Source organism: Apus apus, chromosome 5, assembly GCF_020740795.1.
Source record: "Apus apus isolate bApuApu2 chromosome 5, bApuApu2.pri.cur, whole genome shotgun sequence".
NCBI classification, from domain to species: Eukaryota; Metazoa; Chordata; class Aves; order Apodiformes; family Apodidae; genus Apus; species Apus apus.
The window spans coordinates 8,442,302-8,586,480 of record NC_067286.1 but is presented as its reverse complement, the minus strand read 5'-3'; the positions used below and the strand labels follow the sequence as shown (position 1 = coordinate 8,586,480).

General features: G+C 36.2%; 1 pseudogene; it reads left to right on the top strand.

Moving 5' to 3' along the window:
- Window positions 1–54,458: 54,458 nt before the first annotated feature.
- On the top strand, window positions 54,459–88,853 carry LOC127385328 (G2/mitotic-specific cyclin-B2-like; annotated as a pseudogene).
- Window positions 88,854–144,179: the final 55,326 nt, after the last annotated feature.

The window sequence follows — 144,179 nt, the reverse complement described above, 5'->3', positions numbered from 1 at the left end:
CACTCCCGCTTTAAAGGTCAGAAATCTTGTTTAGCTAGCAAGTTTAATGGTTGTTGGTTACCCCTTACTTTCTAGAAGATGGCTTAAAACATTTTACTTGCAAAAGTATGAGTGAACACAGAATTATACTTAAAGTAACTGGTCTGCAGACATAGGTGTTGAAATAAAAATAATCCCAGTAGAAATCCCATCTTCACTTTTAAAAAGATTGATGTTTCAACTGCTGCAAAATTGTGTATTTTTGAGCTACAAAATGTATCTTCTGCTACTGACTATTCTCAAAGATGAGGAAAATAATTCCTTTCAGAAAAGGTGAAAGCTAAAGGGCAAAAAATAACTATGACTCAGTAGAACTGGTAGAGTAAGAAAACAGGTTCCAAATCATCACTCCTTGTATGTTAGCAGCCTTCTTCTAATTTTCATGTGACAAAAAAGAGACACTGGTGGTCTGCATTAAATAAACCTTGGTGAGTTCTGACCTAATTAAGGATAGTTTTCAACAAAACTTCCTCAGAACAAAAATATCAGTCTTAACCCAAGGTGCTGCCAGGAAAAGCTTTCTCTGGCATTACAATTGTCTAAAGTAGAAGGAAATTAGACTAACTGGTGCCCCAAGTGCTTTTTTATTAACGAATTGCCTTTGTTTTACTTCTTGTTTAGGTGTTTAGATTTCTTTTGGTCTTTATCATTGTCTCTCCCACAAAACACATGTTCTGCCAAATGGGGATGAAGCTTTATTTTGCACTGTAATGGTAGGCAAATGCTACATTACATAAATTAGTTCTTGAAATGATTTGTCTTTTTGCAAACAGAACTTGAAGTGCACACTGAATGTTTAATGTACAGCAAATGTGAAAAACACTGAATGTTGTAGAAACAGTAAATCAACTGAATTTTGGAAAGGATTAGATATTTTTGTTCCAAAAGATACGTGCAAGAGACACTAATAAAACTATTTATAGTAAACTACAGACTAAAAGTATTGTATCTAGCTAGTCAAAAGGATTTGCTCAACATTTTGAGTCTCCTTTGTGCCTACCTGAGGTAACCTGGAAAGCTAAGACGGGGGGTCAGAGCTCCCATCCCTTCAGTCAAAGGCACTGTCTTTCTGGCTTGAAAAAATAATAGGTATCTCTGTTCATCTTTGTGACAGACTGAAACAACTAAATATTCAGATAGACACTCAAAAACAAAACAGCAAATTAGCTGTCCCATTGCACAGCATCGCCCAGTTAGCTGGACACTGGAGTTTCCGTGTCTGCCACCTAGGGAGAGTGCAATGACTTGTCTGTTCAAGCACAGTTACTCTTGTAAGACATGGTTGTCTCAACAACAACAAAAAGCATTATGAGGTGTTAGTCAAAGCTTAGAGTTCTGATGATCGTGGCACCTCAAAGAGAGTCATCGAGGCAGATCCTCTTAAATGGTCCAAGTTCTTCAGCAGTAAGCAGTGCCTGAGTAACCAGAGAAAGCTGAACTAGACCCAAATGTCTCTAGTTCAAGAGGAAATATTAACTTTTATAACATTAAGTCTTATTTATTAATTCAAAAAAGTCTACCTTCTATAATCAGACTTAAAAATCTATATTAACTATATCCTTTGGAAGGTACATTAGGTGATAGCTAAGTAGAAATGTGTATACATTTGTGAGACAGTCTCTAATGACTGCACATTTTTAGATGGCTCATTGTTTCTTTCGATAAACAGAAGAATGATACATACTAACTGGAGGTGTAACTTTTTATCCTTCTGTTGTAATGAAGAGTTTTGTACATTATTTATGGGCTCTGTCACTCTAGGCTCCTGTACAAATAGAGTGCTAAGTCCACAAGGTAACTTAGGTGCCAAAAACACACAGAATCTTAAAATCCTCAGTCCATGCCACCCACCCATCAGATGCTTAAATTTCCATTATTAAAGATGTCTAGTTGCCAGAAACAAAACAAAATAATAAACAACCTCAATATCAGAACAGATTCTTAAGAGTGTAATTCCAGAAGGAATTAATGCAGGAAATCTCCTAATCAAAAAGGCTGGCACTTCTCTCCCTTTCAAGCAACCTGAAAGACATATATCCCAACCTTTGCACAATTTTTAGATACTAGGAATACCTCAGTTTCATGAAAATATATTTCTGATTAGTGTCAAGTTCATATGGTAAGAGTCCCCTAACTGGGTGATGCATGTATAGGAACTTACCATAGTTAAAGCAGTTCAGACTGGGGAGTGGGGATTACAGACATTACCAGTATAATCTTATTTTCGTACTACTATGAATCTTAATTACATATTGGTTTTTTACAAAAGAGTGTGAATGTGGTTAAAAGAATTATCTCCACCAAAATGTTTTGCCAATAATACAAATTATTTCTAAAATGGAAGAAAACATTCATACTTGTATATTGATTGTAAGGATGTGCTCCATATGAAAACACTTATGCCAAATTTGTGCCTTTTGCTTTGTGTTCCTTTCACTTTGTTAGAAATGCTCTTACATCATGTGTTCTGGCAAAGTTGGAAGATCCTGACGGTAACACTGTTTAGAACAATAGTGAAGTGTTGATGCTAACTCCTCTGGCCTTCATTGAGTTTTGGACCCCAGAGTGCCTCAGTTAGCTACTTCAGAAAAAGTAACCATCAGTTTCATTTCCCACCCTCTCACTCTCCCAAGGAAAAAAAAATAAAAAATTTTGTAAAACACTGTTTAGAAATTGTGTTTTAGCTCCAGAATTCAGCTCATTTCAGAGAGTCTCCTAATAAGATACAACAGTCCATGATCTCTTTTTCGGCAGAGAATCAAATTTTAGTTCTGCAACTAGTTTAGTTTAGAACTAGTTTAGTTCTGTATGGATACAAATTGGAGCATAGGAGGTTTAAGGTGAATATCAGAAATTATTTTTTTACTGTGAGAGTGAAAGAGCACTGGAACAGGCTGCCCAGAGAGGTTGTGGAGTCTTCTTCACTGGAGACATTCAAGACCCACCTGGACACCTTCCTGTGTGATGTACTCTAGGTGACCCTGCTCTGGCAGGGGGGGTTGGACTGGGTGATCTTTCGAGGTCCCTTCCAACCCCTAGGATTCTATGATTCTATGAACTCAAGAGTTCTTGGGTAAATCAGGTTTCCAGCTACTGCAATAGGATTTTCTCTCACTCTGTTGGAGCTCATGCTCAGTGTGAGAAACAAAATATTTGTTTGAGGCAGTACTTTAATTTTAAGGCATCAGAATTAACTTTTGATCTAATCTTCAATCTGATCAGATGACTGTGGTAAATGTTACATAAATTATTAATTTTGCACAAATTGCCTGCATATTTATTTAGGCTATATAAAAGCATTTTAAGCCTCTACGCAGAATTCAGTATTCGTATTTTCCAAGGCACCAGTTTAAGCATGGACAAGTCACTTAGACTTCTTTGTGTTCTAATTCTTTGAACATTAGAAGGGGATACTATGTAGTAGCTAGCTTATATATACGGTAGTTTAGAAATACTTTATGACAATTTTAACATATATTTGTCTCAGAAGAAAATATTTCCAGAAAAGATTGTGGTCATAATTTTAAAGAAATTAGGTAATAATTCTTTTTTGCACTTCTGCTGTTACTTTTAATTGCATTTATTCTCACTGCCAAAATGTGTAGTTTTATGATGTTATGAGAACAACAATTTATTTTTCCCGATCACCAAATATGCTTTGGCAATCGTAGCCCACTTCAACGAGTATTAATGATACACAAGAACATTTAAATCAAAGGCAAAAATACTCAAATGCCAGATTATCACCATAGTATTTTATTTTGGTCTGATTCTGTTCATCATGAAAGGGAGAACTAGAAATCCCTTTGCATTGATTCACCCAGCACAGAATCTGTTCAATGAAATGGCAGTATCAGCATGGTGTTAAAGGATATCTGTGCTCAGAGAGAGCAGAGTGAAGCAGAGCATTATTTGGCTCATTCAGATTATGAATATAAAATGTATTAAGTTGATAGATGATAATATGGAAGGAGAGAGAGAAAGAGATGCAATAAAGAACACTTCTCTAGCTCATCTGACCCTGCAGTCTGTAAAATTAACTATACCATTTGTGTGAATGTGCTTTTAAATAAGCCCATTTTTTGTTCAGGACCATAATATTCACAAGATTAAGACCTTTCACAGCACAGCATTTTAGCATTTGTAGTTCCAGTCACAGGTAGGCAATGAAAAAATAATCAGAAAAAAAGCAATGGTTATTCAGTTTTCGGAATATAGATCAGTCTTTAGACAATCACATGCCAGCTTCAAAGCTGGAAGTCAGTGAAAGTTATTCCAGAGACATTAATGAAGTTAGCATTTTAATTTTCTTTTAAACCCTTATCATTGCTTGTTCTCCCTCCAAAGTTGCCTTAATGCAAAAGAGACACTCGGTGGCACTCAGAATCGTGCAGAGTTCCATACTGTTTATTTCAAATTTTTATGCGATTTGGCTGACAAGGAAAGTCCTGGCAATCACAGAATCACAGAATGTTAGAGGTTGGAAGGGACCTCTGAAGATGTCTATTATGTATCAGTTACTAAAATCTAGCAGTTCACAGAAATTTTTAGAAATTATATTAATGTTTAAAAGAAATTACTTGTGCAAACCAGCATCAGAACACTGATAAAAATCTGGATAATGGTATAATAAGCTACCTGCGTTCAAATAAACCCCAGACCAATAGGTTAATACAAACTGTAATTCTGAGTCATGCCACATTGTATTGATTTCCAATTTTTGCTGAGGTACATACTGTTCCTACTTTATACATAGGTACATTAAATAGAAACTATGATCAAAGACCCAAGGACTCAAAATAATCAAACCAATATCACATAAAAAAGCACTTAAAAGTGCAAGGCAGATAGACTAAAGTACCTTGTGCATTTGTAATAAAGCAAACAATATTATATACATTAAACTACATTGTAAAGATCAGAGGAGTAATTTCATCCATAAAATACAGGAAAGCAACATTTTATCAGATCTATTTGTCTAAGTTATATTCTCTCAAAACACCATTTATCTTTATTTTATTTTTCTTGTCATGCATTTGTCTGAAATACTTAGATATAAACGCAGTATAACTCCATTCGAAGAGTTCTTGTCTATTTTTGCCATAGTGGAGCAGGATACTTTCATTGATCCTAAGGGAAGTAGAGCTCAGTTCACAGAGCCAATGACCTCAATAGCTTAAGCTGGACAAATGAGATTCTGCACTGGCACTGGAAAAATAATAAATTCTGTAGGTTTTGTTCAGATAAATCTTTTACCAGACTGAACCACAGAACTTGGCCAACTGTCAGGAAGGAAATAAACATATAAACATAGTGGGATTTTAATTTTAAAACCTATATTTTTATCTACATGGCATGTTTCACTTTAAAATGAGGAACTATGTCTGCTATTGGAAGACTCATCCACCTCTAAATATTTTACTCACTGAAGTATTGGCATAATATGTAGTAACAATGTTATTATATGAATAATGTAATTTCTTATGGGTAGTAAATCTTCTCCCAGATAATCACTTCCAGTTATTTGGACTTTGTGTTTTACAGTCTTTTGGTTACATGCCTCAGAAAATAGCAGAACAAGTGGTTTAGTTCAATCTAAGCAAAAATAGTTCAGTCTTCCTAAATATACAGAATTACTCATGCACATTTCAATGAAACTTACAGGTGCCAGATTTTTTAATAAGATATAACAATTCAAGTTTGCCACATTGATGACATCTATGTTATGCCACTTTTTGAGAAAATGCTAAGAGAAAATATATCTGGGGAGTTGTTACTTGAAGAACTCAAGATTTCTTTGTGTCATCTGTCAAATTACTCATATTTTGATTGGCAAAGTATATATGAAATATCAAAGGACAAATACTGCTTCAATGACATTTAAGTTCTAAGTATTCTTCTTTCGGTTAGAGAACAAGAAAGACCCTAAACTCCAACAGCGATATTAGTATTCAGTATTTCGCATAAATTGCCTACTGGTTTAGGATGTAACTTCTCTGACTTTTCCAATTCCTAGGAAGGATATTTATCCAGGAGGTGATTAAGTAATTTTTTCTTAACTGTTATATCAAAATAGTAAAACATGAGAATTAAGCAGCATCTTATTTGCATACCAAACACTGTTGAAAAGTTTGTTAAATCTCCCAATGCTTTCAGCAAAGCCTAGGCTGCAGCTTGAGAAATGTCTGAATCTGTTTAGCACTTTAAGAAAGCATAAGGAACAAAGAAACCAAGGACAACGTTTGGATTTCAGCTTCCAGTATTTGGGTTTGCAAATAACTTCTTCTAGAGATAAACTACAGCTCTAGATCACAAACATTCCTAAAAGCATTCAAATGCTGGGTTTTGTGTAGACTTCTCAAAATAGAAGCCAAGCTGAAATTTAAACTTGCAAAAAATGGAACACAATCACAGAATTTCAAATTGCTTGGAAATCTAACTCCCCAGGGATTTTACAGCTTTAGACATATATATACTAATTCTAATTAAATTTTAAACAAAAACACACACAAAAAAACTCCACAGGAACAACACCCACACCCCCCGCCTCCCCCCTCACCAAACCTCACAACTTTCCCCCCACCCCCAAACTTTTAATGAAAAAAATTACTCTGCAGTTTCAGCAACTAGACCTCAATAAATATGGAGACCTAACAGAAAGTAATCTTAACTAATAATTTATGGAGAAGAATGTAGCAGGTAGTCCTAACTTTCTCTTTTAGGCAAATGTTACAAAAGGCATTTCCTGAACAACTGGGACTAGTGTCTGCAGTTTCTAAGGCACTGAAGAAGCACCAAAACAGGTCTTTTCCCCTGTCCCAGGGTGAGGCAATAATCATCTTCACTAAGATTTCTCCAGGAACATATAAAGCTTCTCCAAAGGATACTGAAAATCCACAAATTCCAATTCAGACATTCAGGACAGGAACAAACCATACTTCCTTAAGACCAACACAGAAAAATTGCCATTGCGAATTGAGTAACTGGGATAGAAAAATATTACTGAAGCATAAACCCAACAATATTTAAGCAAGTAACACGAAGTCACACACACTTCTCATAGAATATTTGCATGTTTGTTTCATTCACAGTACAAAGACACTTGGTTTTATCACAGATACCAACTTGTTACCATTTTTTCCTCAACCTCATAGCCATATCTACCACTTTTTGTCCTGACTGACTTCATTTAATCTGATCTTCATCTGATTTCAGACCTCATGTTTAGTATTTTTCTTTTTTCAAAGTTACAGTGGAACAAAATCCAGAAATATTACCTCTGTAGAGACTCACCAGGTTAATCAGTTGCAACCTGATAGAATACTAAAAGGCTTCTCAAAAATTAAGACATGAACTATAGTGTACAGTGGCAATACTTCTACCAGCCTCAAATCTGGTGAAAGAGATGAAGTCCACTAATGATACAGCTTGAGGAATTCAGTGCTTCCAAAGCAATTCTTTATTCCAGGCCAGAGCACAGTGCTCCAGAACCTGGCAGTGTCCAGAGGCTCAAACTTTCTGTTCAACAGAGATAACCAGTTATCTATTACATAAATGTATTTTAGTGATGTAACAACCAGAAACCAGTTATTTGCAGTTGGACTTTTTTCCATGATGTCTTAATACTTTGTGCTCATGAAATCAAATAATTAAGCAACCTAACAGGAACCATTTCAACAACTCTGCCCATAAATTACTGAAAGATGAGTTAAAATCCAAGTACAGTATTTCAAAAGGGAATATTTGAGAAGTTAGTTATGCTAATATTCAAGAATAAAACTTATTATTTCAACTTCCCACTTAGAACTTTTCTGTCTTTTAAATAGTTCGACTACCATTTTCAGCTGTTTTTAAAATATGTATTAATGGTTACAACATATTTCTAAAGCATAGATAAAAATTTGGATTCATAACATTTCCACAATTGCAGTTTATGACTAATTATAAGTCTTTTGGAAGACTTACAAAAATTTTACTGGTCCACATCACCAAGTAACAACATAAATAGTTCATTACTTTATACCTATAAAAGGTATAAATTGAGCATCAAGCAAAAGACAATGTTTTTTGACTTCTATACAAAGTCTTCTATACAAAGGGATGGTAGAAGTTCCAAGTAATTTGTAAGCAAGACCTAAAAGTATGTTTGCCAAAATTACTTTCAGTTAGCTCTTGGATTAAAGCACATTACACCTGTATTCTAGATGGGATGCTTTTCAGTCTTACCCTGAAAAATCAATCTTATCCTTATTACCTTCCTGGGTCTGGAAATTTTTACCAGCATTACTGGAGAACTCCAAATCATCTCAATAGGACTGTCTCCTGTGGTAAAAAGCCTGTAGCACTGGGCTACAGAAACAACTTCTACAACTGTAAAAAGTTTGAAAGAGAAACATTCTTAATTTATTTATTTTTGTTTCCAACAAGAGTCAACTTGTGTTTGTGCACACAAAAGAATAAATCTTTCCATAGGAGACAACCTATTCAACACAGCTTCCACAATTCAGCTTTATTGACTAACCATGACAGGCTTGCAAGGGATAGCACTTAGCCAAATCTGTTCTCTTTATTAATGAAGTACTTCATTAAAGCCAAAGGAAACTTTCCCAGTGCAAGGCCAACTCCCCAGAGGTATTCGATTCCTATTTCCAATGTATTTATTAGGTGCACAAATACCATTAAGGATCTGAAACTTCAGGTTTCTACCTGCCACCCTATCTAATACCTTGCTCATGTAAAATACAAGAGTAGCTTCCTATCCCTCAAACAATATAACTAATCCAGAAGCTACACTTAAAATTGTCAATTAGCTACTTAAGTCCTCACCATGAATTGAATTGGCAGGGAACCAACAAGATCTACTTTGATATAAAGTCAAAAGAGAGTAACTTGAAAACACCAACAACAAAACACCAACAACAAAACCCAAAAACATACAAAAAGGAAGATACATTGAAGAATAAGAACCCATAACCAAAGCTATTGTTATTTAATTAGCTAATAAACAAGGGAATTACATTCACATTGTTAGATTGTATTGCAATTTGTCTCATTCGGGTTGGTAATGATGCGTTTTAGTCAGTAGATGGTGCTGCTTCTTTCTAGCCCTCTTCATCATGATAGAAGTGCATGATTAAGGGATGTAATCTTACATCTTCATACATTTGGGGAAAGACAGCGTCTGCAACACTGTCTTCCTACTTGGCCAAATAAGCAACAAAAAGACAAGCTGCCTTTCTATGTCAGCACAGCTAATATAAACCTGGTTTTAAAGTCTATTTGTTAGAAAATAGTGGGACACATGCAGGCTCTGATCTTCTGTCCCCGGAAATACAATATGTAAATACCTCATGGATGACATTATTTCCTATGCCCAAGATACTTTGCATAGAGGGGGGGAAAAAAATAATCAATAACTGCAAAGAAAGAAGAGTTACATCTCCATTTAGATGTGTGCTTTGCAGACCTGAAAATCTCCTACCACTAGTCCTTGGATTTAATCAATTTACCCTTCAGGAAGAGAGGAGTGAAAAAATGCTGCAGAAAATTACTTTCTCCCTGAACCTAATCAGTATGTCACTGCATCATCACTGGGTAAGAGCATGTGGAAGTTCCTATCCTTTGCATCACTGGTAAAAGCAGAGGTCCTAAGCTGCTGCTAACGCTGTCTCAATCCAATGCAACTCAGCAGCTTCCTGCCTACTCCTGTTCCATCCCACTCTCAAACCACTGCCTTTCTTCTGGTTATTGTTCTATTTCAGTGGTTAAGAACTGAAAAAAATTGTGCTTGTAAAAGGTAATTGTCCAGTTTTCATAGTATTTCACTGCTCTTTCCTTTAAAGATTCTGTTTTACAAATACAAATGCTTATCTATGTCCTTGTTAGCATAATGCTCCAGCAAGACAGCACAGTTCTCAATGTGATTGCTTTACAGCTGCAGCAACTCGTGATCAGTTCCTCACCTTTCATCACCATGTACCCAGCAACTCTACTGGTAGTTCAAGTATTGGTATAGACAAAAAAAAAATCAAATACACTTGAAGACACAATCCATAAACCCTACGATCCTACATCTTTTTCCTGCACCAGCTAGAAAAAAAAAAAATGACATCATGCTTATTAATTTGAGTTTTAAGATTTTAATTACTTTTTCTGTGTCCCATGCCACTTTATCTGCCTGCTGAAATTGCAAGTATGGTTAAAGGGTACATCCTGCACTGCCTGAAAAATCCCAGAGCAAACAATAAGATTTCATAACATTGAGACATATATTATGAACCTCATTTTAAGAACTGATATATTAACATGTACACCACGAGTTTGGTTTTAACTGCACAGAGCTCAGTGGGATTATATTAATTCTGAAACCTTTTTTTTTCAGCCCTGCATCTATTAAAAGGCACTGTCATTTTCCTAATTCTCAGATGAACATGACAGTTGTTTGATAAAAGCTTCAAAAATCTGAAATGGTTCAGAAGGTGAATCAACTAATAAACTTCCTAAAATCTGCCGACATTTACTTATGACTAATCATAGCCTCTGCTCAGGGGAGTCTCATTTACCTTTTTGGAGAGGTTGCTGCTGGCAGCAAATAAGATGATGCAGAATAATATTACAGATCAAAAAGAAAATAGTTTTTTCCTTTTTTATTTTTATCTAGTATTTTCCCAGTGAGGAAAAATGCAACAGAGAACTAAGACTAAAATGATTAACAGAACTAAAGGACAGGGCTTTGAGCAACCTGATCTAGTGAAAGATGTGCCTCCCCATGGCAGGAGGGTTGGACTAGATGATCTTAGAGGGCCCTTTTTGACCCAAACCATTCAATAATTCTATGACTGGGATTTGAGAAAGTGATTTAAATATAGGTGTATGTGGAGAACAAGTTAGTAGTAGCAGCAAGGCAGCATTGCAGGTCCACAAGTACCTCTCTAGATGCATGGACATGAAAAGTCTGGAGGATGAATTATTAATACAACACAGGAAAGGCAGCAGGATGAGGCCAGAGACACCCCCTCCCTCCCCCCCCCCCCCCCATCCCAGCATTCAACAGTGGGTACCTTAGAAAGAGCAGCACAAGAAGGAACAAGTGACATTGTTACTACTCCAGCATTACATTCTCCAAACAATTCTGGCTCAGATTTTTCATTTGGTTTTTCTCATATAGATCTGCCCAATCACATCTTGAACTCTTGTAAAATTTAGCAGCCACCATAGTCTGTAAAACATTTTAACACCATGCAAAGAAGTATGACAAGATGTATGGAACCAAGTTAAGTGGTTGTTTTGATTCTAAGTGAAGTGGGAAACAATGGCAGCAAATTGTGTTAGACTTTTGCTGAAGAACATTCTGAAAAGCCTGCAGAGTTTTACACCTTGAAAAGAGAAAATAAGAGATAATAATGATGAAACAATAAGGAATCTTATAAAATAATCTTATAATCTTGTAATAAGGAAACAAACTATTTGCAGCTAGAGATTTCAGAGGGCTTTATGGAAGTCCTGCATGTATGTTGTGTACTACTGCTATAACACTGTAGTAGGAAAAAAAATTTACTGTTGACAAGAGCTGCACACGTAGGTATTTTCCATTTCTTCACATGACTATTCTGTTACATTTCTAAACTGGTTTTCTCATTGCCAAAAACAGTCTCCAGGTAAGTTAACAATGTCATAATTCTCAAAAGGAATAAGTCCTGCTGATTGTAAAGGAGTTTCTGGTGGCAAATGAATGGTCTTTTATATATATATCCTAGGCCTATATATCCATGGCCTTTTCTGTTTCCTTTTGAAATCCATCACTAACCTTTCATATTTTCTGGCTACTTGAAGTACAGCACACAAAATAAAAGTGTAAAATGTCAACATTAAAATCTGAATGTGAAAGTCCATAAATTGCATTAAATTTCCATAAAGCTTCATGAAAAGCAGTGGTAATGTACAGGAAATCCATTAATGTTCTGATTTTCATTATGTAGTTCAGCAATGCAAATAATTAAGAGCCTGAGTAAAAAAGCAACAAAAAACCAAACCCAAACAATTGCAGTTCTTAAATATACATCAACTGTTACAGCTCAGTAATGGAAAGAGAGCCATTCTAGATCATAAACTAGAAATCCCAAAGCTGTAAGAATGAAAATGCACAAGTCAGGGTATCACTGACCACCTGACCAAGAGAAAGGTGTTGCATATTAACTAGTGAAGGAAGGCAGCTTATTTCAAGACAGTAATGGTTAGTGTAATGATTTAAGCTGGAAACACACAGGCATTGTGTCTAAAATAATTTCTTTTGCATTTTAAATGACATAAGTGATGCTCAACAACGTTAAACATACACAGAAGGAAAGGCTGTTCTGACATGGTCTTGAATATTATAGAAGGACTGGTTAAATGAAGGAACTGTAAGAAAAGAGTGAGAACTGACCACAGAATAACTCGTAACACACACAGGAGAGCACAACCCCTTAATAATACGAAAAGAAGTTGTAGGAAAGACTCACTACGAAAGAAAAGTTTGCTGAAATAAATGCATAAAACCAATGGCAGAAAGGAAGATTACTCCAAACATAAGTACAAGGGTAGTCCTTGAATCATAGGGAACTGAAAATCTGCAGCCAGGAATTTGACAATTGGAAAGTTACAGTAGTGAAACAAGAAAGCAGAAAAGTCAGTGAAAAGTGAGGAACACACAGCTGAAGAGAAAAATCATTCAACTTTATCACATGAACAATGCGTAGATTAACTAGATGCACTGCTAGACTGTCCCAGAAAGGTACAGGAACAATATGCACAAAGAGATGCTAAAAAATGTTTCATTTTTCTGAGATCACAATTACCTTTTGCATCACTTTTCAAGAACTTGAGCTCAAACAACCTAGTTATTCAACTATTCACATGAAGCAAAAACCATTAGTTATCCAAAATAATTTTATAGTTAAAAACCCACAATTTTTTCCTGTTGTGCTCTTTTTACTCATCTAAATAGAGAAGTTTTAAAGCCTAACTGACAATCAACACACCTTTTCAGCCAATACTAGAAACATCCAGATCTGTTTCTGAATTATTCTACTCACAAAGTCACTTTAATTTTATGTTTAAACTGATCTGTTAACTAGCCTGCCATGAGATTTCAGAAGTACAAGACATATTTTGCTCTTCTCATCTTAATCTTCTAATAATAGTAATTTTTATAACCAGTATGCATACAATGCCCCAAATTATTTTATTTCTCTTAAACTGGAGTTCCCAATTTAGATAATCTTTGTAAAAAAACCCCAAATCAGCACAGATTAAAAAAAACAAACAAACAACAAAACACAACAACAGAATGATGAAGAAAAAAATTCTAAATTAAATCCTAAATTAAATCCTTTCACAAATAGGACTTAGTCACATTAGTACTCATTACCCTTTCTGAATTTCATGGTAAACCAAAATTGCTATATTGTTTAAGGGGGATAAATATCATGTGCTTCTACATGTGTATTCTGCATATATGTGGAATAACTTCCTACTTGTGCCTGTAAACAAAGTTATAAACCTTTTTCATTCCCAACAACTGCAAAGATAATTTGATACTGGAAAATAATCTTTAATACACTTTCTGAAAACCAAATGCTCCATAATCAAGTCATATTTTGACTTCTACAGCAAATCTCCATCTACACAATCTACAGCAAATACATCTTTGTTGTTCTGATTTATTCTAAATTAATTAATACAGGCTCAAACATTAAACGCTTTTTCTCTCCTTAACAATTTTATCACCAAACTCTGAGAACTGCATAAAATACAATCTCATCCTGGAATTTACTTTTCTTTGAAAGATTCCATCTAGTTTTTACTCTACACAAACCACTATGTCTCATTATGAAATAAGTTTCAGCAGAGAAAGCCTTTGCAATAATATAGCAATAACAGTCACTGCCTTCTTCAACACTAAACAAAATACTGTAAGTGATGTTTGTTATGGTTGGCAAAATTTAAATACAAACAAACCACACAAATCCAAATTTTTTTTACAACTGCCTATAATTATTAGAGAAGATATAATACTACATTAGAGGCACTGCATCCATGCTGCCTGGAAAGTAATTGTTTCTGCTTCCCAGAAGATTAATATTCTGAAGGGAAAAAAATAATTAACAAAGCAGGAAGTTACAGGGGGTAAAAAAATCCAGAAGAAGGAAAGTTTACTTTGAGGTAACTAACCATTTTATTTAGAAACATTCAAAAGCCAAAAAAAAAAAACAAACCTAGAAGCTGAAGTTTAGAAGTTTTCAAGACTTAAATTTCCTAAGAAACTAGAGGATTTTTAGAAATCTTGGGAACCATAGAAATGTTCAAAAGAGGTCTCCCAAGCTAACAACTACATGATAGGAAAAAACTAAATTTCTTGAGACAGTTTGACTCATATAAAATAATTTCATATTGCAAATAATTTCATAATGCAAATTCATACCACAAAACTGATGCTGCCTCCTGCATATCAATCTTGAATGAGAAGAAAATTGTCATTATCAGGTGATTTCAACATTAAAAAAAAAAATCAAATAACTAAATTTTTTATCACAGTAAAGACTAGAAACCTTCTAGTAACCTTCAATTCTTTCATGTTTTGGTTTGTTCAGGTTTTTTGTGTTTGGTTTTTTTCCTCTTATTCTCTTTATTACAACCTTTAATATAATTGTTTTTCCAAAACATATAAGTGACATACACAAGCTGATTAGTTCAGTATTTGCTTTTGAGCCAATCTACCTTTACTTCCAAAATAGCAGAGCTTGGCTACATCTACTGCAAACTGGCAAGAGAAAAATAATTACAAAGGCATCAAATCAAAGGGGGAAATGAGACAGTAAATGATTTTTGCAAGAGCCATTTCCATTGGGAAGAGTAATTCACTATAACAACATGTACGCAAATGTGATTGTCACCAGAAGAAAGAATTGTGTTTTATTTTTAATCTATGGAACTGCTCTTTTGTTTAAATTAATGATTATTTTTTAAAGCTCAAGTCCTTTTGTTAGGTAGGTTCTTCGATCTTCACCTGTACAGTCCATAGAGAATCTTTATACCACCTTTTCCTTAAATTAGGAACCAGTATTTAACCTATATAAATAAACATAATATGAAGATATCTATGTCTTGTTTGCAGGATAAGATGGGTGTTTGGGTTTTTTTCTGCCCAACTTTAATTATCTTGACCTTTTAAAATACCCTTTAAATGCACATTTTCAGCTCTGACTCTGGGTGGGAAAGGGAGGTTTATATTGTTAAGAAAAAATAAATATGGAACAATATAACTGAAGGGGTTTTGAGGGCTTTGATTGTATGGGGGAGTTTTTGGTTGGTTTGCTGAGGGTTTTTTTGTTTGTTGGCTTTAAAAAAAAAAAAAAAGAAAAAACCACAACCATGAACATTATTTTGCTATTGTTCTATACTTGAATAGTTACCAATGTTCACAATCCAGATCTCGGAGGGAACAAAGCTGATGGCAAGACTCCCAGTGGTTTTAATGGGATCTGAATTTGGTGCTTTAAAACAACTGGCCTCTCCCCTCCTCACCCTCATGAGAAATACAACATTCGTTATATGTCATTAAAACTGTGGGTGGGGTGATGCCTGTTCTCTGCATCATTTTACTGCATGTAAATTGTAGCTTAACATCAGACTGTAACAAAATTCATATATAAAAAATTTTCCTGGGAATGAGCTGCAATACGAAATAAAATTTTACCCTGACGGTGAATTATTTTTGCCTGACAACCTATACAATCACAGCAAGATTTGCCTACTTAACACTGAATAACAAATTCTGTAAGAGTACAAAAAGCAAGCTTGCAACTAGAGGTATAGTATTGCTATTCAATGTGAGAATATCTTGTAACGTGTTTATGACTAATGCACCTGGCCCATATTTCTCTCTTTCCTGTAGGAAACAAAGAAACGAGAAGCATTTGTACTTTCTTGTGCTACCTGAGGGTGAACAAACTAACCAAGAGTGCAGTGGGACAATTCCATGTAATTGAAGTATATTTAGGAGACAGCATTAGACATCCTAGTGACCAAGGTTAAAGTTTAACAACTCCTACTATTTTTAGAGAAGAACTAATGAATCATGTAAAGAAAACTACTGCTAAGAGACACAGGGGGAAAAAGCCATCTTGCCTACCTTGTCTCTACGGAAACATCCCTGGAAACAAGCACTCACAGGAGATTGCCTTGATCAGCAAAAATTTTACCTTTCTACTATCTAAGTGACAAATAAATATTGTCGCTTTAATAAAGCTACACCTCAGCTATAAATTCCAGCTGACTGACTTGGAAAAAAGAAAAAAAAAGTCAGGAGTCTGCTTAGAGACGGTTTAGTTTTAAGAACAAGTGAGAGAGAGAAACAGATTTGCTGCCACTTCCTGTTTTCAGAGGAACCTTGATGTAAAGGTTACACCAACATTTAGCTAAAAATATTTCTAGAAAACTTCTATAAAGTTCAGATGGTCCCTCATGTTTAATCTTTGTATTTCAGCAACCTTGACAGTAAATTAGGTGTAGAAAATGCTACATAAGAAAAATAGATAATGAATATTTTATTACATTCACATCCTTCAATTATAGCCAACCTGACTCTTCCCATCTCTTGTTGATCTTGTTTAGATTTAAAAAAACATACATTGGTTTTGGAACAAAGCCATGTGTCCATGTATCCCCTCATTCAGAAATCACAGAGAAAGCCTTAATGTTCATATGTATTGACTACGAGGGGAAACAAGTTTTCCAGGGAGTACTTAAAAATATTCCAAATAATTCAGAAAGAAAGCAGATTGTTTCCACACAGCAGATTGAGAAAAGGCTTTGTGTGGATGGAACATCCAAAAGGAACCACAGAATCAAAAAAATAAAATGCTTACTATGAACATAGTGATTATTTAACATTTAAGATGCTTCTGTAGACTCTGTTTTATCAAGGGCCCCATCCAAGAAGATATATATATATAAACAACTATACAACAACTGGAGAATAGTTTCCTGTAGTCATTCACAATTTGTGTGGGAAGCTCAGTCTTAAAGGAAAAAATCTCTAAGATCTCCAAGTACTAAATGTGGGGGAAACTTTACTATTCTGTGAAGCCCCCACATACCTCAGAATATTTGAACATCAGAGAATCAAGTTCAAATCCAAAATGTAGTCAAAACATTGCAAATGAAGAAGGAGTTACTGATGCTAAAGTGTTAGAGACACTATTTACATAGGATCTTTAAGAATAATTTTCTTCAGAAGGAAATTTACAGCTCCCATAGGAGAGAAATAATTTTCCTCTTTTACTGTGAGCAATACTGGATGTGGGAGAAAGAACTTCACAAAGGGACAAAAAAACAATTGCAGTAATCCACAGCCTGCTCTACATTCCATTTTCATGTCCCTTCCTTCTTTAAGTGCAAAAACTTTAATGAAGGTTGAGATGCAAAACTGCAGTATCTCACAGGCTCAAGATAGTAATTCTTAGTATATAGTCACTCTTAATTCATAACAACAGAAACAAGAAGAGAAAATGGCACCTAGAAAATTCAAGACCAGGATCATAAACTATAAGAGACACAGGCTTTTCAGACCAGATCTCCATGCTGGAAGAGCTCAACATCTTTATGCAAAAGATTCAATATCCTGCATAAACCTTTTGCTGCAAGGATTTTGCTTTTTCTTTCTGAATGTTTTCAGCAGCAGGTTCTTTCTCAGTCCAGCTGACATCAATCAGTCAAGACTGGATGGTGGAAAAAAACTTGGCAGCAGCTGTGCTGAAGACAAGCAGGTGGGCTCTCACTCTTGAAGTGAATGGCCTGTTCTGAAAAGCCCTCTCCCAACTATTTTATGACCTTGGTGATCCCTCCAGTACTGTGGCAAACAGTATCTTTCCAATGCAAAAAAGCTTCAGTTTTTGTAGCTTGCACAAGTCTTAATAAACAGTAAAATAACTTCCAAGATAGAAATGAAGTATTTGGTGTCTCTCTAGCTACCCCTAGGTACTTCCTCTGTCACTGAGCCACATTTCTTTCCCCTCTTCCTCTCTTCAAGGCTCATATCACTTTCCACATGCTGCACAAAAAAAAAAGCCTGCTGATTTTTGGATTCCATTCAACGAGCAGAGAGCCAGAAATTAGACAACATGCTGCCAAATACTCTAGGTGTCTTCCTTTATAACACCTAGAGGTACACCTCTCTGGATATTCTTAAAGAGATATACAAAATTATTCAGAGCCATTTATATGCAAACTTTTCACTGGAAAGGTAAAAAAATCTATCCAAAGATAATCATATTTGGATTTGCTATTCTCCAAGAGTGTTTGAGGAAATTAAGACCTCCAGCTAATTCCACGGGTCTCACCTGTAAGTATGAAACACTCAAATTTTCCACTAACAACACTGTACCAAACCTTCTGCCAGGTGAAACAGCTTTTTTCACAAAGCAGTAAGGTCACAGCTTTACTGGTGATTATACTCTGAAGTATATTTCCTATACAATTTAGCATACGACATTTTAAATAACAGTTTGGCAAGTATGCAAAGGATTTCATGCTGGAAGAGAGAACTAGAACTAGAGAACTCAAGCAAAGAAGGAGGAAGAGAAGAACTGCACTAGGACAGAATTCCTTGCTAGTTTTTTGGTGGGTGTAAATGAAATTCTTTACTATCAAACACAAATTTTGTTGCTTTTCTGAGCATGAAAAGATAAATTCCCTATGCTTCTGGCAAGGTTACCATTATGTAACTATCCTATAATTCTCTTGTTATAATATCTTATTACAATACCTGGCCAAAACCAGATTGTTCTCACAGGATACTTGGTAAGGGGGTATGGGATCAGGAAAAACATTGAGCTTCACAAATTGCTGAACAAGCCTTCCACCCCTTCCCTCCACCAAGCAAGGATAAATACAGAAAATATCAAATAACCAATTATACAAGGGATTTCACAAAGACCAGTACATGTTTATAAACTTATACTTGAAAAGCCAACACAAAATAAATTCAGATACATTCCCGTAGTTCTGGATGTCTGGTCAAAACAGTTATTGACCTAAGCAGACTGATTTTGTTATTAAGGTTCAGCTTCTGATAAGCTTAACCTGTGTTTCAGCATACCTGCCAGTAGTCTGTAGAAAAACATCAGCTTCTGGGTTTTAGAAACACCAGGATTGGTTCCAATGCAGTCAGATTAACTTGAGGCACACTGAAATCAGGGAGTCTATCAGATAGACTAAACCCCAGCACTTACCACTTCTGTGACTTCGATAGCCGTGCACTAAAATCCCTTTTTGTGGGAAGCAGCAAGAAACAGCTCGACTCCCTGAAGCAAAAGCTTTAAGTCCTCTCCCAGCTGAGCTGAAATGGGCTCCTGGCTCTATGGGGGTGGGGAGGATCCAGTGGGGCTCATCAGGGCCATTAAGGTTTATTGGAGCCATCTGGCCTCCCCTCCCAACCAGGTGTGTCCCCCCATGTTTCACAAGCCTGGGCTTGCTCAGGAGATGTTCCAAGGGTTATTCCAGCAGACAGAGAAGCACCAAACTGGAAATGAGACATCTCATGAGAAACTCAGATGGGTGAGAGGGGTTTTGGCTAACCATGAGGGTCCTGAGGAGGACAAGGGGATGGTTCAGGACCCTAAAGAGCCCAGAGAGGCCTGGCGAGCTGGATGAGAAGGCTCCCAGCTGCACCTAAGGAACACTGGGAAGCACACAGCAATGGGGAAGCAGAGTCCAGGGCCAGTCAGATCCTCAAGAAGGGTTGCAGGGGCCAGGTAGGGGCCTCAGGACAAAACTTTTGCCAGAGAAATAGCATGAATCATCTTAGAGTAAGATGTTAATTTAGAACATCATCATGCAGCTGTGTTTTCCTGCTTTCAGATAAACCTTTCCAGGTGGCAGAATTGCTCAAACACTTGGGTTTGACTTTTTTATTTATTTATTTTTAATTTGCTACTTCTAGATAATAAAAACATTAATTTTATTTTCATGTTACATTTCAGGAATGTTTACTCAAATCGGTGACCTTTTCCTCTGGCAACCTCATTTTTTAATCTAAATTTCACATCAGAACCATTTTTTTTTTAACCAATCCTTTTACAGCCAGATTGTCTCAAACAAAGTAAATTAATTTGAAGGAATATTTAGTCTTATAAATAGCCAAATTAATCTGTCTGATGAAGACCAGGGTATTAAAATGTCACAGCCTTTGGAAAGGGTTACCATCTCAAATTAATTTTTAATGACCTGTTGCATTTCAAGTTATTTGCAATTCTGTACTATTCAGAGTGACATTATCATGGCAGCAGTTGACACACACTTTTAAAACAGAAAATATCAAGAATGCTATGATTGCAATTTTTTTTTAAATCAGGCTTTGTTACTGAGAAAGGAAATAAAATTTGGGAAACCCCAAACTGCACATCTCACTTGAACAAAACTTACACGTTAGCAGGAAATATGCTATAAAATCCCAATGAAAATGGCCTTTTAAAAAACATTCAAGTACAAATAGATGTTGCATGGCTTTGTTTTTCAAGCACATTAAAACACAGTATGCTCATTAAAAAAAACATCTGTTCTTACTATAACACATTATAATAACTATTAAGGAAACCATTCTCTATAGTTTTTAATTATCAGCAGATGAAGCATGCTTACAAAAATTTCTTTGAATATGTAATTTCTGCAAAGGTGACTAATTAATTATTGTGATTAATTTCATTCTATAACCAAGGCAGCACAAGCACCACAGCAACAAATTTGTGGCCACACGACTTTAGCATATATTGTACAACCACATGGAAAATTCACAGAAGTCACCCTGAACAGAATTTGGAGCTGCTTTAACTTTTTTGAAAGCTTCCTTTGAAGCGGACTAAAAATACATCCACATTTTGCTTTCTGAACAATTGGATTCTTTTTTACCGTCCCTTAACTTCTGCTTTTTGATGTCCCTATTAGACTGGGATATTCTAGGCTGATGAAAGAATGGCAATGATGCAGAATCACTAATCCTAGCAGCCATCTATCCAAATGGAATCACCACAGAGAGAATGTATTTGTTTCACTCCAGGACCGTTGGGAGCAAATGTTGCTCATTTGGACTGCGTGCTGGTGGTACAAGCAGCAAATCATACTCGGTGGATTTGAAGCCAAGCAAAAAGGCCACCTAACCTGTGTAACTGGGCCTTTCCATTTTGGAGAGGTTGGTGTTTTTAGAAGAGGCAAGACTGGGGGGGTAAAGAATGAAAGAAGAGAAAGGAATATTCCCATGAATGGAATGGTCAAAACCCAAAGGCTTGTCCAAATGACATGCATAGTAAAGGGATGGTTTTGCATCTATGTGTTGGTGGTTCTTTCTTTTCTGTGCATCTTTTCTGCTGTTGGCAACAAGTAAAATGTGACTGCCTTATTAAATGGTTTGTAAAGTCTGTGTGCCCTGGATTTCAGGGTCTGCAAGATAGTGATGATCTAGAGAATTCAGACATTTTTGGGGAAGGAAGACTTAACTAGAAGCCATAGAGGTCAGCAGAGCACATAGTTTGAGATACAGGTGATTTCTGCCTACAGCAAATTGGCCTCAGGAGTAATTAACACCCCAAGGGAGGACACAGTTCTGCAGCTGAAGGAATATACATCCACACAGTTTCTAACAGACCATGACAAAGTGCAGAACAGATCCAATCCTTGTGGACAATGAGTCATATTTCAGCTTAAATGATTAACTCCCACATATAGTTGTCCCAGGTAAAGGAAAGAAAACTGATTTATTTTCCTTCTTGGGCACCACCAAAACCAGCTGTTCACTGAGTTCTGGTCAGCCCTACTTCTGCAAGACCAGCAGCATAATTTCTTGTAGTTCTTGTAGAACTTGTTCTGCATCAGTGAAAATGGACAAAAAAAAGAACAAAAAACATGCAGCTGTTGCCATCTAGCCTGAATTTTAAGGGATTTATCAAGTAATGCTTTCAACAGTAAATATACTTGACATTTAGTTGCTGAAGTAAAGTAAATATAAGACCCAATAGTGTCATTTTTATGGAGTAGAACTACGCTTTAGAGTGTATGTCAAAAGTGAAATTAATTTAACTAAACAGAAAAGAACCATCTAAAACTGACAAGGGATGTGAAAAAAACATTGATACAAAACATTTCAAAGATTCCTTTTCTAGGTATCCCTGAGGAAAAGAAACTGTTAAGACCATCAAAGAGCATTATCATTCTACCTGCAGAGACTCTGTGTAGGACATTAAATTTATGCTGCAAAGATTTCACTGTCCATTACAATAATTTTGATACTACTACGTTGTTTCTCCTATGATGTTACACTCTTCATACTTGCTCATTAAGTCCTAATACTTGTTTATCAAAAATATGTCAAGCCAGCTACAAATCTGGAGTTCAAATTTAGAACATGCATATATGATCAAGGAAAAAAAAACTTAATTGAATTCTCTCTCCTGGTGTGAACTCATTACTGTGTATTTACATACTGTTGCTTTGAAAGCCAGTGAGATGACAGTCTGTTATTGAACCTCAATGGTTTCCTACATAAAATCCAGCAATTATCCTTACCAGGTAAATCAAGTAACCAGTAAGTGAGACAATCCAGCCCAGTGAGTATGATAACACTTTCAGTGTCTTCATAAATGTCTCTGGAGAGTGCCTTTGTGCATTTTTAAATGCTTTTTGTACAAATTTCTTTTGGTAACAGAAATATTTCATTCATATCCAAACATTTCTATTTTGTTCATGTGCAAATAAATGCGTTTTCAAGCAATTTCACAGCTGTTAATTTTAAAGTTATTCAGAGTCTCATGACACAGTTCCTCACCCCTCTAGAACCTACAGCATCAATTGCAAATTTAAAGTTTACTTTCTTTTATGTGAATAATGACTCCCTAGCTAATAAGCAGAATTCTTTATATTGTTTGTATTCTACAGAGCAGCACCTTCTGAATGAGAAAATTTCCATTCCAGAGATCTGAACACAATTTGCAAAGAAGTATTTAGCTCTTTACACAAAATACAATGAGAAAAACTTCAATAATTGTAAATTATTATTGCTCAATATGCTTCAGGTCGAGGTGTAGCAGCCATTAATTTTGGAATAATTGTGAATAAAAGTCAAATTTGGTATATGCTTCACACTCATAAGGCATATAATGGTAATGGAAATAACAGGACCTAAATCTCTGATGACATTTCAGAAGCGAGGAATCTGCAATACTGCATTTAACACAAGCCACACAAGAAAACAGTAAATAGCATGTATCTTTGGCAGACAATGCAACACTGCAAAAAGTACCAAGCTAGGGTCAATATCCATCTTCCCACACTTTTGCACATTCCTGATCTGGAGCTACCCTGTGGCACATCACTGCTGGTGTAAGTCTGAAACTCACAGAATGTCACCAAGGTACTCACATCCGTGACAATGCCAGACCAATGGGGAGCAAAGATGAAGATTCTGATTTTGTAGCATGAAAATAACCACCTGTATCTAGATAATTTCTGTAGGAAACATCAGATTAATATTTTCATAAACCAAGTCTGTAGAAAGTAAAAGCAGAATTTGAGTAAGGCAGTTCACGTTGTTGGGTGGGGGAAAAGTTTACCTGCTTCTTCCAACAGTGGTCTATCAAAAGATATTGCCTCTGTGCATCAAACCTTACCTGATATCCTTAAACTGCTGCGGCTACAACATTCTAATACTAGAAAACACATTCAGCAATAATTAACCTCTTTTCAAGTCAGTTTGTACTTAAAGTATCATTCAACAATTTAAACTAAAAAAAACCCACAAACAAACAACTCCCTGCCCCTAAAAAAAAACCAGAAACCCAAAAAGCCCTAAACTTAGTATTTATTCCAGAACTTGATTGTGAATCAAAATAATCCTGTTTAAAGACAACAGATGCTAAGAATATTTTAGAAACTCCTTTAGCCATTACAGTATCATTATTTGCATCTAATTTGTGCAAACATAATGAAATTGTCCAGAGTTAAAACTAAAATATCTTTATTCCTATTCCCACTAGAAAAATAAAAACAACATTTGAGTAGGAAAAATAACCCCGTTCTTCATCCTTTTCATATCTACGTGTATTCTATTAACACAAAAATTTGGAGCTATCACTAGGCTATTCTAAAATTGAATGAGTCTTTCTAGGATAAATCTACAAAGAAATTGAACTTGAGTTCCCATCTTTTCACTTCTCACTTTCCTTTTTGAGATTAGCTTTCTAACTTTGCAATTCTGGGCTAACAATGATTTTAGTTTTCATTTGGAACAGTAAATGAAACCATCTGGGACATGGAACAGGTCGCCCAGGGAGGATGTGGATGCCTGCTCCGTAGAAGTGTTCGAAGACAGGTTGGACAGGACTTGGAGCAACCTGGTCTAGTGGGAGGTGTCCTTGCTCTTGCAGGAGGGTTTGAACTAGATTATCTTTGAGGTCCCTTCCAACCCAGACCATTCTATGATTCTATGAATCTATGACTATATGATTCGGGACTTGAACAGTATTTTGTTACAGTTCTATGCACTACCTGAAGACTCCTCCCCATTTTATTTATATATAACTGAAGGAAAAACAAAACACACACACAAAAAAAGAGATAATTTGGTGGTTATTTTCACTGCCATTTCCTGGAGAGATGCTTTCATCCAGCTTGTGTCCAGTTCACCCTGCAGTCCATATGCATCCTGTGTTAACGTAGGAAAGTAATTTTATTTCCCTTTCATTCACCTCTTTATCTGAGAAACAGGGATATAATGGAGTCCTAACCTTGGCTGGGGTGATCAATTATTAACCCAGTGTCAGATTCAGATTAAAAAAAAGAGAGAGAGAGAGAAAAAATAAAAAGAAAGATACAGGAATAGGGTTTAGCATGTACTTACATCCCCAAATGCCACCTCCTTAAGGACAATATGCATGCTTATGTTAAGTATGTGTTTCAGTAACTTACTGATATATGCACTAGTCTTCTCTTTGATACTTTTTAAACATTCCAGTTTGAAACTAAAATCTCTGCTTATACATGTGCATACATTATATAGCCCTAAATGTTTTAGAAGAATGAACTAAAAGCAGTAAGATTTTCTTGATTGGAATTTGTTTCAACATTTGGAAACACCCAGTGGTACTGATGGTGAAAACTATCAGATTCCTCAGACTTTACAGGTGTAGATTGATTTTCCTACTGAATGGATTACTTGCCACACAGCTCAGGTGATATACAAACAGAATTAGCAATTTGGCATATGGCAAGATAGAATTTAATATCCTTAAAAAATTCTGCTGCATACCCATGCAATGTGGTCTTTTTTGCCCAACTAAATTCAACCATTGAAACACTGGATGTCTTTGCACCGCAATGACTACTACTGATGCTGTTAGGCTGCCAAACATCTTTGTCCCAGTTCCTGCAGTCAGACTGACTTCCACCTCTAGAAGCCCAAAGAAATCAGAACTTTTAGAAGGAGAAATAATTTTCATGTAAACATTCATATGTAAGCCATGCAGTAAGGTATCAGAATGAAATTATATACAGCATAATGCCTTAGTGCAGGAAAATAATTAATCTTGTATTCAGAATTATTACAGAGAACTTGAGATACTTTGTAGAGGAAGCCAAGTTTTCAAAAGCCTTTGCAATCAGCTTTGTAACTAGAGCCAGAAAAGGAATTCACACCTGCATTTCCTAGATGAGAGCTGTTCAAAACAACTGAATAAACAAAGTGGTACATGTCAGATCAGATCACCTGCTTTAAAACAAATTTCTAAAATAAGCCAGCCCTTATTATGAGGTTTATCAATTTATAGGCATTATTATATAATTTAATTAATCATTTACTGTCATTTTATCTTGTGGGATGCCTGGGGGTCAGACTGTAGTTCTCCATACAAGCTGGTGTCATTTTCAGTTCTTCCTCTTCCTTTTCTCCTTTGTATGTCTTTTGAAGTTCTGAAGCTTTCATTCTTCCTTCTTCCTGTATATTGCTGCCAGCTACTACATACTCAGCTCTCTCTATCATTGTTATTCTCCACAGGAAGATTTCATGGCATGGACAGACTGGTGGCTCATGAAACTCATACTTCAAGCTAGCAGGCAGCCACGAGAGCCTGGACAGAGCAATTCTGAGCACAGGTTATTATACCCTGTATTCATCAAGGCTTGACATTTCCACCTTTGCCAAATGCCAGCCATGTTGTTGTCCCACCAGAGCATCAGGCTCTTCTTATTCTTACTGTACAGGTCTTCTGAATTCATTTTTAATTACTTCAGCTTCTTTGACCAGCTCCTAAGCTATTTCAGTGTGGCCTATCTGCTCCTTTCCTCTCACTGCCACACATCTCAAAGTCACTTTCCATAACTTTTGCTCATCAGAGGTGTTTTACAGTGTGTCAGCTGTCTTTCAGCTGCTCTGCTTCCCTGGAAAGTGTGTCATTCCACAGTTCATGTATTTGTTTTTTTTCCTGTTTTGCTTCCTTATCTGTCAACCACTGAACATCTCTCCCCTGAAATATCTGCTGGTTTTGATGTTATGCTGCAAAGCATCTTTGTCCCAATTCCTCCTGTCCAGGTGGCTTCACCCTTTAGACATTTACTCTCTTTATGTTTCTAGTATTTCTGGCTGAGCAGCCACACTTCTCCCAATTTAACTGACTCGCACAGCCATAAGATCTCTTCCAAAACTGCCTGTTACAATTCCTCCTCCACTTATCATCCTGCAAAGGATTTTGTATGTTTCTTCCAGACATGAACTGATTACATATATTAACTGTTCCCCTCACTTACACTCAGCTCCTGGCCCCTTTCTTCTCCCACATTTTTTCTTCCACATAGCACATGTAACATATTCTTCATGTAACAGAAGGATTTCTCATCTGCTCTCCTTCTCTAATCCTTCCACTTACCCAGTGATATTAGTCCTGCTTATCTGGATTTCTCTTCCCCCCACTGTCAGTTTCTCTGTCTTTAGGAATCTTAATTCCATTCTTCTGTCTGCATAGCACAAAACACAATGTCTAGCCTGTGATTAGATGTGATTACAGCTATCAAAATAACATCTCAAAACTATTAGCTTTGTTTAGAAGAGAAAGCTTTATTTCTTCTGAAAGAGAAAAGAGCTGGATTTGATTACTGTCTAAATCTCCTACAAAAGTATTATAGAGAACCAGGATAAACTAGGGTAGTTTGTTACATTAGTTTCTTGGAAGTGTTGAATGTAAGCTTTTGCAATTAGAAGTCCCACAGAATGCTACAAAGCAATAATTAATAGCAATCATGAATAGTTAAATTACTGCATTTTATGTATAAATGTCTTTCTGTGATTTTTATAGACTTTGCTCTTTTTAAAGTCTTGGTAAAATAATCTGCCATGTTTTGTTTAGGATGAACATGATCTTTGTACCAATTTATGAGCAACGTGCCTGGAAAATTACCATGTTAAAACATGTGTCACCAGTAAATACCTCAAAAACTATCTTAAAAACACTTTTCATTAAAAAAGCTACAAAATGCACTTGATGCAAAAAAAAAAACCCAAAACAGTAGGACTACCAGCTGAGTTTACCAGCTGACCATTTAAAGATAATCAATAAGCTCGAGGTTGCTTTAGCAACTCACCTATGACAACAACAGAGCTATCACACAGCAAGGCAGCCAAAACTGTTTTGTCTTCAAGACTCACCCTAAGTCATTTTAGGGGTCTCTTTTGTCTTCTCTGAACCTCATTGCTATACAACTAGAAAATTCCAACATACATAATCTCAAATATTGCTCTAATTGTTACAAATGTGCTTCAGAAACATCCAAGTCACACAGGTGGATCTGGAAAAGATTTGCAACTCATCAACTGAAAAGCTCTTTTTTACTCCGATTATGTTACGTGGTTCACACAATGACATATCTAACAGAAAAATGTGCACTGCCAAACACTAAGCATTCTCTAACTGTAATATTAAATTTTCTATCTGTAAATACATTTACTCCTCAAAAAGTAGAAGGTGGTGTATAAGAATTACTCAAAACAAAAGCTCACATTAAGAAAGGATCCTCATATTATGCATGTTCAGTTAATGATTCTAATTAGAAAATACCTCTGATGCAAGTTTGATAGATATATATTTCAGCAGTTTCCACTCATCTATACACAAGATCAAGAGAACACAGTGGTAGTTAAGAGATGCTGGGATTATTCCTGGTTTTGTCACTACGTAGTGCATAACCCAAGGTCATTTGACATAGGTTCGCCCTTTTCTCCACACTTTTTCTGTCTCTTTAGGCATTAAAATGCTGACAAGTATGTGCAGAAAATATCAGGCCAAAAGAGACCATGATTTTATTAGAGAATCAAAGGATCACAGAATCATCATGGTTGGAAAGGACCTCTGACATCACTGAGTCCAACCATCAACACAACCTCAGCCATCAGAGCATGCCCTGAAGTGTCACATCTACATGTTTCTTGAATACCTCCAGGGATGGTGATTGAACCACCTCCCTGGGCAGGCTGTGATTTGGAGATCTATTTTAAAATGAGCACTTATTTCCCCCCATCTCCACCCCATCCCCTGCCAGGGTATAAATGTGGTGGTAAAAAACCCCTCTCCCGCAGAACACACTTGCTTTTTGAATACAGAAATTTGCTAAACTGCATTATCATTTAATATGAAAAATTCCTCTCCAACACCTAAGTATTAATTCTTTCACTGGTTATTTACATATTTCAAACTAACTCTATCCCAAAACTTAATTAGCACGTCAGAATTGCACACCTCCCTCTTCAGGCATTACTTGTAGGATGTTCCCTGCAGGCTACAGAACTGAAGGCAGCATTTTATTTCTGAGAAGCCATTCCCAGGGCTCTTTCTGAGCACCTGGCATTGTATTACCCCACCAGAATTCAGCAGCTGATGGACGTGCAGGTGCTCTCCTGTACCACCAGGCAAAGATCACTCACTATAATTGTTTGCTCTCTGTCATGTATGTTTATGTCTCTGCACAATGACAAATAACTGTTTGTAAAGCTTTGTCTTTCACTGTATCCCAGACACTTAAAATGACTACATGGATGCAATTTATTTTAATGATTGGTTCTGTTCTCTCATACTTGCAATGCATTATTCAGTAAATTAACTTTCCCTCTCTTCCCTTTCAAAAGAATGCCATGAAAAGCCTTTCACATCACAGAATACGTAATTGATCATTTTCCTTTGTCCACTGTATTTCCATGAGGTGCTGTTTTGCTCTTGTTGTACAGCCCATTAATTAACAGATAGTCCTAGGAGTATAAGATACTCAAACATGGAGTAGAAAAAGAGATATGTGTGTCCATAATGAGGTATATGGAGTGAGATTCCATTTTTAATGTGACTGAGAATCAGGGGTGCTATAAGAAAAGTGACCTGAAATAAAATACATGGAGAATTTAAAGCCAAAGTCTAGCAAAAACAAAACAAAACAAAACAAAACAAAACCCCAGAACAGCAGTCATTACAACAACTAGTCCAAGTCAGGACAGTGCTCCATATTGAGGCAAGGAATAAGAAATGGAATCACTTTCACAGATTCCAGCACTGCTGTAGCTCACACATTGTAGGACGAGCTAATGTGGATGTTTTATGAAGGCAATATATTAAGTTGTGGCAGAAAGATGAAATGTCATCAAAAGAACTATCATAAAGATAAAAGATAAACACTTCCAACTGGGAATGTGTTTCCAGGAACTGTTTATAATCTCCATCACCTAAAACAAAGTCAGCGGAAGGTAAATGACTAAAACAGAAAAGTCCTGGTGATATCTAAGTGAACAGCCAAGTGGAAAAAAAAAATAGTTTACAGTGACACAGGGAAAGACAAAATACCAATCCCCAAGTTTAATCTGCCAAGCCCTTGGTTTCACTGGGAGGATTCATATGCTGAACAGGGGGAGCACAGAGACATTCTGTGATTCTCAGAGTACAGGACAAAATGTAAGTGAGTTGACAAGATGTTTCCAGTCAAAACTGAAAGATTGTTGAAAAAATATCAGGATGGAGGCTTCTCTGATGTTTATGCAAAAGACAGATGTTTGATCTGCAAGCTACATTAATATTTTTAATAGGAATAAGCAGCAAGCCAGTATTTCAGCAGGACGTTTTCTTTCTCTGTGGAGATCTGCTATGGCTTTCCCCATTGATACAGTCTTGAACCACTCAACTGTGTAAACTACAAAATCCATCTGAGGGGAACACTAAGCACAACCTTCTAATTTCTTTGATTGTCATTTGATACCTTAGACAAGAACATAACTTCTATCATCCTTTTCTCTCTCTTTCGGTTTCTCTGAAAAAAAAAAAAAAAGCAAATTTTTTTGCACACAATTTTATATTATTTGAAAAAGAGTGGATGTAAATACATGGGAAATTAAAATACCAGACAGATGAGAATAATTTGGTAAAAGTGCATATTAATAAAAATCCTGAAAACACACTGATATAAATGTCTTGATTCATTAAGTTTTAGGGCCAAGTATATTTTTAGCCTTATAGGACAAATCTCCATATAATCCTTTCTCTACAGAAGTCATGTGACAAATTTGGAACCTTATATATACTTCATAATTATAAGAAAATACTATCAACTCTCAGAAATTTTCCTCAACTGAGAATTTAATTCCTCTAGCCTAAAAATGATTAGTTCACGTACAAACAATGGAAACTATTAATATGTAGATTTCTAGAGTTGCTGTATATAATTGAATAAACATGCTATAATTACACGTTTTTAGTTCTTTATGACTATATGGCTAGATATATTACATTCATCATTAGGATTACATTACTTATTACTTATCTTACAACATACATTATAGACATTATTTCAGGAGTGATTTACTGTATAATCATGTAAACATTGAATTATTTCAATTTTAATTCAAATTTTATGCTCATTTTAGTGTAAAATTTAATCACTAGGTTAGTCTCAGAGATGGGGAAAATGAAAAATTCGAATGTGAAAGAGCCATTTGAAGATACTGGCCCATGAATATTCCTCCTGAAGTACTGAATTCAGTGAAATAATGGTAGCATTCAACATTTGCCAACCCTGAAATTAAATTTTATCTCTCATTTAAAGACAGAATTCTATGTCTGCTTTCTCTCTTTTTAAAACAGAGCAAATTGGTGAACTTCTACTTTTCTCAAAAAAATACTTGATTCCATTTGCAAAATTCAATTCAGCAATTGTTCAGGTTTTGGTTCCCTTTAATCAGCCATCTCAGAACCTCAAAGTAGTTCAGCTTCAAGTTAAGACACCCTCTCCCTCTGATTCAGGACCTACCACACAATGGAAACCAAATCCTGTTCTTAAGATTTACTCAAAAATACCAAGATAGCGAAGTCTTCACAGCTGGTGAGACTTTTTATTCCACAGCAACAACCATTTCAAGCACTTAAAAAAATTAAAGTATGCATTTATAAAAGATCAGCTAGGCTTAAGTAACATAGGTAAATCTACAATCAAATGGTCATATCACCAAAAAGCTAGGCCAAAAACTCATGCAGAACTGAGGATTTGGAAATGCTGAAGAAGGAATTCAGATTACATTGCAACCAAAACATCCAACCTACTCTCCAAAATATCTGTGTATCTTGCTCCCAAGCCCTGGTACTTTGATTTCAGAAAGCTAAAAAATAATGAAGTCCATGCACTTTCATATTCCTTTAAATTACTTGATGTGCTAAGAAAATACGATACTGTCACTACTTTGAAATTTCTCACTAAATATTGGTGTATTTAATATTTTAGAGGATTTTCTAAAAGTTCATCACCAGAGTGTTCCTATTGGTAATACAGGCAGCAAAAGAAGCCCAGTTTTGTAATCAATTACATTGTAAACTACTGCCAATGCGAACTATTTTAAAGGATGCACAGTCATGCAACACGCATGAAACTTTAATCAAATAGAAGTTAGAATCAAACAGAGTGCTATAAAATATTCACAACAATAAGGAATATGGACAAAAAGATCTTTTTTGTTTTCCAATTTACCACCTTCAACATGCTTGAAAGACCTACAGGCCTGTGGCTGCCTTTCTAAGATGAATGTTAGTTTAGCAAAGATCAATGATTCCTTAGCCATCAGCTAAGGGAAAAAGTCTTTCGTTTTTATATCCCACTTGCCGGTTTGTCACAGGTAAGAGTGAGTATGCATTTGAGTCTGATAGGCTCATAAATAAATAAAATAGTGACTAGAGCAATATACTGGGACCTGCTAAAAATGTTTTATTTTTATGCCTGCTTCTTCCCTTACTCCAACCTCGAAAATACCTCCATAGAATCAATAAATTTGAAACAGAAAATGCGCAAGACCTCTTCTAAGATGATCTCTTTCAGTTGTCATCCCTTGACGCAGATTAACCTGGGACAGAACTTCCCAAAAAATTTAAGAAGATTTTAGCAGAACTGAGTAATTCTTATTTTCTATCCTTCTGTGCCTTTGAAGAGACAATATACTGAGTTTGTCTGGCTGTTTCTTGGAGACAAATATTTAAAGTCTGATGTTGTCTGATGTCAGACAAAATTTCTAACAGTCACCAAGAAGAAATGTAAAAACCTCAACTCACTTATTCATAGAAGCAGTCACCAAGATAAAAACAAGAAGAAACACACAAGAAAAGGTAAATGTTTAAAAAGAAAGGTTCTTGGGTAATGTCTAGTGAGAGAGAGCTCATTCATGATAGTCCAATAGGACAATTTTTCAGTCAACCAAAATGGAGGTTAGGGAGCAGACAGCTATTTGAAGGGAGGGATTAAGAGAACAAAGGTAAGAGAGTTCCTGATATCATATAAATTATTAATTACTCCCTTAAAAATTCACATATCCTTGTCATGCTACATTTTAGTATATAATAAAAAGGCACTAGAAGAAGCACACCTTTTCTACATAAAATTGAAATTTTGACAGGAGTCCCTTTGAAAAAATAAAGCTAGATCCCATTTCCAGACAATCGGCTAAAAAGATCAGTTGGAGGGTCTCTATTTCTACATTTCTAAATTTTTTTTACCTACCTTACTCACTGTAATGTTGCAGAACTTTTTGCTAAGATTTAGTTGCTTATTCCATGTATCATGGAATTACCTATTCTGTGTGTCACAGGATGTAACTTGCTACATCTATATAGATTTATTTCAATTTAAGAAACAAACAAGAAAAACCCAACAAACCACAAAAACAAATTAATTAGATCTTTTAAAATAACATAAAGAGCCAATAGAGAAGATTTAATTAGATTATTCAGAACAGTCAAATATCAAATAGTCAGGAAAATTCCTTAGGACACTGCATTGTTTTTGCACTTTAGTTCTGAGTAACTGACCTCTGACTGTAAGTCCTTTAAAGACTGCTGATTAATAAAAGTTCTGACAACTTATTATTGAAATCTATAGCAATCATTGCAAACAAAGGCTTGAGAAAAGACTGGAAAACAGACAATTTCCTTCTAGTTGCAATTCTAATTCACTTTCAACTGCAGAAAAAAAAATAAAATTGAAAGTCAACAGAAATTGATGCCTAAAATACACTCTTCTCAAAGGATTCCACAGTTTGAGCTCAGTCCAAATAAAACATATTAGCCAACTTCTGAATAACCCAAGACTGGAAAAGTATGGGGATTATGTTTCCCATGTACTATTTTATGTTTTTACATACGATTTTTAAAGTTCCTTTGCTTCAGATCCATGTCTTACTGGAAGTTATCAGACATGTATTATTACACACTAAATGAAGAAGTGGGATACTAGATCTCGAGCAAGTATAATCCTTCTGAAAAATGACAGTTGTTGAAACCATTTAGGTACTGAGTTCAAGGATTTCAAACAGTAAAATTATTCTCCTTTCCAACTACCCATCTTTACTAGTTTGGGTAGTACCCCCTATCTGTCAAGCTGCTGCATTCCTTGAACTTTACCCCTAATGTAAAACAAAAATAATGGCTAAAATGAGCTGTAAAGCTTTCCTGAAACTGCAGGCCTCCTGAATATATTGTGTAGTAGGCAAGAAGCCATTTCTTCTCTTTTTGTACATAATTCCTATAGACTGAAGAGAAAACATATCACATGAAAATAATGTTTCAGGAAGAAGAGCAGAAGGGTTTCTACTTTCCAAAAATGCTTCTGAAATCTCATTTAAAAGTCAGCACCCAACTCCATGGACAGAGATTTAGTCTCCTTGAGCAAGTCCACTTCACCTTCTAGCCTTTTCAATCATTTAAAGAGGAAAATGTGCTGCTCCACTAAAAAATAATAATAATAAAAAAATAAATTAAAAAATTATTATAAAAGGCACTTCTTTTTTTTTTTTCTCTCAGACTAAAAGTAATGTAGGGGTTTTGATTTGATGCATCCCCTGTGTACTTCTTATACTCACCCATGTGGTGCTTTTGGGTATTTTTTTTTAGGAAAGCTTGAAGGAATTATTTGTAAAAGAGACACCTGGAATGCATAAGAAAATATCAAAGGAGACCTTAGGAGATCTCAAGAAGAAAGTTTATAAAACCAAATGGACATGAAAGAGATTCAGGAAAGAGTGTTCTCAAGTGTAGATGAATTATTGATAAAAACAAATGTTTGAGAAACAAAAGTATTAGTTTGCAAGTGATTCCATTTACTGGAAGTTTCAATGAAGTGGAAGGACATTCTCAGGAGCCTGGTGTCTCAGCATCATGTCAAAATGAAAGAACACTGATGGAATCTGTGGTTTCCTAGGCTGTTTTATGAAAATTTAAATGGCATTGCCCCTCAAGTTGTCTTCTAATGACTTACGTATTTTATACCACGCACAGAAAAATGAATATAAAATCTACTATTATTCTAGCCAGTATTAATCACTGACAGATTTTACTGTACTGTAAATGACCTATTGCCTGCACATCTACTGAAAAGGAAAAAAGTCAAAGGTCATTCAAGCACAGATTAGCTACCAGAAAGTGAGAAAACATAAGATGCAACATACCCAATGCTTGTCTACAGCTGCAACTTAACTGGCAAGCAGTAAAATAAAACAGGACCAGAACTACAGACAATGAGAACCCAATGTCCACTTTACATATTCTGATACTTTTACTTTTGACAAAGAGCAGTCTGGTCCTAAAGGGTGAACAGCCAGCTAATGTTCAGAGTGCATTTGAGTTGTTCCTAGAATGTAATTTCCAGTCAGTTTAATCCAAAAGTAATCCAGGTCAAGCATTCAGAGGCTGCTTCTTATTATGAACTCAGTAAGTGAGAGCAACTAGGAAATTCAAATGTATACTCTTGATCAAAAATCAGCACTGGAATTAAACTCAAAGAAGGCAACTAGAAAAACCAGGTCTTTAACCATTGCACGAAGAGATTCCAACAGAAAACATGGAAGTACAAAATGGAAGTACTAAGTATGACTCAGTAGAAAAGCAAATAATTTGCCATTTCATCAAGGGAATTAATTGACAGAGATAGAAGAGATTAGAGCTACAATTGCTATGACAATTCCTTTTAAAAAGCTTAATGTCAAAGTATTGAATACAAAGTTTCTTCTTTTAAACAATAGATTAACGTGGCTGGAAATCAACAGCAAAACGCTGCTAGATGTAATACTGAAACACTCAGGATGAGATGGAAAGGGAAATGCTTTTTCTACCTTATGCAAACATCTGAGATGTTACATTAAAGCCTAGTTGATAATTTAAGGGGTTTAGCTAAAAGCTCTTAAGAGAATGACCACCCACATTCTCAAAGCTGAGATAATTTTGTTTAGAATACTCAGGAAATTGAGATTTAAGAGCTTACAGTTCATACTTAGAATAGGAAGAAGCAAGCTCCTGTACTGGAATATCCAAATCTCAGTGAATGACATTAGCCCCCAGCCTTCTGTAAGTTTTGTGGGGTAAGGGAATATAGCATGATCCCTTTCCTTATTTTGATATAAAATTCTGCCTTAGAAGCATGAATGGCTGCAGTTACACCTAACTTTTTATTTTTTGTTTGAAATGAATGAACATTTTCCAGACAAAACAGAAAATTCCTCTTCACTCCAGAGTCCATGATGTGATGGTGAAAAGAAACATTTCCAAACAGAACTGAGTACAAACACAGCAGTCTATTCCTCTGTCTTTGCTTATGGATAATATCTGCTACCATTGCTACCATTCCACAAGCACATGAAAAGACTTCTTTATAAATCATAAATGTATTCTCCTGAAAATCAGGAAATTAGCTAATTAAATATATAGCCATTACTACAGAGACAGATTCTTAACTAAATAGCTACACTTCTTGAGGAAGCTGTAACATATTTTGAAATGTAATTCCTTCAAATCAGACCCATCACTAGAGAAACAAATAGGCCAGTGCCCAGAATACAGCAATTGATTTAGAGTGCCTCAAATATCCCCCAGCATTGAGCCAATCATGCTGTTCTCACCAGCAAACCTACTCCAGTTTTTCAAACTGGAGCTCAGCAGGCAAGGCACATACACATTCTTCCTTGGAGTACCAGCAGCAGGGCCCTGCACAGGAGGGCTGACACAGGAGTGACAGACTCTCTGCAGCTCTGCAGCTTGTACTTTAAATGCTGGTATTGTGAGGCCACTGCTGTACCCACAAACTCACATTATCAATTACCTCCAGCCACAGCTCTAAAGATAAGACTGAATCACAGCACTGTCAGTTTTACCACTAAGCACTGATCTATTTATAAATGCTTCTGAAAGACAACCTGAATAATATGAATTTAGAACTATGTATTAGAGGAAAGAATCAACTAGTATAACAATAACTCTCCACTGAACATTTAAATATTAAACAAAAAATTATTTTAATTTTAGGTATGTAACATTTTCTTTGGTACCTTTTCAAAGCATCCACACACGTGGACAGATTTCAGATAGCATATGTTGTGTTCTTTCAAAAAAAAAAAAACACAACAAAAGAACAAAAGCTCTACAATGTTTTTATGTTTGTGGGTGTTGTTTTGTTTTGTTTTTCTTTTTAAGAGTATTTTTTAAATTATTTTTCTCTGTATCTTCACAAAGGTATCCATGCTTCACTTACAAGATAAACTGACCTTATTCTACAATATTCTGGATCTCATGTTGATGTGCGATGGTCACTGAGAGAGTCTAAAAATGCAAGCTATAGTATATATCCTGGAAAATCAGAATAGAATATGTACATTAATGCCCAGGCAAGAAGACTATTCAAAACTGAGAACACTGGTAACTCTTGGGCACTGTGAAATCCAGGAGACATTTGCATCACTGAACAACAACTTTATTTGCTCAGATCAGTCTACAAACTACAAGAAAGTATTCAATGCATAAACTTGTACACCAAATGTATCAGCAGATGATACTTAATAAGTTAGTGCACACACTACCCTCCAGGGAAACCAATAATTTTACAAGATGACTTAAACTAATAGTTAAAGCCAAAAAACGTTCTAAGTAGTTCCCCTTCAGTTACAATCTCACTAGAGAGACAGAATGCTTCTTTTGAAACAACCTAAGCTAAAAAAGGATCATGCATGCCAGTGTCTGAAGACCACAAAAAGAAGAAAGTAGATACAAGACCTATAACACCTTAGATTTAAATATATGATGTTCTCTAGTAACTACCATATTAAAGTACTGATATGATAATAAAGCACTTGTGTGAAAACTTCTACACTATACCATAAAGTGGACAAAGACCCCTCTGGCTTGACAGCACGAAGCTCCAACAGTGGCTATAAAAGACCCAAGCAGTACTTCAAGAACAGAGAAAGTCTGCACAGCCCTCTTTCCTTAAAATAACCCCCAAAAAATATAGGAGATTGGAAAAGTGTCTCTGGATATTATAACCTTTCTTGATTATTATGATTTAATATATGCATTGAAAACTAAAGATATCTACATGATTTCATTATGAAATAAAAATAGTTATAAAATAAATGGTGAGCTCTTCTGTTGGGTCTTTGATATTTTAAACTACATTTAACTTACAGTTGAAGTTTTTCATATCAAAAACTGGGACGGTCTAACTTAAAAATACAGCTGAGGATCTTATGCAACTATTATAGCCAACTCCTCCACTTAGGAACACTAATAAAATCAGTAAGAATCAGAACCTGCACATGCAGACAGAAGAATTTGCTCTCTGCATATATTGAAGTCCCCCTCTACTGAAATCAGAGAGAAGAAACGGAAATTTGAACTGCCATGAGACACAATGGAAATGCTTCAGGGTAAATGTGACCTCAGGCACAAGGCTGGTCTTGGAAAGTATTTATACACAACCCTGCGTACTTCTTGAATTGATGCTTCTATAAAGAAGCAAAACCAAAGATCCTTTTGCCATTGCCCACTTTAACTCCATTCAAGACCTCTCCTTTTCACCCCAAGCCAGGGGAACATTAAGAAAACTAGCTAGTCATGTATTTAGAGAAGTAACAGGAAATACAATGAGGAGCCTTATACTGCCTTTTGACTGCAACAGTGCAAGATGCATATTTGCGTGTGTACATAGGCAAAGGAATAAGCAAACAGAGAGTAGAAAACCAAGCTAAAAGGATCAATCGTGAACAGTAAAAAGGGAACACTATAGTACCAGAGCAGGTGGACAGAGAAATTAAGGGTAGTTTATTATTTGTAAGGGATTATATAGAGTATTATCTTTGCTAGATTCCATTTTAAACAATGCTTATTAATAATGCATTATTTAATTTAACAGTGTCTCTTAGAAAGAAAAGAAAGGTTAAGGATTAGCAGATTTAGTGCTCCTAAAATGTGTGCAGAAGGAAAATGCTGAAATACTGTGTAAAGCAAACTGCTGCAGCTATTAATATAATCTCAGAGGGGTTACAGATTCTGTTTTTTAAGCAAAAATATCAGTGACATTTGGATCTGTTTGTTTCAAACTGCAGACTGACAGAATGGGGACATAAAAACATACAGCTAAAGAGAATAGATGCAATCATGGTATATACATCTACTCACTATACTGATATTTAAAATATACCCCTTGATGTGCATATTTTTCTCTGTTTTCATAAATTAGTTTTCTGTAAAGTACTTGCTGTAATTCAAAAGAATGATAATTGGACTTATTTTTAACATAAAAAATAAACACTTTAATGCATCCTCATAGTGTCATTTTTCTTCTTGTAAATTATAAAACTATCTGTCAGTTGTTAAAAGTACTTCAAAGACTTTAAAAGTATTTAAAGTCATTTAAGGTAAAGCCTTTTACATTCCCAAATTTCATCCAGTACACACAAAACTGAGAACATCCTACTAGTGAACCAGTAGAAAAAATATGGCAAAAATAAATAATTGTCTATTATTGTGTAGTGAAACAGCTCAATACATGATATTTACTAAGGTTTGTGATGTTCATATTACACAGATCCTGAAATGTGAATCATATGATGCCTCAGACATGTATTATCACACCATTCCCCTTTCTCCCTAAAATAAAGAGTAGCTCAGGGAGATGGGAAGCTGATATAACCAGTGGATTAGACCGTATCAAGCTACCAGCATTCACAAAGCAGGAGAAACAGACAAGCTAACTTTCTCATATATCAAATTATTTTACATTTATTATTTTCTCTCAATGTATTAGTCTGTACTGAAGCAAAGATATTCCTTATGCTCAGCAACAACAAACATCAGCATGTTGTGATTTCTATTTAAGCATTAGGAAGAAAAACTTAGGAAATTTTAAGTCTTAAAACCAAGACTGAACCAAGCACCTTCTTACTGTCATCAAACCTCAATGAAATACAGATTTGAAAGTAAACCTGCAGCCGTTCTTTTCTCCTGATGACCTTCTACCTTATGATTGCAGTGGATGGTCATGTACTGCACTCTCCCTTCACAGTACTGCATTGTTTCATGGCATTGCCACTACAACAGATAGTTCCTTTAAATATTTAGGGAAAGTTTAAGTTATATTTTGCATTGATTTTTAGCATTTGTATGGTCTCTTTTTGGAGATTTTGCTTTTACCCTTTAGTAGCATTACCTCCCAGCTGGGCTCAGAAAACCCTTTACCACAGGACATTTATCTGAAAGTTGTCAAGGAAACTAAAAGGATGAGAGGAAACTGAGACAAAGACAATGCAGCTGACATCTGTACCATAATCTCACTCAAAGTAGACACAAGTAAAAGCTGAGACCGAGGAGAAAATGCCAGTTGCAGTTGTGTTAAAGACCTAATGAAGAAGGGACGTGCAAGAAAGTGGTATAGAACTGCTTACAACAAATTTTAAAATTCTTGATCAAAAGGATTGAAGGAATAAGTACAGACTCCAAGCCATAAGACCAGTAAAAAGAGTCAAGGAATCATCACTATTATTTCTTTTGGAGACTTCAATTTTGTTTTGAGACATTCTTATTCGTAACAAAAACACAAGAACTCTCCAGCTGTCAGGTACCCTCTTTAACCAAGAGCCACGATTAAGGGGAAACTGGAATATAATGGAAATAAGGCAACTGATATCACCTAGGCATATCTCACTGCATCATTTGGTTGCCATAGATACTTGACAGTAAAAGCATATTAATCCCTGCTATTCAGTGTGTTGTACAAAGTAAAATCCCCCAGATTAATTGGCTTAATGTACTTGTTTACCAAAATCTGCCTCTGTAAAATGGGATGTCTGGAAGAAATGTAATGGACTGTGATATGTACAAGTCATATTGGATAAACTTAATGGTTGCTTTGTTTTAAAACTATAAAAAGCAAAATAGCCTAATCACCACTGTTTACAATGCTTATTTAACAATATTTAGGCAGAACAGACATTTCAGACTACTAGCAAAGTATGTATCTGTATACTCTACAGGTATTACAGGTTAAACATAAGCTAACAAAGAACACTACAGGTTTAGAACTACAAATGAATCTCACAACCTTTCAGACAGGCAGCATAGACATTAGCAGAACTGTCATAATCTGAAAGAAGGAAAACGTGGTTTGTTTGTCAGTAACTCTCTCTTCCTTCCTCTTTCTTGCAGTCTAATCAGCTCTCACGTAAAATCTCTCTTTGGCACTTTTTTTTTTTTTTTTTCCTTTTTTTTTTTTGTATTCTCATAAATTTTCTTTCAGATTTCCTTTGACTAACTGTCCTAAACAGCCACTAGGGCATATGTTGAATAGAATCTTTCCTTTATCCTTACATCACCCCACCTGAAGAATTTCTCTCAGGCACAGAATTTGGTTTTGCCCCTTCATAAAAGTGAGACAGACATGGTAAGGATCTGCAATGATGTAAATAACTTATGCAGCCTATGCCTCAATATTTTTTTTTAAAACAACAGCAAATATTTTTTATATCAGTATCTTTAACACTAAGACTAAAGCATTTAACTGGATATACACATATTCGATGAATATACATATTCTTTAAACATCTACTTTAATTTTTTTATATTTGGCCATCATGTCTGAAACAAGGAGGCACGTAATCATGAAAAGTTAGTATGTGGACTTACAATACAATCAGTAAGAACAATTAATTGAAGAAAAAATTGAAGAAGTACCAGGTACTAATTAAGAACTACTTTTTTTAAGCAACTGACAGTACAAATACTTCTCCTGAATTTCTGTGAGACTGTTTAAAAATTGATCAAAGCACTTTCACATAAAGTTGGGCTTTGAAATATATAATCAAAGTTAGCATTACTACTGATCTCCCTGCCCATTTTTTGCCTGATTGCCTAAGGAAGCAAAGATAATATGACCACCCCCTATGCCAGCCTCCATCTTTCAGCCCTTTTGCTTTCAAAACTGTTGAGCAGTTTCCTCAAAGATAGAAAAGTGTTAATAAAAAATAACAGCATTTCCTTGAGTCTGGAAAAGTGTTTTCCAGGTACAGAAAAGAGATAAATGAGTGGTTCTTCTGAGAGAAGCACAGGGCTCATAAACACTGTTAATCAGCTGGCGGGAAGACAATTAGCTTCCATGAAGCTGCAGAACACACTGCCACGTGTGTGGGTTTCTTAGAAGGACCAGAGGTTGCCAGTGCTCTAGTTTAGAAAGACATGCTTATTAGATCAGCATCACTTAGCTCAACAGCTCAGACAATATATCTTGTCTGCTTATAAACAATACAGAGATTGCTTTCAGTAAGAAGCCCAATCCAAAACATCTTCCGAGTTTCAGAAGTTGTTGAGAAGCCCGGTGTTGAGTCAGGGCTTGAACTTTTATAAAAGTCTCGGTTAATGCTGTAGACTAAATTACATCCTGAGAGGCAAGTACCTTTTATTTCTAGTTGTCTGTATGTGAAGTTTGTGGAGTGAGTCTGTCCTTGCTATCTTCGTATTTGTTTTGTTAAATACTTAAGTGAAACCATAAATATGACTAGAAAAAGAAGCAGCTCGCATTATGCATGGCACTTCTGCAAAGACAGCTAACAAAACAAATTTTAGAACTGTCTCTTCTTTAGAAATACCACTACATGGATAAAAGTACCAAAAAAAAAAATAAATCACTAAATTCTACAGGACAAGAAAAAAAACACAAACAACCCTGTTCCCACATACCAAAAGTGTAAAAACTCCTCAACCTATAGGTGCAACTCCTGCAAACCATGAAATTCAGCTACAATATATAGATTTGCAGTGCATGGGTACCTCGAAGCACACACCTGAAGGCAAGTGCAGCTGCCCTAGATTGTGATAAACAAGTTTTTTTAGCATGACAGGGTGAAATGTATAGTTTAAAACCTAAGTGACTGTTGCTTTACTTTAGAGGGATTCTCAAGATTTGGGCATCATCTTTCTTATTTTTGCAGAGAAGAAAGAGGACCAAATAATCTTTCAAAATTCTTTATGTATTCCACTTTTCCTGTAAGTCTACTAAAAACTCAACAACAGTAATAACCTGTCTCAAACTGAAAACCACCAGAAAAAGTACTCTCAACTATAATGGAGTAGAAGAACTGAAGATACTCTTACATTGTCCATCACTTTGCACAGCTGTAATACTTAATACAATACCAATAGCTTAATGCAGTAAATCATGTCTACCTTTTCAGAATTAAACTTTTCACTGAGTTTAGAGGTGTTTGCATTCCACCATAAATATTCACTCCCTGCTAATTTTAAAAAACAAAACAAACAAACAAACAAACAAAAAAAAACCACCAAACACACCACAACTATCTAACCAGTAAAAACTTACAAATTAGCTTTTGGTAGTAAATTGCACTAGCTGGATTTGTACGTCATTTGTGTTCCACAGAAGCTGGATTCCTACAGAAGCTGCCTGGAACAATTTGCAAGGTGACTCATGTATCTGGTGGGCATTGGAATGGGTATGTATCAGCTGCCTTAGCTGGTACACAGCTGCAGCAATGAAGAAAGGCAAATGAAAGAGAAGTACAAAGGAGGAACTTATTTGGCTCTGACATTCTTCCTTGAATTCCATGCATTAAGAGATCAAATCTTACGAAAACAAAACAAACAAAAAACCAAACTGTGTTCCTAAGGTCTGTCCACATTTAGCTTCAACTTCCCACACAGCTGTGTCCATTAACATCCAACAGACTACACAGTCTGGAAGTTGTGCTCAGAGTTAACAGTGCTACACAACAAGGCTTTTTTATCCAAACAGAGATTTCCTCAGCACACTTGTTGAGGTAGGCATCGCCCATCAGTTCAGAAAAGTTTCTCCAGACATACCACTGATGACAAGAACATGGGAAAATTTGTCACCCTCAGGAATTTGCCTGTGACTGACAGGTGATGAAAGACACTGTGAGAATTACTGAAGCAACATGTACTCCATGTGATAATCTGCCCCCTTCATGCACTGAAATAAACCAGGCACTCACTAGGTTTTCACAGAACTTTTTATAAAATTATTTTCTTCTAAGCTTAGATCTTTAGCTACAGGTTTATGCAATTTCCCTGTCAACAATCTTTGTAAAGTTAAAAAGCAGTGCACTTCCATGTCCAAGGTCTTGAAGTGACAATAAAATGATGCAATACTTTTTGTCATCTCCTCCTGAAAATTGCATGCTTTGATGTGGTAGAGCAGCTGTAGCAAACTGTGATGGCTGGTGTACAAAATGAGAGCATTTGTTCCATGAATAAAGGGAAAACAGAGTGTCCTGCAAGTTCACTGCTCTGCTAAGCTATTCACTGGGTACAACACAGAAAAACTAACGTGACTTTTCAGCAGCATTTTAAACAAATAGTTTTCATTTTAAATAATGCCATCTATTTCTGTCAGAGTCACTCATTAATGGTTTTCATAGTCAGTCTCACGGCAGTTCCAGTTCTGAAGACCCTAATCAGGTAAAAGAGGATTCTATTTCAAAGAGGACTTAATCTTCCACCCTGAAACACAGCCACGGTGTTTCATTATTACATGAAATATACATTCTACAGTACCAACACATCTTACTGTCTACTACGAGTAAAGCTGTAGGTCTAGGTCATTTGTATCTTGCCTTGCCCTGCTTCAAGAGATTTCAATCAGAACTTGAATATTGCCTTCTGATACAAACATGGAAAAAAGCCTAAAGCTATCTGAATGAAATTTGGCACAAAACATTGCTCTGAAAGTATTATTTAACTAGTTTAAGCCTACAGCAAGGTTTTACAGCCAAGCTATGAACTCCCCAATAATAGGATCCCTAATAAAAGTGCTGACAGACCATTCATAGCTTCAGCAGCAGTCATTAAAATGCACTAGAATAGAGAATTCTCAGGATGAGATTCTCAGCACCAAGGAACATCTGACATCTTGATAAACACACACATTTCTCAGCATATGCACTACATACTCACTTTTCCTCTCTGGACAGCATGTAATTACATTACTTTCTGCAAAAATAATGACTTTGTCACTAAATATTAATTACCTGTTTAGTAACTAACAAAATCATATTCTACTTCCACAAAAGGACATGGAACTTCAACCAACATTTCCATAAAAAATATCTTCAAAGGAGTACTTTTACTAAAGGATTTAATAATGGATTGCTTTGCCCCAGGGCTTTATTTTCTACAGCAGTCCTAACTCTACTTTTTTTTTTTTTTGTAAATCTGTTTAATTTAAAAAATATGCCCATGTGCTACAGGATGTCATTTTAATCACACATTATTTCCCTCAGATAGAGGGAAAGGACATAAGTATTGTTTTCTTCTCTAGAAGTCACATGTTCAGTCATTTGAGAGAGACAAAAGAACTTTGGTACTTGGTCCCAGGAACAGCAGAATAGTATCCAGATCTGACTTCGATTTGTAGTCTGTAAACCTAAGAAGGCCAGGAAGATTTTTTGTTCCAATGGAGAGCATTCCCAAAAGCTCACAGATGTTAATGAGATTTATGAAATTATAAAACCACAGCATAATTTATCCATTTCCTTAACCCAACCTTCTCCTCAGAGCAAGGCTAAACTCAAGGATATGTCATTTTGAAGAAGGCTTTTTCCTGTTAAATTTTGAGTGTCTCCTGGAAGGAGATTCTGTGTCCTCTTTGGGCAACTCTGTGAGACATTCAGACCCACATTTTGCCCCTCAAATCACAGGACACAGCTCCTAATCCGCTTGAAAATAGTTCTGACATACTTGCAATCTCTAAACATTTACTGGGCTCTAGTGTAAGGGCTAAACAGGAGTAAGAAAACCACTTGCATGAGACCACACAAGCCCAGTTATCCTCCTTTTTCCATCAACTGTGAGCAGTTTGTATTAAAACACAATTTAATAAAATGCAAAAGAGACATTGGAGCAAGGACCAGAATTCCAGCCTAACTCCTGGAATCAACGGCTCACACGCCACTCTCTGGAATCATACTTAATCCCTTCATGCTGGTAAGTGTTACGTTATTCAGAGCAGAACACAACACAAAGGAAGTCCACTGACTCTTGAAATTCATTTCCTTCAGTTACACATCCCTCCCATGTAATGATTACCTTAATACAGAAATGGAAGTTAGATACAAATCCTTGCTGGCAGGACACGGTTCAGAAGAATGCTTCAATCCAATGACATGAAAGGCAGAAAAAAACTAAACAAGAATATTGACTAAAGAGCACAGATAAGAGTTCACAACTCAGATCTTAATGGAGTTCAGTGAATTACATAAAATGTAAACAAAAAATGTCTTTTGTTGTAAATCTTTCCCAATTTCTAAAAATCTTTGTTATTTTTTAATGACCTATGAAGCATCTGTTTTCCAGCATGAAAACATGATTTGTCATACCAATTATTGATCTCTACAGAGCCTCTAATGGGATTGATAGTCACAGAACCACATAATTTTCAACATCCATAATGCAGCTGCAGGAAATAATTCTGCTTTTACAATACATTCTAGCCTGAAGTAGCAGGTTATTTGAAATGTAATTTCTTAATAGGGAATAGGTGTAACATACAAGGATCTACAGTTATCAACCACTTGTTTCCCTTTTTTTTTTTTTTTTCCCTTGAAGAATCAAGGTTTTTAACTAAACAAATCTTCTTTGCTGCGCTCAGGGATGTCTTCTAGACCCCTGGATCCACTACTGTCCAGTGCCCATGCTACCCCCTTTCTGTAGACCAACAAGCTCTCCCTATGGTAACTACTCCACCCTTGCAGTGACTCATCTTTCTATACCCCACTATTTAGTCAGACTGTATCAGACGAGAAAATTTACAGAATAATTGCAGGAAATTACAAAATGCTACAAACAGGATGTTACGGAATACTCAGAATAATTACACCCCCATACCATGTACAAAGGACAGTCCATGAGTGCCAGCAGTCTCAGAAAAGATGTTCAGCTACTATTTGGGGTTTGTTTGCCTTACACATTTCTTCTTCCAGCCTTAAGTTCTCGGATGTTTCTAAGAAAACCTCTAGATGTCTTACATAGGTTTTGCCAGTATCCAGAAAATTATTTTATGCCTTTTCTCTGCTCTGTGACACAGTTCATTAATTTTCTCACATTTCTGACCATTTCTACAATTCTTTGCTACCCCATCTGGAACGCCAGGTACCCCAAGGTTTTAGCCCCTTACTATCCTATTAATCACCCTATTACAAGATTCAGTTCCCATTAGAATATTGTCTAAAAACATTCCCACTATATTCTCAAAACTCCCTTACCAGGAAAAAAATACAAGATTTCTGCTGGACTGTCTGCTTTTTGCAGCCTGAAGTCTTAACCACAAGGGATTCAACATTCAACAAATGCAGCTTTGTGCTATCAGGTGTCAATTGTTCTCTGGTCCCAGCAACCCTTTCAGTTTTTACTCAGAACCAGAATCAGCAGTGCAAGATGAGAAATCTTTCTATTACAGCTTTGAAACAAAGCTGAAAAATATTCTGGGCACACCTGAACACCACTATAGAAACAGAAGTCTTTCACCCTTTGGGAAAATGGTCAATAAAGGAAACAAAAGCTCAGGTTGCTCATTCATTTTCACAAATAAAATTCACTAACGTCTTAAAGTCCCACCAGAGAGGATCATCACTGTAACTCACAATAATAAAAATCTAACAATCTACTTACTTAAATATATTAGCAACTGCACTACAACCAGCATTTTCTTTCATTATGAAATGTTGATCTTAACAGACTTTTTAATCACAGAGACTCTTTTATTAACAAATGAAAACACCAAAAAAACCAAAACCTGTGGCATACAGTGAACCATAGGAAGCTGGAATTTCCCCATCTTTAACAGACACGCTTTACCATGTGACAAGTTCACAAAGAGCAGCTGTTCAATTTATCAGACAAATCTCAAATCAGAAAAACAAAGAAACAAAAAAACCCAACAAACACTTTCCAGTTGATGCAAATGCTGTTCTCTCTGACCCATTGTTTCAATGCATCAGATAATAAACCAAAGCCACAGCACAAAATCTCTTTATTGATCTAGTAAAAAGGGGTTGTAAATTGTTTATACCTTGGGGATAAGCTATAGCACAGCAAATAAAAAGAGCTAAGAAAGGCAGATGAATATGATCAGCTGAACAAGTTTGCTTACAGTTTTCCAAGACTGGATTGGCCTAATTTTTACAGAACTTAGATTAAATTTAGAGAGGAAAAGACCATGTAACTTGGAGACAAACTGTCAAACTATAAGGCTGCATTGTGTGGAAAGTTAACAAATCAGAAATTACCTGTTAGTATTGAAACATACAGAACTTTTGAAACTCTAACTCTTGCTAACTTGAGAACCCCTTCTAGGACACTTGTTTCAGAAACTCTGTTGTTCTTCTTTGGACACAATGTCTTTCTTGTAGTGAGGGGCCCAAAACTAACACAGTATTCGAGGCATGGCCTCATCAGTTGTGAGTGCAGGGAGATGATTTCCTGGTGTTAGGACAGATTTGTAAGGAGGCTATATAAGCACAGACTTCGTTGTTTAATCAGATGTTTCATGTTCTTTTTGTTAGTTAGTTTGGGTTTGGATTTTTCTTGGGTTTTGGTGTTTGTTTTGTTTTCTCTGAGATTTTCCTCATTCAATGTCTTAAAGGAGCCCAAAAGAGCAATGGAAGGAACTCAGTGCACCCCTGAAATTCGTAGTGTTGGAATTTACAGGACAGCAATTTCCCTGTTCTTTAAATGATAAAACTTTTAGAACTGTATTACCCACAGCACAGTATTATGTATGACAGTGTTCCTATACACTTTCTCAATATTTTAAAAAATGTGTTTTGCCCTTTATTGCCACTACTCCTCTGAAAAAAAACAACAACAGATAAAATTGGAAATTCTTGTCTAGCAGAATTTGCATCTCAGCAGACCATCTTGCCATTTTTATAAGTAATTTGCTCATTGCTTTAAAAAAGAAAATCTGGATAACAGCTATGACTCCTTTCAAAATAAATAGGTGATCATTTGAAATGCCAAAAAGAAATTGCAAAGATGTTACTTGCTTTCAAGCCTGTAACCTCTTCTTTTCTTAGCAGTACAGTTGAATTTCAGTTTAAGTCACAAATGTATTTGCAGAAATAGAAATATTAGGAATATATCTATAATTTTGGAGTTTAAGTGATGGTGCTTAGACAGCAGATCAAGTCATCCATCTCACTAGGAATGCCTCTTCAGACTTCAGAAGCAGTACTAGTTATCTTCTTTACCTTGAAAACCATGTCTCTTTTCTATATGAAGCAGTCAGTGAAAACTGTGAAGTACAACTAGAATGACACATGCAAATTTTTTTATGATACAAAAACAATCAGCTAGAACCATTTCCATTTTATTTGCATTTCAGACTACATGCTAGGGTATTCTTGCTCACCAAAAACCCGCCACCACTAATCAGAAAGAGCATTTAGCTATTTATATTTGGGAAGAGAAGCTTGTTCTTGTGTACTTTAGAATCTTTCTTGCATAAATTTTCTTCTGCTTGCAGAAAACAGCTTCCTGTAAAACCTTTTTGCCTGAAGATCAAATTGTAGTTTGTATTCAAGCAAAAGCCCCAGTAAAAATTAAACTCAACTAAGGACTGATTAAAGACTGCAAGTTTATACTCAAAGGCTAAAACTTTCAAAATGTGAAGAGAATTTAGCTACTTTTTTCCATCAGTTTTAATCAATGAACTGCTTTGAAAGCCTCAGTCTGTGTATGAGATTAAAATAGAAGATCCAGCTACTGAGGCAGGTCATAACTGCATCTACAGATTTAAACAGTACCAAATAGACAAGGAACTGGCCTAACAGGACAAGGCATTCAGCAGTGTTTACTCGTGTTCCTCATGGAATTTGATCACAGAATTTCCATTAATTTGATGGAGCAGAGTTCAGACAACATTTACTACTCATTTTACAATATTAGCTGATTTACAATGACTATCCCTCACAGGATACATCTTCTAACTTGTCATTTCAATCTATTTCTTTTCTTTGGTTTATATCATTCTATAGATTCATAGACCAATATATATTATACTTTAAAAGTACTAACAGCAGAGCAGTATGAATCCCTGTTCAATTATTGTCTCGATCAAAGCTGGTTTTGGCACAAAGCCATTGATTGCATATCCATGCACAGCCATCATGAGCTAAACAACACTGACAATGTATAAAAATTTGAAAACAGTTTAGTTTGGCAAAAGCTTTTTATGCTCACCTAGACCTCTTGCTATGCTAGGAGCAGCACAATACTCCAACTCCTGATTTGAATCTATCTTAACATTTTCTTTCAACCAACTGTGAAATAACACAAGTTAAACCAAGATTTTAATTCTAAGTGTTAACTCTAGTAAACAAACTGCACTTTCTCGTTTCATTTTGTACCTTAGAGGCAAAATCTCTTTAACTAAATAGCTTTAACGAAATATTAGTTCCTAGTATTCTAAATTCACATAGGTTAAATAAAAGCAAATACTCAATCAGGGCTATCAACAGCTGAAGAAAACTCCTTAGTAAAATGCACCTAGTGTTAGGTATATTTGATTTTGGGATTACAGCTGATGTAATTTTTTTCTTCTTTTTTTTTTTTTTACCTTTTTTTTTTTACTTTTTTTTGTTTTGGTTCATTTTAATTTGGTTTGTTGTTTCTTTTGTTTTGTTTTTCATAATAATCACCTTGCAGAAAGATAATGCATTGGTTCTCCTACCTGAACACAGTAAATCAGTCTCTGGAAGATGTTTCTGAATGAAGGGCCCTTGAAGGAAAAAAAAAGGGAGGAGCTTAGTGGCTAAATTACAATTCTCAAAATCACATAACCCTGAAAAGCTTTCTGTAGACTATTTCATATTTTTAAGCTCTGACACATCAACACATCAGTTAAAACTCAAGAATACAAGTCCGGGCACACTTGAGCACAATGTTAAGCATGAGTCTTCTTTAGTGACTTCAGCAGGTTTGGGCCAGTCCTTCCATAACTACGTGAGAGGCTAAACCCTAAATTGTGGCAAATATAGCCCGGGATACAGGCACAGAGATAGAAAAGTAATTTCACCAGTGTATATCCTAACATACAGCTTCATATATCCACAGAGATAGCTTTCAGTGTGGCAGAGAGCTTTGCATCTTTTAAAGATATTGCTGCCTTCTGGGAATCTTCCCCTATGGAGCTGAAGAGGCTTGAGGTAGCATTCATTCCTGCACAGTTGTACCAACTATCCAAGAAGCATGAAATAAAATTAGGAATATTTTCATAAAATCTTCTCTTATGAATATTTGAAAAATCAAGCTTGGCTATTAAAATCATTCTTTTTTCAAAGAGGAGTGCTTTTTTAAATGATCAATGGTTTTAATTTCTTTCAGGTGCACATTGATTTCAGTGCTTTTTATATCAGCAATTCTGTTTCAACACCAATGTCTTTCAACCTTTGTGATGACAGTTTGAAATATCTCATACAACATCTAGTTGTACATCTAGTACATCTCATCCAACTCTAGGCAGTGACAACATAGCACCATTTTCTTTCAGTCTGCTTTACCCTATTATTAAGCAATTTTCATGAACAGCTGTTTCACTGTATTTGTATATTAAGAATTATCTACTCCATTATCCTTTTTTCCCTCTTGCAATTGTACCACCACTCGTAGTACTATTAAAGAGGAATGACTGTGGCTTCTCTTGCACAAAATGTATACAGATACTCAGTCATGAAACTTGCATACCACATAAAGCTTAGCATAAGCCTCAAAAGCAAGACCCTTTGTATTTAAGAATAACAATTAAATGCAGAAGACTTACTGTACCTACACTTCTGGGAACAATGATCACACTTCTCTGAGCTGCATTCTAAAGTCCTTCACAAGCTCAACCCTTACTGCAATCAGTGGAGTCAGTCTAAAATACTGAGCAGCTCATAGACTGGAAGAATGTCTTACTGACATCGAAAAAGCCTCTCTTTTATAAATAATCCAGCAGTACCTGACCTATCAAAGAGCGTTAGTGGATGAAACACATTAAATCAATTATCTGTTAATGGAGGATGGACTTCCTGTTTGATTATATGCAGAAACAAAGTCTTGACCCCAATCCATTTCTGGCTACCTGGAAGCCACCTTTCTTCTACTCACTGTGAACTCCCATTGCAGATGAGGTCAAAATTCTTCTGCTAAAGCTCTACTGTTCAAGCCTCAGACTGTTTCCTTTTTGCACCGTTCGTATTCTAATGCATATATTCCCTTTGTGGTTTTAGTTGAAAAGACAACATATTAAATCAAACTCCCAACTTTGGAACTTGATAATGTCCCCAATTCACTCTTTGTCTTGAACGAACCTCACATGAATAAAATAATTTTTCTAGTCCTTCCTGTCACAACAGCATCTATTACTCTATATATAGTTACCCAAAGAGGCTTGCAAAAGTATTTGCATGACAACTCATAAAGCATTTACAAAGCAATATTTTTCAAGAGGATATTTCAGCTGTACCTGTGCACCTGATTCTGACATTCCTGTTAACATGTCAGTGTTCCTGGAAATTTTTGAATATTCAGCAGCAGAAAAAGGTTATTTGGTCCTGGGGCATTTAGAAAGTCTATATGTCACAGAGAAGCACAGGAGCAGAGTATCTATGAGCAATTGGGAAATGGGAGACTCAAGTCTTTCTACCTGTCTGGTATATTTCCTATTTGGGCTCAGAGATTCAATGGATACTTTTGTAATTTTGTATTTATTAAGACAAGAGAGGACTTTTTAAAAAACAACAACACCTGTTAACAGTGACTTTTTAACCAAAACCAGGACACCTTAACAGTCATCACAGCTGACAGTAAAACATTAATGTTAAATCTTCTAAGTTTGAAGTAGGTAAGGACTCTTGCCTTAAACATTTCTCAAACTCCCTTTTAGCAATATCTCTAGAGAAGTAGCTCTTCATGTTGCAGATACAAATGCATCAAAGAAAAAAAAAAGTTAATAGTTTTGAAATGCAGAGAATACACATTTAAATTAAGTTGTGAACGCTTCAGTTCAAGCACACCAGGAAAGCACTCTGAGAGAGACATGAAACCAACACACAGACTTTTTTTCACATTTGAAGCTGATCAAAGCTAGGTGTACAAAGCTATATGTAAGCTAAGTGGCAGAAGATTAAACATCTGGAACAAAAGGAAATAGGTTTTTCCTGAACTGCTTTGTCTGACCAGAACATTATTTCATTAAGCCTTTTTCCATCTTTTAGTTCAATCACACCATTGCCAGAGTAACTAACTGAAGCTGTGCCTGAAGAAGAAGAAGAAACCAATGCCATTGTTACAGCTCAGCTGCAAATCATGCATCTAAGGCAGCCTTATGATTAGGTATGAGGGAATAATGAGGAAAGACAGCTAATATATCCATATTTTAGTATGTATCTGTGGTACCTAATGATAACAACATGTTGATTTGAACAGCTATTCACTTCAATCTTCTAATTTACTCGCTGATGAAAGAACTAATTTATTTTATGTAAAATCCAAAGGGAAGTTCAAGAAGACATCCTGAGAGGTAGTCTATAAAAAGATACCTACTTCCAAATGATTGACACTGCTGCAGCTATCTGCAAAGCATTAGGAACAAGTATTGATTCTGTTGATATAAGTGCAATTCATGGGTAAATGCTGCTCCACAGGACATCCTGTTTACAGAATTTTTTATGAGACTAGGAAGAAAAAACTTTTGGATAAAATAAATTACATAGTAACAAGTGTTGCTTTGGAAAAACACACAATGTTTTTCCTACAACTGCCTGTTTAATTGAAAAATGGAACTGATAAATTCAAAAGGAATAAAGTAAATGCATTTTCATTGAAAGTGAAGATCAACAGTGCTTGCTTTTTTTTTTTATGCCATAGAATATGAAAGCTAAGACTTCCCAAAATGTGTATAGGGAAAAAACCACAAATTTAAATAGGGATTATTTTTCTTCTAGGTTTTGCTTGGGTTTCGGTTTTTTTTTGATGAAAGAGGAGGCACTGCTTCCCCCCCAACAAGGGTACAGGCCCTGATGGTTCAAGGCTTATGCAGATTTCCCCATGTAGTTCCTTCCAGAGAGAGGGGGAGGCAAAGCACACTGAGGCATCACCAGTTCAGTCCAAATTATGGCCACTCCAAAGTTCGTAAGAACACAACTCCACAGCAGCTTATTTCAAGCAGCACCACTGCAGACAGAAAAGAGTACGAGCAATTACTGTGATTCATAGAAAAATAATAAATAAATTCTAGCAGTTTTAGGACAAGGCCTAAAAAATAAAATTCCAGAAATGTATAGTAATATATGGAGCGAAAAGTAAATTTTCTTTTTACTTTTTATTTTGAAACCTCTGGAGTGGCACTCAAGTGACGGTTTGTGGGCTTTTTTCAGCATGAGAGAGTAGCAGGAATGCCAGGTGTACCCTCCTGCAAGATACCACACATTTCCCTGAAAACCTGCTAGCATTTAGATGAGTTTGCAAGCATGCTTTCAGTCCATGCAGTGCAGCAGTGTCCGGGGCATGGTGCCCAGGGCAGCCGCTGTGAGGAGAGGCCAGGGCTGCTCCATGCCTGGGGAGGAGATCACGCTGCAGCTGGGGAAAGGCGTGAAGAAGAAGAAGGAGCAGCAGAGATCATCATGGACTGACCCTATCCCCCTGGACTGCTTAGAGGCAAGTTGCTGTAGTTTGTCTTTGTTTCTCACAATACAAATCTATTTTAAGTTTAAACAATTTAATTTCACCAAGTGAAGTCTCTTTTGCCTGTGACAGTAATGGGTAAATTATTTCCATGTCCTTACTTTGACCCACAAGCTTTTTTGTCTTATTTTCTTCCCCTGTTGCATTGAGGAGGAGGGTAAGAGAGCAGCTGGGTGGGCACCTGGCAGCCAGCCAAGCCCTAGCCACCACAGATTGCTCTTGTTGATTTGGATAAAAAAGAACCCTGGATCCATAAAAAGCAAAAAGCAGAAGAGAGCTTAAATGCCAACAACAGCAGCGGGAGAGCTTTCTACCTGCTCAGACGTGTGACCTAAAATAATCTTACCCACCCACTATTCTGAGGCATGACTAATATAGATGTCCATCTCATGTATTGCTTGAAAATGTTGCTGCTATTCCAGCAGCAGTACTTAAAAAAAAAGCCTTGTAACTTTTACGAAAGAGTATGTTCAGGTTTGACAGGAAGGGTATATGACTGCATCATCTAGGAATAAAGAAAAGCATGGGATCTTCCTCATGAACAAACTTAGTTTTAACATGTGTACGATGTCTTTTAAAGCTGGAAATACTCAGAATAACATGCTGTTAATCTGCAAAAGCTCTAGTTTAAAACCCACTCTTTTATTTATTCTGTTTGGTTTGTTTTTTTTTTTCACTTGGTAACCTTTTTATGTAACAACTAAATGGAGCCACATTAAGATTACAGTCCCAATACCTCCTTTGGTCAGTTTGCTTCCCCAAGGCTGCTTAAGCAATATAACATTATATTTGTCATGCACATAACTACTGTTTAATGAGAATTTCAAAGCACTTAACATTTGTCTTGCTTTATAATTCAATAATAAAACTTCCACTGATATCAATAGCATAGCCAGGACAGGGATGGTTGAGGTTTAAAGTGTCTATTCTTAATTATCCAGAAGTTACTTTTCTATCATAGTGTACTGCAATTAAAACTGACAAAAGAAATACCTGGTTTAAAGGATAAATGGATAACTCTCTTAGCCCTGATTTACTTCCAGTTAGTATGACCATGTTCTCCCACTTTCGGAATGCAGCAATAAGTTGGTGCAGAAGGCAAGAATGCTTCACCCAGCTGTCCCAATTCCAAACATTCAGGGAGGGGGAGCTGTCTTCAGAGCTGCCAGTTTGGGGACAATTTTAACATGCACCAAAACCCATTAAGAACAATTTTAAAGCAAAAGCCGTTGATCCTGAAAGTTAGGTCCATGATTAATTTCATTGCCAGTAATTGCATTTTCAAGTAATGTTATTAACACTAAATTGTACCTAAAAGCTAGGCACATTTAAAAGTCTTTGAAGACCTGAATGCTCCACAGAAGAAACAAGCATTTTTCCTTTGTTTCTCACTATACATAATTCAGATAAAATGCAGCACCCCTTGTATGCACAGCCCTTTATTAAAAACATAAATTGGAATTCAACTGCCCATGTAACCTTTACCTCCCACTACTGAAGTACCTGCTAAGCTACTGTCTGATGGAATAACCAAAAAGCCTTTCTTCTCATTTACTGGGTGACTGACTAACAGTGCACACACTTTCATTTATTATAATTGCAGCGTTGAGTGGTGTTGGTGTTGTTGTTTTGTTGTTGTTCTTGTTGTTTTGTTGTTGTTCTTGTTGTTTTGGTTCTTTTTCAAACCATGCAGAATGATAGATACCTCCAGCCACTTCAGAGAGCAAATTCCCTTAAAGGAATGCTTGCACAACTGTATCAAACTTCATTTTCATTAACTAAATTATAATTCCATATGATGACAGTATGCATAAAATAATAAATGGTTCATTTCATTCAGTTCTTGATCAGGGAAGTATCACAAAGCAATGGAAATATCAAACTTCAGTGTTATGCCCAGAACTTGGAATACTTGTCTTGGAGGCAGCATGGGCCTCGGGAGTTTATTCCCTAGCTATAAAATGCAAACTCAAGAAATAATGCACTTGGTCAGTTCTTTGGCTTATATATTTCAACTTGAGGTTATGTTGTTCCTGGGCAAAAATCATGTTACATTCTTCACAGACTCTGGCAAAATATGAGGAGCTTTTGTATTTTATTTGGTGTTTTAATGGATAATTAATCCAGATCAGATGTTTTAAAGCAAGGAACGCTTATTTCAGCTCTGTACTTGACCTGCACTATTCTAACTAAGCTTGCTTGGAAAAAAAAAACAACACTCTGCTGTGTTGACACATAAAAAAATCCATTATTTCTGCCTATAAAGTTGCACTTTAGCTTTCAGTTATTAAATGTCTACAGCACTGTTACACAGTTGTTTATAATAGCCAAATTTGTTATGAAGCATACTTTACAAACACTAAAAAACTTGAAACACAGTTAGTATAAAGATGTCCGGAATATGACAATGAAGTTTTTTAGGAAAATGTCTTGGTTTATATTTTTCTAATTTGAAAATTAATACAGCTGTATAGACCGGCCTGGGGCTGAAAAGCCGTGAAACAAACAGACTTAATTTTTTTATCAGTAGCTCATATAAATTGATGCTAGAAATTTAATTTTTAAAGGGTTATCACAACGGCAGTGGAGATGTTTTGATTAAACTAACATTAGCTGTATAAGCCACTTTACGTGACAAGTTATTAGGAGGGGGTAAAAAAGGGAGAAAAGGCAAAGCAATTATTTTGCAGTCAGCTCTTCTTTGCTAATATGCATCTGTGAAAGGAAAGAATACAAAGAAGGAGGATAGACATTCAGAGAGAGATACTTCATGTGAAAGTGCCCTGGGAAACAGACTCTCTTCATTGTAAGTAGAGTTCCTACTACAAGAGAATTTTCCTTCTTGGCTGGGATCCTCAAGATGAAAATGTGACAAAAAGTAGATAAATGCATATAAATTCTGTTTGACATCACTGAATTGCAAGTCATTCTCTGTAGAATATCAAGGAGAAAAAATAACAAAACCCATAGTGTTTATCCTTTTTGAAAGAAGGACACTGTGACCTATTCAAACAATAAAACAAGAGCAGAGAGGATAAACTGCCTGGGTTCTCTATGTGAAATAAATGTCAACTTAGATTCAGAAATCAGTAACGCCAATGCTGTAATGGTGTTTCTTGAATTAAGTCAAAGTTGCAAAATACTATTATAGCACTTTTGAACTAAAAGTTTTTGAGATTCTAATGCCACTGTTATTCCCTCAGGCATCTAGCAGTTTTTAATTTAGTTATCAAACTGTCCTTCTCAGAATTGTCGAAGGGATTAGAGCATGAGCACTACTTAAAGTTTAAAAGCATCAGGATGCTTTCTGAGAAGCTTTTTTGTTTGTTTGTTCCATATTTGGAACTCTGTATCTTAGAAGCATTCACTTGCTTCTAATATTTTATAAAACCATGAAGTTTTTCACAGCCTAGAAGGACTTTTGAACATAAACTGATATTCTGAAAACCATGAAATTAAAAGAAAACATAAAACAAAATCAACTTTACAAGTCACGAAAGCACTCTTTTTTTTTTCTGTTAACCACCTGCAAGACCTGAAGAATTTGCAACTACAAATGCTTATTTAAACAGATAAAGCAGTAACTACTATTGTATACAAGCACTTTGAAGATGCAACTTTCAAGTGGTAAAAAAAAAAAAAACCTACCCAAAAAATTCAAGGACTTGGTAAATACTGATTTCAGCTCCTCAAATATTCCTGTAACAGCTGACTGAACATTTTCCACTTGGAGATTTTTCCAGAGATGGGAAGTATCATGATCACAGAGTTTGTTTAACTTACTCAGATGTATTCTTTCTTTATTTAAAAACTAATATTTCAGAATATTTATTCCAGGATTATTCTAGAAGACAAACCATCTGGTTTGTCCTCATTTCAGTGAGTAATATTTTGCTGAAATAGTTCTGCATGAAAAACAGTGTAAAAAATTATAAGACTCTGGATTAGCTAGTTCTGCCTCCAGGAAAACACATAGTATTAAAATTTTATTAACCATCCACTAATGTTCTTCTGTCAGGGAAAGTAAATTTTTATTTTGAAATAGCATTTGCTGTGTGTTACACTAAAACATTCAAAACATACATTAAACCCGACTTGTTTCCTTGTTACAAAGATGCTAATTCACATTTAGCAACTTGTTCATTAGCTTCCTGTCTGATGGGATGTTCCTTAAGTATATGCCCAACACAAAGAACACCCTCATGGAGAAAGGTGCAATCTGAAAGTCATCCCCCACTGCCCTGTAGGAAAGCTGTGTAGAGCTCCCTGTCTTTTATGCTTATACACCATTATTTGCTAATTTTAACCCCCTCTTTGTAATATACTTAAGAATGAATACACATAAATAATATCATGGGGTTTTCAGTGCTTATTACAAAGAAGGAAGCAAAGTCTTCACTGCTAATAAAGCAACTAGATGCAGGCATGTAAACCAGCTCTTTTTCATCTTATGCTCTGCTGTTGTTTCCAAACCCTCATAAGAGTTTCTACAAATATATTGAACTGCAAATCTAAATCTCACTTTGCTGTCAATTTTTCTCATAACTTCAGTGCCAATGTTGTCTTAATGCCAGTACAGAAATTAAGACAGAAAACTACATCAGTGGCTAGGGCACTCCTGGTTATGAGCTCCTCCACAAATGCCTGGTAACAGAGACAGGAGTAGTCTCATGTTCACATATTTGCAGAAGAAAAGAAAGAAGAAGGTAGCCAGGAACTGTGAAAAAGAAAAGGAACTCAGCTGTAGCAGCTGTGAGGACTGCAGTACTGTCAATATTTAGCCTTTAAGGTAGAAGTCTAAATCCTAGCCCTCCCATCACAGAACAGCTATTTTGGAGACAACCCTAGAAAATTCAGATGTTAGTCCCCACCAACCACCCAGCAGTTAAACTAACACACAAGATTAAATTGAAGACAGTCAGGATATTTTAAATTGCCACTTCAGGTATGCCATGCTCATCTGTTTTGTTTTTTAATTAAAACAGATTAGAAACATTCAAACAATCTGCTAACAGTAATTTGGCTGCTCAGAGAACAGCATTCAACTCAGTAGCAGAAATGAAAAATAGTTCCAACTAAACTCCAAGAAAATTTCTGTAAGCCTTCAGAAATGGATTCACAAAAATTAACACATTGAGTGGAAATTTTCCTAACACCAGTATGTTGAGCAAGGAGGTGTGTAGTCTTCCCAAGAAGAAAAAATGCACAAGAAAAGTGTATTTCTGAAATCCTGACTCTCCTCAGACAATTTATTTAGCTATGGTAGAGGCTTTTCTGTCACTCTGGGATTGCATCCTAGAAATCCCAAGTCTGGTTACCTTACACACATTGTTTTCATCAAGGGAGAGCAGGGTCACTCTTCTACTAAAAAAGTTGCCAGAGAGAAATCTGTTGACTCTCTGTTTTAAATGCAGTAGCTCAGAGAGTAGAGAGCTATTCAAGATGTAAAAGATATGCATCCAGTTGTCTCTGTTATCCAAGTGGAATAGGATTGAAGAATCATTCAGGTTGGCATGGACCTCAGGAGGTTTCACAGAACAAGGTCAGCTGGGAGATCAGCTCAGTCTGCCCAGGAATCTATCCAGTTGGAACTTGAAAAGCTCCAGGGACAGAGACCATACAGCCTTCCTGCACAATCCATTTAATTGCTTTACTGTACTAATTGTGAAAAAGTGATATCCTTATGTCTAGTGTCCATACTCCAAGAGAAGGGAGGGACAGCAGAAAGCATACATTGTTACCACTGCAGTGAGGGCGTTTAAGAGAAAGCGGCAGCTACCACTGAATGCCATATAAATACTAGTTTAAAAGACTAATAGATAAAGTTACCCAGGATGGATAAACAAAATTTAGAGCCCAAACAAGGCAGAATCAAGAATGAGGCTGTTCAGCCCGATTAGTTTAAGAGGCCACTTGCAGAGACAGCTCTTCACACGCCTAAGAAGGTATATGTAAAAAATTCTACTGCCTTTAGATAGTTGCCTTTGGAGCAGGCTGAGAAGTATTTTCAATATCTACCCCTTCTGCCTGCCTTCTGTGTCAATCACTGTGGGTTGTACTAAGGTTTCTTCCTATACTATGATTGCTGAGGAGGTTTTGCAGAATAAGGCCTTTATTGTATAGGGCTAATTTCAGCCTTCTCAAAAGGCTTCTGATTTTTTTTTTCATTATTCTATGAAATATTGCCATTAGCATAAAAAAGCCTTTAAATATCTTCTGTTCATAGTTCAAAATCTATGCTCCAAGATGGAGTAAATTTCCCAGACTTAATAAGAAGAGAAAGCTGCCACATCACAAGAGTCCCTCTCGCATCAAGTTTCTCAGCAATTTCTCCTTTTGAGTTTATGCTTCTGTCACAGAGTTTCTTTGATATAAAAAACTTTGATAAGGATGGTAAACGATAATACTTCATTGGCTCATGGTATATAGTGAGAAACAGTTTTCAAGATTTGTAAGTACTAATCACATTTTACAAATGAGAATTTTAAATCTTTAGAGAAATTACATGATTTCCCAAAGGCTCCTAGTGAGATAATGGTTGAAACAAGAACAGAACCTCCTTACTTCATACAGTATCCCCAGTTTAACCTCTGCTCTGATTTAACTCTTAGTCATCTAACATTAGATATTAAAAGTTAACAGGCTCAGAAAGTAATAATCAAGTTCCTGGAACAGAAACCAATGAAGATGACTTAATACACAGAAACCTCTTCTGGATAAGGAAGGCTCTGAGACACAAGTGGTTGGGAGACAAGGAGAGGACTCAGGTGAAATACCATCAGTGTTCACATTCTTTCCTAGCCATTACCCTTTTGGATGTTGCTGGATAAAAGACACTGGGTGAGATGGATCTTTGGCCTGACCAGTACAGCCACTTCTAATTTACCTTCAGTATGTGTGCATAAGAAGTATAGAGAATTTGCTAACAGAGATAGCTAAATCACTAACAAAGGAGATAGTGGTGTAGAAATGACACAATGGGAACATTTGGCAATTGGGAAATTGCAAGAGGCCAACGGTTTAAAATGTTTTGACTCAGATTCCTGGACTTTAGAAGTTACTATAACAACACATCAGCACCACCTAAAAATGTTTTCTCTCCTTTCTTTCTTAAATATGCACAAGACTAAAGTGTTTTAGAAAATCTGATCTAATTGCAGAACCTATGAGCAATGAATAGCGTTGACCAAAGCTGGCACAAGTTGGCAATCTCACAGAGACAGGGCTGTATTGAACCCCTTGGTCACTTAATTTTCATTAAAGGGTTTTAGCCTTGCCTTGTATTTCCCAGGATCCTCAACAGTAGTGGAGTTTTCTACCTACTCACAGATGAATTCACCAACAGACAAGCTTTGGACAGTATAGAAATAGTATCTTCTCTTGGTAGCACAGAGAAAGCTTGGAGCTAAGAATGGACCAGAATAACAACTCCGTAAGGACAGGATTTGCATATTAACAACAGCATAAGTGGTTGCAGCCGTCTCGCCTTCAGAGCAGCCAGTTTCAGCCTCTGAGGAATAGGATGTTACTCTACAAATCTGATTACATGTGGGTTGTATCAATATGCCATAGATGGCAATGTTTTGCTGCCTAGGGAAATCAAGATGTTATTGCACATTTAATCTGATTATTTTATGGTGTTTTAAATAGAACTCCACTCTTCCAATATTCCAGTAAATAGCCTGCCTGATCTACTGGAAATGGGAGAAAAAAGACACGACAGAGTACACACATTAATAAACCGTTCATGGGAGCTGCAATAAATTGCCAAAATAACAAATAGTATTTTCCCACTTTCTAGCTGCTTCCTAATATCCAGTTTCAGCTGCTGGAGATTTTTAAGCTCTGTAGCTTAGACTATAATGACATGTATGTAACTCATGAAGATGGAAGAGTAGCAAAAATATAAGACACAGTGCTGAACTTTTCACGTGCTAGTTCTTATACCTGTGACAGTCTTACTTTTTATCACGTAACATCTTAACCCAATAACTATGAAGAATCTCCATATAGTATATACAGATAAATCAACTGATGTTCCAAAGGAGGTTTTGCTACAATAATTTTTTTTATAACAAAGACCTCTAACTGCACATAGTACAGTTTAGCACTGAGACTAATCTGTTAAAAACCAGGGAAGGGAAGGAATAGGCTATAAAACAGGATACAGTACTAACACTCATTGTAAAGTTACTGTGTTTACTTAAAGAAAAATGTACTGCACTTGTCTCCTGCCCAGATACTGATCTACCTTCAGAATTGAAAAACACATTTTAAAGACACATTATTTGATGTCTTACTGGTTGTGTTATATATTCAGAGCAGGTAGTCTAAAGCAAAGAAGAAAGGCTGTTTAATTTGAACTTTAACTCATACTTCACAGGTCGATGCCTCACTCAGCCTGCAAGAAAAAGCAATTATTGCACTTGAGCTAACACCAGGAACAATATTCTAAAAGAGGGTCAGTGACACACCATTTCATTGGAGAAAAGATGTGCAGTAAAAAATAAGCTAAAAATAATTAATTTTCTTGAAAGTCTTATAATTTCACCTCCTTGATCAAAGAACTGTTCAAAAGTAAAAAGGAAAACACTGGAATGACATTAGCTGATTGAAATCTTACCCTGAAGTAATTCTGGAATCCAATTATAACAAATCATTAAGCATTTTTTTAATTACTATTTATTTAAATACCTCCTTGTTCCCTCTGTCTTGTTAATGAAATGCTTCTTTAACAAAGACTTTAAACAATGCTAGCTTCAAAACAAATAGTAAGGGTGATCTGTTCATAAGTAATGCTAATTTAAAGTAACTCTATATAGTTTTGGTAGCTTCTGTTTTTAACAGTGGCTGCTTTCATTCTTTGAAACAATTGCTGTTCCTTTTGGAACAGGTAAATTGCTTCAGTGAGTGACAAGTTATTCCTCGTGCTGCAAGATGGGAAGCTGTTCCTTCAATCAAAAGTAAGCTGGTTGGAAATAACTGATTTTATGCCTCATCGAGTTTGGTCTTGCCTGAATACAAGAGGACATTATCTTACTGCCTGCCACAGCTAAGGGAACAGGCCTTATGTGACTGATGTACAAAGTGCTTAGCCAGAGCCAGTGCCTGCTGCTTAATAAGGGGAACAGGGAAAGGGACAGAAATCTCCTTTCAGCAACCTGGGCATGCTGTGGAAGAGGCAACAACTCTAAAACACAGCACAAAGTTTGCTACTTGGTATAAGTATCCTCCGGCTGCTCCCATATGATGTTCTTTTCCTCAAAGTGCTTGAATTGAAGCATGTGCCAGAAGCATTTATGGATTATGGAAATACTTGACACAATGTAAGATGGGGGAAAAAAAGTCTTACTTGCAACTCCCCAGCTTGCTCTGATTTTGCATTTTCACCTGTTAATCAAAGCCAGGCTCAAAACACTCAACTGAGTACTTTGAAAAATCAACTTAAAACCTGAGGCATTTGCTTATGCTTACCCGGGTCTGCCCTGCTCTCCCATAAAGCACTGCTTTATTTATCAGGACAGACTAATTAGCTTCTAACTTGTGCTGTGTCCAGCTTTCAGTGAAGTAAAGAAGCTGGAAAACTGCTAGAGACACATTCCAGCAAATTAAAAAGCAGCTGGGGCAGTTCTCATACAAATTCACTCACTGTGGGAAAAGAAAAGTTTAAGCCAGTAAAAGCAGTATCAGACAGTGCTTGACCTTTGAAACTGTGTGTCAGCCTTGGTGGGAAAACAAATATACCACTTGTCGTTAACAGGCATCTCTTCTACATGTGAACAACAGGCTATTGTATTACAGAAAAAAGCTATGTCCTCAACATTTTACACTAGACCTCTTGGGGGAAGGGATGGGAGAAGAAACACACCAAAAAAAGCACCCAAAGGTCAATACTATTTTTATCTTTAGAAATAAAGTAACTGCAGCAACTTGAGTTTTATCATCTAGATTCCAGGAGAGTCTAAAAGCATGTGGCCTTGTAATACACAAACTCACTAACATACACATATAATCATCTAAAAATTGTGAGGGAGAAACAAGACTAGCTAGGAACAGAGCAATGCAATAGAACAGCCAGTGCAAGAATAGGATAGAAAAGCCATCTAAAACCCAATACTGTCCTTCAATTTCTTCCCCTCTCACATTTCAGATCTGATAATTTGTAGTTAATGATCAACATCACACATGGTAATTTAATTTGCAATGTAGGTTTGGAAGCTCAAAGACTGCACACTAATAGCTTAAAATGAAATAGCATAAGCATGAGAATGTTATTCCAACAGTAACACATCTGCAGAAGCATGTTTAGACACTAAACTGACTCTTCTTTTCTAAAGGACACCTAATGCTATGCTAATGTCAGGATAACTATTATGTTGTATCATTAAGCTAGCATTTTTAATATTTTCTTCTACCTGCATCTTGATAAGAAAACTACTTTTAAAAAATTGTGTTAACCAGTATTTCCCTGTTGTCCTATCACAGGAAATAAAGCAGTTTACTTCTAAAATTAAACATAAACTCTAAGTGTCTCAAATTATTACTTGCCTGCATATACGATAGAATGCATGTCTATTTAGATTACCTGATAGGTTATATGTATTAACTAGAGCAACCATATAAAGAAAATAAAATCAGAAAGTGTCAGCTCTGCAACCGATCTTGACTTGTGCTTCCTCACTGCAGATGAGCCAATCTGCTTAATCTCAAACAAATCTAAGTGACAGTCTTTCTTAGGTCTGTCCAAGTAACATAAACTAATGATGATGCCATTGCAAAAGCACTGTTTGTGCAATAAAACACATAGGAAAAATGACCCTTATGACTAATTTTTGCAGTTGGAAAGAGAATAACGGAGATAAGTGTTTCACATTACAGATGTGATCCACTTATGTACTCTGTTGTGCCTGACTACGGTATCAGCAGCATTTTGTGTCGGGGTACTTTGCCTGGCAATGTTCATTAAGAGACTTTATATCAAGGCACTGATGTGCTCCATCTGTTTTGAGCATATTGCCAGTGTAAATCAGCTTAAAGCAAGTTGATACACCCTTCGCAAGATTAAAAGAATTCTCATTTGGCATAAAAACATCAATTCTCAGATGGTCCATTTTCAGGGATGCAAAGCAACTTAGAGAAAAGGCAAGTGGATGACTGTGCTAATGCTCTAGCAGTCTAGGTCAGGGGATCTACACATCTGATCTGCTAATTAAGATGATGTTATGGTAGCTTTATTTTTTGTCCCCAGAGATCTGTGATATTTGAACTACTGTGAAACTGAATTATGTAAGCTAGCTTCCTAGGTTTTCATATCTATCATGTTTCAGTTTTGTCCATTTACACATCTAGTTAAATCATGCTACAGCACCATCCAAATCAAGACCTAGCAGAAAAATATGTAAAAAAGCAAAGACTCTACTTTGAATTAAAAATTCCTAATATAAATTTCTCTCTGGGGTTGGTGGATTGTGCAAGTGTGGCATAAGATAGTCCAAATCATTCTTTCTAGATGCTTGCATGTAAACATAGGGTTTATTTTGTAAGTTACAAGATTTTTAAGGAGGAAGATGTCCTATCTGCCTCCAGTATTGCTGGTTCATACCAGACTTACTCCAAATCCCTTCGACACACATAAAAGTAAAATGGAAAGATGTATTCTTTCATTCAAGCTGAAAATAACAACAGTCCATTCAATGGAAAGAAAAAGGCAAATACAGCCAAGCAACTGCTTTGCAGAGTCAAACACAGAAACACAGTGTTGTATGTTGTCTTTTCCCACCTGCTGCAGGGGTAGAAGGCAAACATTCATTTCTCGAATCACCAGTCCATGTGGGTAAAAGGGCAATACTGTAGCCTGCACTTCTAATAGAATGACCACGCACTGTTCTAGAGATTAGAAACTTACCTCATTTCCAGGATCTTCTAATTAAAATCTCCAATATAGATTTTACTTTAGGGAAAACCTTCATACACCAACTACACTGCTGCTAACAGAACTCCAATTTATTCTTCAAGATCAGACCACAAAGCACAAGAATCTATTTTTTTAAAAAATTCCAATTGTACAGTTCATCCTCCTTTTACAAATGAGATTTTATTGGATTTCTTAAAAATCCATTTTTAATTATTCCTTTTTAAATTGTCCAAGTTTTTATATTTATTAATATGGTTAATGTGATTAAGATAAATAATAACCTAGACCACTTCTCAATCTCTGACGCAAAGAATCAACAACAAGACAGAGATTCAGCAAGAGGCATTTCTAGTTTCTGTGTGAGACCTTAAATTGGAGTTTAAATACTACTTGAGCATTGAGCTGTCTACACTGGAACAAATTACATTATAGGCTTCAATCTTATAGTACTTTTTTCTCATATTTCTAGATTTACTTCCACATCCCCCCATTCTCGTACACTGGTTTCTGTACAACATCTTGCAAAAGACCTCAGAGAAGAGCCTCTGTACTTAAAATAGCATCACACTGTGCATTTGAGTTGCAAAGAGCTGAATAAATACAAATTGATCCCAATTTCCTAAGGAAAAACGTTGACTACTCAATAGGATGGGCGTATCAATAGATACACTTCTTTGTTTCTAATAAACACTTAACTGTATTTTCTGGGACAGATAATGTGAATAAAACAATGACTGTTAAAAAGTTATTGAAGCTGTCCTCTTCTTTTGCAAACACAAAGCATGAGAAGAAGGCATGGCATTTATACTTTTCTCTTACTGGCATGGCCAGAAGTTCTGTAATCACCTGTCTTGCAGGAAGAAACTACAAAAAGTGTGTTTATTTTATTTATTTAATACACAGTTTGATGGTAACAAGCAGATAGGTAGCCAGGCAAAAGGTTCCTGACTTTCCGGGCTTTTTAAAGACAGAAAAAAGACACCCCTACAGCAGATCATGAATGTAGCTGAGATGCCCACATTTTAGTTCCTGCAGTCTTCTTCCTTTTAATGATACCCTGTAAAATTTATTTGCTGAATAGCAGCTAAAACTATATATGCCCCTGGTTTTCATTAGCATAACAAAGTCTTTAGGGAGAGAACACACCTTTATGTGGTCTGTATATCTTGACGTATACTAAATAAATTAATCATAATCTTCTGCATTTCATAGCAAGTAGTAGCAGACTAAAATCCCTACTTTACAGAAAAGTTCTTTTCCTGAAGAAATTCTTGTCAACACTCAGTATGGTACTAAGTGACAAACAAGCCTTTGGAGGCTAAAATTGTTATCTCAGGAAAACTATAGGAAAAAAAGTGACATCAGTGAAAGCAGTGCAGATTTTCAAAGGAGAAAAAAGAGCACAACCTAGTATAGTTTTATAAAAATATACATACACAACAGTTACAAAAGAATTGGGAAAGGTCCTGTCAAAAGAATTTCAAAATCAGATTAATTTCCAAATCAAACAAAAATACAATTATGATGGTAGAAATCTCACAGGATGTTTTTCGGGGGGAGGCTGAGGTGAGGGAGTGTGTTTGTTTTAGACAAGTTCCTCTTTATTCCTTAAAACTTAAGGTTACAGTCTGCAGACTTAGTTACATGGGTTACAGTTACTTTAAAAACACTGACTTAGGAAATGTTTGAAGAAATTGTGTCATATACTAATGTGCAAATGTTAACAAAAGCGTACCACAGCTCATCATCTTAATGACAGGCTATACAACTCTATGTCAAGCCCCTCAAAATTTTGCTTGATACTCAACACAGCCATCACTATCTCCTGAATTTCAGGTAGAGATTTTAATTCTTATATTCTTTGATTAGTCAAGACTCAGGTATACCTGATTTCCTTTATATAAATTACAGACCTTCTACCACTAGTAAACAGTTCTCTGGGCACATGGTCTGTAATCAAACACTTATTTGGTTGTTTTGATTTATTTACTCTTGCCACTGTTAGGTTTCAGAAACTCAGCTGCTTGTACTGCAACCATGGGGAGATTAAAATAATGACTCATTTTGTTCAATCTCTTCAGTGCATCCAAAAGACAATGCTATACAGTTAGGGCAGAATGAGGAGGAAGAAGAAAAAAAAAAAAAAGTAAACCATTTCACCAACAGCACACAACTAAAAACTGTACATAAACTTGAACTGTCTGATAGCTACTTTATACTTGTTCAACCAGTCTTGGTCTCCTGAAAACAATACCACAGTTCCAGTTTGGCTGTTCTGCTTTTGCACACACTCCTACTGATATACAAGAAAAATATACATCACTAACCATTTTCATTGTATATCCATATTTTTCTAAAAATTACATGGATATATCTGAACCTAATTCTTCTCCCTCTCCCCCCAACACTTAAATTCTTTTGACAGGCACTTACTTGATTACAGACTGGGGTTTGGATATGGGTTCAGGTACTTCACAGCTCTTACTAAATTTACAAAATGTGACTAGACTCTGCAAGAAGCAGGCTTCTTTGAATTTCCCAGCCCCTTTTCTTTTTATTCTAATTATGTGCAAAAGTACTATGAGAACTGTCTCTCTTTTGTGTTAATATGAAACTGGTGGGAAGGGGAAAGACTAGTGTGGAAAACAAGGAGGAATGGAGAAAGGAATAAGCCAGAACTCCTAACAGTAGGCACCTCCATCCAGCTGGATGCATCTATCTACATATCCAGAGCTGTAACTGTTTTTACTGTATTTTCTTAGCTTTTGAAAGTAGAAGCAAAATCTCAGGTCTTAAGCCATTCTTAAGCAGTATGAATGCTTTATATTCCAGCTTTGTGCTAGGAGCTAGTTAAAATTAATAGCACTTTTTCTTCATGGCAACTTTTTCTTTATTTTATTACTTTATGAGTAGATTTGTTCTTAATAATTATCACTGCAGGGGGACAGGAAGACATTTGTTTCCACAATGAGCATTTTCTTTCCTAGAGGTCCCAACAGCTAAATATTTATTCTATTTTTTAAGTTTTAAAAGAAGAACATAAAGAAGTTTTAAAAGGAGGACATGTGAATTTCTCTCACTGTGAAATACTATCTTTTTTTCCAAGTACTGACAACCAATCGGTTTTTTCAATTCCCTACTATTTCAAGAACAGCATGAGATTTGCAAAGGCAAGAGAAAACAATACAGAGTGAAAAGTACTGATTAACTTGTGGTGGCTCATTGAGTTAGAATGTGGTTCCCTACTGCGCTGTCTCTAAAAATCTTAAATCATCTTTCTCTCCCAGGAGCACCCAGAATAATGTGATCTCTCAAGGTAACAAAGTTAATTCCTTTAAGCCAAAGCCAAAAGCTTTAAAAGTTTCTTATGGGTGGAGGTTCTTAATATATGGCATATTTAATTGTAAAATCTAATTAAGGAGTTCACCTACACATTACTAAACAGTTAATGATCATTTTTCTTTTCCCTTCTAAGACAATCAGACACAACTATTTCTTACAAAATAGCCCCATAGAAAAATGTTTTTTTAGCATAAACCTTTCTTGTCCTACTTTACTGCTCTTTTCTCTACTGCTGGTTCCAGTTTTCAGTGCTAAATGGTATCTAAACTGTGGTGGTCTGATCATTTTACTCCCTCCATCCTCCTTTTGTTTTTTTTTCCTCTCTATAATGATCTAACGAATCCTAATTCATTAAATCAATATATATTGTATATATACACCACTCACGTATAGTAGAAGAGATACATTCACCAGAAAAGGGACAATGAAGGAACATTTGCAACACACAAATGTATTTCAGAAGGTAAGGGTACCATGTAATCAGGGTATGTTTATGCAGTTTAAAGCACAGAGATGTAAACATCTAAATTGTTCATCCATTGTGCCATTAATTCACTGACTTTACAGAAGTCTCTAATATCATAAGACCTTAGGTCAGATAACTCTTCTAGGGGAACTGACCATACTGTTAAGTTATTTATGGCTTAGCTGTATCAGGAGAGAGAAAGGACTAACTGTTGTCTTGGGAACAGAACATTAGAGCACATGTTTTTGTCCTGCTCATATCCGTTGTTACAGTCAGGATCCTTGAAGCCTCACCACAATGAAACAACATTCTCTACCAACTGGGAGCTCTCAGGATTTTCAGTATTTATTGCCCCCTTTCAGTAGAAGTTGTTTAAATTTCCACCAGTTTCTTGAGATCTTTATTCCTTCCAAAAAGTAAGGTATTACCACTTCAGTTACTTTATTATTGGTATCATTAATCATGTGGCAGGGGGCAGAACTTACATTCTAATCTAACACTTGGAGACAGTGCCATTACATCTTTCATGCATGCTACCATGCTTAATTTTTCCATTCTTTTTCTTTGTTTCTTGATAACATGTTATGTATTACTTTTTGGAAACTACCATCATAGTAAGTGTGCCTCCAAATCATCTGTATTCATTAGTTTTACTTCTGTAAAACCTGTTCCTCTTTTTTCTCCACTTGTAGTCTTTCCTTTCTACAAAGTTTCTTCTCCTCATTCACTGTGGTTTTCACTCCCTTTTCCAGGCTTCCAGTTTTGAGGAGCTTAATGCCTACTCCTTTCTTGTTTCATCTAGTAGATGCACATGATCTGTTATTTTTAAACTCACATTTCTTTGCATTTCTGTTAGTAGTTCAAATCCTGTCATTTTGCTACCAGCTGATTCTAAATTATTCAGCTGTCCTGTAAATTTATTCTTAAGGTTTTCTTCACATTTCCTACAAAGGGAGGAGAATCAAAGCCAAAAAGAAGTAATAAAGTCTCTCTGGGTGTCCCCATCTACTTTTCTGCAAGTTAGAGAAGACCTTTAATAGCTTTTTCCACTTTTCATTCTTCCCCCATCCAGCCTTCATTCCCTTTCCATTTGAGGTTTGTAAACAAAGCCTTGCAAGCACTTTGCAATCTGTCCTGAACTAACCTTCCTGCTCAAAACCATCCTTCTCCTCTTCCAAACTTCACCACTCCAGAGCTGGGTTCATCCACAGGAAGGGCTGAATTCAGGTATAATCCTAATCCCCTTGCAGTAAAGAGAGCTGCAGACTCCAAGGATCAAATCCTGGTATTTCCCTGTCCTCCTTCATTATAATCATTCTCTAGCACTGGCCAGACCAAGTCCCAACACCTGGTTTTCTCAGAGAACAGCTAGTCAGTTTTCTGCAGGGTTTTAGCAAACACAAGATAGCAGTTACCAAAACCGTGGCCAGCCAAGCAGATGCTGTAACACAGACCAACCTTGTTTTGCAAAGTCCTACCATAACAACACTGCAAGACCATGTATCTTACATCCTTGCTTTCTCAAGGGGAGCCTGTTGCACAGCTGCAGCTCCTCAACTTCTCATTAAAAGTCAGTTCAAGATGGGGGAAACCTTACATAATCATTTTATTTATTGCAACTTGTTCTACTTTATATGCCATAACTTCTGGAGCTATAACTAAAAATGCAAGCACACAAACTTGCTTTAAGTCTCCAAGTGTGTGTTTGCATACACAAACGTATGTAAATGTCAATATGTATAAGCATATCTATGTGCACGTGTACACAAACACTTGCTGTTGTATCTCTAATAAATAAATACCCAGTGATCCTGTAGAATCAAACAGAACGGTTTGTGTTGAAAGGAACCTAAAAGATCAGCTAATTCCAATTGCCCTGCATGGGCAGATACACCTCCAGGTTGCTCAAAGCCCCATCCAACCTGGCCTTGAACACATCCAGGGATGGGGCATCCACAGCTTCTCTGGGCAATTTGGGCCGGTGTCTCACCACCTTCACACAAAATAATTTCTTGCCAATATCTAATCTAAGTCTACCCTCTTTCAGTTTGAAACCTTTCCCTCTCATTCTATCACTATATTCCCTTGTAAAAAGTCCCTCTCCATTTTTCATGTAGGCCCCCTTCAGGTACTGGTAGGTTGACTAGAAGGTCTCCCCAGAGCCTTCTCTTCTCCGGGCTGAACAACCCAAACTCTGTCAGCCTGTCTTCATAGGAGAGGTGCTCCAGCCCCAAGAACATCCTCATGGCCCTCCTCTGGACTCGCTCCAAGAGCTCCACGACGTTCCTCTGCTGGGGACCCAGAACTGGACACAGTACTCCAGGGGGGCATCTCACAAGAGCAGAGGGGGAGAATCACCTCCCTTGACCTGCTGACCATGCTTCTTTTGATGCAGCCCAGGATATAGTTGACTTTCTGGGCTGCAAGCACACATTGCCAGCTCATGTTGAGTTTTTCATCAGCCAACAGCCCTAATACTGACTTATAACCTAAATGGTCAGCTCTGCTGCTGTCCCTTGTATGCCATGTATCACCTCTAATGGTGTACTTAGTCTTGCTAATTGCAATAGTTGTGCTCACAGTATAATACTTCAAAAAGTAAAGGTCCAGAAATCAGGTATTAAAATATCATAACGCTAATTAAGCTTAAATGCTAAAGAACGAAAGGAGTTTATGAAGTTAGCTGTCATTAGCTGTATCAGGAGGAAGAAATGAGAAACCATTGTCTAGGGAATATGACATTAAAGCACAAAAATATTAAATTAAACATTGTTGCGCATTGGTAAATGTCAACAACTACCTCAATGGGAGAGTGACAGGCCTCTGGCAGAGGAATTCAGTATAAAAGAACAGATTTTAAAAAGAATCCGTTTTATTCTTTAAAAGGAACTGTCAATGCAAGCCACAAAGGATGACAGACAGAAATGAGATTAGGAACAGCCTTTTAAAAACCCTGTCATCCTAGGAAATCAATAGGAAATCATTAACTAATAAACAATAGCACCTCTTACCATGGGATTTATTGTTCTTATACAACCTTCATTCCTTAAATTAAAAACAAAGAAGATACTTAGCACTCTGGGAAGACATGAAAGTAATGTTACTGGAATGTGCTCCACCCCTCATAAACACAAAAATAACTTCCTGCAGAAACATATCTCAAAATTAAGGATCATCTAAAAGAAACAGACAGTAATAACAGGCTTTAAGATTACTGTTATCAGGGCAGTTAGTTTGGGTTTTATTCTGTGTCAGATTCCCTACAAATATAGTATTTAAAAAAATAAATATATGTCAACTCTGGATATATGAGGTGTGAAATGTACAAAAGCTATCTGATCTGTATAAAGCACAAGTAGCACTTCAAAAAATAAGCCAGAAATGCTGCAGGTAACTTACTCCATTAGTTTAAATCAGAACTCACAGCTAATACCTTGAAGATATTGAAGCCTCAACAGAACATCACATTTCTGGACCTTGTTATCACCTTTTCCAGGCTGTAAATCTACAGCGACATCCATAAATCTATAAAAGCTACCAAGCTTGAGTCTAATAATCCAAGACTACACAATGAATTTCTAGCTTGTCATTTTATTTTGCATCTACTCAAAGTCTGCCTATACCTAACTTTCTGCTCTAGTAAGTGAAACTGATTTGTATAAACCTATTATTGGGGGTGGCGAAACAAAGACTCCTTGGCCAGAAATAAGTTCTTAAGATACATATCTTAATAGCACCCATAGTTAGCCTCTATTTACCACACACACCTTTTGTGTCATACATTTTTATAAGACAGTGCTGTTCAGATCACATGCAGATCAGAAACCAGCAAAGTAAAAAGATGGAAAGAGAAATTAAGTAAGGTTAAGTGCCTGTAAGTGGAAATACCTTTTCTTCACCACAGTTGTCAGTATTTTCATTCAAATACCTGCCCACCAAAGCACAGTAATACCCACAAGAAAAATAACCTTGGGGGGGGGGGGGGAAATAACAATTCAAAGTGTGGACGCATCCAAAAATTATTGCAATTTACAAAAAGCATTTACAACTTACATACTATCTTGAATAATGACTTATTTAAACTTGTGATACCAAATAATACCCTATTAAAATGCAGAGTAATTTATTATTTTCAAACCACTGAACCAAGACTGTTCTTGCAGTCATACTAAATTAGGTGATAATTTTTCATATTAGCTAGCAGATCTTTCAAGCATGCAAGCTGAAGAGAAAATGAAAAAATGTTTGGGGATAACATACCCAAATGGGAGCTTTTACCCATCGGGTAACAGTTACCAGATAGAAAGTCCTGCCAAGGCAAGGCATTTTGTGAACATTAGCTAGTCCACTTCATTTTAAATTATCTAATTGTTTTATCCTTTCATTAACAGCATAGAGAGATTTCTCCCTTCATTTTATTAGGAAGAAGTCCCATCACCATTTCTAGTGTGGGATCTGCATGACAGAGGTGACAAGGAGCAGTAAGTGTAGTACCCTCAGTAGTAACAACCTATGCAGCTGTTTCCATATATCGCCTCATGTAAGAGCCAGTGGCCTTTCTTAGTCAGCTTAGAGTTAACCTAGGCTCTATTTGTAAATATATTTTGCTTTTAGTTCCTCGGGCTATCTACTTTGGTTGCAAGTACAAAGGCTGAAGTGAGGCAGATGAAAAGGTTCAATCACTAGTGACAGCCAGTTATACTGTCAAATATATTCCTTATATTCAAGAACTTGCAAAGGGAATGTGATTCTAAATGCAAGATATCATCAGCTAAATAGCATTGTAATTGGTAATTTGGCAGACATCTGGTTTTAATGAAGCTGGAAGAGAAACCCTTATCTACTGATGTAGTTGAGAACTATGAGCTGAGAAACAATTACTTAATCTGAAATGAGATTTGTTACATAAATCCATATAAAGCAATTGCTAAAGGGTTCCTACTTATTCACCCTCTACTAGTTCACTTACAGCAGAAAGATGCTAAGAAAGTGACCCCTCTAATGAAAAAATCATGTCAGTGTAATTATCAAATGCCATGGCCTTGGAAAGTGTCCTGCTTCCTAAGATACCACTGATTTTAATTGTCTCTTCTGTTTCTTTTTGTCACAAATAGTAGTCAGTTTACTGAATTAGATCTTTTCTCACCGTATCAGATTTCAGAGACTTTTTGCTAATTACAGCACTGACCATAATGAGAAATGAATTTGCTCTCTCATGTTGTCAAATGTTATGAGAGAGAAGGATCAGAAGTTACTTCCAGCTCAGCACCTAACTGGAAGTTGAACCCAGGATGAGAGGAAACAAGAGAGAAAACAAACAAACAAAAAAACCACTACAGAAAAAAGTAAAAAAGAATAAAAAAATCCCCACATTGCCCAGCTCACATTGTTGGGCCAAGTCTGAGCACTCTAGAAGAAGCTTCTGTGAGAAATACTTCCTGCCAGTGTGTATTCTGAGTGAAGCCCTAACGACAACAAAACTCAGATTCACACAAATTTGAAAAGCTTATGCAGGCACTTGTTGATCCACACATCTGACAAAATTAGCAGCATATCACTTAAGTGAAACTAAAATTTTCAGAAAGAATAGAACATTTCTGTTTCCATGGTTTATCTACTCTGGGTAATGCAACCTGAACAGTTCCTCATTGTCCTTGAATACTATGGTTGAAGTAGTATTATCACTTTTTAAAGTATATTGGATCACAAGATTTAAAAAATTGAAATGTTCACGTGGATAAAAATAGTACCTTAAAAGTCTGGCGTCTATGAACATTAGACTGTCTCCTGATTTTTTTAATAAATGCGATGAGTAGATGGGAAAAAATCATGCAAGTTTCAGAGGCAATGTTTTCAAGGATGTTCAGATACAGATCTGAAAGTCAGTTCAATTATTTCAGGTGATTCTTTTCATCATAGGTTATGAAGCTTCTTTTTTCATTGATGTCCTTTAACTCACATACGTACCTTCATAGAAAACTGCAGTGACTGAGCAAAAGTCCCTCCTACCTGCTTCGACAGAGGACTAATATGCCACAGGAATTTTAGAAATGCAAAGATGGTAGAAGAGGATGCATACAATCATCTTCTGTGACAGGTTACTGCCAGATAGAAAAGATCAGGGTACAGCAATGAGACTGCACTTCAATGAGACTCAGGCAGACGACAACTCAATTCCTATATATTCTAGTGTAGAAAAAGCACCAAAAGTTGGTACCTGGCAGTACCCAGCTAGAAATTAAACTTAAAGAGAGTAAAGAGAAAAATTATACAGCCCATCTCCAGCTATCACCTCACACATGCAAAGATGTACACAGCACATAGCACAATCCTCCAACTTCTTTCCATCTCCTTCAAAGTTCAGAGAGATTGGCACAGGCAGCACAAATGTGTCATCATTTTTTATACCAAATACACGGGGTTTTTGTTTGTTTTTTTTTCAATCTTTTCTCAAAGGTCAGGTCTCCTAAAGTTCTCATAATTCCTATTACAATCCTCTAAAACCCTTCTACATGTTTATGCCTTTCCTATAGTAAGGTATTCAGAAGTGAAAGCAGTAGTGCACTGTTAAACAGCAGGAAAGGAAAAATTACTTCCCTCCTGGAACTTCTGTGTCAGTACCAGAATGTTACCGACTTTTCTTCAGAATTATAGCATATCCTCAACTTGCACTTTGGTGATTAATCTATGGTAATCTACTTTGACTGTGATCTCTAAATCTGCGTCACTATCTATTTGCACCAGTCTTTTCAGAATTTCATCTTAATTTCAAGCCATTTCTCCAATTTATTATGTGCATTTTGAGCTATAATCTAAGACATTAGTGAAAATTACATTGTGTCTAAAACAGAACTCTGATTTCATGTATTCAATTTTATTAGACTAACTAGAATAGTTAGACTAGTTGTTTGAATAATTAAATAATTGGAATTCAGTAGTTGGAATAATTCAATAAATAGTTTAATAGTTCAAAAAATTATTCAATAATTCAACAGTAAGAACTTTTATTTTCAGTACCCACAGCTATGGTAATGCCTAGGAATCAACATTATTTGAAACTCCTAATGTGACTAACAAGCTAAATAAGAACTAAGTAAGAGCTTCAAACAGGTAAAACAGCTAAATCCTGAATGATACATAATTTGAAGAACCTCTTAAGGACATTCTGAGGTAAATCAGGATTCTACTAGAGTCAGGAATTTACCCCTCTAGATTCAGCAAAACAAACTATCTAACACAATGAGATAAATGTCATCTAACACTGTCACTGGTGGCAGACTAGAGAAGATTCTACACATTCATCCAAACTGTCTCTCTCTTGCCTGTGCCATTTACAGTAAGTGAGACAAATTAGAAACAAGACAGAAAAATGAGAGAGGAAATAGAAAAATAAATACATAAATATATATATTTTACCTGTAAAGTACTTGAGACTGTTTTTATTTTTCTGTGTTAAAACTAATGGGTGCATGGGCTCTTCTGGTTTTCTCTGTGAAATATTATGATAGTTTGGCACAGCAATGATTGATAAGGGCTGCCTGCATTCTCCTTACGAGCACCCTATGCAAAGGTTGAGGTATAATACCTCTTTTCTTGCACATTTCTACATAAACTCCAAGCATAAAAAGTAGCTTTACATTGGAAAATAATAAAAAAAATATTCCATTTTCACTCAGACATGGATCCCTAAACTTGTCCCTAAATCATAGGGTAACTTATCTCCTAGACTGAACAAGACAGGGCTTACGTGTTTTGTTGTTTTGTTTTGTTTTCCCCAAACATGTATATGTTTTTCTCCATTGCCAGAAAGCTATCCTAAAGATCACAGTTTTGGGACATAAGCAAAAGAGAGGTGTCAAATGTATAGACACAAGTGAGTTCATAGGCTGTATTGAGGACAAAGATGTATTGAATTCTTGGCAAGGTCCAGTGGGTGATCCTACCATGGTCTTCTTAGGCATAGTCTGAAGGAAGCAGTGTAACCATCCCACAACCAAATCTGAGTCTGCCCAAAAGTAACTTCCTGCTTTGTTTTATTCAAGCTGCCTTTTTGAAGGGCAATTTTTACCTGTGGCTCTTGAAAAGAATAAAATTGATCCCATACAAATATATCTGTTCTTGCTTTTTCTACATTGTTTATTTCTACTGTGATAAGAAAACTAATTAAAATAACCAGTTTCTTCAAAAAGAACTGGAAACTTCTAACTACACTGAACTCCACTGCAAGTATTGATGTCAAAAACATTTTTTAAATGCATTAAAGGAGCACAATGGTTCATTAGAGTTTTTGAGCCAACATAAAGCAGCCAGATACAGAATGTAAAAAGCCAAACAGAACACCTAGCATGGCCCTGAGCCTACACAATATTGTCCACCGGGCTATAAAAAAAAACATGACTTGAGTGACAAGGCAAAGTTTTCTGCAGTTCCAAAACCCGAAGTAGGGTAACATAATGAAAAAGCAATGTCCCAAGCAAAGATGGAATAATACCTAGCTTTTAGAACAAAAAAGTTAAGCACAATTCAAAAACTCTCAGATATGTTTCATTTCTTTGTTACTTTTTTCAATTATTCTTTATATGTAGAAACATGGTATTATTTTCTCAGCATATTTTAGTCACAGAGAATAGCACGTAGCCTTCCCAATTCTCTTCACAGCATTCAGCCTATGGAACAGGGAATCAGGTAACACTCAACATCACAGTAGGGCCCAGTTCTGCTGTCCTTTTACATGCAAACTCTCAATGCAGTGAGAAAAGAAGTCTCCTGTATATTAGCATGAGGTACTGGAGCAGTAAACTGATTATAATAGCTGGGGAAATGTTTAAAGTTATCCTCGAAACAGGTTTATTTGGAAGAATGGAACATTATAGCCAGATGTATGCAATAAATATTAAAATGCTGCTTTAAAAAGTCCTTGAAAGGGTGTCTTTCTTCCCACTCACCAAAGCGTTAGGCAACCTGTTGTGGTCCATACACAGTCTGGAACTTACGCAATTGCTAATGACTGGTGAGCGGTTCCATATTCACACCAATTTTTTGCTAGTACCAAAGAAATTACTGAACTGAAAATAAAGAGATTAAACTAAAAATTAAGTTCATCCATCACTCTTTATGAGCCATGAAAAAGTCTTCAGAAGGAATAAATCTTTTGGTGAGAGACTACTGTTGTTGAAAACTTTTCATGCTTGAAATGCATGAGTACCTGAAAGCTTGTAACCTGTTCTGTTGACATTTTGCTGTTTTGATTAAATTTCCTATGCTGCTGCATATAATGTGAAAAGATAGTACCTTGCTGTTATATTTTTAAAATATCCTTGCCCTATAAATACGTAAGCAGTCTACTTAAATTCTTAGGTACATTATTACTGTAGCAGCAGTAGGCTTACGAAGCATATTAATTTGCACTACTAACATACAACAGTAATTAACAATTCCAGAACTCCTTTCAGGTTCAAAATGTTCTAAGAGTTTCAAAGAAGAATTTATATTTTGTTTCAAAACAGAAATAAGAGTTTAATCTTTGCCTATTTTTTAAAAAAAACAACAAACATGCCACATACTATTATTGTGAGTTAAGTAAACAGAGGTATTTTACAAACATGAGTTAAAGTGACTTGCCATGGCCACACCTGGAACCACCAGAAGGGTGGGATCTGAATTCAGGCTTCCTAAGAAAAAAAGGAAAAAAAACAAAACAACAAAAAAACCCAAGAACTAGTTTTCCTAAAAGCTTGATCAGAAATCTGCATGTAGTTAAACATGAGTCTCAATTTCGATGAACTGTAAAGCTGCCACGGCTGACAATCAGAGTATATTATGACTCTCTACGTGCATACAGAAGCTTTATTCTCAGTTAGAAGCCATGTATTTTTAAACATCAGCAATTCTTGATAGAAAAGTCATCCTAAAGGTTTATTTCCATAGTGGCAATAATTACCAAAGCAGACAGAGATATTTCCTGAGAAAAACACAGCTAACACTTCTTTCAGAAGAGCAATTCACACCTCCCTTTTTTTGTTGAAGCTTCACTGGGATGCATTTTAGTATAGTAGTGTGGGCTGAGTTCACAAATTGGGTGACTGGATCCTGCCCTGCAACATACTGTGCATCTCCAACTCTAAGGTCAGGAGCAGCCCAGATTCTTTCAAGTGTTGCTGAGCATCTGGCAGGGTTGTGCTCAGTGAGAGGAAAAGTTGCAGAGCGTATCACCATCTAAAGCTTCACGGAGGCTGAGACTGTGTGAAAGTCCTAGAGGAATACTACCACGTCCATGCAAATGCTAAAGTAAACTTCTGAACTGAAACAACAGAGCTAGAGGGCTTTGGTCTCTTTCCAAACAAGAACTCCACCCTTTGTACACTCCATTAGATTCTTTCCCCTCAAACACAAAGGAAAACAGTTTCCTAAAAGATGGCAAATACTTGTTTATTAAGACAACAAGATAAAACAGCAATTTTCATATAAACAGGTGTGGGTTTTGAGTATCAAAAGAGGTGGGGAAATGTTCTTCCTCAAGAGGTTGTTTTGCACAAAGATGTAAAAGTTAACTTTAGTCAAAGCAATTTAGCTTTCTAAAAGCATTTAGCTCCAACAAATGCCTCATATACAAAAACAGATGAAGAACCATTACAGTACTGCTCCTGGCTTACCTACAAACCAGAATGAACGACAAATGAAGTGCCCTTATGTTTCACTAGACTCTGCTCAGGATTTCCCTAGCTAACATAACTGAACACCAGCCACAGGATAAGCATCCTTCAGCTGCTTCATGTTTTAAGATTCTCAGGACTGCAGTGATAAACATAAAAGCCTGATAAAGCCAGTCTCAGACTCTGTACAAAACTCAAGGAAACCATTACTTTACTAGGATAAGAAACCATACATTGTCAGTGCTCAAAAGAACTGAAGCACTCTGCCTCTGAATTACACCTCCTAGCAGAAAAATACCCCAAAGCAAAACTACTGATCCCTTCACATCCTGAGTGAAGAAATGTTTGTGTGGACTAAAGGTATGGCTGTTGTAAACTAATATTTAAGAAAAGCCTACTTGAAACAGAAGCAGCTCAAGAAAGTTAATTGTATTCAACATTTTGAACCCAAGTACCCCACTTGGCACTGGGGTTGCAGATGGCTGAGGTACTAGGGAAGTACTCTGCTAAAAAAAAAACCCTATAAAATAAACAAATAAAAAAAATTCCCACAAACTACAGTAGAACACACATATTTACAGCAATTTATCCTTTTAACAATAAAGTTTGATTTGGGATCACAAACGTCTCTTAAGAAAAGCTATGGAACTCCAGAATCAGCACTTGGTGACACTGTTCGCCTCTCCCTTAATATACTAGGTGGCTTTGTGGTGATGTGTTTCAGACATTTTTAGCAATAAAGAAGAAAGGAAAAGTTGCTACCAGCATCCCTTTGTGAGCTTTCAATGGATGACCTAGAATGATAAGAGATGACCTCTAACTCATGCTGTTTGATACAACAACTATCCTGTTAGGTGCTATGAGAGTCATTTCTGTCAAACACAGAAGAGGAGGAACTGAAAGAAACAGGCAGGCTAGTTTTTATCAGCTTTAGAGTCCTTTCTGCTTTTAAATGGCTACCAAAGAGCTTGCAAGCATGTTTGCCATCAGTTCCAGTTAAGAAGCATTCTTTGAAGGGAACACTAAATCATGAGCCTGGACATACATGACACAACTCCACAGTACAAAGGGAGTATAAGGGTCATCTTGAGTTTAAGAGATTGAATAGAGTCTACTAGAGTGAGTCAGGTCCATCCAGGATTTTGTCTTCTTTCTCCCTAAATATAACATAGCACCCGCCAGAGAGAGATGTTATAGGAAAGGGCAACTGCACATTCATCAAATATTGGGAGTTAATGATTTTGCTATATTTGAATTCAGTAATTTCTGCCACAAGATGCAGTGTAATAAAAGAAGCAGATGGACAGAGTTAATTATGGAAGAACTTCACAAAAATAGTGGAATGAGATGTTAGGTGCAATTTTTCTGCAAGACACTGAGAATTTTTTTAATTCCAGCATCCTGTTCCCTTGTCACCTTCTCAAACATGGTTCTAGTTTCACAGCAATAGATGACACATTTTCATAGTATTTTAATTAAAAATAAGCCTTCATCAAAAATAAAATATACAAACAGTGTTTAAATCTTTTAAAGTGTGTTCTAATACAGACATCACTGACAATTGTTCTTAAATCAATAATTTTCGTGTTTTATGACATCCCACAAGCCTCTTCCCAGACAGCAGAGACAAAGAGAGAAGGGTAGAGATACTGACAAAGAGTTCAAAGAAAGCAAGAGAAGATAGAAAAAGGAGGATCGAAAAAACAAAACACCCAAACAAAAAAATCTAAGAGCTAACTTGCAGCCACCAATTATTATATCCATGTAATACATGGTCTGTTTTCCAGATAAATTTGTACTTTGTGTCATGCTATTTAGCTCACTGCAAGCCATACAAGAAACAAATTATGTCTTGTTCTTCATCAATAAACAGCAGAGAGAAGGAAAAAAGCTTCCTATCATTGGTTCAGTCATACCAGATGAAAGTAGAAGCGGTGACTATGATGTGCAGAGGTGGTTTTTGTTTCACAATGTAAAAATTACACACATAATGGCAGAGTTTGTGCCTAGTTCCAACAGTTCATCCACCATATAAACTTGGCTTTCAATTGTACTAGAACTAAAGAACAGAACGCTTGGAAAGCATCTTCACAGAAAAAAAAACAAACACAAAAACCAAATATAAAAAAGATAAAGGATCATAATAGGGTATTGTAGCTTTCTGTGAGAAAATAAAAATTATTTATCTGAACAGCTAACATTTTTGTCAACACTAAAACACAAGGTTAAAATTTTATCTTTCTCTAAATCTATGCTGCCTTGTTAATTTGTGATTTTTATAAAGATTTTCCAAAAATTATCCTTGTACCACAGACTCTTGACAGTTGAGTGTACATTTGCTCATGGCAATCTACATATTTCACCTAAGAATGCTCATCATGTATCATTCCAGATTGGGTCTTTAAAAAGGCAGCTTTGTCAGGTGCCTTCCCACCTTAGCAATGTCACAATGTGTTTTCTCCCATTTTATCACTTGATCCTTTTAACTCAGCATCTTGGTTGCTCAGGTTTAGATGGAACTACCCAAGTTTCACACCCTTCAGGTTCCTTGTGCAGCATTTAAGAAAATTTATATTAAAGACTTCATTCCTGCTTTTTCTGGAAACATTCTTTATTTTTTATGATGAACAAAAAAAATTAAAACACTGGAGGATTTTTCTCTCTTTTTTAAACTGAAGATATCAAACCAAAACTATTAATGTTGATTTTATCGGAACTCAAAAGTCAATCAATCAGTCTCATGACAATTTACCCTATGAACAAAGCATTGGCTTATTTGGGTCTTTAAAAAAAAAAAAATTAAGGAAAATATTTTTATAGGTCTCTATTTTATTTCGGAGAAATGTTAAACTGGAAACATTGTCACAATTGCATTTTTGTTTCCAGCCACTCCTCAATACTTTTTTCATGTCATTCCATGCCATGTTGGGTGGAGTTTGTATAATGAACTAGTTCAGCAACGTCAAATCAAGTACTAGTTTCACTTAGTCCTTTGAAACATACCTAGCTGGGCTGAGCTGAGCAGGCATGGCACAGGGACAGAAAAGACTGGGACACAAGTGATGACTTAGACTCAGATGACTATCTGCTTGAGGGACTGCCTTCAGGATTTAAGAGAACCTGCATACACTGCTTATATGGAGCCCGTAACAGTCCAGAGAGATAAACAGCACTTGCAGAGGGCATCCCAGTGTGACAAATGGAGGGAGTGCATCATTCAAGCACGTGCAGCTCAACCATGTGGCAGAAGTGCTGCATCCTCTGAACAAACACCAGTTTTCTCTATGTGTTGTAGCAGCAGTTTTCCAGCAACCTGAGTGAGAAGGGGAGCTAGACAGTTAGGTAAAGTAACACTTAATTTCCTTTTCACGTGGGGCCTTGGATTTGACAGCTTAATATGGAAAATTTTGTTATATAGAACATATGATGATCTTAGTACTGGCTAAGAATTTTAAGCAAGCCTAAATACACACTGGGGACTACAGCATGAGTCCATACCCTTAAAATGGTAATGAAGCCATCAATGGTTACTGCAAACATTGTGACTTCCACTCCTTTGAAATTATCACATCAAAGACCTTCATGGATAAGCACGAGAACTATCACTTCAGTCATCTAGCATTTTCAGATTACCTAAAGAGTAATTTTCACATTTTCTGCAATCATTTTATAATAATCTCCTAAAGCAATCTAATTTCAGAACTAGAATTCCATGCTACTCCCTTCAGAACATAAAAGGCTATTTACAGACAGTTATGCTCTGAAAAACACAGCTTTGTACATAAACTATGTTACATCCTGTATATACGTACAACACATCTATTTATCCTTCTCAACATTGAACCAACAGAGCTGAGGAAAAGCAAGCTAGCATTCCATTTTCCATTCAGATCTGCCCCTAAAGATCCCAAAGGTATAATTCTTTCCTATTTATTATTATACTAATTTTTCAAGTACTTGTGTTGTAATGTGGCCATTTATTATTTGCCGTATGAACACGATGTACCAGTTTAAAGATGGAAGAAGTTGATCCTATATGCTTCTGTTTATATAGTACCAGTTCACTTGGTTTCATATCAGTTGTGGGTTTTTTTAATATACATCTATATAGGAAGTCCAAGCACCCGTAAATTATTTGTTCTACCAGAGTTGTATTAGACAAGCTTTTCCAACCCATTGTATTAACACATTTTCTGAACTGAAGCTTAAAGATATCTGAGAAGACAAGAGAATAAAAACAAATGAAACATCATATCACTAAATCAGGAAGCTCCTCAAGTGTTGAAAACAAAGCCCAGTGCTACATTACTATTTGTGTCCAAATTCTGTTTAGAGACAGGAGAAAGAAAATTCTGGCCACTTGAGCCTCTACTGCTCAATTCCAGTATTAATTAGAATTAACAGAAGAAACCTTCAATTTATTCCACTACCATAAAATCCTTCAACTTCTTTTTGCTAGCAAAAAAGCTATGGATAGTGAACTTCTTTTCCTGTACCATCACCTGTTGTGCCTCTTCCCATGTTTAGTGGTGGGCAGAAGCTGGAGTAAAAAGCTAATTTCCTCTTCTCCAGTTAGGCTTGGATGGTTATTAGAGCAAAGGAAAGAGTGGAAAGGCAAGTTCAGCAGTTCCAATGGCTACAGTTTAAAATTTTACTTAAAGAGTCACCAAACAGAAAACAAGTACCTTAATTTGTTCTCTGATAAAATTAAAGACGAAACTGAGTATTGATAATTTTGAACATTGAGTTATCCTGGTCAAATTTTGGTTTGTTTCAAGAGCATCCTAATAATTCTTTTGCATTATTTGTTTATTATGCTAGCCTTACTTTGGAAGACCCATGTTTCACAAAGATGACTTAAAATGATCTTAATATAAGACCTGGGAGAGAGCTTCTCAGAGACATGAAGTAACCAAAGACAACTAGAGGCTACTACGTGATGCAGATCCAAACATGACTCCTACCTGGACAATACAGGACAGAATAAAACGAAGAAAGGCTTGGTGGCAGTCCAGTAACCTAGAGATGCTAGGAATTGAATGAAGGTAAACATATTGACAAAAATAAAATAAAATTAACACAGATACAGAAAAAACCTAGAACTTCCTTATATACCTGACCCTGACTTGGCACTCTATGTTGGCAAGTGCAGACGGACTGAGTGCAAGGTGGACATTGAGGAGATCAGAGAGGTGGATTCCCCAGGTGCACAAGACTATGCCCTAACACTGTGCAGCTGAATGCAGGGGGAAAGGGCACCATAACTGATATATAAGCCAATTAGGTGACCATGAAGGGATAGTAGGGTGTATAAACCCAGCTTTGCTCCTACTAAAGTGTCATAAATGTCACCCATGGGAGTGACAGACAACGCAAGACCAGCACAGAAACCACAGGCTTATAGCACTTGGTTAGGCAAATTTAAGACCAGATTCAGCCAAAGCTACCAAAACAAGACTAGGTATAGTTTAGTTTGTTTTAAAGAGATTACTTTTTTCCAAGACTTCTATCTACAAACTGTAGACAGTACAGTACTTTCTTAACCTCTCTCTTTTTTGTTGGCAGTTTGTGTTAAAATGTCTTCAAGACAGTAATCGATTCTTAACATTCCAGGGTTTTTTTGTTTGTTTATCTGTAAACTTAAAGTAAGATTTTGGGGCCAGATGCATCTTCAAGGGAAAGGACTCCTTCCCTGACCTCAGAGGACCCAGAATGAGATCCTCTGTCCTCAGAAAACCTCAAGTAACAGCAGGAAACAGTAGGGAAGCAAAATGAGCAGAAGAACAAAAGGGAAGAAATGTCTCATTCCCCTCAGATATCAAAAAAAACCCAAAACAACAACCAAGCAAACAAAAAACTCATTACACACCATTGCAAGGCACAATAAGAAAGATCTCTGCAGACAACCCTAAACCTGCAAAAGCACTTTTGCATTACTGAAAATCTATATTGTAGCGAATTGATTTGACTGCAGAGGTAACACTCAAGGCTGAGGCAAGATAGGTGAGTCCCCTCCCTCCCCAGCTGAGCAAAACATTTCATTGTCTTACTAAAAAACCTTATCACTGCAAACACTTACAGTGTAAGGTTTTAAAAACCTTGATTCTATACAATGAACAGACATCTCCTTTAACTTTTTTCCAAGAGAAACACCTATTAGTCTTTACTGTTTGATGCAGCATTGATGCAGCATTCTAACAATTGCTGTGTTTCATAAACTTTGTGTATTTCAGAAATATAGTCAATAACATTCTGGGCAAAAAGAAAGACCTTAGCAGAAAATATTTTTCAACAAAAAATAATGTTTAAGCTTTTATGATAATTCACCTGCAAAGAGAAAATAAACTTTGTTCTTCTGCATAATGCAGTTGGGCAAGCTACTGTCAAAGCACTAAAGAATCTAAGAACTAGGGAAGCACGCATGGGAATGCATAGGGAGGTCACAAGATCATAAGAAAAGAACACGTTGCTCTTATTTAAGATTTAGGATTCACACCCATTGCTCTATTCAAGAGCTAGGATACTTTTTCATTCCTTTATAGTATAGTAATGGAAGATGCAGTTACTCCTTTTTGCACAAAATAAGTAATTGAGACTGCTGTGAGTACAATTGAAGAGATTTCAAGACTCTGCTCCAGGTTCCCCCCAAGTGTCAAAGCCCTGATAAAATTTGCTTAGCATAGTTCTGTGCCTAGAAATTCAGTCTACTCTTCTAAAGGAAGCTCAGAAGACAATGAAAAACAAAAACAAAAACAAAAAAGCACTCAACAACCAAGCATTAGGCCAGCCTCTTTGCAGTGGCACATGGTGGGATGACAACAGCTAACAGGCACAAGCTGAAACAAAAGATTTAGACTGGCTCTAAGAAAATATTTCAGCAATTTACCAGTAATGCCATGGACTCTTTCAATCTGAATTACCCTATGAGCCTATGAAATTAATTGTGATTCTGGGCTTGGTATTTTTTTTATTAGCCTCCTTTATGACCTCACATATTTTTGACCTTACTCTGTACAAACATTGCACTGAAGAAAGAATAATTTATTTCCTTAAGGTTTTTCAATTGATATCCTTGCTTCAGTATTAGTGTGTTATACATTTTATTTTTACTGTCCTGTATTTATTTATCTACCTATATCTGCAAGAGCTCGAGCTGCAGCAATCAGTCCACCCATGTTACCTCTATGGGAAGACCATCAGTGGCCATATGTGCACCATCTTCATTGACTGGCTTGTCCAGGTCCACTCCAGATTCCAGCTTTGCAGGAAACACTGTATATGTGTGTTGCAATTATGGATCGCTTCTTAGGAAGTCATCCAGTAGCTTGTAAGATGCTTCAGCTGTAACAGCAGTGTAACAGCACTGCTTCTAGCCTCAAAATACAAAGCAGACATTGTTTACATTACTGACAATGCCTACACCAGAGCTGAAGTTAGAGAAATTGAGATTTTGATTCTTAAATAGTTAAACTTCAACCTGGCATGACCTCTTCCAATTCATTTCTTAAGAAGAGCATCAAAAGCTGGGGAGGCTGATGCTAAGCAACCTGATGCATTATACCTGGAAAATACCTGATGGATCTGACACTGATAGATTATGACATGGTCCACCATCATCCTCCAGAGATTGCAGCTCCTGTGTTATGCTTGTCCCAAAAGATCCTGGGGTGCAAAGCAGCAGTACTACACTGGGTATGCAGAGGACAGTCTTGTGATGACTATGAAACATATGGCCAAGAATGTGGCCAAAAGAACAAGTGTGCAAGCAGCAAACTACTGACAACAGTGTGATCCCTCAACTGAACAGCGAGATAATCAAGGACCTGGCTTCATTGCTCTTATGATAACCCTGCTAGGCAGCCAAGTCCTGATGGAACACACAGTTTATTTTTGCCTGTCTACTGGGGCAAAACCACTCTGCTCCTTGCACATAGTATTCCAGCCTTTCCACAGACATTTTGGACTCACTCGGAAGGTGAAATTTTAAACTTGCTTTTCTAATACAACTCTATTGAGAAATAAAGTTACTCTCCTAAAAAAAAATAAAAATAAATTTTAAAAAGTCTCAGCTTGACAAGGTGCTGAGCCATCTCATATAAACTACAGTATTAACCTAAAAAGGTTGGACTATATGATCCTTGAGGTCCCTTCCAACCTGGTATTCTATGATTCTATGATATTTGATGGATGCACAGAAAGATTAAAATACAAACTATCAATAATTTGAAACATCTAATCACATTACAGCAAGTCCTAATTTTGTTAAGACCGAACTGTGTCTTTGAAGTACAGATGTTCTCTCATTGCAACTACAGCTGCAAGTCCAGAATGGATCTGGAGGGTCGCAAAATAAGCCTGTGGAAAAGGAAGACCACACAATTAGTGGCTAAATGTGAAAATTGTGGGTTTGGTACCACAAAGGGATAAAGGTAATAAAGAATAAATTTAGAATTTTTGCTTGGAAACTAATTGGTTATGCAGCCTGTCTTTGAAAGTCTGAGTATCTACACGTAACCTAAAATGCTAAGCTTGGCATCCTGTCATAAGCCAGCCTTAGCAATCACTGGGCAAAATCCAACTCACCACATTTTCCCACAGGGCCACATATAATCTGACAAATCCTTTCCTCATTTACTACCAACTTCTTCATTAACTTACTGTCCCACAGATGACAGTATTCTTCACCATTCTTTATTTATAACCATGGCATGTTCCCAGCCCTGATTCATCTGCAGAGCACCACAGCAGACAGCAATTTGGCTTATTTAAATATGACAGTATCATAATGCATATGTATATGGACAAGGGAGCTAATTTGACAGTGAAAAAACAATAGGGAAGGAGAAGCCTGTGCATAATTTTCTGTGTTTTAAGGACTATGAATAACAGGAGTTCAATTATATCATGTCATATCTATATGCACATAGATCATCAACAAGGCTGCGCCAGACAGCACTGTGCTAGTTACATTAGAGATACTTTTATCTCACACAATAAAAGCAGTAGGTTGTCAGCTTTCTCATGAAATAAACCTGCCAAAAATGGCATACTCTAGATGGAGAGTGACACAGGTATTTCCTGACAAGACTGGAAATGAGAGACAGAGGAATCCTACATTCATTCCAGATCTCAAAAAAAAAAATAATGTACAGTTTTTCACACAGCACAATAATTTGTCTTCACACCCAACATGTCTTTAATACACTTCTACTTCTCTCTCTTTGGTTCTTTTTCCTAATCTCCCTTTCTTAGCCTCCAGTTGTCATTCTTTTAATTCCAATTCCAGTCTCTTTATCCAAACCCCAGTAATCTGATCTCTCCAGGACATTCAGTACTCTAGAGTTACCAGCTCACTACCAGTCCCTATTGGTACCCTCCTACCCAAATCAGGCAGCACGTATATACCTCTTATTAATTCCAGTTTCATGTTTCCAACTCCCTCTGCCTTTTCCAGGCTGTCAAGGTTTTTAGAATTCCCATCTAATACAAGAATTTTGCAACTATAAAGCACAAAATTACCTCTAATGTGGAAATGAGACAGCAGCAGCACGGGATCAGCTGTGGAAGCCCACAAGGGATCATCTTCCTGAAATATTTTCTCTTTTCATGAATATTTTGCCCATTTACCATAATTTAAAGTTTGGGGTTAAAAAAAAAACAACAACAAACAACTATGAAATTAACTGTATTATCTATGGTTGCTGTAATGCACGATTTAAGGAAAAGCAAGAAACATTATGCACCAAATAAAGCAGAACTTTTTCTTTAATTAATTCATGCTTACAAATTTAAGAGTTCTTTTGCATATCTACAATCCAGATGGTCTTGTAAATACGTAAGAGCTTTGGATGTCATTTTTAGAAACAAGTTTTATGAAAGTTGCAAGTAGAAAGTGTACTGAGATGAGTGAGATAATCTATTGACAATGCTGCAGAGAGGAACTTTTGTGATGGCAGTCACAAGCTAAACTACATTATTTTCAAGACAGTTACTCTGTAATGTTGTGGTACTCAATGGGTAGCCAGAGAAAGACAGATGTCACCCAGGACTGCCAAGACTACTAAATACCTAAGGAATATTATGCATGAATGTATTTGTCCTAATTACAAAACAATATTATTAATAAGATACAGCTTTTTAATAAAGGAAAACTCAATTATTCCTCCTCTCACACACTCAATTATTCCTCTTCCCTTCAGCCTGCTCTATTCAGATGGTTTTCTTTCCCATGGAGAGCTGTTAGAAGAAAATATTTCTTTTGTTTCTTATGTAGCAAAGAAGGATTTATTAATTTATTATCATTCTATGCAAACAAAAACCAGCAAAGCAAAGTTATTACAGACCCCATTACATTGGGAGGGGAGAAAAAACTAATTAAAAAAATCCCCCAATTTATTCATGTTGTACCTCACAAATCAAATTAAAGTTAGAAAAGTTTGGATGTTCATCCAAAGAGTTGCCTTCCAACAATCCATGCATTCCACAGGGAGCCTAGGTTTTTCTTATCTTGTTGAAATAAAAGCAAATGCTTTTGAATGAAATAAAAGCAAATCTCTGCTTACCTACATCAGAGATATTTTTCACACTAACTTCTCAAACTGTGTTAAATCACAAAATGTAATGTTCAAAATAACTGCAAAGTAAGTATTTTTTTTTAAATATATACATAACATCTGTTGGATAAGGCTGTCGTAAACATAAGGTAATCTATAATTCAAATCTTTGAATGGCTCTGCTTTCAGGTTTCTTGTTTCTAGTGGAGTTTAACTTTTAAATTGAAAAGGTAAAAGGTATTTGTTACTCAAAGGAGGAGACAATCTGTTGTGAAAATCAGTTTTTATGGTCTCTTCCTTGTGGTAGTACATCTGACCATGCTCTAGGAACAAATTAATGAGGTGGTGAACTTTTATCATGTATCAGTTTTTACTTATTCTCTCTAGAAGTGACTGTTATTAAATACACAGCAATCTCATAAAGGGTTAGAGTCTATGTAAATAAAAACATGGGAGAAATCACCCGTTTCCTACATTTGTCAATAGCAAGGAAGCTTTTGGACAGGAACACTCAGGTGATCTTTGGAAAACAGCTACAGGAAATATATTAAATGTTTTTCCTGTCCCGTATAGATACCTCCTTGGGAGCAACTGGTACTGAAATCACCAGGTCTGTGGAAAAGGGATTATCAACTTGGCATGCAGTTCTACAGAGACTGACAGAAGTGGATTGAGTTCACTACTTGGCTACATACATGCTACTACAAGATACTGGACTGACCAGAAGTTAATGTTACTGTGAACATCTGAAATTATCACTTGGTATCCTGCATCTAAAATGCTGCTTTGTAAATGGATAGCTGTAGGTTTTTATCAGTAGTGGAAACAGGACAGTAATGTTAGCTATGACAAAACATAAGGCATGTTCTTCTGCTTATTCTCTTTCTCTCTCTGTTTTGCTTTTTGTTGTTTAGGGATTTTTTTGGTTTTGGTGTTCTGTTTTTTGAGGTTTTTTAATACACAAGCAGTTAACTCTCTGGAGGGAGAAGGAACTGGAGAGATACAGTCTCCAGATCAGAGTATGAACTTTTCCACCAACTATTCATTCAAAACTATAAATTTAGTTCAATTGCAGTAAACTCAGCAGATTTTTAAATACTATAAAACAAGGAAAAAGGTCTCACACTCAAAAGCTGCAGCAGCCAACAATATCATAATTTAGGAGGCAGTATGCAAGATTTTGTTAATCTAGAATACTTTGGTGGATACCTGTCAAGTTATTTCTTAAGACAATGAACATCCTTATTAGATTCTTTTCTACTGCAGTTTAAGAATTACTTGGTCCATACAGTCATTCTTGTAAATACGTTCAATGGATACCTTTGAGAGCCCACAGTAATTAACTTATAAAGATAAGTAAATGTGTAAGAAATTATACATTTTGCCTCATTTTCTTTTCCCAGTATTTTGCTCTTCTGCCAATACTAATAAATTTATCTCCTTCAGGAACGCACGTTAGCTCAGAGTGCTTCAGAAATGCTGATGCTTTTTTCAACAAGGATGTTATGTTATACTGGAGTCCTTGCTCAAATCAAAGTCTCACTGATAATCTCATCGACCCTGTTCAAGGTGATAAAAACATTGTGGTCCTGACTTGTTACCAACATGTCTATCTAATTTTTATCCAACAGAAGACTGACTGAACTTTGACAGCCATCTAGCATCAGTGAAAAGCAAACCTGTGACATTTGCTGAAACAGTGAAAAGACGTATTAGCAATTGCAGCATTTTGGGGGCCTTGAACAAGATACTGCTTGAAGCACTGCAATTGCTTCATATAGAGTTTTACAGACAAAAAGAAATGGGACAACTATTTATTCAGGCTCAAGCTATATACATCCATAAGAAAATCTGAAGATTAGTGTATTGCTAAGAAAGGGATATAACAGACTTTTCCAAGCATGTGTGATATGTGACAAAAATATTTTAGATAGGGCCTGGGGCTATAATGTGAGTTAAATTCTATTTTTTTGATCCTATGGTCAAAAAAATTATTAATTACATTGAGCCCACTACAACTCAGAGGTTATTCAGGCAGGAAAATTTTTGTGCAATGAGGTAGGATATTAATTTCCAGAACACTGACTTCCTCACATTAACCTCTTCATATATCCTCTTAGAGTACACTAAATTCAAAGCAACTTAAGTCATTTGCTAAATGACACACAGTGCAACATCCACACTGCCAAAGACTTGAGCACTAATGCTTGATGTAGATCTCTTAGGTAAAAAAATGGAAAATTGCACAAATTGCTGTTTCTTGGGACTGACTCCTGGCACCACAGGGCATAGTGCTTGGCCCAAAATTCCTGATGACCTTCCCACACAGAGCATTATGGCACTGCAACCTTAGTAGGTTTTTCAAGTATTTTCTCAAGTTCAGGGCAATGAAATAGTGTCAGGGCTGCAGTTCTGCAAATATGGAGCAGTTAGATTGATATAAATTTACTCTCCATCTTCCTGATGTTCAAGTTCACCATGCAAAACTATATTCAACATTTTTTAAACTAAGATAGACATTTATAGAATATATAAATAAAAATAAATCAATACTACCTGGGATGAGTATCCCCTGCACTATTTCAGTACTCTTATTTCTATCATTCATTTAAACTATTATACTGTGACTGTCTTCAGAACTGAATATAGATGTTACTTACTTTGTCTTCCAGGGAGATACTAATTCCATTCCAGAATATTAACTCTCTATTAATTACAAAAATGTTAGCAACCATCTTGGTAATAATTTAAGAAAATTCTAAATAAGCATTTATTATGGTCATCATTATAGGTGCCTTGAAATTTGTCAATGAAAATATTTTTCTCTTTCAATTCTTCAGGCAATTCTTTACCTGCAAGTATATACCTGAACACATGCGTTTTCAAGACTGCTTTGGCCTTTACTTCTCTGGTTGGTTGGTTTTTTCCCCCTAAAGGAGGATTAAACCAGAGCATCAGCCCTTAGCATATTTTTAAGTGTGAAAATGTTCTCTCACAGCAATTTACTCACCTTTTCATACAGTGTTTGGTAATCTAGAAGACAGTAGGATGTCCCCTTCTGTATTAAAAACAAAGCAGCAGCTCTTCAAAATAAAGAGAATGATGTTCACGATGCCAGGAGGAAGAGTCAAGCTTTTAAAAACAGATTAGTTTATTTATTTTAATTCTAATGTGGTTAGCTTTTTGTAAGAAACACCTTTGTTACCGGAAAAGACTCTACAAGAAACAGCTTCAGTCTGTATTGACAGCTGCTTTTCTAGGCATAACAATTATTTTCATTGGCCATAAAGCTCTTATGAATACATTGCTTAATAGCCAATTATTTAGGACTATCAGGATAAGCACCACTTACCCGTTCTTGATTCACATTTGCAACGTGCTACTGCTTAATTTACCTTGAAGATAGCATTGTTTATGGAGATTGGTAGAGCTATAATGCTAACGGGGTATCGTGCTGAACCACTATAATCATCCATCTATCAATAACGCCAGAGCCAGGTAACCAATGCGCTTGCACTTACCAGCTTATTAAAACCAAACAATTAACTTAAAAACTACTTTTAAATCCACCTTCAATGACTGAATTAACTCTGCTGCAATTTTTGAGATTACTTGAACTGTAAACCCAAATCTCTCTCTGGTGTATTTATGACATTTGCACACTACATAGAGATCTACCTAATGCCTATGTGCCTAACTTGCACAGAAGATTTGAAGTAGAAATTCAAAGAACACAGCCCACACAGGTATGATGTGCATAATCCTTATAATTGAATTTGTGTTTCTAAAAAACATATGGTATGTGTCCCACTGAAGGTATGATAACAGCTTCAGGATAGTAAAATACATATGGCTAGTTGGGGCTTTATTGCCATTTTTATATGTCCCATATTAGACCAGCTATTTGATAAAAACAAACAATACCAAACTAACAAAGAAAAATCCCAAGACAAAACAAAACAAAAACTAAACACAAAACCACAATTCAAGAGTTGGCAAAAGAAAATGATCTGGCACAGCAGCACAGAAACTGATCTAACCCTGTCGTGTTTGACATAATACTATTAAAATACAGGTTTTCCTATTTCAGACTGAACTCCAGTTCGAGTTTCCAAACTGTTCATGGTATTTTTATTCTGTAAAACTCAAAAGGAAAAAAAAAAGTATATGAAACTAGTCGTGAAATAATTTTAAAATGAATAAAGAAACCTCTAATACAATTTTATATCTGTCAAGCAAAGCCAATTAAAGTATCCCTGTGGTGAACATAGCTTTAAAGTCTGTTAGTTTTCCTCTGGACATGGGGAGCTCACCTTCTCAGGACCGATTCATCATAATCCTCATTATTTCCAGCTTCCAATTTCCTTGTGTTTCACTGGGTTCTCCCAGCAAATGACACTCATTTGCAAATAATTCAAGTTATACATTGCCATAAACAGACCATGTGTGGGTAACCCAGACTCTAATAGGTCTCCCAAATGGAAAAATACTTCCTGAAATAGAAAAAAAATGTGGTTTTTTGCTCTATTTTGGCCCTTATAAAATCAGCTAGTTTCTCTTTTAGTTTTACTAGACCTAGTACTTCACAGTTTTGCTTCCACAGGATATATTGTCAGTATAAAATAAATGTATTGTCATTGGAATGGAGGGCTGAATTACCAGAAAGCTTTAGCTTTAAAATAAGAACAACAAATTTTAAGAACTTTATGCCTTTTGAGTATGCCAGCAAAGATTTATGCCTTTTGTAGTTAGTCACCTGCTGTTGCAAGTGAACAAAGATGTGATTATTTTATTTTCTTCCCCTTGATTTCAATACTATTTTGTCCATTCTATAGTTGGGAAGGATTATAGAATATTGCTTGATAATTAGACCATCGCACATTTCCAAATAAACAGCAGTTTCACTGAGTTTCAGAGAAAGTCTCAGTAAAGTGGAAATAACAGAGATTAAAAACAAAGTTGTAACACAGAATTATTTTATGTTTTAAGGAACATTTCTTAAAGATTGCAATTTCCATAAACATTTTAACCATCTTAGTCATCGTATGCCTTCTGCAAAGTTCTCCAAAATAGTGAAATATATCATCTCTTACTAGATCTTATCAGAATTCCTTGGTTTCAGATCTCAAAACACTAACATTTCTGAATACACTTGCCCCACCCTGGCTTCTTTCTCTCAAACCCACTCCAGCTCGTATCTGTCTTGCATAACTTCTTGCATATCCACTTTGCATATGTACACACACACATAAAATTAATATTCTTCCACATTAAAATGGTGATTATGTATCATGAAGTATTAGAGAATCACAGAATTATTGTGGCTGGAAAAGACCTCTGAGATCATCTAGTCCAACCTATGACCTAAAACCACCACACTGGCTAGACCATGGCACTAAGTGCCACATCCAGCCTTTCCTTAAACACCTCCAGGGATGGTGACTCCACCACTTCCCTGGGCAGTCCATTCCAATGTCTGGTTGATTAACTTATGAGTGTGTTATGCAAGTCAGAATATTTTTAGAGTTTGTGTTTGATTATTTTAAACACATATCTGGTTTTGAACTAGGTGGCATTTAATAACATTCCCTGGAAAGTGACACTTAACAAATATTAATGCCTCATTCCAATCAGAATTCCTGTTAACTTGCATGTAACAGCAACTGTTTTTTTCAGTACACTAACTGCACATATAACTTTGATGAATTCTGTGTGTTCTCAACTATTATAAACATTTCCCTTTTGGAATAAAAGGCCCCTTTTCCCGAAATATAAAGTCAGTTTAAAATTGACAATGTTTGCTTAGCACAGCACATGCTATTTCAGGCATTGTTAAAGCTCTTAGTTTCATTACTTGGATATTTTCTTTGTGGAAGTGCATCATCATAACTGGTATCAGTGGAGAAAGCAACTGTGCTGCCTAGCAGTGCCAGAAACCACATCAGTATGCCAACTAACAGAAAATATTATTTGCAAACATTTGAATATAAATAGCATTAAAAAACCCTCTTCTTTATTGTAATTAAGATCACACAGTAAGTATACAGACTCATGACAGAACTAGTACCTCGAAATTTCTACACTTCCAGGAAATGCCAGTTCTCATCGACATACTTTCCTCTCTCTACCCCATACTGAATTTTCATAGTGGTCAAAATTTCCTCTTTAACTGAGGAACATCTAAAAGTTAATATAATCTAATTACCATATCACCAAATGGAAAACAGAATAGTAGGAATGAGCAGAAACATGACTACTGTAGTCCTAGTTTTTGAAGCTAAGAAGGTGTCACTGTGAATATGTAGTCTGACCCGTTACATGACATAGATACTAATCAATTTCATTAAAAAAATGAATTCTCATTAAGATCAGGCTGGAAAGCTCTCCATGTTTAAAGAAAGATTTCCTCCCTCAGTTGTTGAGTTGTCATCTCAACTTTTTTATTTCAAAGGACATTCTATGAAATGATTTCTCATAATATAATCAAAGTACATCACTAGCTACAAAAAAACCTATACACCTACAAAACCCACAAAAGGTACAAGGAAATCTACTTGAAATTACATCATAAATTCCTGGGCAACTGCGACATATTTAGTGTCTCTTCAGCCTATTCATTCATTGAGAATATAGTCAGTATTTTCTAGTCAATATGTGAGGATGCCACAATTGCACTTTTCATCCAAAAGAGAAGCACAGCAACCAGCAACTACTGGTTACTCAATTAATTTAGTGTTAACTTCAGAAAATGGAATATTGAGCACGAAGAGAGATTAAAACAATTACATATTTTTAAAAATCTGATACATGCTGGGGAAAAAAAAAAATCTCTGGCATGTGGCAAACAATGAGTAACACAAGGCAATACTGTATGTTCTAGCAAACATATGTTGTCTGATGATAAAATAATAACATTCATATCTACACAACACATGCCTGAACACCCTTTAACTGAAAAAGCAACACTTTAGAAACAAGGAGATGTAACAGATGACAATCATATGCCCTCAAACTGAACTTATCCCATGTCTTTGAAAGAGTTATATGTTGTAAAGAGAGTCACCAAAACATATTAGCCTACAAAATCATAAAATAAGAACCATAACTGATGTGAAATGAAGGAACTGTGCACCCATTCAAATGGTGCATTTTGAAGCTCTGTACTAACAAAAACATACACAGAGGCAATGCCAAAGTCAGTGGAGTTCAGAGAAAAGTCAGAAACCCAGACATCAAACTAAACTCAGCCTGTCTTGAAAGCTGCAAGTTCTTAGGGACAGACATATTTTACAAAAATTTTACCCCACTGGATTAATAGACAACCAGACAGTGCACTCACAACACCTGGATGCCTCAACCAGCACCAAATGTGACACTGCTATATAGCAACCAAGCAATATCTGAGCACAAAGACTATTCACCAGTTCTTGTGAAACAAGGGCCTAATACAATAAAATATTAATTATGTGTTGACTGTTCATGTGCCTAAACAAGTGCTCACACAATCTGGTGTTTTTATTTCTCTTCCTCCTTTGCTTTTTTATCTTTCTAGGGAAAAGAACTAACTGCCCACTTCAGGTCAGCAATAGACAAGTTAAAACTAATTTTTTCTAAAGTAACTTTGGCTTGGACAAGACCATTTCAAGGATTTCATGCATTCTGTATCACACTAATAACACTGAGTGAAAAGCAAGTTCTAGAACTGGAAAAACTTTTTACAAAAAGATTGGAAATATTGACAACCTGTTCTGTAGAAAAAATTCCTAACTTTAAAATTCATCCTCCACCTTTGGCACAAATAGGTGGTATCTGCAAAAGTTGGTATGACAACAACCTTGTTTTGATAATAAGATGCTAAGTTAAAAAAAAACAACACAACAAACAACACCTTATTATGCAAGGCAAGCACAAACAGCTTGCACATGCACCTCAGCATTTCCATCTTGAATTAGCTTAGTTACTGCATACTTTGATAGGGTAAATTATTCTAGCTGGTTCTGCCATCCTGCACTGGACAAATATTGTTTGGCAGAAGGAGACATATAAAGCCCATAACAACTGTTATTGTGTATGGATTCTGTCTGGAAAAATAAATGGTGTCTGATAAATTTCATAACTTACGAAAAAAGATAATTGGAAATGTCCATAAATAAATAATTACTTTGATACTCATTTGGCTTGTTGTTAGCAATAAGCCAGCCCCACTGGGTGAAATTTTTTGTAATTATTGAATATATATCTCCATTAACTTCTCAGTGACCATGTCTTTCTCTGTTATTTCTCTCTGCTGCAGAGCAGTGAAGCCATGTTAACTACTGGGCATTTCTTGGGCAACAGGAGGTTTTGTTTAATTTTCTTTTTTAAGCCTATGCAGATTCAAGTGATAAGTGAAAAGTAACCATTAGAGAGGCATAGAGCAAATAATGAAAAACCCAAACTTCACATAAGATGGCAACTTTCCCTGCTGCAATTGGACTGCAAATTTCTGAACACTGGACAGTAAATTTTTAATATCTCCTCCATATAATGCTATGTCATTTGCACTACAAGAACCACTAGGACAAAGTTAAAATGTAAGCTCATTATTTGAGATGCTAGAAATTATTCTAACTTTTGCTGTAGTTGTTGTTTTTATTTTGGTTTAGTTATCTTGACAAATATCTTCTAGAAAGTAAAAACATAATGACAAAATCCAACAAATCCTGGTCTTTACTACCCTACATATATGAGTAACTTGGGTTTAACACATTTACTTTTTAAAATAGATGCATGTCATATATCCTGCATATTTGGCATTCTTTGTTCTACCCTTTGATGCTGTTTATTTGCTCTTGTACTCTAAGCCCTTAAGATGCCTCATCTTTTCTGGTTAGGAAATATGCTAGAACAATATAGGAATTCCTAAGTCTCCCTTCTCCCTTTGAGAGAGACTCAAGCAGTCAGACAAATAAACTTTTCCTTTGTTTTCATTTTCTTATTTAGCTCATCGAAAATAGGGAGAAGCTGGTTTGTTTCTGTTTTCTGCAGGGTTCTGGAAGAAAAGGAGGAAGATACAATTTCTCTTGGGGGACAGGGAGGAAACAACATACCATCCTTACAAACGGAATTATATTTTAACCCTGGCAATTAACTACCAGGAGCACTTAATATTTCAAAATTACTTAAAACATGGGATTCTTTTTCATGAGCTAAGGGCTCATCAGTAAGTCAGGGACCAAGTGTGCTTATATGCATTCTTATTTCTAGAGCATGCGTGCATTTTTAACAACATAATGATGTAATAATACATCATTCTGTTTTATTACAAAATATTATCAGAAATTAAGAAATTCCTTGCTAAATAATTAGCAAAAAACCCACAACAAACCCCGTTTATTATATGCTGTAATTTCACAATGGCACAACTTTTTTTGAGCATTTTTTTAACAGTACAAATTTACTATGAAGGTGGTAAGACTGGAGCAAGCTGCCCAGAGAAGTTGTGAATGCCCTGGAAACATTGCAAGTCAGGCTGGACAGGGCTTTGAGCAACATGATCTAGTGAAAGATGTTCCTGCCTATGACATGAAGGTTGGTCTAGATGAACTCTGAAGGTCCCTTCCAACTCACATCATTCCATAATTCTACTAACTTCTTCATTAGTTTTAGAAACATATAAACCAGCTTTGGAGAAGTACTTCAGCTTTATTTGTGGCTTATTTATTTATTTTAACTGATGTGCCTTCAAATTTATTCCTTCTTCTCTGGGTTCACCATATTGAGGAAGAAAGGCAAATTACGACTTTTTACAGAAAAGGTGATTCTGTATGAACTCTCTTGCACTTCACTGCTGAACTTACTAGGAGATGAATATGACCTGTAAGATATACTACTTGAATAAGCAATAATAAAAACCTTGGAGTTTTCTTCCTCAAGTTTTCTGTGGACTTATATTAAAAATACATATTTATAGATTCACACACATTTCTGTTGGACACAGAAAGATGTAAGAAATATGTTATGAGGAAACTACACTTAATGTTATTCAATATACTGTCATGGGGCAAATAAAGGGTCACAATACTTCTACTAAAACTTCTTCCAGTGAGTGAAAAAACAATTTTTGATTGCATTGGCTTGAAACATTCTCTTGAGCCTGATGCCTTCCTTTCTGAGGCTGCTCAACACACAGAAATGTCAAAATCAAATTAAAAAACCCCACAGAAACAAATTTCCTATTACTTACCAACTCTCCCTCTGTGAAAGGAAAGCCTCACACAGGCAAAGTGGTCTTCAAGAGCTGAACAAAGTGTAAAGTCACTACTGAGGAACTAACCATGTGTGACACGGTTACCCTTTCAGAAACGAGTGCTACTTCTTGTAGCAAGAGCCAGAAATTGACCTATATTTTGTTTTCCATTTAAAAGTAAGTATCATCAATGGCATACTTTGGCACCAGTCATCAGTAGAATGTTTTTCACTGGAGGATAGCATTAGTCTAAACTAAATAATGAGTCAATGAGCATAGAGAATGATGACTGAAATACATAAACTGTACACAAAACTAAGTGCATTGCAGAGTACCAGCTATAGCCAGAATCTAACTTAGGAAAAATAATGAAACAAAATGGGGTGGGGCTTTTTTTAGAAATAATAAAAACATAATTTTAATTACTGCTTTGTTTTCAAGTATAATTAGAGAGCTTAAAAGTCATGGCTGAGTAACCCGCACCCACACCTCTGCCCAAGTCACACCTTCAACTTTCAGCTACACAGTCTACACAAGTCTACGTTGATGCCATTTGAAATTCTCTGCCTAATCTGTAAATTAAGCTTCATTTAGGCAATATAGGACAGCAGCACTGTAAGAACTGAGCTGCCTGGCAAAGACAGAGGGAATTTTTCCTCTCTAGTGTAGGATCAGGCTAATCTTTGCTCTTTCCAAAACATACTACTGAATTAGATGAGTGGAAACATCTGAACTGGAAACTCTCCGGTACAAGAGATATGTGTCAGTATCACATTCACACATTCTCCAATGAAATCCAGATTTTTTCCAGCCTCCTTCATATGCTGAAAATAAGTCTGTTCTCACAGACTCTTGAGGAATGGATGCCCTGAGATTTTTTTTTTTTCTTTTTTTATCATTATCAGCATTTTACAGCAGGTGCTACTTCTAGGCCTCAAGGAAAAATAAACTGTCTCTTCCAATACTGCTGGATTATTTCACTATATATTTTACTGTTCTGTAAAGGCCACACAAGATTCATAAATATGGGTTTCCACACCAAAAAAAGGGTACCTTATCTCTACCTTCTGTTCCATCTCCCTCTATCATCATTGCACATAACATGTTCTGTTACTGGCTAATTCCCACTAGGAGTAACCCCCATGTGAATCCCTCAATAGGCATGCATGGCTTTTTTCTCCTGACTGAAATAAAGATTCAGTGTAACACACCCAGCACAGTCCATTAAGCATTATATTTCTCTAAGAACCAGAGTGTAAACCATCTTCTACCCTTTCAACTAAAAACGTTACTTTAACAGCCATGTAAAGCTTTACACTTTCTAATTAATTAGACAGATCAATCTACATTATTTCTAAATCATTTACAGTTTCAACTGCCTGACTCATCAGAGAGGAATTAAATACTTTAATCAAATTATAGATTAAAAATAAACAGGATAATCCTAATTCCCCCCATGTCTCCATGTCTTTGCTTCCACAAGGTGCAGGAAAAGAAAGCCATTATTTTCATGAAAGACAGAAGTTATGAAACTATTTAGTAAGGGACATAGACAGTTGTGCCCAAAACTGTAAGGTTGTGGCCACGAGTTAAGTTTTTATTTCATAATATTTGCTAAAGGTAACAGTGAAAGAAGTCATCCTGTTGAGGCTTTGCAATGATTATTTCTCAGAAGTATCAATGTTACATACTCTGGTTTAAAACCTTCCATTGTAGAGACAAATATGCAGAATCTGAAGGACTCTGTTCATACCCCTTTAACTGCAGTGGCAAGATTGCTGCAACTGTCAGGGGCGGAAAGAAAAATTAATTGGATTTTACAGCGATGGCTACTTATCTTTTCTTCATGGATACATCTACAGCCATCACTGCCACCCAGGGCCTGATTGCCTTTTCTGTTTTCTCTTACTGAATTTCACAACCCATTTACAATACGTGAAGATCACAAAAGCAGTGCATAACAATTTTAGAAGCAAACAGCCTTTCAAACACCAGCATGAGAAATCAGGAGATAAGAGTTAAACCATATATATTACAAAGAGAAAGGAACAAATTTTAAGATACCATGTTTTACTTGTAGTTTTATGCATTAGTTTGATTTGAACATATTCAGCATTCACTTCTATGCCTCATTTATTCAGCTGTTGATACTACACAGATTCAGCTTGCTAATGCAGCAAAAACAACCTTATCCACAGAGGACATCAGCATGAGAATTAACCTTGAGTGACAGAAGCTGATCTCTACTTAGTAACTACTAAATAGCTCGATTTTCTCAGGAAATGGAACTGGAATACTTATTCTTCTTTGAAAAAAAAAAAAAATTAAATAAAAAACCCAAACAAAGAAGGTCACCTGCATGAAAGCAAATAGTAGGTAGTTTGTGGTGGTGGGTTTCATTTACCACACAACAGCAGAAACTCAGAATTCACAAAGCAGATCAGAACGGGCAGAATTTGATTCAGACAACTCATTTAGTAGTCCACAACATAAACAATGTTTGAGGTGCTGGCACTTTCCTGGATGCTCTCCTAAACCATACATTGTATTTTTTGAAAGTTCAGGACCATAGGGAGTTTAAGTCATTTTGGGGTGTGAATGAAATGGAAAAATGCTTATTACTATTGTTGTGCACTCTTCCAGAATGTATTTGTACAGGAAAGTAATAAGGTATAAATGTTCTAGAATACCCACTCAGCATCAGGCTTCACATCTTGCTTAAAGTCAGAATATAGCACAGTATATACAGTGATTAATTTAGAAACATATAAATTTTTATGAATACACAGAAATTCAGATATAAATTTACTAACTTGTGCTTAGTTCAAGGACCTAGCCATTAAACAACACTGTTTATCTGCTCACAGCTCTCCTACAGCAAAGCTGGATACACACTTTGGCACAACATCACTGTCTGATTTCTACTTTCTCCATGAAATAACTCAGCATATCTTTTAAAAGCCTCACCTGTCAATTCACAGTGCCATTTATTTCAAGGACAAGGTATTTTATCAGACAGTGTGAAGTATTACTGTTCATTATCACCAAATTAAGAAACAAGGCTTCGTTGGACTTAAAACATAAAGCTAAGAAGGGATATTGTCATCTTCCTTTGCCAACAGAATAAACCAAAGTAATCCTTAGATAATTCTATCTAGATTACACCATTTTTTTTAGTATAAAAATATCTCTACTACATCAACCAGCTGCAAGAAAGTAGGAGTGATACTGGGTAAGAAGCAATCACTCCCATCCCAAGCTGCAAAGAGAGGGGAAGGGAGAATTGAGGCAGCAGCTGTGTGGGGCTTGGTAACCAGCTGGGATTAAACAAGGACAAGAGACTAGACAATTATTCCCTCTACCTGAGCATATAACCCCCAGAGCAAAGCAAAATTCTCTTCACACTTTGCTGCTGTTCCCCTCCAATACAACAGCTGAAATAGTAATATGGAATGCATGATAAATACTTCAAAACTTTTAAAATAAAAAGGACAGCAATTAAATACATGATGAGCAGCAAGAGGAAATGAAAAAAGCTCCAGACACCTACTCAAATACTTAGGTATTTAGCACATATGCTCCCAAGAGAAATCTGTAACATCACTAATACAGTTTTTATCCAAACTTTTAAATCACAGCTTTAGAACTGACCTTTGTTTTTAACCTTCTTCAGAAATTCTCTGAATTTGTAGTGAAACCACACTCAGACAGAAAGAGGAGCTACTTTGCCACCAGCCCAGGGCAGCTGAATAGTTTTCCACACTGGGTGAGGCCATGCTTAGCCCAACCCATCTGAAGCTTGTTAAACCATCCTGGTACTGCCTACAAAGCAAATAAAGCTCAGGTGGAGCATCCAGCAAGGCTTTCCTGAAAGAGTTAAGGGGCAGTGCTGTGCTAGCAAAGAACATGTTGCAGTTTGATGTCCTGCAATGCACAGAGGACAGAATGCTGGGGATGAACCAGATAGCAGGCCCAATTGGTTAAAGAAAAGTCCCTCCACTTCACCACACCCCACAAGGTATCTCCATGCACCAGCCAAGCAGGCCTTCAGAACCAGAAGTGGCTGCTCCCTTACTTCTATGATATTGCTCACTGTTATAAAACTGTATTACTATGCTAGAAAACAGCAATCGAGCATGAGAAAATTCATGTCATATGTGCATAACAGCAGGGAAGACACTTATAAAAGTACTGGTATCTATCAAGAGTACCACCCGAACAGACAAGACAGACTGGTCCAACAAGCTACACCATGCTGTGCTGTCATTCAGGTACCTATGCAAGACTGTATCTTGAGAGGCAAAACTTAATTCAACCAATAACTCTTTGGCTAATGAACTTGCCCATTAGCACCATTTTTTAAAAATAAATACTTCATAAAGCTGTGTCATGGAACAAAAATTAACATTTCACATGAAAATAACTTCTCTTTGTAATGAGGCATCAGTGAACTACTTGTACAGAAAATAATGTTTTGCTTTCCATTAGTATTGAAGGAGTGTAATTTTTACGTATAATATCTAACTCATCAAATATTCATTTTTTATTAATCTTTTGAAATCTGATATTTTAGGGAGCTTTGGCTTTGTTCACCAAGATATTTAGTAGATAAAATCTCTCATGTGACAATAACTTTTCTTCTATCCATCTAGTTTCTGTTGTTTCTAATGTCAAGGAGCCTGGAATACACAAACTGTAGAAACCAAGCCCATTAAATACCACATAAAGTATCAAGAATAAAGAATCTCAGAAAATTGTTACTGCTAGAAATAAACTCTACTAATGACCACTTCATGTATTTATTTATAAAATAAAAAAGGCTCTGGACAGCAATAAACTAGTGTTTTTAATGTTGTTAACTCTGGAAGTTCCAAATTTCTAAGAGTTTTGAGCCACACGATTGCTAATTTCTTCTCTCATGTTTTTAAAGGTCTTTTTTTGGCAGAAACACCTAAGAACAAACTATAAAAGCATTACCAGTATTTCTGACAGATTTTTTTTTTCTTCCTTGTTATTGAAGAAGACAAGGTTTATTTTACTGTCTGAAGATCAAAAAATGAGAAAACATTTTGATAACTGAGGAAAACATTCTGTATAGCCAGCATTGAAGTCACACCATTAGTTGACAGAATCTCCTTTGCACTTGACAGCTTTCATCACATTAGGGGAAAGAACTCTCAGCAGTTTCAGATCAAGATTTTTATCTCACTTATATTGGTAGAAACTCATAGCAACGCTACTGAAGTCTTAAATCCTGCCAGAATATCTTTACAGTAATGCTATAATCTGTAAATCTGTATTTATTTTGGCCCAAGGTGCTCTACCTACTTGTTCAGCTCCCTACCAAAGGACTGCTAAAAGCAAAACCATCTAAAGCAAGGGAATAACCAAGAGTTCAGAGATACTTTTTAAGAGACAGAGAAAGAAAAACACAGGTAATACCAAATTGGGGAGGAAAGGATGGAAAAATTAAATCCTATATTCCCCCCTCGGAAAATTAACCACCCAAAATTATTAACAGCTTTGCCATTTGGCAAACCACAACAACTTCCCTTCAAAGATAGCACAACCTTGATTCAGCTCTTAAGGCCAGGTGCTGGTTAAAGATTTTTAAAAAAATAATCTCCCTTCCAGATTAATCAAGGAGGATTGCTTCTTAAAATATGTATCCTGAAATATCAGCCTGAAATATTAAAGGAAACCTTACATAATGCAACATATTCTGACATCTGCTATGGCATTTCAGGGAAGATGACTGAGGGAAGAAAAATATTATTTTAATCCAACATTTTTCCTTTTAAAAATATATTTAAATTATTATAATTATTTAATTTATAGATTTATTAATCTGCCTTCGTCACAATGAATATTAGAGGAAGAAGAGCAATTTTTACTTCCATTTAAACTACAACCTGTAATGCTTACATATTAATATTTTTAAAGAAATTGACATTCATAATAACAGGAAACACAGACATATTTGCATGTTAAATACACATTATTCCATTGGCTTTGATGGTAGGCAGAATTTTCTTTCCCATATTTCCCATTTTCTTCCATATTGGAAGCATGGAAGTGAGAAGAATAGTTATATAAATTGTTAATAGGTGATGAGAGCTTTGTTCTGGACTTTGTTCCCCTGAAGCTTATGTCATGTACTTGGTTTTCTTTTACATGTCCCTAGCACTCAGTTTTCCATAAAAAAGACACTGGCAACAACAGCTCTTTTTCAGATTCCTTATTCCTCCTTGAATATACATGGAGAAAGGTGCAGTTATTTAGTTCTGCCCACCAATTGGTTACTCCCTGTAATGGTTAGTTAGGGTGAGAGCATACTTTTGAAATATAGACACAAATCCATTTTCTGATCAGTAGCATTCTGGGAATGGTGTGATCCTACAGAAGCAAAAACAGAAAAGCAATTTCTGGCAGAAATACCAAGTACAAGAGAGATGCAGAGGCAAAACCAACACGGTTTTTTCATGTGTCAGAGCCCTTAGAAGTCATTCTTTGCCTGTTACTAGTCACCTGAAGTACAACATAAAGAACATGGATCTTGTCAATCAGCTTTTATTTCTTCATGTACAATTGCTGAAGTAAAAAACAAAAACAAGTTTCTGATCAAAACTTTCTCACGAAAGGCAACCACCTAAATTGGAGAAGTGGAAATTCATAGTTATGAGAAATTTTCATGAGAGTCCTCCATGACTGTACAGGGATTGATAGTAAAAGGAAGAAATGGAAATACATTGGTACAGCCCAATAATGAGGATACTCCAAGGAACTACTGTCTTTCCAAAGGAATTTCCCTCTTCTCTCTTCATCTTCCCCTATCTTCAAGCCCTGGTTTCCCTGTTGATTCAGAGTTTTGATATTCTGCTAATGGGAATTCTATAAGACAAAGCATTTGATTTTTACCTTCAGTGTCGTGTAGCACAGTCTTCACATGTGGGGAATTAATAACTGACAATTCCATGCACTGCTCAACTTATTATATTCTTTGCTTTTCTGATTTATTCTTTTCACAAAATATATTTATTACTCTGCTCAACACACAAAGCCTTTTCCCAGCTACCTCAGAAAAAGTTAACAGAACAAATACTGTTTAAGCCCCCAAAGTCTGGTAAAACTGTAGGAATAATGAGGAGACTCATTACATGGAGATGAAAGAAGGAAGAAGGAAGCACTTGAACAATCAGTATCTTGGACCCAAGCTATTCTGCTAAGACCTTGCAAGAGCCTTAGCTCCTGAATGGATGTGAGGATCTAAATTCATCCTGATACTAGCACTCGCAATTCCATATAAGAATTTAAACCATTTCAGAATAAAAGCATGATCTCAGTGCATAAGAAGTTTGTGACAGGTTTCTCTCCTCTCTTACAGGCCAGAATGTCACAGTTAATAGCTACTCAAAGTGTACAGTCTTAATGCATTCATCTTGGAAATTGAAATCCAAAATAATTTCACCTAGACCAAAGACAGCTTTGTTTATGGAATGTCTTAACAAAAATCCAGGGTATGCACAGGTTTATTGCACAGTTCATAAAAAAGACACACAGTTCTCTAACCAGCCCTTAAATCTTGTTTCTATTGAGGTGCTCCTATCAGATTGAAACCTGTGAAGTACAAAGCAAAAAATATTAATGCTTCTCCAGTACTTGGGAATATTTTGCATAAGAAAGTAACCATACTAATTACAAATGCTTTTCATTTGAATTGAGTGCAGTGCAGCATGCCATCAAGCAAAGAGGTTAAGGATGTCTCAAGTACTGTCCAGGATAAATGAAGAGTCTAGTTAGTTGATATACTTTAATTATAATCTAAATTTTCCTATCAATTAAAATATTTGAACAACTCAATTTAATTTACAAATTTAACAGCTGAGCTGTGTGTTGATTCATCTTCAAACCACATAAACTAGGATAGAGCTTTGTGTACAATGGAAATGTACATTCTGTTTGAGAATACCAGAAGATAATAAAGTATTGTAACATTTTTAGCCCAATTCAGAAATAACTTTACAGGAATGAAGTAATTCGCAAGCTGAATATTCACTGTGCCGTATCATTCAGACCCTCCTACAAGTGATCAAATATCAGAGCATCTTTCCATTGAGAGACAGACACACGCTATGCTAATTAACAGCTCCTATGTGACTGTCCTTTACATTTCTTGCATATAAAGCAAAAGATAAGAGATTAATTTCACATCTTAATGTACAGTACTTATGTTTTCAATTCATCCCCTCGTTTTTCTTTTGCACACAAAGTATTTTGCTATTTCAAGTCTGGTCTTGAATCTTGAACTCCTGATAACAAATCTAGTTAAAATTTATGTGGTTAGACATGGTATAAAAATATAGGAGGGGAAAAAAAAGTTACTCAGTCTGGGGTCTACCAAACTTGCCTTACCTCTTCAAAATACACATGGCATGAATATAATGTGGGTGTTTCATCATTTTAGTAAGGGCTAAGTAGGTAGATGTTTACTTCAGTGTGTATTGCCCTTAAGAGGTCAACATGGCCATAAACCTGTAGAGTATCAATCATGAAAAGTGTTGGATTTGCTGTAGATGTGGTTAACTCCAGGAATGATAATGGCATCTTGAAGCATATTATCTCATTGAGTAGATTTAAAGCAGTTTCATTGGCAAAATCTTGCAGAGATGTGGAGAGCAACTGATCATTTGATATTACACATCCTGTACCTCACTTGCAAGTTGTTTATTTTGCACACAGGCCTTTCAAAAAAATCTGTAGCATTCAGCCATTCAAATTTGACCTTTACCACAATAAACTATTAGAATGATCAATTATTTTAAAACACCCAAAAAACTATAGTAAACCTAGTCAGTAGAGTAAAAGTATAGTAAACCTGTCTTTGATACTACTTCCCTCAGCACTTTCCTGGAGAAACTGGCAGATCATGGCTTGGATGGGTGTAAAAAAGTGGCTGGATGGCTGCACCCATAGACTTGCAGTGAGGTTTAGATTGGACATTAGGAAAATTTTATTTACTGAATGGGTTGTCAGGCACTGAAACAGGCTGCCCAGGTGTCAAGTCACCATCCCTGGAGGTATTTAAAAGAAGTGTAGATGTGGCACCTAGGGACAGTTTAGTAGTGGACTAGTAGTGTGCTAGTTAATGGTTGGACCTCATGATTTTAAAGGTCTTTTCCAACCTAAATGATTTTATGATTCTGTGATTTTGAAATAGCTGACACTTTGTAGGTGTCACCAGTACATAAACCCATCTGATAGCAGACAGAAGGACTAAATTTTACTTGCAATTACTTGAGAACGAGATGAACAGGAATTTGTGTCTTCTAAGGGATATGAAATACTAATTCTGTTTGATGTAGGTGTAGCTGTCATATTTAAAAAGAAAAAAATCTAAGACTGCATTGATGGAAAGCTGTGCTCACTTACTTCCCAACCTAAGCCCATAGAAGAAAGATTCAGAGGAGATGAAAACAGACTTTAAAAGAAGAGTTCCTTTCTGTTCCCTGAAACACATATGCTGTTTCTGGTAGTACTTCCAGTAGCATACAGTAGATTCAAATAAATTGGCTGTTAATGGGGAGAAAAATCTGTTGAACAGAAAACATATTGCCTCATGGTTTTCTAGACTTTGAAGTAGGAACTGCTGCAGCCAGCCATGCTGAACAGGATTCCCATACCTCACTCCTCATCTGAAAATATTTTTCCAAAAGATCAAAGCATTTCTAGCTTAAAGAGTTATCTTGCCTACGGTTTATAAATATAAATGGACACATCCTTGGATAACTTATGTACATAAATACAAGTGATTGGATAGTGCTAAACAGATACCAATGGTAAGAAACAACATTCCAGCATCAGAGTAGAAAGAAAATTCTGATCCCTTAACATTCATATATATTACAGTATTTTAAAAGACCAAGCACACTTTTCAGTACTCCCATTACCACTTCTCACTCTCTAGTAATCTTAGACATTCATTTTCTAGTAAAAGTTTTTAAAAAGCAAGGCAAAGATTTTCTATATGGGAGGGGAAGTCTGGAGTTTACTCTCCTATGACTATGTTCAATTAAAGAACAGAGCAACAAACCACAAAAATGCCCCAAGGAAATTAGTCTGATTGGCTCGGATCTGAATTATTTATGAGTATTTATAAATTGAAATATTTTCAGTAAATCTCCTCCTTGGTTAGTGAAAAGATAACTACCCAGTACATTTATGGACCTGAAGCTTGCTTATGGAGGTCAGTCTACTATTTAAAGAAAACTGTGGCCTAATTGCTTTTAAGAAGCCATCAGCAGGCAGGTGACTAAATCTTACTGATAAGTATCTTAGAAATTTTTCATTGTGCCTCTGCACTTTATTACATTCTATAGACAAAATTACACCAAACTGTGTTTTATGCAAGTGCTTTAAAAGGTGTTATCTCTCCCATGTAGTTTGTAAAATGACTTCATTAGGTTTTTATACCCATTTGCTCAGGTGGAAAGGACTACAAAGAGTCCAAAGGAACAGAAAAAATCCATCTTTAAGTTTTGTATGCAGAGACTTGTGAGCATATAGAGCTGAGAACTCCATTTTAAACACAGTAGATCTCAGTATGATTAAAATGCTATATGATAACTTCAACAGGCTTAACACCTCAGACATCCAGACTTTCTCACCTCATGTTAACCAGAGTTGGAAGATGCATTTCAGACAAAGAGTATGCTTTTCTTCCTCAGATGGGAAAATAGAATATTACAGAATATTAGGGGTTGGAAGGGACCTCTGAAGACCATCAAGTCCAGAAAATAGTGAGACAAATTTAGCTGAACAGAAGTGAGAAAAACAAGCATTAATTAATTCACTACAGAGAAAACCAAGGAGGTTTCACTTACCTGCAAGACCACAATCAGCAAGCTTTCATACTGAACTGAAGGCAGGATCTAATTATTTTAAAATCATGATAATTATACCGTGCAATACCAGTGAAGCACTCTAATATACATCTTTGCCTCCAATAACTTCAAAGTCTTGAGGTTAAGCTCCATCAAACCTTTCATAGTATTATAAGTTCAAATTATTAGCAAATATATAAACTGTCGCCCATCAAGGATAGATGGCACGGAAACTGTGTGTGCAAGTCTTCTATTTTAAAAGAAAAAATACTACAGATTTGAGTACAGAACATCCAGCTCACCAATACAGATTTATTAGGAGAGATGACAATCCTCATTAGGGCTGCCCAGTTTAGTTTACTGCTCCTGCCTATACCAGGCCTGCATTGGCCCTGCTATTTCAGAAAAAATTATGTATCATCAAGGTTAAGCATACAATAGATTGGATCCCCTCAGCTACAAATTCCAAAGAAAAGGCAAACAAGTGAAGTACAGATGTAAATACTTTCAAATACTGAGTCTGATTTTCCATTACCTTGTACCTTTTATCATTTACATCTTTGAAAAATGGTAGCACATAAAAAATGACACTTCAGAAGCAGTCATGCTGTTTGATTCACACTTTGCAAGGTTCTAAGGTATGAGAGACTGTCTCGTTGACCTCAGAAGTCCATAAAAGAGGAATTAGAAGACATTTTAAACTAAAAAACAGGGTACTTATGGTCTGACATTTCTTCTTTAGGGAATTGTTCACAAGGAAAAGTGTTCGTGTACTCCAAGAGAGGGAACATACACTTATGAAGCAAATGATCTCGTTGAAATTAAATACAGAAATTACACTTCCAACTATAACTTTGGTATTCTTGGTTCTTAGGAATAGGAATATTTTTTTTTCTTAATTTGTCTTTATTCTTAGAAGAATGTACTTAACTAACTTGAAAGTAAAAGAAAAGTAGACACAAAGCTCAAAAAATTGAAAAGTACTAATTTGTCAAAACACAAGACACTGACAGGAAGAAGAGAGTTGTTTATATCTGTATAGATGTCTGTTTGTATGTAGGCATACACACAGCTGTTTTCTGATACTTAGCTAATGTGATCTTTTTTTTCACCCATTAGCCCTCTTGCCTCTGTTTTTCCATCATAGCACAGGACAGGAAAAAACCACTTTGGGGAGCTTTGGCCAAACAGTAGCAATGAGGAAATAAAAAGTTGCTGCAAAACACCTGAATGTTTTTATTCTGGTTTTGTGATTACACTTGTAACTTTCAACAGTATTTTCTTGTACTTAATTTCCCTTTTTAATTTCTCACATGGAAAGTATTATTTGGCACTTGAATAGCCTTCCTTTAGCTTTGAATTCATACACTAGAGGATGAACTGTCTCTCCTGTTCTTGATGTTTGTCTGGGGACTGTTTTCAACTGCAGGTTAGAAGGCAACAGGACAACAATCCATAACACAAGAATTCTAGTCTCCAAATAAAACAAGAAATCTTCCTTTTCCCACAAGCACTAAAATGTCTTCAGTTTTTGAACAAATCAATAAGTATTTAATTTTGCTATTTTTGCAAAGAGTAATCACATGGGGACTTTGGCAAAGCAAAGCAAAACAAATAAACAAAAAAAAAACCCCACACCAAACACTAAAAAGCAGCTTGAAACCAACTGTCTTTTCCCTTACACCTGAGTTTACAGCAATTATGACTATTGTATGGTGTATGGGGTGTGAGATGACTCTTGATCAAATACACCTCCTATCTAATGTCTCCATGATAAACTTCATTCTGCCTCTTTTTACATGACAGGAAGAATGTTTTTACCATGCTGCAACAGATCTCCCAAAGTCAATTCTCTTCAAGCTGTTCAATTTTACATAAAACACTGAAATATTCATTGGAACAAATAGAGAGTATAAAACTGAGGAGTCTATAGCTTTGGGGTTAGGGCAATCAGCTGGCAGGGGCAACCTCTGAGTGCCGATACCTTTTCAAATGAATATTTAATTATTTCTACAAAATTGAGCAGCTGCAATAAGAGAGATCTCCTGCCAAATGGGTTAGAGCATTTTCCAGAGACAATTTGAGGTAAATTATTCTAGAAAAAGCACTAGACCTATTCAGCCAAATCCAGCAGCTGAAGGAATTTTCTTCAGTGAGGGATCACAGTAAACCTAACCCTGAAGTAACGTTTAGTAAAGTAGTATTGTAATAATTATAACAATTACAATGCTGATTAAAGATTTTGGTTTAAATGCCCATTATATTCTATTATTTATCTCTGATACAAACTGCAATAAGCTTTTTTTTACCATAAATCTGAATATGAAAGCTGTTTGAAGTTATAAAAAACCTAAAGAAGCAAGTGACTGACTTTTCATTTTACTATTTGTCTACTCTTTCCTTTTACTATTAGAGTAATCCTTAATACGTTAAAATAGATGGCTTAGCTTTTCCTCATTTTAATTATTGTTAATTTGAATTATCTTTCTAATTTAAATAATTAGTATTTTTTGCCAATATCTTTTTTTCTTCAAAACCCATAATGGTGGGTTAAGCAATGTAAGGTTATGTGCTTTTCTAAAATCAGATAAAAACACCTTCAGCTTTTGACCAGAGCTTGAAAAACTTTTGTTCCCAAGTCAATATTCTGACAAATACAGGTCAGGTGTGTCAGACAAAAAAACATTTCAGTAAAATGAGTCTGTAGTTGCTGACAGCTTCAGTTATCTACATTTTTGTACATCCAAACCAATTTTACCACATTGTCAGCAGTGTCCAAGAGGTTACCTGTAGTTTCTCTGGCTGCAGGACCATTCACGGACAGATATGGAAACAAATCTATTTCCCAAAGCTCAGGAAATACTTTAAGAATCCTATCCGTAATTAATTTACTTAATCCCTTCTTGAAGCAATTGATACTTTTGATCTCTACAGTGTCATATTGCAGAGACAATTACTACAATTGAATTCACTGCCTGGGACTTTGCTGGTATCTTCTTGTTTAATTGACCGTGCTGTCTCAACACAAACTCTGTCTGTAGGATAAATTGCTTTGAAAGAGGATCTTTGGATAATATACTTTCAGCAATTTTGGTTCTGTTTTTTAATACTAAAATCAATATTTACCCTATTCACAAAAATAAAAAATATGAGTAATTTTACGTTTCTCTCAAATGCCACAAACATCTAAGGAAAGGAATAAAAAACCCCTAAAACTAGCTGAAACAAGCTTGGGAAAATGAAATACAAGTGAGTGAACCATAGCTTTAAACTAATTAAGGTAATGCATGAATTTATAACATATATAATGGATGGCAGCATATAATTTATAGTTTACTGAGCCCTATCGATAAAACCATCAACATTTTTCACTGAGACAAGGTTTCATGTTCCTGTTCAACAGCAAGATAAACACACTCCATCTTCCTCTCTATGACACAATCTTAGTCATCAGTACAATTATAAAGCTACATCCTTCCCTAAATGCCAACCATGTACAATGGAGAACCTGTGCACCTGTTTGTTTTTCCATTTAAAGCAAGCAGCAAAAGTCTAGTGTCTTAGCAGCAAACAAACCAGAGACAATTTGTCAGCTTTTGCAGTTAAACACATACTATGGACCTTTTGCTGTGCACTTTGTGAAACAGCACATTCCGATCAATCTATCAACATCCAGGATGTTTCAATATTATGAAAAGCCATTTAGGAAAGCTAGATGACATGAACTTTTGTTAATCCTATTTATCTAAAATAAGCATTGAAATTACAAACATGAGATGATAAATAAGAATGAGAGAGGCCATGCAGAGGAAAATGATCATTACTAGAGAATATGCAAATACTATAATGAGATTAACTCAACGGAGCCAATAAAATTGAACAGTACAGGGGGAAAGGCCACTTGTTATTGGGTTAAAAATGTGACAATCACTCAAGTTCATCATGAGGTTTCACTAAGAGCAGAGAACTGAACAAATTAAGGAGTTTGAGAATGTAGTCTGAAGAACAGCCAAGTCCCAAAATCTGACTTCTTAGAAATTCTTTTATTTCTTGTGTAGCAAAGACTGGACGCTTTTTGAGCAAGCTGCTAGAAATTGGGAATTCTGTTCTGAAAATCACAAAAATAAAATGAAGAGCTAGAAAAATAACTAGCGTCACCCACTAAAAAAGGCAAACATTTATTTATGCTTGAACCCTCCAGAAATCAAATGGCTAAGAGACACACTGCAGTCTCTTAAAGGAGGAAAGTGTTCCTTATACTAAAGCATTTTAAGCTGGTGCTAATACTATGGAAATATAAGCAGCTAGTGAAGGAAAGCACAACCACCAAGAAAAGGACTAGGACACTTATTTTAAAATAAAACCACCAGTACATTTGTATCAGTGGCTGATGCACCAGTGTTTCCTTAGATGCATCATCAGCTTTGGCATTAGGTTGTGGTTTTGGAGTTTTGTTAATATTCCTCAAGTATTCACTCTTTAGTTACATCAAGGAGAGCTTAGCTATTGCAAGGATTTGTCCCTTAGGTATAAGAAATATGATAAACCAAAATGTACTGGTCATCATTTCAGAGACCTTATGAACACATAGGAATTGATTGAAAACATTTTCTGTGCTTTTTAAAAGGAAAAACCACCTTACAGTGAAGTCTTTTCTAAAATTGAACCTTTGTATACATGATGACTGACAATCAACCACTGTATTTCACAAAATTCAGGTTTCAGAAACAACTGCCAAGATTGTTTAGCCATGTTTCATAGAAAGAACTCAAATAATGAAAGGTAAAAAGCATTTTATGCATACATTTTCCATATTTATTGTATTATCTTTAGGAAAGAAAAATGTAAAAAATATTTGTGTGGTTTTCTTGGATGGAAATACAAAACAAACTGTTGTTTAGTGTTATTAAGCTCTACTAATGCTTTCATTCTAATTGTAAAAAGTCAAACATACATAATTTGTCAAATACTCTGAGAACAATCATTACACTGATGATCTTCATTTGCACTGTTAAAAAGCAACTGTTGTTTTCTTAGTAAGAATAGGAAAACTGTATCTGGCAAAACATTTCCACCCCTGCAACAGAGCAATGGAACATTTCCACCAATGCAAAAATGAAGTTAGATATTCCATTAACATGGGTAAAGCAGCTACAGACCATCACTTGGAGCTCATGGTCAAAAGGAAACCTGTACTGTCTGCAATTTAATGAGTAACATGATGTAATAAGTGACTTTATCAACCTAATTTAGTTTTGTGAAGGGCTTCCTGGAAGCATGAACAAGGAAGAAAACTAACCCACATGCTGAATTGCAGAGAGATATTAGAAAGAAAATGCAGTTATTTCATGGAGAACAGATATTATCACCACAAAATCAGTAAAACCAATACATAGCACCACCAAGCCACACCAGGTTGAACCAAAATTGAAAGCTGGAAATTGTGTTCCATGGAATGTTGATGGCATTTCTTAAGCTATTGTCATTTATTCATTTTTTCTTTTTCAGCAGCTAACCCATTTTCATAGTGTGAAAATTTCTTTACAGCCATGAATTTTATAACTTTAGGTTTGAAAGCAAAATAGAATGGATGCAAGCTGCACCAGGGGAGGTTTAGTTTAGATATTAGGAAACATTTTTTCACCAAAATGGTTGTCAGGCATTGGAACAGACTGCCCAGGGAAGTGGTGGAATCACCATCTCTGGATGCATTTGAATGGCATGTGGACCTGGTGCTTAGGGACATGATCTAGTGGCGAGCTTGCACTGTTAGGTCTAGGGCTGGACTGGATGATCTTGGAGGTCTCTTCCAGCCAGGGACATTCTGTGTTTCGGCAAGGATCCGCTCTATAAGATTCTGCTCTCACTAAGCAGAGGGACAAAACCAATTAATAGAGAGACTTCATATTTGGTGTCCCTTCTGACAATCATTCTCCTCACTGACTGCACTGTCAGATCTAATGTCAGATGGAAAAGAAAAACTGAATAAGCAATATTTTTTCCTCAGTATGTGCTTACGGTGGCATCTGCAGTTTAGCCATCAGAGACTTGAAAAGTCAGACTAGCTTTCAGTATTAATCAATATTTTGTTTACAAAGTTTTCCCTTTTTTTTTGCCCTAATTTCAACAACGTGACAAGAGCTGTACATTACATTAACCACAGTGTCTCAAAATGTAGTTCATGAAGCCCAGGTAGCAAATACTACACTGTTTCTTCTAAACAGCTTTGGAAAACATTCCTCAATTTTAAGAATATTTGACAGAGGGATATGGCCTCAGAGATATTATATTCCCACAAGTTTTGAGACACTAAACAGATGGCAAGAGGAAAGAGATCATTATGTAAGCACATTACATATCACACTGAGAAAAAGGCTTCAGAGTATACATATGTTTTCTTAAAATAAAGAGTATTTCCAGGAAAGAGAACTTACGTCTCAGAGAAAAATCTTGAGACAAAGCATGTAAGCAGACATAGAACATAAACACACAGGCAAACAGCTTCCTAGTTCTGGTGATTATGAATTTAACTTGTTATGAAGGAGAGGCAGTAGTGGAGCCATCATGTTTCTTTGTTATCTCCTACCTGACTTTGAAGATTTCCAGTTCCTAGCAAACCTGATTACTTCAGTGGTAGCAGTAACACTGGCAGGTCGCAATTCATGATTTATTGATGCTGTTCTGTAACATCACTGTGGTAAACAGAGATCAGAATGGGACTATTTTTCATTTCAGGTTTTTTTTCAACTCAAAACTGTATTCTGATATCTTTTTAATTGCTTTTCTATAACACTGTAGGACTTTTAACAACAGATTACTATTTCCACTGTTTACAGTGCACTGTAAGAAAGTGTCAACTTTGCATATTTTTATCCTCCTTTTTCTGAGATTACTGACTAATTGTGCAAGTCACCATTCTGTCAAGCTATTCTAATATATCCTATTTTAAAACAAACATGTAGGAGTTAATATGCCAATGAGGAGCAATGTATTTCAGATATACACTATTCCACTGTGGAGAACTCTACGTGGGGGGTTCATAGCTGCTATTAGCTGCCCGCTGCAATTTCTTTAAAACAAAACAAAACAAAACATAAACCATTTCACTTCTTAATCAACATTAGAATATGGAAGGTTGGATGATGCCAAGGCAAGCACAAAGATGAATCTCCTCAGGGTTACACAGAGTTGCTGAGAATTTCAGTGAACTTTGAAACTGACAGAACAGTTTTACAGTTTGCACATGAAGTGCAGAATGTTGTTAACAATTTGTTGATTATTAGTAGTTTATATGCTCTGCAAAGTTAATCAAACCATCAAACCTCTTCTATATAAGCTTGTTTCTAGATTAGAAGCTTTATCATTTACATTAGTATAACTAGTATTAACTAGTAACTAACTAGTAAAAGTAGTTTTCTCTAGTTTAGCTGAAACTTTTCATCGGCTTAACTATGAAAAACCTTTTTTCGTAGTTTTAACCAAAATTAAACCATAACTGCAATTTTTAACAGTGTCTGCATGAAAAATAACAGGTCACAGTTATAGGACTCCAAATTCATACCATAGCTGATAGACGTATCATTGTCTTTGTAGGCAAGTTCAGAAGGGAGCATTACCTAGGATGATATGTGATTTGTCTAAAAAGACAAACTTGAATTTGTCTAAACAGACAAATAATATAAAATGTTTTGGGGAAATTCAGGCAAAGAAGTCTGTGTAAAATTTTATTCTACCAAGTTAGACTAAGAAATTTCAATATAGCTAGTGAATTTCATATTGTATACAGGGAGATTATTGTGATAGCCTTCTGAGCATCTCCCTGTCTTTGAATATTAGGCTTCTCTTCAAATTTCAATTATACCATGTGCCCCCAAAACTTTTGGAAAAAAAGTGCCAGGGTTCTTCAAATGCAATTGAATTTTCTCTTAGATGTTGTGTTGAAGTGTGTTTCATCCTTGAATCATCTATTAAGGAAAGCCTAAACTGTGTCTTCATTCTTGTGTTTCCAGTCAAATGATAATCTAAAAATACTGATTGTGAAATCAAGATGGTGAAAAAATGTCTCATGGCCTAAAGTTACAAAGCTAAATTTGAGAGTTGCAAATACAGGAAAAGTGAAGACAAAAAGAATACTTTGAATACTGAAAAAGCTTTGCATTTCTTAATGATTGCCCTCAGACAGCTACTACAAATGTGTCTATACCACATACAAGAGGAGTTACAAAAGCATAACAAGCTAACATTAAGCTGCTTAACCTGGGCACCATTTATAAATTCCTTGTACAGCTTACAGCTCAAGTTGAATTTTCCCACCCAAATGCACCTCATCTGGCCTTTGGTGAGGCAATAATAAGCACAAGGTATGTCTTATACCCTCTCAGACTCAGCAGCTCCTGTCCCTTCTGCTTATTGTGTATAACATCTACAACATTTAGAAAAACTGTAGGATAGGAGTTCAACACAATTCATATTCTAACTTTAGAATGCAGAATTCTGAGTGCTTAATAAGTGGAGAGTATACACAACCAGACTTACTTCATTTTCAGTTTGACAGCTAATCTTTCAATTCTGTTTAGTTGTCTTGACTCTATCATGGTTTAGTTCTTTCTCTTTTAACACTCTGACTCTTGCATGTCATCCCACCTGCTCTCATCTCAAGGTTTTGCATACCAAAGATTCAGTAGGTATCAATCTTCAACCCTTCTTATAACTAAAGGCACATCTTTGAAAGATAGTCTCATAAATGTTCTCAGTTGGGTAGTCTCTGCTCAAGATTAATGTTGTTTCAAAAGCAAGTGCAGCACTTCTGCCAGCGGAAGACAAATTTGTTCTCTATTTTGAGCTTCAGAGAAATCTTATACACAGCTGAAGGCATTCCAGTCATCAAATGAGAGCACATACAGCACTTGCATAATATCTACCAGCATATGGCTAGCAGAGCCTGCTTAGGTCAAAAGGGTGGATCTTCGCAAAGTGAATGAGCACAGTTTGTTCAGATTTTTAGGCTTGTTTAAAAAAAGATCTGTTTCAATTCCAGGACTAGCTTTTTTCCTGTGTGAAGTCCTGGCAACCCAGCATTTTCTTAGAAGCTGTAATTTGGAACAGCAGCTTTTTTCCACTAATGGGAAAATCTCAAAGGCTTGGGGAATTTAGTGAAGATAATAAATGCACTTAAAAATTCAGAGGATTGTTCCAACTGCCTAAGCTACCTAAGATTGAAACACTTGTTCTTAGCTTTCACAAAACCAACAGATAGGCATTGTTGTATATTGGCTTTGAAATCAGGTATCTCTTTTCTGCTGGCTACATTTTTATAAGCTTTTCTCTTTTTCATGTTCCATTACAAGAAATGAATCTCTAATTTCTCTACAACCATATTCTTTCCTGAAACAACAGGTGTGAAAAACACACTTATTTGCTTTGCCAAAGTGTTTATTCCTAGATATTTTAAAAATGCACATTTGCAGAATTTTGTGTCCTGTTTTATAACCTAATGCAGCCTACAGCTGTCTAAGCAAAACAACCCATAAAGGAATCACTGGACCAGAGACATCCTGAAGCCTGTACAGAAACGCATTAAGAAACAGGCCACAATATGGATAATCTATGTGTAGGCAAGCCAGAAAAATGATTATGGCAAATCTAGCCTTTGAAAGTATGGCAACCATCCAATGAAAAAAATTGAGAGAATAGGACTATTATAATACACAGCATGTTATTTTGTTTCTCTGTGAAAAAGTGTTAATTCTTACTTGGTAAAGCCAGTTTGGCATGGATTTGGAATAACATTTTTTATTTTGCCTGATTAATTGTAACTATGTGACTGCAAGAAAGTACTGTCCTCAAAAACATATCCTCAAAATTACAGTTATAAGTCCTGTGCAAATGAATTATGCTCCTAAATCCTTCCAGCAGTTTTCAAGCGCTCTCCCAAAATATTCTGCTAACCACTGATTTCCCAGCTTTCCTAGTTGCTTCTGGGACAGCAGACATTTTTGAAGAAGAACATGAAAGATCTACCCAGCTGTAAATGAAAGAAATTAGCATTGAGGACATATGGAGGAGGACAAGATCACAGGAAACACGTTAAGTACTTTCTAATGAAACTTAGTAATGTGGTTCTTTCATGAAGCTGAAGACATGCTGCCTGGATTGCTGTCATAACCTAACACATCTCAAATTGGTGGAGACATTTCTGACAATACACACATTTCAGCAGTATAAATCGTTATATTTAACTCACTGTCCTGGTTATGAAGCACACTGGAAGTTAAAATCTCATACTGTTTCTGTGGGACACCTCTCAGGTGATAGGGATAGCTCCCACACCACATCCTAGATGGACACAGAGAATTCCTGCAGGTCCAACTGCATCTGTAATTTGCACCCCATTTTTCCTGACCAAATCAATTCTGTATACCCAACACGTTGGGTAGCTGGTTTTACTTCTTGGAAAAGCAGCAGTTCTTAGATGAGTGAAGATACCTGTCTAGGTTAACAGACTAAATCAAATAATTCTATGTGCTGCTTTCTTGTTTAAAACGCACACCTCCCCGTGCCCCACTCCCCCAATTCCTCCAATGCTTCTAATAGTTCCAGCTTACTGCAGAAACTTTCCTGCTTACAGGTAGGAATACTTCCCACCCCAAAATCCTCTTTTTGTATTTGTACTCCACAAGGCAGTGCCCTACAGAGATTTCCAAGATAGCTGAAATTATAGAGCAGAACTGGGGAAACCCCCACTGTCATACCAAGGTAAGCAGACCTGTAAGTTTATAGATTCAAACCACTGTCAATATTTGAAATGATCCATTTGTAATGCAAGGTTACATACCTTATGTATAGTAAGGGCTGATATACCCTCGTGGAATTAACAGCATTTGAGGCCATCATTCCTGTTGCTTAATTTTAAAACATCAAATTAAAGCTCAATAGAACTCTGATTATGTTGCTTTATCATCAGTTATTTAAAAGACATCTCACATACTCCACAGTAAAGTGAAATCCTTCAGTTCTTTGGCACACAAATAGCTCATTTCAAATATTTATGGAGGAACATGCCAGAAATCAAGTTCAAAGGAATTTTGACAGATCAGAAAGTTTTCCTAAAATATAATCTCAAACATATGGTTCCTTTAGGTCATGCAATTTCTGAGCCCAGGCTGAAGTTGATAGCTAATGAAGAATGAACAGAAAAAGCTACAAGTTTAATATGAAAATGAAATACTCTATGAAAAGATCAAGTTTCATTTCCATTAAGGAAAAAATTTGTCTTTAGCTCCAGTGGAAGTAGGAATGGCTGCCAAATGGTGCCAGATTTCACTGATGCAGAGCTTGATATTAGAGACACAGTGAGAAAGATAGAGTGTGCCACTGAACGTAAGATTCATTTTTAGTGGTCACCTTGGACCCAAACCTAAGTAAGATCTCTTAAAACCTGAGAGCTTAAAGAAACAAACCAATCTGTGGTTTTTAAAAAAAGTTTGATAATATTTAAACTTATGCTTAGTCTTTTCATTACTATTTTTTTCAGTCAGGGAAGTCTCCTAGTGTTAAGTGTTATAGTACTACATTATTCAAATGCAAAGATTTCCTCTTCCTCTGCCTTGCTTTTTTGTGCCCAACAGTGCTTTCCACTCATCACTCAATGTCACAACACATACCAACATGTGTAACAACACATCCTCTGGAAAGAAAGTCCTCACATTTTTCTGCAGCATCAATCAATCATTTCATACTACGTATAGCAGACCTGAAGATAACTGCACTGGATTAAAAATGTGTTCTGAATAAATATTCAAAATGATGGCTCCCTACAAGTTTTACAGCCTAATATGAAGCAAACCTTTTTTTTCCTGATCCAAATTCAGAAAAGATCTAAACCTACACCAAATAATCTTCCCCAACCTGTAGTGTTTGAATTTATTCTACCAAAGCAAGGAACCTGATGATGTTACAATAGCACAACAGATACTTTAAAATAGCTAATCATTAATAGCACCTTTTCTCACCACCTGCTGCACTCAAAGAAGTCTGCTTCTGGAGAAAGCTTGTTATCTTCCCATTATTTCTTTCATAATCAAAGTAGTCTTGTTTGAAAGCTTCTGTGAAAACTGAATTAAATATATGCCTAGCAATCAATATGTGTTGCTCTCAAAAGCCAGCAGGGAAATAGAGTCACATTTGTGAATCAAGAGTCACACAGACCCCTTCCCCTTAATCCTGAACTAAAGATGATGCAGGTGTTTGGTAAAAAGAAATCAAAAAGACTACATACACAATGTATGTTAACAGACCTAACTATTTATCTGTCACAAATAGCAACACTAACAACCATGTGCAGGTGAAAATATCCTAGTAAAGGATGTTTCTGGGCATAAATTATTCACACCAAGCCCCTGCTATGCATATTATATGCACAAAATCCCTATATTTAGATAATTCCTATTTTAGCACACCTTTAGTTTTATAAAATGTCTTCACTATTAAAGTTTGGAGCTAGTTTTATGCCTATAAAATTTGTAAAGAGTGTCTGACTTTTCTGGATGGCACTACAACCTTGTAAGCTCTACTAAATATAGCAGTGAGCAGTTCAAATTGTCAAAGTTCCAGTTGTTCAATTTGTTATGTCAGCTCTCAGTTATTTTTATGACATTCAGGGATTCAAAGACTCACATCAGAAAATGCCATTCAACTAACTCAGCATCAATAACAAATTACCATGTTTTGCTTATAGGATTCTCTTGTATAAGATTTCTTTTAATGAAATCAGTTAGATTAAATCAAGTTCCAGAAAAATAAATTATGAAATCATTTATTGACTCTAGCCATACTTGGTTCAGATACAGAAAATAGTTTTTAAAATGTTGGTAAACAAGAGATAGTCACAGGAAGAAAACTTGATTAACAAATTCACAGTTTTTCGTGAAGATGTAAAATACCTTAGAGATGAAAAACAGATGTTACTGAATTGTTGTCTGAGCTGTCAGAGAGACACCAATAATGCAAGTTAGAGAATCCCCTTAACATCCACTGCAGATCTGACACAGTACACTTTAATTAGAGAGTTTGATGGGATGAGAAGTATAATCAGCTCTGACAGATTCCTTCCCATTATAGCAAGGAAGTCTTACCAGAGAGGACTAGGCATACCCTGTTCCAAAAGAGACTGCAGCATCCAGGCAAAGAGATTTTTGGCAGATGCCAGCCCAAGCAGAGAGGATACAAGAGGTGACTGCAAGGCAGCAACACTAGTAGCCAAGGGGGCTCTTGAACCAGAACTGCTGGGGAAAGAATAGGATAGCCATAATTATGTTGACTTTATCCTACCTTCTCTCTCAAACAATTTCAGAGGAACTTGAGTCAGACAAAAGAAGTCATACATCAGGACCTCAAACCAAAAAAATCAAGGTAACTGTTCCTAAAGGATTACACTCCAGCTCAGCTACATAGATGAGAAATTAAAAGCAGCGTTCACACAGGACTGGAGATCTGGGTCAGCACATAGTGATAAGATTTAAAAATATTCCAGATGTAATTGGTTCTGCAGACTTTGTTATCAGAGAATTTAAATATATAGCATATATTTCAAATATAAAATATAAGATACAGTCATCATTCTTCACATAGTTATCTCTTTCCAGGGGTTCTGAGAGGGTTTCCAAAGAGGAAATGAGCACAAATAGACCATTTAGCTAGATGCTTCAAACAGATATGCTGCATCTTGTTTGTAGTCCCTATGAAACCGAAACAACTAGAAAACTTTACAGTTTCTCTGAAGCTTAGAAGTGTCTTCCTCCCTGAATGTAAGATGATTTTTCTTTCGTAAAGCTTACTGCCAAAACCTGAAATTCTTGGACTGTGCCTACTGAAAGAACATTGATACTTTCACAAGTCCCATAGTTGCAACACAATTTTATCTGAATGACAGTCAAATTCAGATACAGGAGAAATAACTCAGATTTTCAAGAGATTAATCTGTTTAATAATCTGAGCCTAGGTTGTTACAATATTGATACACAGTATCAATAAGAATCTCAAAATAAAATACAAATTATGAACTAACAATAATGGATGAAGGCACAAGTTTAAATACTAAAAAGTCAGGACACCTCTAAAATATGGCTGGCAGTTAGTTTTAACTTCTCACTTACCACACAGCACTATGTAACAAAAAAAATAAATTGCAACAGGCATTCAAGAATTCTTCAAAGGGACATACTGAAAACACAATCCCAAGATCACAGAGAGGAAAAGTGGTCAGAGATTCATAATGGTTAAGTATTTGGCCTAGATTTGTCCAATAGTAACTTTTTGCCTGTCCTGGTTGTTTTAACACATGTAAAAAAGTTCAGATAAGGAATATTTTTAAATAGCAACTATTTTTCTACAGCTTTTATTCTATACATTTGAGATATTTATGGGAATCTTAATATGGAATATTTTAATAGCTTATTGGCTTGGTATTTCCCATTGGACTGATCATTCTGAGAAAAATTATCTTTGTCTTTCTGATTTCCTTGCCTTAGCTGTAAAGCTGAAGCCATGTGGAAAACGGAGTCTGAAAGAATAAAGTAGCTATTAAATTGCAGAACATAGCTCTCTAGGGGCCACAGAAAACTATGCCTCTTATAGACATTTACTGTTGTTACATTTTTGTTCTTTCTTTATTTTTGTAACCTCTTGCTGTCTTTGTACCTTTTCCTCTTCTCTTCCCCTCACCTGATTGACAGGACTTTACTACAAACTGCACTTCTCAACTTACTTCCTCCTTCAACTCCTCATTCTCAGGTTGAATCCGTGACCTTACTTCCAACATCTCCCATCCCCCAACAATATTATTTATCTCAAGTGGACTCCTTACAGGCCACTGACACCTCTAACCTCCCAGTAGAGCCCCAGCAACACCAAAGACCTCAAGATAATGCACCCATGACATAGTTTTGTTGATCCCATGAGTCCTGCTTAGAATACCACAACTGATACCATCCCTGGCTATGATTTACCAATTGAAAACAATTGGAATAGCATTCATAATGAGGCTCACTTGTTCCTCTTTACATGGTCATGTAAATTCCCAACTCAGCAGGACAAACATGATTGCACTACATGTGGAAAAGAAGGGGGTGCTAGTCTTCCGAAGTAGGGTGTAACTGGAGAAATTCCACCACACAGGCCAGATGCTTCTGAAAATTACAGCTATTAGTAGGGCTACCAGTTCCTCCTTTTTTAGTCTCCTAGCAGACAAATTTTGCCTTAGATGGCACGTGTCATTGAACTGTGCTTTCTCCTTCCTGAAATACAACATCAAGCTCTCCCTATTTACAATAAGCATAGAGATCATACCTATAACAAAACTAGATAGTCGACCTTAATAAAGCACAATTTGGCAGATATAATCTATTTTTGAGTCATCTGCATAAATAAAATGCAGCAACTACCTAAATTTAGCTTTAGCTTCAGATGAATTACACCAATACTAAATGTAATCATATTCATTGTCTCTGTATTACTTTACCATGCCAGTGGTAGAAACTGCAGTATATATTAGACCATTTCATTAAGAAAAAATAACTTCAAGCTACTAAAACTTATATTTGCATTCTTCCTGAAATTGCATTCCATCATAATGACATCTGAAGTGAATTCAAGAAGACTTGCCACTGTTTGAATTCATTACTTCATCATAAAGAAAAGATTGCCACAAGCATGATTAATCTGAAAGTACATCAGACAATATTTCTAGTACTTACTGGTAGTATTAATGAGATTTACTGTAGATGAAATGGGTAAAATTGGGAATAGCAGGTTCACAAGGCATTTTATTCATGTGTTCCAGGAGATTTTAACAGCCTGAACAACAATCTCCAGAATACAATTATGCAAATACTTTGTTATTTTCAATTAATTTAACTCTATATTAAGCATGCTCTCAAGAGCATGAAGTTGGATGTGAAACGTAATATGTGCTTTGATAACAATGTTGTTATCTATGAATTTTTTTCAGTGATAAGAGACAGAATTCTTTGAGACTTGTATGTCATCTTTTAAATCCATTTGCTTTTGTTTGAGGAAAGAGCAACCTGTCTAGTCATTTTAGCAACAGAGGACACAATATCATTATGATTTCATGTCACTGTGAAGTATTATTTGCTATAAAGGTTAACTATTTCTCTGTCATCCAGTAAACTAGAAGTAAAGAAATGGTGACTGAGGAGTTGCATTTATATGGTGACAATGGCAGTGAAATAACAGACCGTGGCGGATCTTTTTCTGGTCAAGGGCTGCTGACTTAGCTGCTACCTTTGAGTGGAGCTTCCACTGAATTCTACCACCATAGAAAATACATCTGAAACAGGTCTTGAGAAGTCTTTTATTACTTCAGCCCAATTTCAAGGCAAATATGGGTCATATCCAAGTCCTAACTGGTATTTATGTTACCCTGTCTTTCAAACCTCTGAGAATAAAGATTTTAAAATCTACTTTGCTGTCTTACCACTAGAAAGTTGATAATATCTGTCTCGCTGCAATTTAAGCTTAATAATTCTGTCAATCACACACATGGTGAACACATTATGTCTTACTGCTAAACAATCCCAAGTCATTAATGTCTAAGATGTTGTCTGAATTTCTAACCTTTTGCTGCCAGCTCTTTAGCTCCCTTCAGATGGTTCAAATTTTGCTTCAAATACAGTTAGACATAATTGTGGCCTCACTAATGCTGTGCAAAGCAGAGACATTATTTTATGCATCATCTAAACCACAGTAATTTTCAGTACAGCTCAGCATGGCTCCTGTCCTTCTTGCAATAATTAAAAACTCTAGAGTCATATTCCATTTACAAACCACTGTAACACAAAAATCCTTTCCTGAAGAACAGTTACTAATCAATTTTCCCATCCTTTTTTGTGCTGTAGTACATTCACAGCATCTTGCATGTGCTATTATCAAAATTAATACTAATTTTAAAATTACTACTCCAATTTGCAAAAAAGAAAAAAAAAAATCAGATGCTATTCTCCTGCACATCTGCACACCCTCTTGACATCTATAATGAGAAAGCATTTTAAACAAGAATTTCACTCTGATGCAAGCAAAATAAACCAGATTAAATAGAGCAGATTTGGATGCACAGATTACCAGGTCTAACAGGCCTAGGATTAGGAATCAGAGGTTCTTCCTACCTCTAGATCTTTCACACATTCAGCAAGCAATGATGAGCAACATTCATTCTGCAAATGCTTGATAACATCTGTAAAAATAGAGATAAACAATTCATGTTTATTTTTAGATATATTTCTGATATAGATGCAAAACTATCCATACAAGACAATATTTATAAATCATATGCCATTCAATTATTATATTTATATAATAAAGCACAAAATTATTTTAACACTATCTGGTTTGAGCAGGGGGAAAAGAGTTAAAGTTGTGATGGAAATCCACTAAGACTTTAAAATAATTTTAGAAAATTCAGGTTACAGGCCCTGATCCAGGATTTGGATCAGAAAACCATATCACTGCCAGATAACCCCACTTCACATTTTGAGAGTGGTTTGAGACTATGTTCTGAGTTCAGGAAAACTATGCATTAGAGGTTTAAATCCATCTCTGTATAGCTCAGTATACAATATCAATGTGACTACTGGACTTAAGTGCTTCCTGAACTAGTACAATTTAAAGGGCTTTCCTTAGCAGAGATCCATACAAATAAAAAGAGAGAAGGTAACAAGATACAATGACTCTCCTGCTGTCTTGAGAACCACAGAATTACAGAATTATTATCTGCCAAATGCCATAGGAAGACAACTCTGTTGCTAGTTTTCCTTCACAGTATGACACGACCTAATGATCCTTCAGTGCTTTTTCTTTGTACTGTTATTTTTCCAATAAATGGTGTGAACTTGTTTATTCTTACCCCCTAAGTAATAATTTATGACAATTTAGTTGGAATGATGTGTTGCTGTTATTTATCCAATTCTTATAAGGATATGTGCTGGAACATCTTTATCTCACTGACTCATATGGATATGGTCTGTTATGTTGAAAAAAGTACAAAACTGAAGAACCAGGGCACAAGCACTTTCCAATTGTCTGCAGCATTTATTCTGTCAGTGAAGTTCAGAAAACTAACACATCAAATAAGATAGCAATGGCAAGATTCAGGGATAATGGGAAACTGCTCATTCTGGATCTTCATAGCTTAAGTTTCTCACTTTCCAACAATATCCTTGTTTCTTGATTCTCACTCTCCTCCATTATTTCCTTTCTCTGCTGTGCAATTTTTAAGCTCTCCTTTACTGACTACTGCTATGGTTATACTTGCCTGCATTTTATTCCCTGAAATGTCTGTCTGCCACTCTAAAAATCATAGAACATCCTACCTCACCCACCACTAAGCCAGATTTTGTGGACATGAGTTACCTTCAGGCATTCAGCACCAAGGGTGGAGTACAATAAACAAGAAAAGCTTTAAAGTTGAGGCAATTCCAGTGAGATGGCTCTAACTGAAGTTCAAAAATTTCAAAGCCATCTCAGGTTAAAGCAAAGGATGGTCAGTCTTACATACAATGACTGTTAACCTGCACATCTGTGGTGGTTGGCACTGGCCAGCTGCCAGATGCCCACCCAGCCCCTCCATCACTCTCCCTCCTCAGCTGGACAGGGAGAGAAAATAAGTGGAGAAAAATTATGGATAAAGATATGGGCAGAGAGATCACTTATCACTTACCAATTACCAGTTGCAGGCAAAACAGAGTCGACTTGGGGGAAATGTAGAGTTGGACAGTCAGAAACAAAGACAAAACACAAAATCCCTTCCCCCCATCCTCCCCATTTTCCCAGGCTCAGCCTCACTCCTTCATTCCCAACTCCACCTCCAATGCCCAAGCAGCATAGAGGGATAAGGAATGGGGGCTGCAGACCATCCAAAACAGTCCTCTGCTCCAGAGTGGATCCTCTCCCAGGATACGTACCTGCTCCAGCACAGCTCCTCCACAGGCCACAGCTCCCGCCAGGAGCACCTGCTGCAGCATGGGTTCCTCACAGGCCATCATTTTCTTCAGGAAACACCTACTGCACCATGGCCTCCTTCTGGGGCGCAGCGGAATCCCTACTTGAACGCTTGGAGCACCTCCTCCGTTTCCTCTGACCTTGATGTCCCACAGCTGGTTTTCACCCTTTTCTCCTCACCCCTCAGTGCCTGAGGTGTTTTCCCTGAAGGAAAATGGGGAAACTCGTGGCAGGGGGGCCAGGCTTGTGCCCTGCGGCAGGGCTGCTGGGGCCAGCTGGAAGCGGCTGCGTCCCCCACAGCCGCCCCGCGGCCCTCGCTGCCAGCGCCCGATGTGGCGCTGTGTGCGGTAACTTCCATGCGGCGCATCGGCAGTAGGACCGCCAGCTCCTGATTCAGAAATTGTTTATAATACAGGCAGTTGTACCACAAAACAAATACCCTCCTGAAAGGCAGGGTTTCGCTGTCTTGAAAGCACGAGCTCCTTGCAGCTGGGATCTCCTGGGGCCTCACGGCCCTGCTCTGGAGGAGGGTAGAGGCAAAGCACCAACGTGGCCTATCAGCAGAGCTAGGAATGGAAATCTGGGCTGGAAGAAGATACTAAACTGCTGGCTAACACTAAAAGCATGAACGATTTTGATTCTTTCACCTCCTCTGAAATATTTTAGATGCTTGAAATTTGTTGCTAAAAGTTCAAAGCAAAGCATTAGTGTTCAGGACACAACAATTAGCACAAAGTGCTACATGCTGCTGTGGTGCAGATTACAGTCCATACATCCTCCTGCTGCCTGTTACAAATTTAATGAGTTCTCATCAGTGGAGAACAAAATAGGCATCATTTCAGCTGAAGAATAGTTAAGTCAAGGGGAAAAACAATGCCTCTGTAAATATGTTGTTAAAAATTTTCTGACCTTCCTCAGGTGACATTCATCACTACTGCAACCTTTTAATAACAACCTGGGTGACCAGACATAAATAATTACTTCGAGTGCTCCAAACAAGCCATACCTGATCTGTTATTTAATTATCTACAGATGAGGACCTCACTAACAATAGTGTTTCAGACAACTAGTTGCCTTCTATCTGTTGTGTTTAATTTTTAATTGTGACACTGCAGATGGCAATGAGTTAATCTTAAAATAGACAATTACCATTGTGGTAAATTGTTCTGTAAACATAGCTTGCTAAAATAATACATAATGAGCTTCTCTTTTTTCATGCAGGGTTGGATAATTATGAACACTCACAAAAATAAGCTTTATGGACATTTCCATCTGATTAATATTTTTAGATCATTACTGTTATTTGCTTTGAAACCACTTCTGTCTTCTTTTGCAGTCAAGGGAAAACGAAATCTCTGGCTTCTTGCATAGGTAAATGTAGCAGGATACTTAGGCATAAAATGTTTTTCCTGTCTTATTCTGAATTTTTGCAGGTTAGTGCTACACCATTCTACTTATGAAACTGCTGTGCACAGCTGAAGTTGTTATGACATTAACTAAGGGAAGCTCTGACCTGTTAAAATATGTTCCTACCAAAGAGATGTTTCTACCAAACAAGAGAACATAGTAAGCTACTCCTAATGTAAAGAAGAAGAAATGTTATTCCAGTTACATCAAACTTCTAGCTGTGATCTAGAAAAATCTCTGAATGTCTGGAGTAGCAAATGAATGGTATTTGTAGGAAAAGACAGGAGATACTTTCAAAAAACAAACAAACAAAAAAAAACACAAAACACAAAAATACACAGAACAAAAAACACAAACAAACAACAACAGCCCATTGAGGGTCATAGAACAGATTGGCTGAACCCAATAGGGAGTGGGAGACAGAGAAGGCAGGAGACAAAACACCAGCCTTGAATGAGATTCAGAGGGCCCCATCTGTACCTTCTCTGCTACACACACACTCTGCTTCATATTCCTGCTTCAGAAGTTTGAGCCTGAGAAGATAAACCTCATGTCTTTAAGCTACCCCGTAAGTCTCCTATCTAGGTCTGCTCTACTTTTATTAGTGGATTATTCCAGTTAATCAAATTACTTTGTTCTATCTTGGGAGACAGCATTTGAGAGAAATTTCTCTCCTTGGACACTAAACTGAAAAATCGATTTCCCTGTGTTCTAAGTAGGACAGGAGGAGCATAAAGAGGAACAGCATTCAGGATAATCTTTCCGTCCTGCAGCGCCTGCTGCAGCCTGGCTTTTACAGGATTTGTGACACAGAGCCTGACCAACAGGGATTTTGTTGAATTCAAGCTTGCTGAATGCTGAAGCTGAGACCCACTACAAGAATCTAAAATTCTACAGGGTTTGCTCTCTGCTCCTCATGATGCGCATTGTTCCTACCAAGGTCTCTAGACATTACAGTAAGCTTTTAAGAAGCAGGGAAAAGGTGAGATCCCCTAGTCACAGTAGATTCAACTTCCTCTGCAGTCTGTTGTGAGGGAAACAATCAGCAAAACTCACATTCTGACTATTGAGAGGTATTTTCAAAAAAGTCAGCCCACCAGTCAGAAGGAAGAAAATTGAGCAAGAGGCAATGAGACAGGAAATAAGACCCGAGAAGAATAATGAAGCCAAATAAACACAAAGAAAAATCAGGAGCATTGAAAAGCAGCAAAGTGACAGAGCAAGGATTTATGGATTCACATTCTCCATCAACCTCATTGATCTTTTACGTGAAAGCAGTCATTGAACTCAAGGTTTCACAAGCAACAGTTACAGACAACTCTGAAGTATGAGAGGACATCAGAAAAGTAAGACCTTACTTTGAAACAAGCAGGAACTCATGACTGAAATAAGTAAATTTATCTCAGTATTATTCCCTCTGGGTAACTCCATTTTTCTTTCTTTCCAAGAGTAGGAGCTTTTAATAAACAGGGAGTGTTCACATGCACATACATACAAATAGAGACAGGCAGCTTTATCTGGAGCCTTTTCAGACCAGTTTGTATGCGTTCTGCCTATTAACTTTGGCTATTCTGATTCTAGTCACACAGCAGGGATCTGGTCATTAATATTAACAACAGCATGTAGCAAGCTGGGGTTTAAGTCCTATTCAGAAGAGAGTGACAGAGGGACATAGTCACACAAATGTGGCACTAAATCCAAATATGTGATGAAAAATATTATGTAAGCAAAAACCACAGCAGAGAATCCAGACTATACAATAAAATACACTAAAAATTTCCACACCGTATCTCTCATATCCCTCTCCCCTCCAAAAATGCAGCAGTTTTCTTGTTTCATTACATGATATCACTACTTCTGCAGCTGTCCCTAAAGCTGCTTTACCGTCAGCTACATATTCAGGGCCATTTTCATTGAGCTAAAACTGGTTTCACTGTGCCTGTGAAAGGGAAGAAGAAAACCTATTTCTTGCAATTGTACACACGTAAACTTTAAAACACGTGCTCATAACACTGCAACTACAGCACCACGGTACATTGATTTCTGTTTGAGTGGGTTTACTGTTTCATTGTGGGAAGTGCTATACGTAATTAATTTGGTTTCCTTTGCATAGACTACTTTTGAGCACTAGAACAGTGGAAAGCATTTAAGTAACTGATCAGACACTTAGTGCTTGGTGAAATGAAAAGCAGAGATTCCTTCACACCATCAATTTTCCTGACAGCCCATCTTCTTTCTGTTTTATCTCTTTTAGTTTTTTATGAGGAAGGCTTCAGTAAAAGATGTGTTTCAGTTAAAGTTTTGCTGTCACTGCAAGACTATCTAAAAGAAAAGAGTCACCTGGGACCAGTATAGAACCTAGAAATATTACTGTAACAGTGACCGTTTGGAGGTTTGGGAGTTGTTGTTTTCTCATTGCTGTTTTGTTGTTGTTGCTTGTTTTTTCTTCGTTGTTTTGCTTCGGTTTTGGGGAGCTGGTGGTGGTGGTGGTGGATTTTCTTAATGTGGGGGAAAATGGGTATATCCAGACCTTTTTTTTTCCCCAGTTAATATATTTTTATCCTGTATTGATCGATTACATCAAATGAACATACTTCTATAACTGGAGCAAGCAGGCTTGGCTTGCAGAAACAAGGATTGTTTCAGGAGACTCCTGATAGAGTTCCTGTTCATTTCTTTCTCTATTCCTTGTGATAAAACATTCAGTTTTGAGTCTCCATGAATCTGAGCCTTCATGTTATGTACATGAGCCAGCTTATATAGCATGGTTATGTTTCCAGTTTTACAGAACAGTGTGTGTCATCCAGCACAACAGAGAAGTCGGGCCTCTACCTTTAAAGCAAAAGGTTCTGCCTGAAGTTAAGTTGGCACACAATAGACTATGCTACTGTTACCAAGAACAACCATTGGACCCTTGAATTCCTTTGTACATGACCAGAATTTGTGATGAATGGCAAGACTCGGGCGATACTGTTTTCATATTTGCCAGTAGAAAAATTGAAGAAGCACATTTTTTTCTGTTTTATTTATTCTGATACATAGTCAGGTAGGGGCTGAGCTCTTTTTCCAGGCAACTAGCAACAAGACAACAGGGCATAGCCTCAAGCTGCTCCAGGAGAGGTTTAGGTTGGATATTAGGAAGTACTTCCTCATGGGTAGGGTGATTAGACATTGGAATGGACTTCCCAGGGAAATGGTGGAGGCACCATCCCTGGATGTGTTCAAGCAAGGGCTGGATGTGGCACTTAGTGCCGTAGTCTAGCTGATGTGGTGGTGTTGGTAATAGGCTGGACTTGATCTAAAAGGTCTTCTCTAGCCTTGGTAATTCTGTGATTCCGTGAAGGCCACAGTGTTGGGAATTATTCAATTTATTTATTTTTTTCTATGGCACTTTTGAAAATGTATATATTTTTGAAGATGATAATTTTTTCACTTCTTACACACTAGAAGTTACTGAAGTATTCAGGTTAGTCCCCCAAGTAATTTGTGAAAGAGTAGAGATCTGGAACCTTTGTCAAAGGCTTCTGCTTCTCAGTTGAGATAATTACTAGCCAAAACCAAACAATAATTTGAAATTCTGACTAAAAATCTTCTTGACTCAACTGGATTTCCATGACAAGGTTTCACGGATAATTTCATCACACTATTACATTTGACACCAAGGCTTCCAAAAAAAGTTAACATTAACCACTGTACATTCTAGATAGTAGGACCTTCAGCTTTTTCAGCTCTTTCTTATAACAGGAAGGAACAAAAAGTAGAACTCAAAATTAATAAATCAAAAAGAAACAAAAAAGGGAAAAAAAAATTTCTTCTTCCTTTTATGGATCACTTTTTAAAGGGACTATACTTAAGATCACAGTGAATTGCACACAGAGGTTCCCTTATATTCAAAAGGGATACAGAGAAAACTAAAAGGACCACAGAACCCTTATTCATTTCAGATACATTCCAGGATTCTTTGTCTAAAATAACATTCTGCAATCTCTCCTTCACTCCCAATAGATAGCTTCAATTATAAAACCTGCTGAGATAAGGTCTCTGCTTCATGAGACTAATGAACATTTGAAATTATGTACTGAACTAATGGATATTGAACACAGAAAGGCAATTTGGCAGGAGATTTCGTCACCTCTTACTCTTAGGAAGTTGTTGTCAAGCTGAGGTAGTTTGCAATAAAAACATGTTGTTATGATAAAGATATTAACTCTCTAAAAATGAAAAGCTACCTTATATAAACTATCTTTAACCTGAAGAATTCACTTAAATGAGGGCTTTGTTTGCAGTAGTTCAGTGAAAAAGGAATATTTTCAGCACACAAAGACATTTGATACAATAGGGGTGGGTTTTGAGGTTTTTTTAATAGGATATGAGACCTGCCACTATATTCTGCTGATTTGTTGTGTTATTTTGATGATGTGTTGGTCATATACTTGTGGCCTCCCTTTTTTCAACTATAATTCAAACTGAAAAATTGAACGAGTTTTGAGGATCAATTTGGGATCAATGCAATACCCAGTCCACCTTTGTTTTCCAAATGCATTATCTCAAGAGCAATATCTAAACAGTCTTAACATAAACTAAATAATAAAAAGAAACCAACTCAATGTCAATTTTAGTATAGAATAGTGCAGAATATTAAACTCTAAGTACAACTGCAAGGTAACTGACATGTTGCTAGGAATAATTATATTTGAAGAAATTACTTTGAAATGTGGATTTGAGATTCAGATTACTTTTATACAAAAATGTGTTGGAATAACATAAAACTGTTTTTTTTAGTAAGTTATTGCCAAAATAAAACTCTGCTGAAGGAGGGCAGTACCTCAAACTAAAATGGCTATAAGTAATATTGTTGGGAAATGTCACATGTAATGTTCTCATGGCAAAAATATCAAACTGTCATTAAGCCTACAAACAATACAAGAGAAGATACAGGACATACATGTCTACGTGAACTGGAAGAATAATTTTAAGTAGCACTTTTGGAATTACATTTTTTAAACTGCTAGTTACACATTTCCTACTTGAACAATAAATATTGTCTAATCCATTATAACTTCTAGATTACGGCTCCCCAGAGAGTTTGTGCAGCCTCCTTCTCTGGAGATTTTCAAGACCTGTCTGGATGCCCTTCTGAGTGATCTGCCCTAGTTTTTCTTTGTTTGTCTGTTTGTTTTCGTCCTGCTCTGGCAGGGGGGTTGGACTCAATGATCTTTGGAGGTCCCTTCCAACCCCTAATATTCTGTGATTCTGTGATTTCCCCAAAACACTTTTTTCCTTTAACAATAAAAACATAAAAACTCAATTGGATTTCAAATGGGAAAATCCTGTTTATTTAAACACTTTCAGACCCACAGCCTTTAGCAACACTCTCAGACAAAGGAAAAGTAAACTGCGTGGAGGATGTGTCTAAAGTAGAGCCTTTTCTCAGAGAATTCTAGTTTTAAAAGGGACCAGCATTGAGTGTGCAACCCTTTTAAATAAAGTAGGAGCCACAGAAAAAGTCATGTTCATAGGTGAAATAGAAACCCTGGGGCCACACACTAGGAAGCTGACACAGGGAGGTGGCAACTAAGATCCCACTGAGAGGTAGAACTAGCAGGAAAGACTGAAGCCCCTGAAAATACTCACTATAGAAGGACAAGGCAATACTGAAACGTCTGCAGGTGGAAGACAAATACCAATAGGGCTGCAAATGGCACCTGCTTTCCTTGAATTTAAAAGACGTTTTAAAGTTGATCTGTCCATGAGTGAAGAAAAATTACAAAGCACTTAATCATATGCAGCTTCAGGTATTCTTCTTCCATGCACAGACAAAGTCTTTGAAGCAATGGGCACAACAACATATGATATAAGAAATCACAGAAATTGAGTAGGGTGAGGCTACCGAAGTCTCAGGAGGAACAGGAGACTGGATGTCATGATGAAGAGCTAACTGTGATGATCAATTGAGTTAGAACTATTTCACTTATGCTTGGACAAAAAATTAATCTGGATGATTCCTTTGTAACCTTCTATAGCACCCAGTGAGATTTTCAGGAAATGCATGGAATCAGGAACATGCCGGAAAGAGGTCAGAGAACCAGCCTGCCCCTGGAGCAAAAGAGCCTAGTTTTCTGAAGCACAGAGAAAATGTCCTTGAGTCACCTCCAAACATAACTGGTGATGATCTGATTTTCCGTTAATGTCTCCATTATAAAGAAGGTATTTTCCATGCAGGTAAACCACCCTTATATCAACCTACTTGCACAGCAGATGAGGCACCAACTGGCTGAAATCTGTTTATGTTGAACAGTTCAGTGATTGTATCAGTCATCACTTGGCTATTATTTGCTCCAGTGTAAGGAGTGATCTCCTGTAGGCTTTACTGGCTGCTCGTGCACTTAAAATAGTGGTGAAAATATATGGGTGAAAAACTGGAGGCTGACAAAATACCTTGGGCAATGAACTCACCGAAACAAACCTCTCCTTGAGGTATTTGTCAGTGTAGTTCTGACAGATGTGAATGACTAAAAAAGAGATTGTTCACACATGCTCATCAAGCCAGTTGATTACTACAGTGACTCTACAAATGGGTCTGGACGAGACACAGAGTGTATCTGTTTAGAAAAAGAGTGTATTTGTACATAAACGGCATGACTGCAAAACCTAGAGAAACTTGAATGAAGGCAGGTAGTTCCCCAGAACTATGCAATTCTTTATTGTTGTTGTAGGGCAGGAAAGGAGATGTATGTATCTATATCACGAGTGGGCATATCCCCAAGTGCTAAGTCAGAGCCTTTAGATGCATATTTACTTCAATATTTTTTAAGTCTCTTTTTAATAATTAAAATGTCACAGTGCTGTTCTCCCTGGATATTTCAAATTTAAGTACATGCAACAAGCTAAGTAAATATCTGAGGTACTGACTGCCCTTTCTGTGGAAGAAGTACTCTCCATTTTGTGTGTCATTCACAAATCACTGCAGAGCTCACACAAAGTCAAAACATAAGCTTATCACAGTGAAGGTGAAGCAGATTTGGTTTTGATTAGAAGTTAGATGTAGACACTACCTTCAGTGTGCAGGGTCAACAGCAGCAAAGTCACATATTCTAAAGTCACACATTCTGAGCACCTTCAACTTCCATTTGGATCCAAAGTAATTTAAAGGTAAAAAACATTGCTGAAGTGGATCACACAAGAAAAAAAATTAAAGAATTGCTTAGTATCAGGAGACATTCCTTAATTTTACTGATAGAATTTCTGTACAAGATGCTACATGCTCAGAAAACTTAATACCTTAGCTATCAAACACAATTAGGAAAAAAAAGTAAAGTACTTAAAAGTAGTCATTGCTATTAATGTATCCAGCTGCTGTCAATGCAAGTTTCTTCAACTGTATAAACCCATATGAGTAGTCTTCGTCTGGTCACCATTACAGGTCCCAGCTTTACCAGTACATGCTCTCCAAGATTATTATTGCAGAAGAGGAGAAAGTAATTTTTTATAAAAGAGTTTTATGCTTCAGAAGAATCTATAAAACTACTCCATATCTTCCAAAATAGTAGAAATAATTTTCATATGCACATAAGTTTTAAGTTTTGTTCTCTCAATAATGCAAATAGATGTAAAAATCTAGTTACTCTGTTCATACAACTGAGTATGATTCCATTGTGAAATAACTTAGAATGACCTGGAACCTTTTCCTTAAAAAAGAAATAACTTAATTGCAAGACACCCTAATTTATAAGCTAAGGAAAACCAGAAGTGTCACAAGCTGAGAAAATGTAAGATCATGGTAAAAAACAAAACAAAACAACCACAAACCAAAACAACAACAAAACTGAACCAAAACAACAACAACAACAAATCAAAACAAACAACAACAAAAAAACAGACTTGGAACATTATAGCACTGTATCTTAGTTACCAGCCTGAGAACTTATAAGCAGGCTGTCTCACACACATAAGGAGTGTGGTTTTCACTCACTAATAAAGGCAAAATCCATAATTAAACTGCATTGCAGTAGTCATCTTCTTAAATGATGTTTCTAAAACCTGCATTTTTAAATTGAAAAAGTTAAACTGTTGATTATGAATAAACTGCTGTACTCTCACTGTAATAAAGCCATTTTTATTATGAATGCATTATTCATAATAAATCATAAGATATGACAAGAAAGTGGCATCACAAAACAAAAGCAACTGTTTCAATTTGCTAGCAATCTTGTCTTATTATGCAGAAAATTACTGAATTTAGAAAGGAGATGGTTGTATGAAAATAGAAATTAACAACTTGGAAGTAATTATTGACCCGCAAGAAAAGGCTTTCTTGAAATAGTTAAACAAAAACTGTAGAACTTGAAATAAATAGCTCAGTAAGTTGAGCCATTAACGAGTTGTCCTCTTTTCTGAATTCTGCATAGATAGCATTTTTAATATTAAAAAAAAAAAACAAAACACAACAAAAACCAAACCCAAAAAAAACCCCACAAGAACTCAATATCCTACAGGAAAGATGGAAACTGAGGACAAAAATGAATTAACGGTGTTCCTAGAATTTCATCTGTATGATCAAGACCACACAATACAAAGACCATAGCAAGAACCACTATCATCTTTTTTCAAGCTAATACAACACTCCACACTTAGATCTTTTCCCATTCATCCTTTTTTCTGTCACATTAAACATTTAGATTGCAATTATGAGAAACTGTTCCATGTGACAGAGATGGTAAGAAATAATGTATTGTAGCTTGAAGGGATTGATATGAGTGATGATAGTGGGCATTCCCTCACAACTACAATATAAAACTTTCATACAAAAGAAGGATATAACAGTTGAAAGACCTACATGTAGATAAACACTAAAGAGAAGTCATTTCAGGTGAATGTGTTTATAGCTATATTGGGGCATTTAAAGGCATCACATATATTTAATGGGTAGTGAACAGGAGTCACACAGTCTAGAGTCCTTAAGGGCTGGCTTTTTGACTTGGGTATTAATTTATCACGGGAACTTTGCCATCCTTTGAAATGGTGCAGTGTGCTCTGCCATCTATTTTATGGACAGGTTTAATTCTAGCAGCATAAGAAGGATGAATGTAGCCATGATACTGCCCTTCTTGAAACATGCCTGCAAAGGAAAAAATCATGGATTACAAGTATACTGGCCACAATGTTTCTATTTGCATCACTTAGCACCTATGCCAAAATATCTGGATTTACAGATATTTTAATATATGTATTAGTGCAGAGGTGGTACTTTTTGGTTCTAGAAATGCTGAAAAGAATGCACAATTTTTATCCTGAATATTTTTTTTTTTTACCCCTTCAAAATACCTCAACTGGATCTCATTAAAAATACAGAGGGAAAAGTTTTCAAGTGTATCTCATTATTTTTTTTCTTTGTTCACTATTTGTTTTGTTTCAGTCTAAATAATTCCATGTGTTCAAGATCTAGAAATATTCTTTAAATGGAGCATTTCAAATTATTTGGCCCTGCGTTCTTGTTCTTTACCCACTTCTTACCTGCTTGAGATCTCTCAGTGTTTTTCACCTTAATTCATTTCCTTTTTCATTTTTTCACTCTTATTTTTCAAAACCTTCCACACTGAAGAAAAGTGGGAGCCTAAAGGCATCAGTCTTTCACTTTTAATCACTAACACTTCTGAACCACTGATACTCAGGAGAAAGGAAAAAAGGGAAACTCCCCTAGATACTCAGTTTTTTGTCTTCCTAAGACAAGCAGAGTACAGAAGAAAAAAGGAGAAAATTAAAGCTCTGGGTTCTTCTGAGGGAAGAAATCAAAACTCTTGGAAAATAACATTTCTGTTTCATTAATGATTCTAATCTAAATTTTATCTCAAAATTGCTTTTCCATTTATGACTTTTTCTATTATCTTTCCTATTGTGATTTTTCTACTAGAGCAAAAGAAATTTGCAAGATTCTGGTAAGTTAATAAACACACACAGAGGTGCCTGACTTAAACAGCAGTGGTATTTTTATGGAGACATTCTAGGGACATTTATGAGGGACATTCTAGTAGCAGGGGGTCCCAAGAGTGCTGCAATACTTCTGCCACATCCTCTTCTCTGAAAATTGTACATATGTATGGTTCCCTAAAAGTGGCTAAGACAATAATAAGAAGCTGCTTGAATTATCTCTTTACCAATAGAGGAATCAAAATGCAGAGTATATTGTCAGCAGGACAGATCTGCTTTGAGCCACCAAGAGAGCTCAACACATTTACAGGGTGTCCTCATCTGTCCATTATGTTTGCTAAGGCAGAAATTAAGGCATCTTCCAAAAAAACTGTATCTTTCTTTGGAATATGTTTAATGCTTTGGTGACATTAAGATCAGGAACTGAAGTCAAGAATCATTAGCACTGTCTAGAAAATCTGAGTGAAAACACAAGTTCAGAAAGTTACAAGGCATAATCATTAATTTCTTGAACTGCATATAATATTGGTTCCTAAAAACATTCATTGCAGAGTTCCTAAGAGATGAAATTAGAGTAGATTACTTCTTAACAAATTGGTAGTGGACAATGTCTTTTAAGCTATTTAAGTTTCCGGAAGTGAATAATCAAAATCACAAATACATAAATATATCCCCATAAATGTGCAAGAACAAGTCCTTGTACAAAATCAAAGTCCTGCTTTGGTAGGTATTAAATCATCACCCAAAAACAATGCTAGAAGCTCACTGAAGTGGCAAACATGAATCATGCAAAACCTAGCAAGCCCAGCATAAAACCTGGTTTTGTTTATGTACTGCAATATCATTATGATCATATTTTCTCACTGAATCAATGACTAATTTCATTTACAGATGGATTGTTCTCATTAAGCAAAAAGCCATTAAGTATTTTCAGGGTTTTTTTTACTAGTAAGCAGCTCTATAATCTACTTACTAAACACTATTCAAACTTGGATGATAAAATTACTCATTTCTTCATGGGATTTTGTAAGATACTTTTCACAAATACTAATGTAGTTTCACACCTAGTAGGAGGTAGGGAGGTAGTAGAGCCATTTTACAAATGGAGGGCTGACACCTGCAGAAGTTATGATCAAAAGTGCCTTTTAATTTGTGGATCCA